The sequence below is a fragment of the Castor canadensis genome, chromosome 4 (genome assembly GCF_047511655.1).
Source record: "Castor canadensis chromosome 4, mCasCan1.hap1v2, whole genome shotgun sequence".
NCBI classification, from domain to species: Eukaryota; Metazoa; Chordata; class Mammalia; order Rodentia; family Castoridae; genus Castor; species Castor canadensis.
The window spans coordinates 153,551,346-153,695,524 of NC_133389.1; the positions used below are offsets into that span (position 1 = coordinate 153,551,346).

A 144,179-nucleotide genomic window follows, 5' to 3' on the forward strand; every position below is an offset into this window, starting at 1 on the left:
TTTCTTCCCAAAATATGAAGAGTCGTTGGGCTAAAAGCAAGAGAAGCTTGGTACCTTCCTCTTCCCTTTTCCTGCCTAAAAACTGGATGTAAATTCTTCACAGTGCTTTCTTATCAGCACCAGAGAGAGGAATCTGCAAGCAGACTTTCTTCCCATAAATTTATCTTCCCAAAGTTTTCCCACCTCTGAAGAGGTCCTGGGACTGCTTTTCCTTTGTCTTGTCATTCCTCTAAAAGTTATTAATCATTGTTGAAGTACTATTTAAGACAGACTCCTCAGTTATTGTCTGGAGTAGCTTTTCTCATGATTTGTACCACACATCAAAAACAAACTTTGCTTGTTTTTCTCTTGTTAATCTATCTTTTGTTACAGAGAAATCTGTCCCAACAACAAATTTATGAGAGTTAATAAAAATATTTTCTCTCCACCTCCAAAAAGCTGTTCCTCCATATAAGCAATGAGAACAGTCAAAAACAACTGTTTTGGAACTCTGGAAATTAGCTAAAGGCTTGCAACAATCCAAGAAGTGTTTACTCAAGAAAAATGGCTAACTTGGGCGTAGTGGTGCACACCTGCAATCCTAGTACTCAGGAAGCTGAGGCAGGAGGATTGTGGGTTTGAGGCCAGCTGGGCTACATAGAGAGACTTTGTCTCAAAAACCAAAACCAAAACCAACCAACCAAACAAACAAAAGAGGGAAAATGGCTGAATCTCAGTAAGAGGAGCAAGATTTGTGACATTCCAAATTCCCATCTCACAGCTATAGGAAGCCTTGTAAACAACCAACCATGAAACCCTGGTAAGTTTGAAAATAGCAGCCTACAAGCCACTACAGGGTACAGAGCAGGTTTGGAGCTACCCAAAGTGTCCATCCCCAGAGAACTCATTAGTTGACATTTTGGACAGCTCACTGATTCACTTTATTCTCAGGCCTTATGCTTGCTTGACTTGACTCAAAGCTTGATGTGTGCAAACAGCACTTCTCACAGGGCTACACCAACAACAAACAAGAGGAAATTATTTAGCATTCTATTATCTGAGGTGTCATTTCAAGGTGGGGCTAACAAAACAAGATGAAAAACTGGCTAATTAAGTGCCTATAGAAAGTTTCAAAAAGTTTTCCCATGTTTCTACAATTCTAGAAGGCTACATATGCATGCACAGTGTGTTCACATATTCAGGAAAAGACTGGAGGACCCTGAGCATTCACCTTTGGCTGACCTTATGGCTCTGCACAAACAGGATGTGAAGGCAAAGGCAAGGCTGTGGAGTGTTGAAGGTGTGCTCCAACACACACAGAACCTTAGATGAAGACTGACAGACTCAGTGGTTTAAGGCACATAAGGAAACCTCTGTCTAGTTGATAGCTGACTATTAAGCTAACCCAGCACAGACTCCCATGGCTATATAGGACAGAGAATGCAAACTCTACAGAACTAGTCAAGGAAAGTCACTTAAAAATGTAGCAGCAAGAAAAACAACAACAAAGAGGAACTACAACAAATCCTGGGAAAGGAGCAGAATCTGATTTTCAGAGTTAACACATTACATTATTTAAAATAACTATCTTTCAAAAAACTATAAGACATGCAAAGAAACATGAAAGTATAGCTCATACACAGGCAGAAACCCCAGTCAATAGAAACTGCCCCTGAGGAAGCCCCGATACTGTATTTTGTACTGTACAAAGATTACAAATTGTTTATCATAAATACATGCTCAAAGATCTAAAGGAAACCATAGCTAAAGAATTAAATATGAGAAGAATGATGGCTCACCAACTACTAGAATATTGGAAGAGTTACAAATTATAAAAGAAGAATCAAGTAGAAATGAAAGATTTGGAAAGTTGCTATAGACTGAATATGTATATCCATCCAAATTCAAACTTAATCTCTAGTATTGTATTGGTATTCAGAGATGAGGTCTTTGGGGGCTGGTTAGGTCATGAAGGCAGAGTTCTCATGAAGATTAATACCCTTTTAAAAGAGAACCCAAGAGCCCCCTCCTCTCTTTCTCAGTGCAGACACAGTGAGAAGTCAACAGTCTGTATCCTGTAAGGAGACACACTCCAGCTTGATCAGGATAGCAATCTAATCTTGGATTTTCAGTCACTAGAACTATGAAAAATAAATTTCTGGTGTTTATAATTCACTCAATTTGTAGGTTTTGTTATGGAAGTCCAAACAGACTAAGACAAAAGTTATAATAATTGAAATAAAAAGTAGAAGAATCAGTGAACTTGAAATCAGGTCAACTGAGTGTACCAGAAGAATAAGGGAAAATGAACAGAGCCTCAGAGCCCTATGCAATACCACAGAGCATTCCAGCATTCATAGAATCACAGTCAAAGGAGAGGAAAAAGAGAAAGGGACAGAAAGAGATACAGTATTTGAAGAAATAATGACAAAACCCTCAAATTTGATGAAAAACATGAATCTGCACATCTAAGAAGCTCAACAAACTCCAAGAGGATACACTAAAAAAGACAGATGCCTAGACACATATATCACAGCTAAATTTTCAAAAGCCAAAGAAAAGAGACCATTGAAAAGGTAAAAAACAGGTCCCGTCTGGAGGTTGGTACCAGAGGGAAGGAAAGGATATGAGGAAAGGGTGTAGGAGGGTGAATATTGTGGAAATATTGTGTACTCATGTATGAAAATGGAAAAATGAGACCTGTTGAAACTATTCCAGGAATGGGGGGAGGAGGGATAAAGGAGACAATGGGGGGAGTGAATTCAATTAATGACATACAAGGGATGCTCATAAAAGCATCATTCATATCAAGAAGTGAAATCAAATGCTTTGAATGGAAAATGGATAGCCAAAACATGGTACATCCATATAAAATATTTAGTCATAAAAAGAAATAAAGTTCTGATACATTTGACAACATAGCGAAATGTTATGCTAACAGAAAGAATCCAGTCACAATAGACTATTCATCGCATGGTACCATTTCTATGAAATGTTCAGAATAAGCAAATCTATAAAGACAGAAAGTAGAGTAGTGGTTGCTTAGGGTAGGAGAGGGAAGGAATGGAAGTTGGCCATTAATGGGTATGGGGTTTCCTTGGTGGTGGGGGGGGAATGTTGTGGAATGAATGCTGATCAGTGCTCAACACTGAGCATACACTAAAAACCACTAGATAGAACACTTTAAAGGGGTGAGACTTATGGAATGTGAATTTTAATAAGGGTCTTATTTTTTAAAAAATCAAGCAGTCCACTGAGTGGGTGCTTGGGATGAGACACTGCCAGCAAAATGTGAATTTGAATTCCCACATAGCTGCCCACCATTGGTGCAATGGGAGTTAAATTCAGGGGGCATATTGTCTGGCACTGCAGAAATATGCTACCATAGCCTGTGCATAGATAAAATAACCTGTAGGTAATATTTTATTTCTGGAGTTTTAGTGGTAAATTTTTGCTTTGCTCTCCAACCCCAGCAAAAAAAATGGAAAATAAATGAATGGAAATGGTACAAAGTACAGTGATTACCTTCAACTCCCTTGTCATTAATTTTTAGATATAATTCTAAATTTTATATTCCAAACACAACTCTGAGCTCATACTTTTAAAAAAATAATTAATTTTTTTTATTTGTAAAACATCTCACAACAGATAATAACTAGGTACTATGTGCTGAGATCATGGAAGAGAGCCAGTGCTTAAGAAATGATCCATTTTAGTGGATCCCAAACCTTAGAAGTTAGTAAAAATGTTCGCTCTGGATCTCTCCTCTCTAATTTCCTCCTCTTCCTTTCTGGAGTGTGATTCAGAAGGACAGGGAGGAGTGCTGGTGTCTGCACTGCAGGACAGCAGCATTGACTCAGGTGGTCTGTGGTCCCCATTTGAGAATCAATCTCACTCAACTCACCAATTTTAGATGAGCTAATTGGGAAATAGAGGGGACTCTCATGACTTGTTTAACGTCACACAGTACAGGTAGAGGCATAGGGGGAAAATTTAAGTGCAGATCTCATCACCTGCAGTCTTGTGAGCTTTCTGCTACATCACAATCCTTTTCATAAATTTGGGTTAAAACAGCTCAGGTGTTCCCAGAGAAGCAGCAGTATATATCAGGAGCCTACCACACACTTACCCATGGCTTAGGCAATGTGCAATTGTACTGCTTTTGCACATAGCATTTTCAACAGAGCACCAGAATGTGACACCACATGGTTACTGCAGGAGGGCAGTGAAAACAATGATATATTTGAAAGTACTTAAGAAATTTTAGGGAGTGGTAGCCAAAGGGCTCATGAATTACTCATGTCTTCTTAGACCAGAACTACACAATGCTAAACATTCAAATATTTTTAAACCTGTGGATCACTGACTTCAGTGTTCACTTTCCTGCTGACATCTGACATCATGAAACCACACTGTAGAGAATTCCAATTCATTCAGAATAGTTATAAATATACTTGCTTACTTCAAGATCAGAGATGATGGATGGCGTGAGGCCCAGGGCTATGTGTACTCCTTAAGGATAAATAAGGATAAAATGATATCCTGAAATTATATTTTAATTCTATGCCATTGGACTAGGATGAAGGACAATGAACAATGGGTTCTAGGCTGAAAAATTCTCATACGGTGGTCTGAGAAAAGACAGGGCATTGCAGGATCAGGAAATGGAGAGTTTGGTGTGGCAGTGAGTGTGTTGATGGGATGGGGAGGAGCATGAACACTGAGAAATCGGGTGAGAGTGGAAGGTGGGCTCCAGGTCACTAGAGCCTCAAGTGTTATTTTAAAGAGCTTGCACTTGGACATTATCAGGTTGACAAAGCAGAATACTACAGGATTTCAAGCTGAGGCACAATGCAGTTTAGAAGGATCACTCAGGCTGGAGTGTAGAAAGGAGCTGGGAAGGGGATGTAGCTAACAGCCCAGGGCCTGAGGGTGGTGGAGAGCATTTTCTTCCATGCTTGAGAACAACTGGTTTCAATTGCGGCCACTGGGCAAGTCCTCAGGAGGTGCAATGCTCAGGACTCTTCTGCCTGCTGCCTCTTTCTTTCTTTCTTTCTTTCTTTTTTTTTTTTTTAATTTGCTTGTATTTATTTTTTATATTATTTATTTTTTAGGAGACGTTTCTATGATCAGATTTAAAAACTGAATTTTGGAGAGACAAGATTGGATGATGAGTATAAATGTTACAAGAAAAATTTGTAAGGAGAGGAGTACGTGAGAAAGGGAGGAAAGAGGAAGAGAGAAGAGAAAGGTATATGGTTGTCTAAAACTTAGAAAAAAAATAATCAGGAGGCCAGTCTTAAGAGGCAAAAATATTGCATAAGAATTGGTTTAAGAAAAACATCAGAATTTTCAGGCTGTATAATTTCCATAGTGGTTAAATGTATTGCAAAATGCATTTTCAAGAGCTCAATTATCAAAGTAAATGAACTATCTCATAATGATCTCATGTACAGACATCATGCCAAAGAGGTAAGGGTTATCGGGCCTCATGAAGGAAGCTGGTCAGTGCTCTGTGGTTTGACAGTGTGCGTTGTGGGGAGGAGCCAGGCCTAACTTCACATCTCAGAGGACTTCAGATTTTCACAGAAAAATGTATACTCCCTGGGGTAGTGGAGGAGGTGAAGGCTAGAAGCCAGTTTACCAAATTCCTGACTGCAGCATGTGGGCAGATGTGAAAAGTGGGAGGCATGTTCAGACCACGGGTTTCCTAGCGAAGATGCCAACGCAAAGTTGCAACCATAGCAACACAGTACTTCTATTAAAACACAAAATCTGTGTCAATTGCACTTAATTGAAGAATAAAACCTCCACTTTTTGCTAATAAGTAAAAATCTGCATTTACTCTTATTTATCCATTTCATTAGTTCCACCTTGGTAAAAGATTTCAATTCCTTGGTGATCCTTTGGAGCACAGAGGCAATTATTTTAGGAATATAATCTGAATTTGAAGAAGATGATTCCTTATGACTCTAGGAGAGGAGAAAGTCAAGAGAACATGAGCCAATAAGAATGAAGGAGAGTTGAGCATGGTGGTATACACCTGTAATCCCAGCACTGAAGAGGCTGAGGCAGGAAGATCATGAGTTTGATGCCAGCCTGGGCTACATATTGAGACCTGTCTGAAAGAAAAAATGAAAGAAAGAAAGAAAGAAAGAAAAAAGAAAGAAAGGAAGGAAGGAGGAAGGAAGTGAGGGAGGAAGGAAAGAATGAAGGAAGGAAGGTTGGAAGGAAGGAAAGAAGGGAAGAAAATGGCTCTAGAGGTTTCTTGTCTTAGCACCACAATGAAATCAGAGTCATAGGTGGTAGAGGGCTGGAGTTGCTAGGAGCAATGCAGTGGATAGACAGAAAGGAATTGATCTAAAGATGTCAGGATTCTTTCTAAAGAGTAGGGCTGAGGCTGAGAAGAGAGGTGGGTCATGAAAATACAGGTCAAATTCTGTCTTCAGTCAAAATTTTGTTATTTTATTAACCATGGATTTTCTTATACTCATTTTGATTCTTAAAAATTTTGCTTAATTCATCAGCTGCTTTAGTGCCTTTGAAAACTGATGTTTAGCTTTATGAAAGTTCCTTCTCTGCTAAGAAGAAACATTAATAAATAAGGAAAAAATCATAGTGCAAATTGGAAATTCCAGTTGCCTTTGAGCTACATGTCAGAGGTAGAGCAATGTTCTCTGGGCCCACAGAACCTAGAACTCGATCCTGGTGGTTTCTCAGAGCCAGGGTTGTGGAAAGGGACGACTTACAACCCGAGGGAGATAGTGTGATCTCAAGTGTGATCTCTTCTTCCTGAGTGCTCTCAAGATTTTTCTCTTTATTGTAAACAATTTGATCAAATTATGCCTTAATGAAAATTTCATGTTTCTTATGCTTGGGGTTGGATAAGTATCTTGGATCTGTGGTTTTATAGTTTTCATTATTTTTTTCAAATTTTTTTTCTGTTCTCTTATTTTCTATCAGGAATGTCATTTCTCCAATTATATGTTTATTGGAGCATTTGAAGATCTCTGTGTTCTGTTCATTTGTTTTGTTGGTCTTTTTTCTCTAGGGGTTTTGTTATGGATGATTTCAATTACTATGCCTTCAAATTCACTAATTCTATTTTACTTAGAGTCTAATTTGCTGTTTGCCCTACTCAGAGTATTTTAAATTTCAGACATTTCATCCCTAAGTGCTCTATTTGGGTCATTGTAACATATTTCACATCTTATTTTAACATGCTTTTATCTTTCTTCCATCTTCTTGAACACATGGGACATGATTTTAATGTCTTTGTCTACCATTTCTAACATCTCTGTCATTTCTGGGTCTGTTTCTACTGAATAATATTTCTTCTCATTGTGTTTTCCTGCCTCTCCATGCCTGGTTAATTTTGGGTTGGATGCCAGACATTGTAAGTGTTGCCTTGTTAGGTGCTGGTTATTTTTATATTCCCATAAATATTCTAAGTTTGTTTCTAGGATCAGTTACTTGGAAGAAGTTTGACTCTTTTGAGCCTTGCATTTAAGCTTTGTTAACTGGGATCAGAGCAGTCTTTAGAGCTGATTTTTCCTCACTGCTGATTCTGTACTGAGTGAGTCATGAAATATGAAGCTTTTCACTCTGGGTAATAAGGAAAGAAGCTATTTTTAACCCAATATGAGCAACAAGTATTGTAAGTATTATTTTTTCCCCTTTTTTGGTGGTTGTACCGGGATTGTACTCAGTATCATACTTGCTTGGCAAACACTCTACCACTTGAACCACACCTTTAGCCTTTTTACTTTAGTCATTTTTCAGATAGGGTTTTGCATTTTTGCCTAGACTGGCCTTGGACTGTGGTACTCCTACTTAGCAGGAGTACTTAGCGTAGCAGGGGTTGATTACAGGAGTGTACCACCATGCTTAGCTGTGGGTTGAAAAGGAGTCTTGGTAACTATTTTTGCCTCAAACTGTGATCCTCCTTACCTCTGCTCCCTGAGTAGCTGGGATTACAGGATTGAGCGCCACTCTGTCTGGCTGTTGTTTTCTAATCTTACCATAGCCTCAGGTAGTTTCCTTCCATGTATATCCTGCTCAGTTCCTGGCTGAAGATTCCAGGGAGATCCTCTCAGATGCATGGAGTTTTCTCTGTGCAACTATGTCCTCTCTGATATTCTGTCCTGAGAACTCTGTCTTGGTCTCCTGGACTCCAGTTTCATCTCCTCAATTCAAGAAGACCTCTCCTCTGCCCTGAGGTTTGAAGACTTTCCAGGCAGCAAGTTGAGATAGAACTCACCTTATTTTTTTCTCCTCTCTTGGGGATGGCTGTTCTGTGATCTTGGTGTCTAGTTTCCACTGTATCATCATACATTTTGCCCACTTATTTTTTAGTTTTTTTAAGAGGAAGGGTTAACTAGGTCCTTGTTATTCTATTTTGCCTAAAGTGAAAGTCTAAGTTTTATGACTTCAGAATGTGGTAATGAATAATGTGATTGGAGAGCAGAGTAAATCACATCTGGAATGATCAATTAAAATTTCCTGGGTATTTTAAAATGCCCAAATAAAATTTGTATCATTTTCCAGTGTTAGGACATAATTCTCATAATTTTATACTTGTAATTTTCATATAAATATTTAGGGAGCAAGTGTCAAAGTTCTGCTTCTCATTAATGAGGTAACTAGAAGAATCCTAAAACCAGTTAGGAAGGTGAGATGAAAAAGGCAAATGACCTGTTAGGAAGACAGGGAGGGAAAAGGAGGAAGAGAAAGAGGGAGAAGGGGAGAGAGAATGGAAAAATATGCTAGGATAAGCTTGCTAAATTAAATATAAAGCTGGTGAATGTCCCACAGGGTGATAAAATCTTAACCTCTGGGGTTATCTTCTCAGCTGAACAAAAGTGACTTCTATCTTTATTATACAAAAATTCCTTCGTATCAGATCACATTCATTTTCCACAAGTTAACATCTAACCTTTATGGACTGAAAAAATAGCTGGCCTTAATTAATAGTAACAGCAAGTAACATAAAAGTTTCTTTCCCCCAGAGAGTCAGATGGCCCTTGCATAGGCTCACAACAGCATTTTACTGAGGCACTGAGTAGTCACAAGTCAGCTTTCTGCCTCATTTCCAAGTTTTGGAAAACTTTTCTTAGCACAGGAATTCCTTATAAGTCAGTGAGCTCTGCCTTCATCTAGCTGGCCGTCTGTGCCTTCATTTGCTCATTTAATGAAGAGACTAAGCTACAGTAGTGGTTTCTAACTGTGGTTATTTATATGTTAGAATCATCTGGGAGAGCTTTTCAAATATAGGAAAGGCAGGGCCTCTTATCAGACCAACTAAATCAGACTCTTTGAGGGCAAAGCCTGGATATCATTTGCTTTTTTTTTTCTTTAAAGGCCCATAGTTATTCTAATGTGCAGTCAGAGCTGAAAAACCACTTGTCTAGACAGGGTTGCTCAGACCCTTTTCAATAGTAATGCTCTGTGATTCTCCAGCTTGAAGCACAGGCAAATCACTTTTACACTGAAGAAAGTAGACATAAATACAAGCGCTGCTGACTGCAGTGTCTTCTCAGTGACTTGGAAATGATTCAGGGCTGCCAGTATTCATCCCATGGTGTGGAAACAGCGGGAAAGGCCAGGGGTGGGAGAACTGCATGACTAGTCTTTGTGTTCCAATTATAGTCAGCTTGAGTTGTTAGAAAGAGATAGGAATGTCTGCAGTCAATTTCCTTTTTAAAAAGATATATCAAAATTCATTTTGTGTCCCTGCCTCTAGACTGCTGAGCTCAGTCCTGCTCACAGAGCAAGAGTTCTTTCACCTAGTTATCACTGGAGATTGCATTTCTGATTCAAGACTGGGCATTAATAAATTAAGGCCATGACCGATAACAGGAACAAAAAGAAAATGGTGAAACAAGTATAAAACTTTTAAATAGTTTCAAGTAATGAGATTCTATTTCAAATTCTATTCCTTCAAGCTTGTTATCACTGAAAAGCATTGTGGATTTTATTAAAAGTTGAAAATCATTTTTAAAAGCATGGACTTTTCAAACTCTTTATATCCATACCTCTGAGAAATAGCCAGAAATTAAAAGAAAGTTGTTTAACCTGAAGAGTTTTTTTAAAAAACATAAATGAATGTTGATTTTTTCCAAACTTCTTTTGGCATCTTTCTTTATTTTATGACTTGATTTTTATGACTTCTTTGATATGTTAATGCAGTGAGTGGTATTAATAGACATCCAAATATTAAATTGTTTCTTTAATTTTTGGGTAAATACTCCTTGATTATCATGGATCATTGTTTTGATATTTTACTTGTTTCCATTCATTTCTTCTTTGATACTTTTGATGACAATAATTTTTTCCTTTATAATGAAACATCCCTGTGATCTGGGTAGGGATGGTATTAACTTTGCTAGCCAGTTGACAGATTAGACTATTAAGACACAGAGATAGCAAATGATTTATTAACCAAGAGCAAATGGCAAATAAGTGACAAAGCTATTCCATATATATTTGGCTCCTGATTTCTGATCCAGGGAATTTTTCCCCCTCTATTTTCCTCTAGGAAATTTGTGTTTTCATTGAGCAAGTATCTCAATCATTAATTCAGATAACCTCAAAGTAATTTCACATAACCTAAAATAATATCTTAAAAACAGAATTTTCTATTTTAGCTATGTCATTAATGCTATTTAAAATCCAGTTCTTAATTCTCTCTCTCTCTCTTTCTCTCTCTCTCTCTCTCATTCTACACAGTGACAGTTCTTGTAACCATATTTAAAAATCATGGGGCTTGAGAAAAAAAATGTGTGGAAGAAGTGAGAGGACGTAAGAACTCGGGGTCAGATGGAAGGCTAAGCCATTAGCAGAATCAGACAATCCCTAGGATTAGTAGATTTGAGGGTGGGCATGGCAAGGATGGACTTAGAGGGGCTTGGACATTTGGTTTGAATTTCCAAGTATGCAATCTACGAGGCAGTTAAAAACCTTTCTGGAGGCAGGTTGGGCTGAGCATGTACATTTGGTAGTGATTGGCCTGTAAATACCAACAGATCTTGGGAATCTTGAAATTACCCAGGGCAAGTGTGGGGAACAAGAAGGAGGAACATGAAGAGCCAACATTTCTGTGGGTAGATGAAGAAGATCTGAAAAGAAGCAAAGAAAGAAGAGTCAGAGGGAGGAACAAAGAGGAAAGCAAGACAGGGCAGTATCTGAAAGCCAAGAGAAGAGAAGATTTTCCTCCCTTCTTACCCCCAAACTTGTTTTCTCTCAGGCATCCCCATCTCAGTAAGTGACTCTCCATCCACCACCTGGTCAAATAGGCAAGTAGTTATTTTTCTGATTACCTCTCCCACTTCCTCCCATCAGCAAGTTTTATCAATTCAGTGCTGATTGTATTTTAATTTTATTCGCTTCTTTCCCTTTCCTCTGGCATCCTCCCACTGACTTCACTGAGCCTAAAACACTAACATCTCTACCCTGCACAACTGCAGTTGGCAACTCAGTTGGTCTACCTGCTTCCGATCTTGCCCCTCACTACTGTCTACAAATGATATACAAAGAAGATCACACCATTTCTCTGCCTAAATCCCCCCCACCATGTTTTCCCATTGCACTTTGACTAAAATCCAAATTTGTTACCATGACCTAACATGTGGCTCCTACCAAGCTCTCCAGCCTTATCCTTGACCATTCTTTCTCACATCCAATGAGTCTAGCCACAGTGGCCTTCTCTCTGTTCTTTGAACATACCACGTCTTTCCCTTGACACTTGCCTTTGCTGCTCCCTCTGTCTAAAATAGTCTGCACCAACCCACATAGGGCTGCCATTTCCCTTCAGTTAGGCCTCACCTTAAATATTATCTCTTCAGGGAGGCCTTCCCAGACCACTGCATCTAATTAGCAGATACCTAGTATATCAGTTTGCTAGGACCGCTGTAACAAAGTCCCACACACTAGTGACTTAAACAACAGAAATTGTCTCACAGTTCTGGAGACTGGAAATCTGAAGTCAGTGTGTTGGCAGTTTGGTTCCTTCTGGGGACTATAAGGGAGAAGCTATTGAGACCTCTCTCCTTGGCTTCCACAAGGCTGACTTATCCCTTTGTCTTGTCACACTGTCTTCCTCCTGTGTGTGTCTCTATTCACATTTCCCCTTTTTGTGACATCGGTCATCTTGGATTGAGACTCACCCTGATGATTTCAGGCGTTCTTAGGGGGAAAATTCATCCCATAAACCCCGTGCCCAACTGCTATCACATCACAGGGTTTCATTTTCTTTGTAGCATTTGTCCCCATCTGGAATTATATTGTTCATATTTTCTTGCATATTTTTATTTGGCTCTGGAATTTCCACAGAAAAAGACCCTTGCTTGTCTCTAGAGCAGAATTTATCAGTGTACCTGACATATCCCCTGTTACCATAGATACCGGCAGCTTCTCACTGCACCCACCTGCAATTTTCTTTCTGTGGCTTTCTCTAGTGGTGCTGGTCCTCACTTGAGGCAGGCTGGAGTACTGAAAGGCAATGACAGGTAAGATTTGGGGGAGGGATATCCCACCTTCCTCATGTTATGGAGAGAGTGCTGAGTTTGCTGTCTGCCTGCTGAGATGTCTCCAGCAGGACTGAGCTAAGTTACCTACAGTGCTCATGAGTATGCTGAAGGTGACTTCTTTACTCATCTGTCCTCTTACTGACTCCCATACCAGTGTTTCCAGAGATCACTCCCCAAGTAAACTACTTACACTTCACTTCTATCCCTGCCTCTGTTTCCTGGGAAAGTCCTATACAAAGAAGTCTTTATTACTATAGTCCTAGAGTCTAAAATAGTCCATAACATAACATTTATTGTATATTCTCAATAAATCATGATGGATGAATCAAGGGAAGTCATCACTGACACTGTCAAATACTCTAGAAAGAGATAGAGTAGACAAGAACTTGAAAAAAAAAAAAGCAATTTGGTTATTGTGAGGTCATTGTGGCTGTTGTGAGAGGAGTTTGTCAGAATGATAGGGGTGAAAGTCTCATTCCGGAGGGTGGGAGGAGTACAGCAAGGAGCAGGGGAGTGAACTTTATATAACAGCTGGATAGGAGGATGTTTTGATTTTTTAATGAGAAATATTTGAGCATATTTGAGGCTGACTTAATGGCAAAAGAAAGACTGAAAATCAAAGGGGCAACTTAAGAATCAGTCTCATAAGACAAATTAGTGGCTGGGTTAGTGAGTACAGATGGAGGAATTAGCCTAGGGAAAAGAAGAGTCTTCTTGTCTTCCAAGAAAGGAGTCGGAAAGTAAGAACTAGTAAGTAGAAATATGAACAATATACACGTATGTACAATAGTATTCATTTCCCTGATTTTGAATAATGTTTGCTAGTGTCCATTGCAGAACATTTGGAAAATACACAAAATAACTAGTATTTATTGAGCGCATATAGACTTATGTGTATCAATTCATTCACTCTTCAAACTGCCATATATGGTAGGTACTGTTGCCATCTTTTTGTTATAGATGAAAGAGATTAAATCAATTGCCCTAGATAACAAGACCAGTGAATGAATGGTGGAGGCAGGGTGTGAACCTATGTTGTCTGGTTCCAGACTCATTCCATGTCATATGCAAAGAAAAACCCAAAGAGGACTTATCCATCCAAGAAAGTAAATCCACATTTATGAAATGCTTAGATACCTGCAGAAATGTCAGTCGTCAGGAACTCACTCTCAGTGCTTCTCTGTTCTTGGGAAAGTAGGTGGTGATTCTGAGAACGGAAACAGGATGCTATGCTGGCACTGGATAGTGACAGGCTGAGGATGCTGCTTCAGGGAAAGAAGAAAGGAACTGATTAGGAATTTTGAGCAGCACTGAAGAGTCATCTTGAGGCTGCAAATACTAAATTCGGAGAAGCTCAATTGGCAGGGCTATGCAATTGTCCCTAAGGGCACTGTTGGTAAAAGCAGCCAGAGGTTTACCACGGGAGGTACACAAACTGCCAAGAAAAATGGAGAGTCAGAAGAAAGGCGTGTAGCTGAAATAACTGCATCTTCTCTTGGGATCCCCATATGCAGTTCAAAGAATTTTAGAGTAAAACGTTTACTAGGAAGTGATCCCAGAAGAACTCTGATAAGAGAAACAAGCAGTGAAACAAAGGAAGGAAAGAAGCCAAAAAAGAGTATGTACTGAGGACAACTGGAATGCTCGTGGGGCATCTGGGAACCAGTGTGGAAACACACGTCAGTCATCCTCACCAAAGGGCCTCACTGGGTACCCGTTCTCATCTCTGTTGGTTAGGAATGCTTCAGGGGGACTGAAGAGCTTTCACACTTGTGTGTGGAGTGGACTCAGAAAAAGGCCTCAGGCAAAGAGATGCTGGCTGTTGGAAGTCTAATTGCCCAGTGCCTGCTGGAATGTAAGACCTGGGTTTGCAGGGGTGAGGGCTGGGAGTGGGGTAAGGGGCAGTAAAGGAAAAGCATGAGTGGGTCTAGATTGCTCAGTGGTTTGCAGCAAAGCTAAGAGGAGAGGAGATAAGTGGAACTTTGTCAGTGAACATCCTTTTGAAAATTATTTTGATAGGTAATTTTGGTACATGGTTTAAAATCCTAGTACAAAAGAGTATATAGTGAAAAGTAAGTCTCCTTTTCTCACCACCCATCTCTGCCTTCTACAGTTGTTGCTTCTTATATATCGTTCATAGATGGTGTAATAGGTATTGTGTGTGTGTTTGTATGTATTATAGGGATAGGTATTATATACCATGTATAGGTATTCCATATATGTATATATTAAAGGTATAGTTAATATATGTGCATATATGCATGTATATCTACGTGTGTGTTCCCATGTTCACGTATGTATGTATTTGCATACATATATGTATATACATATTATTTCTTCACTTTGCCCTTTTACAACTATATCTTGGGTAACTTTTCATATCATCATATAGATCTTTACCTAAATGTTTTACATGGCTACATAACACTCAATTTTATGGCTGTTCCACAATTTAATGAATCCTTTGTTGATATTTTCAAAAGTTTTTTTTTTCTAAACAAAATACCTTTTTTTGAGACAAGCTCTTGCTGTTTGGTCAATCTGGCCTTGGACTCATGATCCTCCTGCCTCCACTTCCTGAGTGCTGGGATTACAGGTATATACCATCACACCTAGCTCTACACAAAGCGTTCTTGTATGCATATTAGTGAGCATGCTGCAACTATCTGCAGGATAGATGCCTAGGAATAGAATTGCTGGGTCAAAGGACATGCACAGACAGTGCTGAGTTTCCTCAAACCAATGGACACTCCCACGGGATTAGCCATCATTATGAGGTCAAAGAGTGAAAGTGGAGGGAGTAGGGAGTAGAAGAGGAAGGTGGGGCAGTTGCACAGTGGAATGTCAGATGGCAAGATTCTGGTGGAGTAGTTCCTGTGCTGACAAGGTCCAGGGCGTGGACATACCAGGAAGTTGTTGGCGTGGGGTGGAGTGCAGGCAAAGGTCAATGAGGCAGCGGAAGTTAAGGAGCTGTGAGGTGGAGGAATGACTCACCCGGATGACAACGACAAGCCAACCAGTTCATCCTGGTGAATTCATCATCTAGCAGAGGAGGAGGAGGGGGATGCCTGCCAGTGCTCCTGCTATTCTGTGGAGCAGCAAACTCTTCACACTTGAACTGCTTGTGGAGGAAGCACATCCATCAACATGGCTGCCTCAGGGGACAGGCAATCGTGTCTTCATTTTTGATAATGGTATCTGTGGCGGTGAGACAGGCAGGGCTGTTTTCCTAGATCCTCGGGCTTAAGTGAATATCATTTGGGGCTGGATAACTTGTCTTACATTCTCAGTCCCCTAAGTGTTTCTGACATTGACAGTGTCCCTCACTGGAACACTCCTTTCTTGACTGCAACAACAGCAATAGGGGTTGATGTGCTGACTAGGTTAGGAGTTGGTTTCAGTAGCAGGTAACAGAGGCTGAAAAACACTGGTGTAAACCAGAGATGAGTTCTGTTTCTCTCATGTAATACAAAGTCCAGGCATAAACATTCCACAAAAGTCACCACTGCTCCACAATGTCGCTGGTGCCTCAGGCTCCTTTTGTCTTTCTCCTCTGCTTCTCTAGTGCCCATTTGAACCCTCTAGCTCTCTTTGTAGCTCTTTGATGGCTACTGGAGTTCTAGCTCTGTGCCTACATTCCATGCTGGAAGAAGGAGATAGGTGTTAAGGGCCAAAGAGAGCAGGCTATGTGAATTGGCTTCTTACTAACCCCGTCTTTCAGTGAACTATCCCCGCTCAGGACTCAGGAGCTTACATCTCACCGGGCAGCTTACAGTCAGTCCCATGGCTGCCCTTATCTGCAGTGGCTCTGAGAAACAGGATGTTAGCTGGATTCGTTGCTACCCTCAAGAAATGAAGATTTTGTTAACAAAGATGAAAACACAAATGGATATTGACTAGGTAACTGGCCATCTCACAGATGTCCTAGGTACTTTTTATTTTTTTAAAACTATGTTTTAGTTTTTATTGTGGCAAAATATACATAACATAAATTTTATCATTTTAAGTGTACAATTCATTGGTATTAAATACTTCACAATACTGTGTGACTGTCACCACTATCCGTTTCCAGTACTTTAATCCCAAATGGTCATACAATAGCCATTTAGCAATAATGCCTTATTCCCTCCCCTTAGACACTATTAACTTCCATTTCATTTTCCCTCTGACTTTAGTACCTCACGTAAGTGGGATTACCCAATATTTGTTCTTTCATGTCTGGTCTGTTTCACTTAACATAGTGTTTTCCATCCATCTTGAAATGTGTATCAAAACTTCGTTCCTTTTTATGGCTGAATTACAACCCACTGTATGGATATACCACATTTGGTTAATCCATTCATCTGTCATTGGACTTCTGGCTTGTTCTAGCTTTGACTATTGTGCATATGCTGCTAGGAATATTGGTGTCCAAATATCTGAGTCGCTGCTTTAAATTCTTTTAAGTGTATACCTAAGAGTGGAATTGCTGGATCCATGTGGTAATTCTCTGTTTAACTTTTAAGTAAGTTTCCAGGTGCACTTTGCATTTATATCCTATTTAGGCTTGGAATTGTTGAAACCAAACATTGCAACTCTGATATAGAGGGGCCCTCTTCTCTGGATCCTAGGCACCTTAGCTGGTGATGCTGCCAGTGCACCCATTAGGGAATTCTGGTTTAATAGATGCTGAAGCCAGCTTTGATGTAATTATTTCCATTTTAGAAATGAGAAACAAAAGTAAGAAGCTAAGTCAGTGATAGACTCCATTCCTCCTCTTCTGGTAATCAGAGCTCCACTATTAAACTCCTGGCTCTGCCTGATGGAAGCTTGTGGGAACCCTTATTATTGGATTCCTTTGACCAAAATGGCTTTGTAAAGGCCACATGAGGAGGTTCTAGCCAGGAGCTTTGTTCACCCCCCTGTGATCTCTCAAACCAACCTGTCATCATTTAACAGGGAAGAGATGAACTTAGTTCATTCTAAGTCTCAATGGCAGTTCAAAGTGAGCACTAGCACCATGGTTAAGGATGGCTTGAATTCAAATCCCAATTCTACCATCTATTTATTATGTGACCTTTATTGAAATTATCTAACTTCTTTGTGCCTTGGTTTCCTTATGTGTAAATTGGGGATTAATAGCAGAGCTTTAACTTACTTCACATGATCATTTTGAGGGTCACTAAGTCAACCTGTGCCAATAAGTGCTTTAGAATGGTGCCTGCACTCTGGAAGTGCTCTGAGCATAGGGTTGTGTTGGTAAGATTGACATTATGACGATACCCAAGCCTTATAAATTCTCTGCTTTGTAACAGTGACTAGCGATGCACTATGGATCATTACTGTAGCTCTGGTAACTAAAAAAACTCCAAAACAAAAAACCAAAAAAGGACTGGGGATGTAACTCAGTAGTAGAATGCTTGCTTAGCAGGTCAAAGGCCCTGGGTTTGATCCCCCATACTTCAAAACAAACAAACAAAGCAAACTAACAAACAGAACACATTTAAGAGGGCACAAATGAACAAAGCATGGAGAGACAAAGTCAGATGAGTTGAAAATTCACTGGATTTTGTGGGTCATGAGGCTGGACAAATGCCAACCACTTGGCCTCTTCTTCTTCACTTGTAAATTGCGGATTATTCTACTGAATTCATTACATCCTGGTGAGAATTTCTGAGGCAAAGTTTCGACTTGACCCTGTATTATCACTAAACAAATGTATCAAGAGGGAGTAACAACCTGGAGTAGCCCATCAGCTCTGACTTAGTGTTTATGGCGGGGTCTGAGCTCTAAAACTCAGACATTGTGGAAACAAGCAGAGCGCTCACAGGGAAGACATGAGGAAGCATTGGAATTCGTATGTGGTGCCCTTGGGCCAGAAATTGACCACTGAAAATGAGTGGTATGAACCTCACCAGAGTCTAAGGAATTGAGCTAATTTTCCTAAAGCACAGAATTTCAAATGCCTGAAAGTCTTCCTGAAAAAGGTGAAATGCAAATCCTCCTCTATGATTATCCAACTTAATAGAGAAATGGAAGCTACACCATCAGTGTGTGAACCTGGGGTTAAATCTGATTGATTCTTAAAAGGGCTGGAACTAGATATTTATTTAGCAGTCCCTTTGCGCCATCTACAGGCCATTGTGTTTCACTGCAATTACAAGGGAATAGGCTTGTGATGCCACAATTTGGCGATTTTATTTTTGAAAAACTAGTCATAGTTTGCCTGTAAAAAATGTTTCCATTTTTTGATATGTTTGATTTTTTTGCTAGCTGCAATGCACTTTTTGTGGTTATCAATAATCCTGTCTTTGGAACAAGGTGTGGGGGGCCAGTTTTCCCTTGAGATATTGATGTACATGAGGATGCCTCGATTCCGTCGCTAATGTGTTTTTAATAGCCAGGAAATTCTTCCCTCGACATTCAATGACCAGGAAATTATTTTAAAACTCCTGTGAGCCTTGCATTTTCCCACAGTTTACTGGAAAAGGGGACTAGAAGTTGGAAGAATGGTTTTTGCTTTCTATTGTCTTGACATTTTATCCTTAGCACCAACCTGGTATAGGAAAAGCTACTGATTGGGACAAAGTTACCTGGAAATGCTGTGGCAGGCAAGCAGGCAGGGGAAGGAGGCAAGAGGGATCGGGATGACTTGTGGAGGGGATGAGAAGGGTTCTAGGTTTTAAAAGAAGTAAGGGTTTTCAAAGAGGGAAGGAGGAGATGCGTCGTTAGAGAACACTGCCTGCTTTTTACACCTTGTATCTGTTGTTCAAAAAGGCTTCACATACAAAGGTCATGCATTTCTCATAAGGCTGCTTCGTTCTAAGCTACTTCCTTTGCATCTGTGTGTCAGTGTCACCTGTCTATCTCTGTGCCAAGCTCCCCTCCACCTCTCTGGCCCATCCATGCAGGTCTCTCTGAGTTTCTGGAAAGCAAAACACTGTTCATCATGAAGGGCCGTTATGTCTGCCTGCTGTGCCTGAAACAATCCTTTATTCTGGGCACTTGTCTTCAGCATTTAGATCTCAGCTTAAAGCTCACTTCCTCAAGGAAGCCTCTCCCAATCCCTCAGACCAGGCTAGATCTCCTTGCACATGCCTGTTTATCACTTTTGCACTTCTCCTCTGGAACTCTTGTCACACTTGTGGGAATCCATGTCCAACATCTCTCCATATCTTATTGCCCAGTAAGAAGGGTCTGGAGAGGAAAGCAGCAACAAAAGTAGACATATTCCATTATCTAATTGTTTGCGGGGAGATTAATTTTAGAAGCTAAGCTAAAGGTTACTACACATGCCCAATCATCAACTCATGGTAGGGTTGGTGGGGGTGGAGAGTGAATACTGTGGGCACATCAAAGGTGTGGCTCCTGTGTCTGTCTGGATTCCACCCTTGTCTTCTGGGTAGAGGGAAGCTGGGCCTCTGTCTTTCTTCTGCCCTCAAGCGTGGAGTAGGATGGTGACTGTAGAGAGGCCTCTGCTGGAACACAAGCCCATAAACTCAGGAAGTGGGGGAGGGGACTTTTCTCCATCCACTAACAGAGAAAAGCTATTTTGCAGATTGCAGGGGAGAACTGGAAAGATTAATTAGGACTGTAGTGCAATACTTTAGGACTTTTAAAAAAATTAAGGATGAGAGATGGAAAAGATATTCCAAGAGACTAATGGGGTTGAAGCATTGGGGGAAAACTAGATAGATGAGTCCAGGAAAGGTGGGGGAGTGTTAGGGCAGGAACAGAAACTTTGAAGTGGGGTCTGAGGGAAGATCTGGGCCTCAGAGTCTGTGGCACAGTAGAGGGGGTGCCTGGCTCAGCAGTTAGTGTCAAGTGTCCTGGGAAACTGTTGGTTTTGCAGAAAACTGTGGCCTCACATGTCCCAGGGCCATGTGAGTGTCTTGTCAGTCTTTTTGGAGGTTCATGAGAGAACTGCTTTTGGTTGACAGCAGGAAGCACCTGGTTTTACAAAGCTGGGACAAAAATAGAAGCGAAGCTGGATGTTACATGTTGGCCTGGTCACTTGACTCCTGAGTGGCCAAAGAGGTGTGGAATAATGGGGGGAAGGGAGGACAACAGGTCTTTATTGTTGTACTACAGAAATGGCAGGTTTCTTGTGGAATGAGGCCCCAAAATAAGGAGGCTCACTAACACTCCCTTAAATTGTAGAAAACTCTCCACAGGAAGCCTATATACCCAACACTATACCCATAGAGTTGCCTAAAATCTTTTAATCTAGTCTGGCTAACACTATACTGTTTATTTTGACAAACGAAAACCCCAAGTGTTGGGGACATGTAGTGGTTGTTTTACTGGTCACACACTTCCCATGGCTTCTCTGGGGAAACTTTTCCCTGCCAGGCAGCAAATAAAACCCTCTCACTAATGAGTCATGATCTGGTCCCTCAAGTATTTTTTCTAAAGAACTGTCTCTGGGAGGCAACCTGAGGCCGAGGAGAACAGCTGGGCTGGCAGGAGACGGTCTGGAGTCTACTCCCAGCCTCACCACTCTGCAGCCACGTGCATGGGCAAGTCACTTCTCTCATTTGAACCCACTTTCCTACCTGTGAGATGAAGGAGCACGTTCTTTCCATCGCTAACATTCTATAATTTTATGGTCCAGTAACTGGAGCCAGGGATCCAGTTTGGTGCTGGAAAACAAATGGAGGCACTGCTCCTGTTACATACCAAAGTGTGTTCTGTCAAAAGCCATATATTAAAACCCTACATACCAATGTATTTATATGTAAAGAAGGGACCTTGAGGGAGATAGAATTAAATGAAGTCATAAATATGGAGCCAATCCAATAAGACTGGTGTCCTTATAAGAAGAGGAAGAACAGATTTTTCTTTTTTTCCCCCCTTTCTGTCCATGTGAGTACAGAAGAAAGGCCAGGTGAGGGATGCAGTGAGAAGCTGGCTGTCTGAAACCCAAGGAGAGAACCGTCACCAGAAAACCCCATTGGCATCGTGATCCTGGGCTTCTAGTTTCCAAAGCTGTGAGAAAGTTAATTTCTGTAGCATAGTCTACCCAGCCTGTGGTATTCTGTTAGGCAGCCCAAACAGACCCATATACCTCCTCATCCCTCAGGAGATGGACTATGATTTGTTGGTCTGTGGCCTCCAGGAGAGTTTGCATTTAACTTTTTCCATTGACAAAGGAGCAGCAAAATAAATTGGACTCTGAAAAGGAAGGCACTCCAGTACTTTAGAATTTATGGGGCCATGTATATTACAGCCCCTGTGACCAGGTCTTTCATGAGTCATGAATGTCTCTAGGACATTTCCTTTGAACACACAAGTTCTCTGACACCAGTTGGGTGTCCAAATGTGCAGCTCAATTCTGAGATTTCTACCTGGAGTTACATCAGATCCCATCAGTTAAAGAGCTCTGTCCCACAAGATATCCCCCACTTCAGATGCCGGCTACAAGACCTAGGTCATCCATACTTCTGACTGACTGACATAACTGGGGGTTCCCATGCCTCTTCTTTAAGTTTGGTAATGTAATGTGCTGGAATGGCTCTCAGAGCTCAGGAAAACATTTTTCTTATGTTTACTCGTTAAAAGGATCCAACTCAAGAGTAGTCAAGTTGAAGAGACGCATAGAGTTAAGTATGGCTTCGAGTTTCCATATCTACTCCAGGAGCATCTCCCTCCCAGCACCTGGGTATGCTCACCAACCGCTAAAGCTCTTCAAACATCCTTGTCCTGGAAGTTTTATAATTCAATCTCTTGTGTCCCTCCCTTTCCCTAGAGGTTTCTGGGCAAGCCCAAATTTTCAACCCTCTAATTTCTTGGAGTTTCTGGTAGCTGGCTCCATCCTGATGCTACCCAGGGGTCCTATCCTTAGTCACCTCATGGCAAAATATCAGGTGTGATGGAAAGAGGCCCATTATGAATGACAAAAGACGTTCCTATCACTCAGAAAATCCCATGTGTTCAGGAGCTCTGTGCCAGGAACTAGCAGCAAACGCCAACAGATTTCTTGTTGTACCACCATGTCCAACGTGGCTCATGTCCAGTCTTGGGGTGTTCTCTTGCAGTGGTGTGCAGAAGTCTGGGGGGTTCTCTTGCAGTGGTGTGCAGGAGTCTGGGGTGTTCTCTTGCACTGGTGTGCAGGAGTCTGGGGGGTTCTCTTGCACTGGTGTGCAGGAGTCTGGGGGGTTCTCTTGGGGCAAACATTGGGCTTGGAAATATTGAAAACATTTGCTACTGACTAAAGATGTTTTCTGGGACTTCTGCTAAACTACCTTGATTGTAAGACACTGGGTAGATTGGGCAGATGTGGGACAAGTGAACTTTAGGCTACCAAATTCCAGAAGAAAAGCCCAAAGACCTAGATCACAAGACAAGGTATGGAAACGAGTATCTATGTCTTATCTTCCTTGGGATCCCTGTTTGCCCTTGGCAGTGCTTAGAGAGTGGTCTCTTAGAACTGACCTGTTCTAAGGACCCAGGGAGGAGGAGAAAGCCAGGTGCAGAAGAGCTGGACATCAAGTACAGGGGGTCCTCATGGGGAGCCCCAGTGTCATAATATCAAATGTGAATGCCAAGGAACTTGATCTAGACCCTGAGCTCTCTCTGAGACCAAGTAGGTCCTGTCCAGGTCTTTTTGGTGGGAGCAAGATATTGATATTACATGATAGGGTGCAAACTGTAGGACCAAAAGACAGCTGTAGCTTCCTATGAACACACTGTGCCTGAACTTGCTTAGACGGCCATACATGTGCTAGACTAGCCTCATGCCCAGCCAGCCATACTCCCAGGGCCTGCAGTAAAATCTTATTTATTTTCATTTTCATTATTGGAAGTATTATCTAATCTGGAAAGAGACCACATTTAGTTCTGGCTTCATATTGTCCTCTCAAAGCTGTACGAGGCAGTTAGAATAAATGATTTCCTTCTCCTTTACTTGGCATTGACATATTCACATCAGAGTTCAGAACATACTCCCAAGGCACTCACTCAGGAATCTTCAGAGTGAAGGAGATTTTTGGGTTCTCCAGGAAACACATATTTTTAAAGAGTAGGCACATCTTATTATTTTCTGTCTTTGAAAGTTTGTCACTGATGAGCCAGAGATTTTCCTTTTTCCAAAATATTTGATTTTTCAGAATGGGAATTTATTACGTAGATACTTACAGGGTTGCATATTGGAAGCATTTTAAAAAAAAAAACAAGATTACTTTGCCGATGAAAAATGTTTTAGTAATTTCTTTTTAATCAATAAGTAATAATCAGGTATTCTTATGGGGTACACTACAATGTGACATTTTGATCTACGGTTACATTGTACAAAGATTCAGTCAAGCTAATTAACTCATCTATCACCTCACAACTTACCAAGCACGAAGAGGACAGTGTACTGTTCTTTGGAGAAGACTAATTGGAGTGGTACGTGAGCATGTAATGTGACATTTTTGTAAATGTATAGATTTTGAGACCCTGCAAGTAATTCATGTCTGAATTCTTAATGAGTCCCATTTGTTACTCTACGTGATATGTCCTTGCTATAATTTTGTTGAATTGACTTCTTAAAGGTAAATAGAATCACTTATTTGGACATGTAAAGTTACAGTAATAGTCATGGGACTTTATTCAAGGCAGACTGTGAGAAAGACCCAAGGGATAATAGATTTTCAGTTTGTGGTTTCAAGTATTCACAGTTTATGGGCAACTAGTGCTTACTTTCTCTTGACATTTCTATGTTCAGTGCAGTGGAATTTGTTGCTTTGTTCTGTCTTTATGCTTCATTCAACCTGTAGCTGTGTCTATGCATTTGTATCTGTTAACTGCCCACTCTGCTGCAGTTTCCTTGTCTGCTGCTGAGATATTAAAAGTCCCACCTATCCTCATAGGTGGCCAGCTCTCTGGTGGGGGGGTCTGATCAGGAGGAGGTGTCACTATTGGCTCTATAATTGCCACATGCAACTCCTGCTTTCTGAATCTTTCCCCTCTCTTTTAGGCTCTCAGCGTCTGTCAGAATTCTTAGTTGTATGCAACACAGACACTAGCTGATTTAAACTCATTTATCAAAACAACACTGAGTTGCTCACAGGGTGGCTGTGGAATTGGAGAACCAGGATTGGAGCAAAATACCCTGAATCATGCCACAAGTGAAGATGCTATTCCCACTGCCCTTGCCAGGTGCTGTACTCTGCCATCTACACTGCAGAATATCTGCTCCACATGCAGGTTGGGGAAAATATCTCATTCACTTCTGTCATGGAGACATGATCTTGCTGCAACTCCAGGCACCTCTGCAGAGGGTCACAGACTTGTTGCTGCTTTGTGTCAGTAGCACTTGATTTAATCTCCAGGGTGGGTGCTTCTGATTGGTGGATCCTGGATCTTGTGTTCAAATTACTTGCAAGAGATTCTGGGAAAGGTAATATCTGGCATTTCAGTTTTTATAGTGGAAAGTGGGCCTGCCTCCCATGAAGATTCATAAGACAAGCAGTTCTCCATAAAGGCAAAAGATTCAAATGGTAGGCAGCCAAAAGGAAAGTCAACTGTCCATAATGTGTGCCAAATTACATCAACCTCCTGCCCCAGAAAAAAGGATAAAAACCTTGCTGCACACAGATTATTAAAAACCAAACCAAACCAAAACCAAAACTGATAATACTATAATAACAGATGCTTTAATCCTTTGTTATTCTTTTATTGTTTACTTTTGAAAAGATATTGAAGAAATTATTTCAATTTATTTTTAACTTTTTTGTTTTGTTGTGAAATCAAACATATTAAGAGGTTTCATCTTGATATTGCCATACATAAAAATAATGTATTTTTATCATGTTCACTCCTTCTATTACTCCTTATTCTCCCTCTTCTGTCCCCCTCTCCCTTTCCCCTTTGACCTCCTTAATAGTGATTTCAATTTTAGTAAACTAGGAATTTCAGCTCCATCCAAAGATCTTGTTTAAGGGAATTTTGCTCTGTCTCCTCTCCTGAGCCTACATTATTTATATGACATGGTATTGGATTGAAATGGATTACTTTCTATTCATGAAGATTTTTTTTTGTACATAGAAGTTGTATTTCTAGAAGCATCCAAACTTGAGAGTCTCAGTCCTTACAACATTAGTGGAGATATTTAGGATAACCCAATTTAGTCAACTTCTTGTATTTTCTTAAAAAAACCCAAAAACCCAGAAATAGAGCCAATAGGCTCCCTCTACTTAGATTAAAAAAAGGTGTAATATCTCACTAGACTTGTACTGTGTCACTTTGTCACCCAAAGTGTTTACTCTTGCATGAGGTGCAGCCTCAGAGGACAGGGCATGTGGTATATTGGTGAGAAAAGGAGTGAGGGATGTGGCAGGAAGAGTGAGAAGCAGGGAACAGAGCTGCCTGAAGTGTTGTGTAAGCCATTTTGTCCTCCAGAGCACACCCTCCCAGACTAAACCCAGATGGTGTTGGCCCAGGTTTTTTTCAGACAGTGTTTCAAATTAGTTCAACATTGTTGCAACAAATGAATTGGGGAATATTCTCATAAGATTTCACCCTCCCATTAATAATGGCATGTCCTGATTGAGAAGTCTATTAGATAAATTAAGTAGAAGAAAATCACTCACCTTGTGTGCTTAACTTGCAGCACTATTTAATTAGTCAATTAATTCTCTATTTACTAAGATCCTGTGTATACTAAGCTCTGCCTTAAGTGCTTTGCATTTATTACCTCATTTCACAATTCCTTTAATAACCCAATCCTGTGAAGTAAATATAACTAACCCCCATTGAAAGATGAAAAAACCAAAGCTCAAAACCAGAACTTAAGCTCTGAAGAGATTAAGAACCAGAACTAGAACTTGAATCCACAGCACAGCACTTTAATTCCAGTCAGTGATTCTAGTCTCTGTTTCTTATGATTTTTTGATGCTCTTGATCTTGAGGTGGCTGTACTCAATGGTTATTGGACAACAAAAAAGAAAAGAGACTCAACTATAGAATATGATCTGTTCTATAATGCGTGTATATTCTGGAGCTCAAAGGCATCTGGGCTGAAAGGTGTGTGTGTGTGTGTGTGTGTGTGTGCGTGTGTGTGTGTTTCAGGAAGACTTCTTGTTGGAGGTAAAATCTGAGTTAAGTGATGAAGTATAACCAAGATATTTTTGCAAGAAAAGCATGTTCACAGGAAGGAAAATGAGAGAATCTGTTGTCATAGCCAGCATTTAGGATGTGTGTGTGAGAGTGTGTGTGTAGAGAAAGAGGGAGGGAAAGAAGAAGGGAGGGAGAGGGACAAGGAAAAGGAGAAGGGAGAGGGAGGAAGAGAAGGGGAGGGACAGAGATGAGAAAGAGACAGAGAGTAAACCCAGGCTAGAATGTACAGAGGTAGTATGTATGTACAGAGGTAGTATGAGTGCAGACAAGGTTGCTAATCAGAGAACTACCTGAGGAGTAGGTCCAACAGAACTTGGTGACTGATGAGATGTGGGGAATGAGAAAGACATTAATTCATTATTTTCTTTATCATATTCAGTGAGTGCCTATTTAAAGCAGGGTCTGTATTAAGTGCTGGAAACACAGGGAAAAAGAGAGAGATCATCCCTGTTTATGGATTGTATGGTGTATGAAGAGGAAAGGATCACAGATAATTCCAGGTTTCTAGTTTAGTTGACAAGGATATGAAACCCAGAAGAAGCATTAGGCTGATGTAGAAAGATGCTCAGTCTTTAGAAGTGTTGAATTTGACATTTCTGCACAAAAATTGATGGACCCCATCATGTGAGACCCATTTATGAAAATTCAGGTCAGTGATGGAGAAGAGGAACTTATGGGTTTATTTGCTGTCTAATCAGTGCACTTTGGTGATTCTTGTTTATTTTTTTTTATTTTTATTTTTTTTGGTAATACTAGGGTTTGAACTCAGGCTAGGCAGGTACTCTACAACTTGAGCCTCTCCACCAGCTCTCCCGTTTAGTTTTGAGAACCATCTTTTTATTGTTAAATACACGATTCCTGGCTAATTTTATTTCTTCAATCATGAGGAAAAGGGAACAACTTTGTTATTATCACAATCCTATGACTCTTCAGAACCTGTTCGTGTTGAAACAATATAGGTCTTCCAGCCTCTGCTGTTCCCTAATTCCATTTATTTAATGCTGATTACAGCAACTTTCTTGATACTGCATCATCCATCAGGCTGCCTATGAGCATTTGCTTCTGATGACCAGCTCAAAGGTTGCTCCTAGGCTTCACTATGAGCACAAATTAAAGTCTTACCCAGGAAAGCACAAATGATAACTTGATAAAATGTTCAGACATTTATTGTGTAGTGTGGAATAGCATATCTCCCAACCATGTCTTTGAATGTTTTTAGGGAGTAACCACTACATATCATTCATTGATTGTTGTATCTCTGCCATCCATCCACTGCCATGAACAGGGAGGAGAGGTGAAGGTCTCATGGACAGATAAAAGAGTGGTCTCACTCACATAAAGAACATGTGTCCTCTGTCAGGCATAGCTTCACATTGCCCTGGGAGAGCATGGTGTCACCACATTAGTTGAAAGTAAGAGAAAACATCAGTTGGAAGAGCCTGTTGGTGGTGGGGGCACTAGAGGTGAGATGGGGGTGCACAATGCTGGCCTGTACTCCTGCTTCCTTCAGAGCTGTAAGTGAAGTGAGAACACAGGTTAGGGCGATGCATGAGTCTGCACACGTGGTTGTAGCACTTGGGTTGCGGTAAACTCTATTAGATTTTTATTGCTGACGTAACTAATTACCACATATTTAGCACCTTTAAACAACATCCATTGTACTATCTCACAATCGTGCAAGTAATAGATATGGGTGCACATGGATCAGCTGGTTCTCTGCTTCAAGTTTCCTAAGGCCAAGTTCAGGTGTGGGTAGGGCCACTTTCCTTTCCGGGCTTTGGGGGGCAATCCATTTTCCAGGTCATTCAGGTTGTGGCAGAATTCAGTTCCATGCAATCGTAAGAATGAAATTCCTGCTTCATTGTTGGCTGTCTCCAGGGTTTATTCTCAGCTTGGAGAAGCCACCAAATTCCATAGCTTCCTTTTTCCATTTTCAAAGCCAGAAGCAGTGGGTCAAGTCCTTCTTATGCTTTGGGTCCCTCTGATTTTACCTTCTGCTTTATTTTTCTTCTGCCTCCAGTTGGAGAAAATTCTTTGCTTTGAAGGGCTTCTGTGATTAGATTGGAAACATCTGGATAATCTAGAATATCCACAAAGGGAGAAGCAGGAACTGGGACCAATGTAGACCCCTCTCTAGGCTGTTGCCTGTTGGTGTTGGGTGTTCCCAGGGAACACAAAGAAAGCATTTGAAAGTGCAGGAACCCTTGACATATGAAGTAGGGTGACAGCCCTGCACGCCTGGGCCTAAGGTCTGAGCTGAGTAGAGCTTAATGACTTCATTTCTCATGTAATATCTCTAGAGAGCCCGTTTGTTGGGGGTGTGTGGCCTGTGGAAGAAAGCACAGAGAGTTTCACCTCAGTAGGCTTTGGTTCAAGTCCTGGATCTATCCTATATTGGCTGAATTAATCATGTGGAATGTCAGACTCTTCATTTCTACAGTAAAGTGAAGACAGGAACACTGAATGCTGGCACTCAAAGGGAGGATATCTGCCTGTTACCATATCCACCTTTCAATGTTGTGATGAGCAAGTGAGAAGTCATGTGGGAAAATACCTGGAATACAATAGACACTCTGTATTTCAACAATGAACACCAGCTATAATATATGGTGGGCTGGTAAGTGTTAAACAACTGGCTCTCTGGGGGAGAAGAGGAGAGTGCATAGCGTTTGTCCATTTCTGTGGTGCATGTACTCCCAATGGTTAATTTCTTTTTATTTTATTTTATTTTATTGTTTTTTTTCTTTTATTATTCATATGTGCATACAAGGCTTGGGTCATTCTCCCCCCTGCCCCCACCCCCTCCCTTACCACCCACTCTGTCCCCTTCCTCTCCCCGCCACCCCCTCAATACCCAGCATAAACTATTTTGCCCTTATCTCTAATTTTGTTGAAGAGAGAGTATAAGCAATAATAGGAAGGAACAAGTGTTCCTGGTTGAGATAAGGATAGCTATACAGGGAGTTGACTCACATTAATTTCCTGTGCATGTGTGTTACCTTCTAGGTTAATTCTTCTTGATCTCACCTTTTCTCTAGTTCCTGGTCCCCTTTTCCTATTGGCCTCAGTTGCTTTTAAGGTATCTGCTTTAGTTTCTCTGCATTAAGGCAACAAATGCTAGCTAATTTTTAGGTGTCTTACCTACCTCACCCCTCCTTTGTGTGCTCTCTCTTTTATCATGTGCTCAAAGTCCAATCCCCTTGTTGTGTTTGCCCTTGATCTAATGTCCGCATGTGAGGGAGAACATACGATTTTTGGTCTTTTGGGCCAGGCTAACCTCACTCAAATTACCAACAGTGCATCACTGAATGTGGAGTTGGGAAGAGATGCTAACAACTTTCCTGCTCTCCGGAGCAGGTACAAGCTAGCTCCAGCATTCATCAATCAAACTCTTATGTGTCGGCACAGTGTTCTGTGCTGGAGATACAGTGACGAATATGCATGAAGCATGAAATTCTCTTCTCTGTACTCTTTTTTTCCTTTTCTAACCGAAAGTAAGAGCTTCCAAAATACTTTGCAAATAAGATGTATTCTAGGAAGAGAAGCATGAACCCAATGACCTCTCAAGGTATCTCTCAGCCTTTGCCTGACAGGTAGCGGAAGTGTGACATCTTGCTTCTTTACAAGCCAGCAGTCTTGTTTCCATAAAGCTGGGTGGAGTATGAATAAAACGCTACTCCTCTCATTGGTTTGGGGTTTTGGGTTGGTGGAGGCATTTCATTTCCTGGAGGCCTTCTCAGCAGCACTGCAAGGGGAAGGTGCTGGCTCATCCATTCATTATCACAGGGACCAAATGACCCTGATGAGAAGAGTCATTTCCCAGCTAGATGAGGTTGCACCCAGAACCATGCCCACACTTCATTCTTCCAGGGTACTTTGTTGATGTTGGAGATTCCAGTATGATTGACACCTGGTATTCTTGATAATAAAGCAATCAAACTTCTCAAAGTAGGAAAATGATTTTTTGAAGGTTGTAGAAGGAAGCAGGTTGAGAAATATCTATGCAGAGTACCATGTAAACTGTTAAGACTAGCCAGGAGAGGTGGCTTGTCTCTACTTGCTACCTTGAGTCACTGTGCTTGGATACTGTAAGTTGCTTTTTATCATTTCTCAGAAGACAATCTCTTTTTCAGGTTAAGTTTCCAGGTAGGGTAATATTAAGGGGGAAAAAAGTACAATGTAAGCACTCTTGTTTCTGCTGTTTAAAAAAGGTCATCAAAAACCCTAATATCTACCCATTTAACACAGTAGCCAATTGGAATTTAAAATAAAAGTTGGAACCCTGATAAACTTTTTGGGGAGGCTAAACTTATAAAATTTATTTGGGATGTTTGGGATTATTTTATTTATTCATTCTAACTATATTTGAAAAATTAAAAAATGTATTTAATATGAGTTTAATTACATATCCAAGCTTTGGAATAAATGAGAAACTCTCAGAGTTCCAAAATGGCTCTGAAGTATTAATAGAACAGATTAAGACTCGAGGATAATAGGAAAACAACTGAAGTTTATTTTTGGAAACAAAACAGGTGGGGGTGGGAGTGATTTCATTTCACTAGTGTATAGATACCTGGTGGTTTATTTCTAAGTTTTTCCATTCTAGACAACTCTGACTGATTTCTCATGTGTGAAGGATTTAATATTGTTAGTCTGTTTCTCCAAAAACTTACACTTATATGATAACATATGATTTTTCAGGTTGGAACTTTTTGGTTCTCTGATATAGCAAATGTGAAATAAGGATTGGATCAATAGTCTTCTCCTATCTCTCTCTTACTCAATTTCTTTTTTTTCTTGAGGTCTCAAGACAATGCTGGCAACTATAGTTATAAAATTATAATGAAAAGAAAACATGGATCGAGTGCTGTCTCTGTGGGTAATATTGCTGTTTCTGATATGGACCTTTAAGAATGAAAATATATTCTAGAAGTTGGTGTGTATTGACAAGATTTGGAAGCAGGAAAGCAAGGGCTGAGTTAAGGGGCAGTGAACAGTATAAATTCACTTGAGAACAATTAAGTAAAATGCCAATATGGCATTTTAAGAGGACATTGTGCTAGCTTCAAATGCTAGGGTAAAGTCCCTATATTTAAAAATCATCAATGGTTTTCCTTTGCCTGAAAAATTAAAAGCAGGAATAGGGTGGTAAGTGATGGTGTGGTATGATCAGAAGTATAATTTTTAAATATATGTGGAACCATATAAAAGGTGAATTGGAAAAGGGAAAGGATAAGGAAATGAATTAGGAGTAGGATTACAGAAAGCCCAGTTAAATATGAATCTTGGATACATGACAAATCATTTAAAGCATAAATATATCTCATACAATATTTGGGAAATATTTGAAACATCCTTAACGCTGAAAGGTATTTATAGCTTATCTGGAATTCATATTTAATTGCATTAAATATATGTAAATAAAATTGCATTTTATTTGCTAACTCTGGCAATCTTATTTGGTACATTACTAGAAAAATCTAAGCAAAAGGTAACACAGGACTAACTAAGGTGGTAGAAGAGAAAATTGGCAGGAAAGTCTGGATGTAAAAGAATGGAAAAGGAAAAAATCCATGAGAAAATGATATGGATGAAAATACCATATTGGGAAGATGAGTGAGAATCTAATAGGCTCATTTTCTAACTCAGGTATTTCAAGGGAAAAATTGACTAACTAGACATAGAGGAATGAGTTTGTGAATTGATTAGTAAGTAAAATAAGCATTAAGAGACATTATTGTAATTTAAAATTAAATTTAATAAAATTTAAATTCTTAAAATATAATGAATATTTTAATAGATTATTAAGCAGTTTAAATGTTTTATTAGCATGGGAGACATAAATCTGCTTTTTCATAACCCAGATAAATGAATGCTCATGGCCTTTATTTTCCCACAGCATGTAAAGTCATATCCTGAAAGCAAACAACAGCTGTGTGCTTCATTTCAGGGAGGAAATAGTCTATGAAAATGAATATGTTATCAAGCTGGGCAGAATAACTTTTGTTTCATACCAACCAGTATGGTTAAAAGGTGTTTTACACAATTCTGCATTAAAATTATTAGACAATACTCCCGTATTTATTATTAGCATAGTTATTTTAGCATAGTGATACTTTTCTTGTGGTATGGGGGATTACAAACAGGGCCTCTTGCATGCGAGCCAAATACTCTACTACCTGAGCCACACCCCAACCCTTTTGTTCATATTTGGTTTTTGAGATAGGGTTTTGTTAACTTTGCCTAGTGTGAGACTGGCTTCAAACTCATGATTTTCCTATCTCTGCTGCCAGAGTGGCTGGAAGGCACCACCATGCCTAGCTGAAGTATCTATTTCTAAACATATATGGGTTTATATTATATTTCAATGTGGTAGAATAAGCTAGAAATTGTAAACAGGTCTCTCGAGACCCTTTAAACTTTTATAAAGCCCATTTTGTTTTACTCAATAACTATTTAGTAGGTACCTATTATGGACCAAGCTTTTACCAATTACTCACAAAAAATCTCTCTCCTCATCATCTAAAAGACAAAATGCCTTATGGAATAACTGAGTTGGGATGTGAACTTCAGACAAGAAAAGCCATTTCTTCATTTTGTCCCTGTTTGCTGCAGTGCTGCAGTACCCATCTCCATTTGCCAGGGTCTAGTCAGGAGACAGGAACCACACCAACTATTTGAACAGAGAGAATTTGATATAGATCAGGCATGATGTGGTTATCTAGAGTATCGAGAAACAGAAGGAAAATTCTAAGGTATCATGGAGGTTGTAACTGCAGTTACTATCTCTAGGGCTAGGGAATCATGGGAAAGAAGATAGAATTACTAAAAGTTAGAAACTGAGTCTCCAGTTTGCTAGTGCTGGTATCCATGGGGAAGAAGGTAGAGGACAATGAAGCCCATTCTGGTAGTCTTGGGAAAATTGCAAAGTGAATTCAGCTGCTGCTAATGGATGGCACTGCTTCTTTAGGGTGAAGAAACCAGCCTGGGGTGACAGCCACATAAACACGAGGCAGATAGCAAAGGCTGCATCCCTTCTTCTTGCTTTAGACTTGCCTGCTCTAGCACTGTCTACTGGTGGATCCTAAAAGGATGTAGTTTGTAGACTCCCAGCCTCAGCATCACAAGCATAGTATAGAGGTGTCAATTTGATACCAGTGATCAACTTGATCACTAGTATACCTCTTAAATACTTCTAAACAACATTCTTGCTTTCTCAGGTTGGAACTCTGTCCTAAGTCAGAGGGAGCTTCCTAAGTCCCTTCAAAAGTTTCTCATGGCTCCAGGAATAAAGGCAAGGATCTTTAACATGACCCACTGTTGCTGTGTGACTTTATATCTGTGTGTTTCTATCCTCCTCCAGGACCTCTGTCTCTTCCTGGCTCTGCTGGCCTCTCTTCCAGTCCTTGAATGTGCCATGTTCTCTTTTCCTTCAGACTTTTGTACATACCGCTACTCTCTATTCTTGGAATGTTCTTTCTTGTCTGGTTTGGTCCTGTTCATTTCTGAGATCTCACCTCAACAGTAATTACTTCTTTAGGAGATCCTCTTTATACCTCAGACTAAGTGACAAATCTCTGTTAAAGGTTTCCATGGCTTCTTTGCATTCTTTGTGATTTGTCACTTGGAAGAGTCTGTTTGACTGACTCTGTCTCCTCACTATGGTCCTGAGTAACCCAAGTATAGGGGTAACATCTCTTTTGCTTACCACTGTTTTCTCAGTGCCTATAAGGCATGTGGCATGCAGTAGATGCTCAACTAATGTTTATCACATGCAGAACAAAATTATTTTGTGATGATGAAGTGCTGGTTTTCACAATTTAGGATGCTATGTAGTAGTGTCATTTCATTAGAAAAACAGTTGGCAAGGAGCATTCTGAAAATAGCTTGATTTTTTTCAGGGCTGAAGTCTCAGACAGTGAGTTCCAAACTATGGGAGATTTTTTTCTTTGTAATCTAGTTCAAGGTCCAGTTACCCCACGCTTTTTTAGTTCCTAGATTGGCTTCCTTTCTTGGGCAGTTCACCCCATCTACAGGACCAGTTAGAGGTACCTGCAACTGAACATAATAGGCTAGTATTTATGTAGGCAATACTCAAACAGGTACATGTATGTGAATGTGGTGTGGGTGGGTGTGCTCTTATATTTTCCCTTCCTAAATTCCAAATGTAAAGGAGGGCTCCATTCATTCACTCATTTGTTCATTCATACACTCAAATCTTTCTCAAAGTCTGGTTTACCCATACTTTCATAGCACCACAGCAGGGCTGAAATGGTGAGTCCTGATTGTGCATCACTAGGCCCAAGTTAGTCTACTTTTACACAAAGTGAAAACCAATCTGTACATCCTGATTTTCAAGGTTCCAGCAAGAGATTTTTTGCATTCCTCTCTTCATATGAAATACTGTGCCATGAGAACAGAGCAGGTGTGCAGGCACAACACATCATCCAAGTTTATTCTCAGAAAAACACTTCTGCAAAGGAAGCATGGTCTGCCCACCTTACAGACAACCTCTCACATTCTCAGAAGAGCAACCTGCTTTCCCAGTGTGACACTGTCTCAGACATCTGTACTTATGATTAGGGTCTTTGCTCTATGAATAAAAGGCCTACTCCAGTGATTTTCCCAGAATGACAGATTGGTCTATACCAAAGGTTCCTTTGAGGCTCTGCACCGAAAAATAGAAAAGTGCTTACAGCTTTGAAATGATGGTTCCAGGTTTTACCCTTCCCATCAATGCTTCACAGATGTGAGGACTAATTTATGGTCAGGGCTTACGTTTAATGTACCAGGTATACATGCTCCCAGCAGTCTCTGTAGGCAGAATGTTTCTCACAAACACGGTTTATCCATTTCATCATCTGCCTTTCAACTCCTGTTTACTGAGCATTTACTATGTATGAAGCATTGTGGTTGCATTGGAGTTATAGAGGCGAGAGGGAAAGACAGGCCATAAATAAACAAGATAATGTCAGGCAATGCTAAGCACCATGGTGAAAATAGAGTGACTTGCAGGGCTGCTGTTAGAATGGGTGGTCACTTATGTCATTGATGAGTTGACATTTAAACAAAAATCTGAATGACCAGAGGGACTAGTCTTTTTAAGATATGGGGGAAGACATTTCAGAAAGAGGACAAATTGTGCTAATGCTCTCAAGTGGGAATGATTTAGGCCAAATGTGGCTGATGTATTGGGGCCTGGGAAGAAGAGCCCAGCCCCAAGACAATGGCATTGAAGGGTAACTTACCTCTTTCACACTCTGCATCATGTTGCCTTTTCCCTATATGGGTTAATTGCATTTTTTGTTATATCAATAAATGATTTCTGTTTAGGTTTAATTGAAGCACCCAGTTGCTTTATTCTACTATACACCAATAATTAACTTCAAATATAGTTAAGGAAAGTAATAACACATTTCTAAGCTTAATCTTGGGTATTTTATAAAGCAATGACTACCTTATACTTTTGGGGGTATTGGAAAATCAGATAACTAAAATGTGGCTATGGAGCCATCTAAGAATTAGCAGTAGGTATAACTAAAGAAGGATAGTATGAGGGAATTTTAGGAGATGATGGAATTGTTTTGTATTCTGATAGTGACGGTTATATGAATTTATGTATGTGTTAAAATTTATAGAATTGTATACTCATTCAAAAAAGTAGATTTTTCCACATGTTAATTTAAAAAATGAAATAATAAATGGCCCCCGAAAACAAGCAGGGGTAGCAATACTTATCTCTGACAAAGTAGACTTCAAACCTACATTGATCAAACGAGACAAAGAAGGACATTCCATACTAATAAAAGGGGAAATAGACCAAAAGGAAATAATAATCATCAATCTGTACGCACCCAATGTCAACGCACCCAATTTCATCAAACATACCCTGAAAGACCTAAAAGCATATATAAACGCCAACACAGTGGTTGTGGGAGACTTTAACACTCCATTATCATCAATAGATAGGTCATCCAAACAAAAACTCAATAAAGAAATCCAAGATCTAAAATATGCAATAGATCAAGTGGACCTAGTAGATGTCTACAGAACATTTCATCCAACCTCTACACAATATACATTCTTCTCAGCAGCCCATGGAACCTTCTCCAAAATAGATCATATCCTAGGGCACAAAGCAAGCCTCAGCAAATATAAGAAAATAGAAATAATACCATGCATACTATCTGACCACAATGCAGTAAAAGTAGAACTCAACAACAAAAGTAAAGACAAAAAACATGCAAACAGCTGGAAACTAAATAACTCATTACTTAATGAAGAATGGATCATCGATGCAATAAAAGAGGAAATTAAAAAGTTCCTAGAAGTCAATGAAAATGAAAACACAACCTACCAGAACCTATGGGACACAGCTAAGGCAGTCTTGAGAGGAAAGTTTATAGCCATGAGTGCATATATTAAAAAGATTGAAAGATCCCAAATCAATGACCTAATGATACATCTCAAACTCCTAGAAAAACAAGAACAAGCAAATCCCAAAACAAATAGAAGGAGAGAAATAATAAAAATAAGAGCTGAAATCAACGAAATAGAAACCAAAAAAACCATACAAAGAATTAATGAAACAAAAAGTTGGTTCTTTGAAAAAATAAACAAGATCGATAGACCCCTGGCAAACCTGACTAAAATGAGGAGAGAAAAAACCCAAATTAGTAGAATCAGGAATGCAAAAGGGGAGATAACAACAAACACCATGGAAGTCCAGGAAATCATCAGAGACTACTTTGAGAACCTATATTCAAATAAATTTGAAAATCTAAAAGAAATGGACAGATTTCTAGATACATATGATCATCCAAAACTGAACCAAGAGGAAATTAATCACTTGAATAGACCTATAACACAAAATGAAATTGAAGCAGCAATCAAGAGTCTCCCCAAAAAGAAAAGTCCAGGACCTGATGGATTCTCTGCTGAATTCTATCAGACCTTTAAAGAAGAACTGATACCAACCCTCCTTAAACTGTTCCATGAAATAGAAAGGGAAGGAAAACTGCCAAACACATTTTATGAAGCCACTATTACACTTATCCCAAAACCAGGCAAAGACACCTCCAAAAAGGAGAACTATAGGCCAATCTCCTTAATGAACATTGATGCAAAAATCCTCAACAAAATAATGGCAAATCGAATTCAGCAACACATCAAAAAGATTATTCACCACGACCAGGTAGGCTTCATCCCAGGGATGCAGGGGTGGTTCAACATACGAAAATCAATAAACGTAATAAACCACATTAACAGAAGCAAAGACAAAAACCACTTGATCATCTCAATAGATGCAGAAAAAGCCTTTGATAAGATCCAACATCATTTCATGATAAAAGCTCTAAGAAAACTAGGAATAGAAGGAAAGTTCCTCAACATTATAAAAGCTATATAGGACAAACCTACAGCCAGCATTATACTTAACGGAGAAAAATTAAAACCATTCCCTCTAAAATCAGGAACCAGACAAGGATGCCCACTATCTCCACTCCTATTCAACATAGTCCTGGAATTCCTAGCCAGAGCAATTAGGCAAGAAGAAGGAATAAAAGGAATACAAATAGGTAAAGAAACTGTCAAAATATCCCTATTTGCAGACGACATGATCCTATACCTTAAAGACCCAAAAAACTCTACTCAGAAGCTTCTAGACATCATCAATAGCTATAGCAAGGTAGCAGGATATAAAATCAACATAGAAAAATCATTAGCATTTCTATACACTAACAATGAGCAAACGGAAAAAGAATGTATGAAAACAATTCCATTTACAATAGCCTCAAAAAAAATCAAATACCTAGGTGTAAACCTAACAAAAGATGTGAAAGACCTCTACAAGGAAAACTATACACTTCTGAAGAAAGAGATTGAGGAAGACTATAGAAAGTGGAGAGATCTCCCATGCTCATGGATTGGTAGAATCAACATGGTAAAAATGTCTATACTCCCAAAAGTAATCTACATGTTTAATGCAATTCCCATCAAAATTCCAATGACATTCATCAAAGAGATTGAAAAATCTACTGTGAAATTTATATGGAAACACAAGAGGCCACGAATAGCCAAGGCAATACTCAGTCAAAAGAACAATGCAGGAGGTATCACAATACCTGACTTCAAACTATATTACAAAGCAATAATAATAAAAACAGCATGGTACTGGCACAAAAACAGACATGAAGACCAGTGGAACAGAATAGAGGATCCAGATATGAAGCCACACAACTATAAGCAACTTATCTTTGACAAAGGAGCTAAAAATATACGATGGAGAAATAGCAGCCTCTTCAACAAAAACTGCTGGGAAAACTGGTTAGCAGTCTGCAAAAAACTGAAACTAGATCCATGTATATCACCCTATACCAAGATTAACTCAAAATGGATCAAGGATCTTAATATCAGACCCCAAACTCTTAAGTTGATACAAGAAAGAGTAGGAAATACTCTGGAGTTAGTAGGTATAGGTAAGAACTTTCTCAATGAAACCCCAGCAGCACAGCAACTAAGAGATAGCATAGATAAATGGGACCTCATAAAACTAAAAAGCTTCTGTTCATCAAAAGAAATGGTCTCTAAACTGAAGAGAACACCCACAGAGTGGGAGAAAATATTTGCCAACTATACATCAGACAAAGGACTGATAACCAGAATATACAGGGAACTTAAAAAACTAAATTCTCCCAAAACTAATGAACCAATAAAGAAATGGGCACGTGAACTAAACAGAACTTTCTCAAAAGAAGAAATTCAAATGGCCAGAAAACACATGAAAAAATGCTCACCATCTCTAGCAATAAAGGAAATGCAAATTAAAACCACACTAAGATTCCACCTCACCCCTGCTAGAATAGCCATCATCAGCAACACCACCAACAACAGGTGTTGGCGAGGATGCGGGGAAAAAGGAACCCTCTTACACTGTTGGTGGGAATGTAGACTAGTACAACCACTCTGGAAAAAAATTTGGAGGCTACTTAAAAAGCTGGACATCGATCTACCATTTGATCCAGCAATACCACTCTTGGGGATATACCCAAAAGACTGTTACTCCAGAGGCACCTGCACATCCATGTTTATTGCGGCACTATTTACAATAGCCAAGTTATGGAAACAGCCAAGATGCCCCAGCACTGACGAATGGATTAAGAAAATGTGGTATCTATACACAATGGAATTTTATGCAGCCATGAAGAAGAACGAAATGTTATCATTCGCTGGTAAATGGATGGAATTGGAGAACATCATTCTGAGTGAGGTTAGCCTGGCTCAAAAGACCAAAAATCGTATGTTCTCCCTCATATGTGGACATTAGATCAAGGGCAAACACAATAAGGGGATTGGACTATGAGCACATGATAAAAGCGAGAGCACACAAGGGAGGGGTGAGGATAGGTAAGACACCTAAAAAACTAGCTAGCATTTGTTGCCCTTAATGCAGAGAAACTAAAGCAGATACCTTAAAGCAACTGAGGCCAATAGGAAAAGGGGACCAGGAACTAGAGAAAAGGTTAGATTAAAAAGAATTAACCTAGAAGGTAACACCCATGCACAGGAAATCAATGTGAGTCAATGCCCTGTATAGCTATCCTTATCTCAACCAGCAAAACCCCTTGTTCCTTCCTATTATTGCTTATACTCTCTCTACAACAAAATTAGAGATAAGGGCAAAATAGTTTCTGCTGGGTATTGAGGGGGGGAGCGGGAGGGGGTGGAGTGGGTGGTAAGGGAGGGGGTGGGGGCAGGGGGGAGAAATAAACCAAGCCTTGTATGCACATATGAATAATAAAAGAAAAATGAAAAAAAAAATGAAATAATAACAATCAAGAAATATGTTGGTGTGTTTGAAAAACACACCACAACAAAACAAAAAAACTGTTTAGCATTAAATACAGGGAGAAAACAAATATTTAATTGATAAGCAACAAAGAAAAAACTTAAAATCTTGTTAGTGATGATTCCTTCATGCAGTAGAAGTTCATCACATTGAATGTGAATTCAGAAAGTACTAAGCGCTCCATCACCAAGAACTTCTAATCCGCTAGTGAAATATAATCAGATTTACATAAATTAAGCAATGTAGCAGAACTTTGAGCAGTTCAACTGACTATCATATGCTATGCGATGTGGAAGATATTGCAAGAAGTTAAAAACAAGATACTGTCTCAGCTTACAATGTCATAGGGAGAATGTGACAGAAGATAAATACCAGCAACACAAGACAGTTGAGGAACTCCATTAAATAAGAATGCCAAGGGCTAGGGATGTATCTTAGTGGTGAAGTGATAGCAGCTCAAGGACCTGAGTTCAGTCCCCAGCTCTGCAAAAAATAAAGAAAAAAAAGTCAACAGAATATGTGACTATCAGTGAATGCATTTCTTGAGCCTTCTTTTTCTGCAAAATCAGGGCAATAATAATGATAACTACTCTTCAAGCATGTTGTTCAGGTAATGAATTCAGATTTCTGGGGATGGGAGGAATAGGAGTCTGAATTTTTAAATAAGTTTTCAGGAAACGATAAGGCTCATGAAAGTTTCAGAATATTTCTATTAGTACTCAAGGAAAAGGAGGGATAAATGAATAGACAATAGTCCTGATGGAGAATAAGAAAGGAAACACCTCCAATCAGTAAGCTCAAATATAAAATGAATCAGTTATTCAAATTATGGTACACCATGTCATAAAATGTAGCAATCAAGTGCTATAGATGGATATATATATATGTCAACATAGATAGCACATATATATCAACATAGAAATATATCTCTGATATAATCTCAAATGCAAAATAGCATATATGAGAAATTCTATGTTATATGACTATGTACATAGGAAAATATCTTAAATGAATTCATTCAATGAATAGTCAAAGAATATTCATTGAGTTAACAGTGATGAACAAGACTGATAGGGTCCTTTATTCATGATTCAGTATGCATACACACATTATGTTAGCACATTATTATCGATATAAGAATTCTATTGCTTATTTGGATTTCCATGTAGTTAATATACATGGATTTTATAGTAAAAATAATTTAAAAATAAATATACATGCTCTTTTTATATATATCTTAGATTAACTTTTTAACAGTGCTTTTCTGCCTTCATTTTCTTTTATAATGGTTTCTTTTGTGCATGACCCACACTTTCTTTTCTATAGCCCAGTCATCAGTCTTATTCCACTCTCTTTGTGTGAAGAAAAGTCAAGTTCATTGAATTCATTACACATATGTGATGTATGGGCATAGAAATATTTGCTTTCCTAAGTGTTGTTCATGACCATCTTTCCTGTTGTCTCTTCTAAACATTGTGGGTAATGACTTCCATTATGGTGCATTTCTCTAGCTCAGACTAAATGGTACACAAGTGAGTAATAAATAATTCCTGATTAGAAAAGTAGGAGCTAGTGAGAATAGTTCTCAGTGAATTTCAGATTGGTCTGTGGTATGTGAATACTGCTTGTGATTTTATGTCCAATTTTGACTGGACATAAGCTAAAGTACTCATGTGACTTTCATGGAGAAGCACCCTAAACTCAACTGCATTTGCTGAGGAAGGGGCATTGGGTGAAATTGGAGTGGCAGGAATTTTGGTAGGCAGTTTTTCTACCTGTCTTTGCTGAACAGACTTGGCTTCAAGGCTATCTTTGGTTTCATAGACATATTTCCACTAGCCTTAATAATTTTATAAGTGCAATTTCTTTTAGACTCAACTTCAGTGGAGCCTGAGGACCAAGGAAGCTCAATGGACGAATATTCAGTTGCTCTAGATGATGCAAGCATAGAAATGAGGAACATCTTTTATTTCCTTTTCTCTCTTCTTTTTGGCTTAGCAAAGCCACAGAAACTCTGTTATGTTTTAACACGTTTTCAATACTTCTGCAACTCACAAATTTTTTTTCTTGATTTCCTCTCAGCATACTGAATTCATCCTGCGTTTCTAGTGTGAAGTAATAATCCATATTCTAACACATGATCAAACATAGGTGTCTTTCATTTGAAAAATATTTAATATGTGAGTATTACATTAATGTTTAGTCGTTAAAATAATTTCAGCATCTTGTTTAAATAATCATTTAAAAATTTCTTTCTAATAAACTAAACCATACCAACATTTGGGAAAATTTATATTTGTACATATTTCATCAAAGTAGCATCCATAATAAGATGAATGATGAACTGAATAACCAATTTTATTACTAATCCTGCATTTTTCCATCTTTCCATTTGTTTTAGTTATGATATTTCATGGATATTATAAATCCTTCATGTGATAAATTAACTCATACTTTTAACTTTTTTCCATTCTTTTATTTCTTTAATTTTTATTATTCATATGTGCATACAAGGCTTGGGTCATTTCTCCCCCCTGCCCCCACCCCCTCCCTTACCACCCACTCCACCCCCTCCCTCTCCCCCCACCCCCTCAATACCCGGCAGAAACTGTTTTGCCCTTATCTCTAATTTTGTTGAAGAGAGAGTATAAGCAATAATAGAAAGGAACAAGGGTTTTTGCTAATTGAGATAAGGATAGCTATACAGGGAGTTGACTCACATTGATTTCCTGTGCGTGTGAGTTACCTTCTAAGTTAATTCTTTTTGATCTAACCTTTTCTCTAGTTCCTGGTCCCCTTCTCCTATTGGCCTCAGTTGTTTTTAAGGTATCTGCTTTAGTTTCTCTGCGTTGAGGGCAACAAATGCTATCTAGTTTTTTAAGTGTCTTACCTATCCTCATATTTCCCTTGTGTGCTCTCGCTTTTCTCATGTGTTCAAAGTCCAATTCCCTTGTTGTGTTTGCCCTTGATCTAATGTCCGCATATGAGGGAGAACATACTAATTTTGGTCTTTTGGGCCAGGCTAACCTCACTCAGTCCATTCTTTTATTATGAGTGTATATTAATTGAATAAAATAATGGTTTTCATGATAACATTTTCATACATGTATATGATGTACTTTGATTATATTCACCTTCAATACCTTCTCTTGTCCCCTCCTATCTCCCTTCTGATCACTTCCCTTCCAAAATAGTCTCCTTTTTACTTTTATGTCTTTAAAAAAAAAATCTAGATTCTGAGATTTTTCTCTCATTCTCCACCATGAGAGAAAATATGTGGTATTTGTCTGAGTTTCATTTATTTCATTGAACATTATGAGCTCCATTTTCTTGTAAATGACATAATTTCATTCTTCTTTATGGATGAATAAAACTCCATTGTCAATAAAATTCCAAATTTTCTTTACCCATTCATGCATTAATGGGCACCTAGGCTAATTCATCACTAGGCTATTGTGAATGGTGTTGCAATAAACAGGATGTGCTGGCTTATTTTTTGGTTATATACCCAGAAGTGGCATAGCAGGATCATTTAGTAATTTTATTTTTAGAATTTTGAGGTGCCTCCACACTAGTTTACATAGTTGCTAAAGCAATTGATATTCCCACCAACAGTATGTAAGGGTTCATTCTCCCTGCAGCTTTGCTACCATTTCTTGTTGTTTTCTTTTTTTTATTAGTATGACTTCTTTGAATCCTCACTCCTTATATTTGTTTATCTTTTTATTTTACAAAATATTAGTTTCATTATGACATTTTCATAGGCGCATACAATGTACTTGATCATATTTACCCCCATATTCTCTCTTGTTCCTCTCTCTCTTTTACATTCATGTCTTTTTGTTTGTTTGTTTTCAGATCTATATTCCACATGTGAGAGAAAACATGTGATATTTGTCTTTCTGAGTCTGGTTATTTGCTTAGCATGATAATCGCCAGTTCCATCCATTTTCCTACAAATGATATAATTTCCAAGTGTCTCTTTTGTATGCTGACTTTGATTCATTTAGCTATGTACCCATGAGTGATAAAGTAGAATCATTACTAGTTCTGTTTTTACAGGAACCTCCATACTTATTCCCATAGTTGCTGCCCTAATTAACATTCCCACCAACCATGTATAATTCCTTTTCCAACCTGCATCCTCTCCAGTATTATTTGTTGTTTGTGTTCTTGATGATCACCATTCTGACTGGAGTGAGGTGGAATCCCAGTGTAGTTTTTGGTTTGCATTTATTTCTCTGATGGCTAAATATATTGAACATTTAAAAATGTATTTATTGGCCATTTGTACTTCTTTCGAAATTCATTTGTGCATTTACTGATTAGATTCTTTGGGTTTTTTTTGAGTTTTTTATATATTCTTGATATTAATCCCAGATGAACAACTGGCAAAGATTTTCACTCATTCTGTAGGCTGTCCCTCTGATTTGGTAATTGTTTCCTTTGATATGGAAGCTTATTTAAAAAAATTTTATTTTATTCATATGTGCATACAATGTTTGGGTCATTTCTCCCCCCTCCCCCCTCCCTTACCTCTCCCATTCCCTCCCTTAACCCCCCAACCCCTCGCTACCAGGCAGAAACTATTTTGCTCTTATCTCTAGTTTTGTTGTAGAGAGAGTATAAGCAATAATAGGAAGTACCAAGGGTTTTTGCTAGTTGAGATAAGGATAGCTATACAGGGAGTTGACTCGCATTGCTTTCCTGTACATGTGCAGAAGCTTCTTAATTTAACATAATCCCACTTGTCAATTCTTGGTATCTTTTCTGAGTTATTTGAGCTCTAGTCAGAAAAATCATTGCCTAAGCATGTACCTTGGAGTGCTTTCCCTGTGTTTTCCTGTAGTAGTTTCAAAGTTTCAGGTCTTACATTAAAGTTTTTGGCTAATTTTGAATTGATTTTTGTACAGGATGAGAGATAGGTTCCTAGTTTAAATCTTCTACATGTAGATATCTAGTTTCCCAGTATCACTTGTTGAAGAGGCTGTTTCTTCTCCAATGTATGTTTTTGGCATCTTTGTTGAGAATCAGGTGGTGATAGCTGTATGAATTTATTTCTGGGTCCTATATTCTATTAACTTATCTGTATGTCTGTTTTTGTGCCAGTACCATAGAGTTTTGTTACTATGGTTCTATTGTATAATTTGAATTAGATGTTGTGGTATCTCCAGCATTGTTCTCTCTCTTTCTCTCTCTCTCTCTTTTTTGTTGCTCAGGATTGCTTTGGTTATTTGGCTTATTTTATGCTTCTATGTGAATTTTATGATTGCTTTTCTATTTGTGAAGAATGCCATTGGAATTTTGATGGGGATTGAATTTAATCTGTAGGTCACTTTTGGTAATAGGGCCATTTTCAAAATATTAACTCCTCAGGTCAATTAACATGGGAGGTCTTTCTATCTTCTAGTATCTTCTTCAATTTCTTTGGACCTTGTTTGGAGGTTCTAGCAGGGGAGCTCAGCTACCTATGTACCCTTGATTGAAGGATGGTCATCCTCTTCCACCCAGTGCTCAGCTTTGGGAGGGACACACATGGAGCAGATTTGGAGGAAGGGGACACCTGCTTACCCAGCCATATCAGCCGAACTAACTCTGTTGATCAATGGGATGTCACAGCCAGGTTGCTCTCACATCCCTTCTTCAATTTCTTTATCATTGTTTTATAGTTTTCATTGTACAGGTATTTCACATCTTTGGAAGGTTTATTCCTAGGCATTTTTTGAGGCTGTTGTGAATGAGATTGTTTTCCTAATTTCTTTCTCATCATGTTTGTTATTGGTATATGGAAAAGCTACTGATTTTTGTCTATTGATTTTGTATCCTGCTACTTTACCAAAAGTATTTATCAGACTTAAGCATTTTCTGGTGGAGTCTTTAGGGTTTTTAAGTGTAGGATTGTAGTGTCTGCAAATAGGGATAATTTGACTTCTTCCTTTCCAATTTGTATCCCTTTTATTTCTTTTGCTTGCTGTATTGTTCTGGCTCTTACAAATTTAAGCATGATATTGTATAAGAGTGGAGAGAGTGGACACCCTTTTCTCATTCCTGATTTTAGAGGGCATGCTTTCAGTCTTTACCCATTCAATACAATGTTGGCTATAATTTTGTTGCATATAGACTTTATTATATTGAGGTATGATTCTTCTGTGCATAGATTCTTTAGACCTTTCGTCATGAAGGGATGTTGAATTTTGTCAAAGGCTTGTTCTACATCTATTGAGATGATCATGGACTTTTTTCTTGATTCAATTTATGTTCTATATTACATTTATTGATTTGCACATGTTGAAACATCCTTGAAACCAACCTGATCATGGTGTATGATCTTTTTAATGTGTTGTTGAATTTGGTTTGAAACATTTTATTGAGGATTTTCCCATCTATATTCATCAAGGACATGGATCCATGTTTTTCTTTTTTTTTGTGTGTGTCCTTATTCAGTTTTTGTATCAGGATAATATTGGTTCCATAGAATAAGTTTGAAAACATTACTTCCCTTTCTACTTTATGGGATAGTTTGAGGAGCATTGGTGTTAGTTCTTTGTTAAAAGAGTGGTAGAATTCAGTGGTGAATCCATGTTCCTGGGCTTTTCTTTGTTGGGAGGTTCTTTATTGTTTCTTCAATGTATTGCTTATTTTAGATCTGTTTAAGTTGTTTATATCTTCTTGGTTCAATTTTGTAGGTCATATGTGTCTAAAAATTTATTTATTTCTTCTGAATTTTCCAACTTATTGGAACATAAGTTTTCAAAAACATTACCTAATGATCCTCTGGATTTCAGTGGTACCTGTTCTAATTTTATCAATTTGGGTCTTCTCTCTCTTTTGGTTAGTTTGACTAAGGGTTCTTTTAAAACAACAAACCCTGTTTCATTGATCTCTTATTAATTTCATTAATTTCTTCCCTGATCTTTATTATTTCTTTCCACGCATTAATATGGGGTTTGGCTCATTCTTCTTTTCCTAAGATCTTAAGGTGCATTATTAGAATATTTATTTGAAATAGCTCTGATTTTTTTTAAAGCAGACAGTTATAGTTATAAATTTTCATCTTAGAATAGCCTTTGCTGTGTCTCAAAGATTCAGGAAAGTTGTCTTTTCATTTTCATTTAATTCTAGAAATTTAAAAATTTCCTCAACGATCCATAAATCATTCAGAAGTGTATTTTTCAGTCTCCAATGTGTTTGCATATTTTCTGTGGTTTCTCTTGCTGTTGATTTCCAGTTTATTTCCTTGTGATCTGATAGCATATAAGAAGCTATTTTACTTTTATGTATTCACTAAGACTTGCTTTTTGGCCTTAAAATATTATATAATTTGGAGAAAGTTCCATAGATTGCTGAGAAGAATGTGCATTCCTCAACTGTTGCTTGGAATATTCTGTAGATATCTGATAAGTCCATTTGATCTATGGTGCAGTTTAACTCTGAAGTTTCTTTGTTGATTTTTTTGGTCGAATGACCTATTGGTGAGAGTGGGGTATTAAAGTACCCATTATTATTGCATCTGGATCTATCTGTCCTTTATGTCCTGTTGTGTTTGTTTAATTAAATTGGGTGCACCAAAATTTGGTTCACATCTATTTACAATTGTTATATTTTCTTTCTTTTTTTTGTGGTACTGGAGTGGTACTTCAATTGTCTTGAAGTGTGTTTTGTCATATATGAGTGCAGCTATTCCTATTAACTTTCAGATTCTGTTTGCCTAGAATGTCTTCTTATTCACAAGTCACATGGAGGAAGCTTCCAATTCACCATTTTACCTAGAAGCCTCAGTCTTAGATTTCTTCTGGATCAGTGTGAAGACTTAGACCTATGGAGGATGTATGTAGAAAGAGGAATAAAAGTCTTCTCATTGGAGCCTCCTTCTCACACTCTACGCCCTGTTTATCTGCTACTATTCTGGGAATGAGAGAGAATGTTGCTGAAATATTTGCTGTGTGTGACCTGGGTATGTGCATGTTCAAGTTAGAATTTCACTTCTCCTAAAACAAAAGGGTCTATACAAATCTTAAAGAATATCATTCTATGTTGTTTAATCTACTTCTCAGCCCAAAATCAATTGAAAGTTTCTTTGTATGGACATCTGGTAACCACTTAAGGTTTCCTCATACACACTAGAGACTCAGCAAGTACTGTTGACTCTAACACAATTTGGAAGTTACAAATTCATAAGAGCAGCTGTGAGTCTTAACAGCATTCCTTCTAGCTTCCTAGTGAAAATAGGACTGTGTCCAGATTAAAATGGAAAGTTCTGGTTTGGTGTTCAAATGTTTTTCAACTTAACATTCCACATCTGGACTTAAAAAAATATAGGTGTCTGACTATTGGAATTTTCATTGTGATTTTTTTTCTTATTTTTTACCTATATGGAACCTCCAAAACACGCTAAACTAGACTGTTTACATGTTTAGGAATGGTTTGTTGTTACCTTTGAGAGGCCACCACCATGGACGTTGACCTGGTAGGGTAGAAGGAAACCTGAGAATGCTGATTGGTCAAAGGAAAAAATGTAAAGAGGGCAGTGGAAAAAAGAAATGAATGTAAAGCTATGTCACTTCTTTTCTGTCTCAGAGATGGTCTTGAACTGTTTTGCCTATTTATTTATTTATTGTATGTACACTTGCTGTGCAAAATGATGACAACATGAAGATAAGACTGATATGTTCCCTGACTTCAAGGAATAGAAAATGGGGAGAAGATTTGCTGATTACCAAGTACAATGAAATATTGTAGATAATGATGGAAGTAGCAAGAAGGTATAGCAGAGCAGAAGATTAGTAAATCTTCTGGGGTAGAGATGAAAGAAAAGGAAGGGAAAATACTTCATAGAAAAAGTATATATTCTCCATGCTTATGAAAAGATGGTATTGCTCAGGCAAAAATTAGATTTTACAGGATCAAAATCAAAGTCTTGAAGAGGCTGGCAGGTTCAGTGGATTTGCTTAACCAAAAAGCAGAGTACAAGGGCATAGAAGATTCCACAGGTAGGCAGCAACCTCCAGAGAAGTTGGGCTTCTATTTTTCTGGCCATTCTGTGGAATATTATTAACCATTCCTTATACATCAGCATCTCAGTTTGTGAATACTCTATTGCTGAAAACTAATGAGTAAAAATAGACAAAAATAATGAGAAAATTTCCATATTTATGAAATTAGTGACTATTTTTAAATGGTAAGTATGAATGGAATTTTATTCAACCATAAAGAAGAATAAAATTTTGTCATTTGCTCTTAAATGGATGGAACTGGAGAACATTATCTTAAGTGATAATGTTCAGTCAGGTTCAGAAAGCCAAAGGCTGAATGTTTTCTCTCATATGTAGAATTCAGACCTAATACAAATATAAGCAGTATTATGAAAACAGGTCATGCTAAGGGGAGGTCACATAAGAGAGAGGGAGAGTGAAAGAAGGAAGTTAAGGAGGTGAATATGGTTGATGTACTCTCCATACAAGAATGAACACAGAAAACCTGTTGAAATCACCATAAGAAGGGGACAAATGTTGAAAGGAGAAAAATAGAGGGGATGGCCAATTCAGGTTATAATACATGTATACATGGAAATGTCACAATAAAACTCCCCATATAGCTATCTTGCGCAAACAAAAATGTCTCTTTTCAAAAACAGAGAACAGAAGGCAAAATAGGTCCTGTCTGGGAGTTGGCACCAGTGGGAGAGTGGAGGATGTAGGGAAAGGGTGTAGGAAGGTAAAAACGGTGTAAATATTATGTACTCAGTATGCAAATGGAAAAAATGATACTTATTGAAACTATTCCAGGGATGAGGGGAGAGGGAATAAAGAAAATGATGGAGGGGGTGAATTCAACTCTGATATGTTGTAAGAAATTTGGTAAATGTCACAATGTGCTCCCAGTACAACAATAATAAATAAAAAGATTTAAAATAAAAAAATATAAAAAATGACAGGTATGCCAGAAAAGTTGTAAAATCTACATATTGCTAATGGGAGTGTAACTTGATATACTTTATGCATATATGTCCAAAGTCAAAATTGTTTGACTCATGGTCCCACTGCTGGAAATTAATCCTTATGTTAAGATAAAACCTGGTACTTAATTTCTTGTATAAATTATAAACTATGAGTGACTATCATTACCCACTTATGAAGTAGAGATTAAAAAATGTATTTCTTCTTATTTGGGGAAGCTGCAAGGAAGTCTACTGCGTGAGTGCATAGGGTTTGAATTTGAATTACCTGCATGGAGTAGGAAATAGCATCTTTAAAAATAGTCTTTATCTGGTAAAACACTTGGGGTTCCAGTAGAAGCTAACTAGAAACTGCCTCACATCCAAAGACCCTGGAATGCCAACAGTAAACAACTTACAGTGAGCTCACAGCAAAATGTTACAGACTTCCAACTCTTTAATTGACCAAGACCACCAGATACTACATCCTGAAGTTCATCGCCATGTTTGTGCAGAAGTTACAACTTCCATGCTTGCAACCTGCTGCTCCCAGCCACTATGGAATGTGGCAGGGATACTGAGGCAGACTTTTTCTAGGGACTGCTTTGATAGCTGTCTTTAGCATGGAGATTTCCTGAGGGCCTTACTGAATCACCCTTAGACTGGGCAAGCTGTTGCATAATGGTCTAAGGGTTCTTCTAGCCTTCACTAGCTAGAGTTTATCTCCTGTGCATTTCCCCTAATAAAAGCCTTGTGTGTTTAATCCCATTTTGGCATTTGTTATTCAGAAGAAACAGGCAGTAAACTGGGAATTTGGAATGTACTTTCTCATCAACCGGAGGAGAAAAGATACAGTCCTCGTGAGTAGATGGAGTACAAATTGCCTCTGGCACAATGTGGAGGCTCATTTACTTAAGATTTTACTAGTGGTGGCCTGAAAAAATATCCAGGTGGAGAGGAGAACTGAGTAAGGTGTGATGATACAAGCTATTGAAAACTGTGGGCTGAATAATGAATACAGAGACAGCGGGACTGGCTAGCTACTCCTAAGCCATGTTAATGCCCACAGGAGGATAGTGGAAAAAACAGTCTATTGTAAAGTTTGGGAGCGGGAGAACTTCCGTGGTAGCCTCCAAAGAGACCCACACCCCCTACAACAGGACAGGTATAGCTAAGGGAAAGACTGAAGACCTAGTTCTTAGAGTCACAGAACTCCAGAGATGTTTGAATACTCAGTCAAATCAGGTATCTTATGCAAATGTTAAGGACCTAGCAGAAAAATATAGGATACTGAAATATAGGCTGGGGACATCTGGTTTATGCCTGAGGAGATTGATTCTTTCATTTCCCCAAACCACCTGGGCTTACAGAGGTGGCTCACCTTCTGTAGTAAGAACTAGTGGTTCTATGGTTTTAGCAGATGCTGCAGACCCTCCCCCCAATAAATGTCACATTCAACACACTGCTCTCACATCCTCTCCTGGCTTCTAAGTCAATACCCAGGGTCAAACCCCAGTGTACCGTGACTGAGGTCATGCTAGGCTTGGTAAGTTAAGAAAGAAGTCCTATGAACAAAGAATTACGATAAGTAGCCAGAATATATTGGCAGGAGTCAGGTAAATACTCCTAGGATTGGATTTCAATGGTCCTTCAAAGGACCCTTTCAAGAGGGCCACATTGTAAGACTGGATAAGCAAGAATTCATCACCACAAGGCACTTTCTTGAGACGAGGAATTTAATAGCTTAGAAAAATTCCTAGGGTATGGGGCAAACTCACTGCTAAGTGGCTCTTAGAAGGCTGAATAAACAATGGCTAACACTCACAAAGTGGAAATGCCTGAGTTTTCTTGGAAGATGGTAGAAGAACTAGAGAGACTGAAGAAGTGGTCATACTGGAATGGATATACTTCGTGGGACTGAAAGACTCATCAGAGGATGATGTTCCATGAAAGCATTCACTGACTGCCCATCTCGGTGGGTTCCTCCTTTGCAGGTCAGGGGTTATGCAGGAAACACAGTTATGGAGCAGGGTTTGTTAACATTCTTGAGGATGATGCAGTTTGGGGAAGCCAGGGGTGTAGGAAAATAAGGACAAAAGTGGACTATAAAGAGTCTGAGCACAGTTGCCTCAATAAAAGTCAATCCTTTACTCAATTCCTGAACCTGAGTCAATTTGCAGATCTGGAACCCATTGACTGAATGGGTGAGCAATTATCTAGGAGGAAGGACCATTCAGCACTATGGGAAGAATATACTACGACGATTCCCTGACCCCTTCCTCAAGGGACTTACTTGGATGTGGGAGAGGGCAATAAACAGTCACATTTAGGATTAATGGACACAGAATCTTAGTTGATATCAGTATTTAGAGACCTAAAATATTATCATGGTATCCTCTGCTGTAGTGAGAACATATGGGAGTCAGGTAATAAATGGAATCCTGGGTGACTCACCTGTTTCCCAGTCTCCAAAAGCATACACACACACACACACACACACACATTTGGTAATTATAGAAACTCCTCAAAAGGTTTCCTGGTCTGTGGAATAGTAGCTTTTAAAGCAGGTAAGTCCAAATGGAAACCTTTGAAATCATCCATTCCTTTCCCTATCCAAGATAACAAATCTAAAAATATCATATCTTGGAGTTTGGGGATAATGGAGATGAATGCCCTTTATATTAAAGGCTTAAAGGATACAAGGATGATGACCCTATTATACCTCCATTTTAATTCACCCATGTAGTCCTGTTAAAAAACTGGACAGGTCTGGTAGCCCTGTAGACTTTCACAGACTTAATCAAGTATCAGTCCTAAGTTCAGCAGCTGTGGTATGATTCCTAAAGTAGATCAACTGTTCCCAGGCTCATGGTATACAGGTAATGATTCGGTGAATGTCTTCTTTTTTATTCCAGTTAGAAAAGAGAATCAGAAGCAGTTTGTGTTTAAACAGTATAGACAATAATATTCACTTAGAATTTTGTGTTAGGTCAATGTTTCTCCCATCTTCTGTTATAGTGTAGTCTGAAGAGGTCTGGACTGCTTTGGGACATCACACTAATAATGACAACATTGTGATGACTGGATGGGTTGAGCAAGAGGTAACTGGTACACTGGGTTTTGGTGAACTACCTGTGTGTGGGAAGATCTGGGGCCAGTGAAGACTTTTAGGAATCTAATGGTCAAGGCTATGCTGAGATATCCCCTCCAAAGAAAAAAAATGCTGCATCTTGTCCCTTTAGCATACAAATATACACACTCAAACAAAAAAGTAAGCCCAGTCTCTGGTAGGCCTCTTTGAACTCTGGAGGCAACATGCCTCACATCTGTGGATATTGCTCCTACCCAATAGGCTGTCAACTTTGAGTACAGTTCGGAGCAAGAGAAGACACGGGAGCAGGTTCAGGATGCCGTGGAACCAGCCCTGCCATCTGGATCCGACGATCCAGCAGGTCCTATGGTGGTGAAGGTCTAAGTGGTAGAAAAATATGCAATGTAGAATTTATGGTAGGCACCAGCAGGAGAATCATGATGAAGGCCTCTGGGATTCTTTAGCAAGGCCATGACATTTGCAGTGAAAAATTATATATACTTTGAGCAATATTCTTGACTTATTATTGGACTATGATAGAGGTAGAACACTTGACCATAGGACTACAAGACTATGCATCTGTAACTGCCCAATTAGGAACTAGATTCTGTTGTGTTCACCTACCTAAAAAGTCATATGAGTCCAAGAGTAGTCTATGATAAGAGGGAAATGTTAAATTTGGGATTAAACCCAAGATAAACTAGAAGGCATGAACATGTAGCCCAGACTCCCATGGTCACCCACCACAGTTTGTAACTTGTACTTATGGCTAAATTTGCTGAGATATCCCTTCCAAAGCAAAAGAAAAATTGCCACATCTTGTATCTCCTAACACACATTCAATTCAAACACACACACACACCACACACACACACACACACACACACACACACACACACCACACACACACACACACACACACACACACACATACACACGCACACACATACACGCAGAGTAAGAACAAACTCTTACAATGTCTCTTTGAGTTCTGGAGGCAACACACCTCACATGTGGGGCTATTATTCCCATTTGATATTCAAAATGGGTATTTCAGCTGACCAGCTGAAAAATGAGGAAAAAACTCCCAGAATCTTGTTTATGGGTGGTTTGGTACTTGGGTACAAGTATCATACTCTCATTCAGGGATGGTCCTGAAAGACAGTGGGGAGGAAAAATCTTCCCAAAGGGCACAGTGATGAGTAATGCACCCGGTCATTCATCTGTGTGGAAGGAGAAGTGGCCTGCAATGAGAATATAGATCTGGGGGGTGGTCAATGGCCTGGTTATCGGGTCAAGGATCTAGAAGGAAAAATATAGAAAAAGTAGAGAAAAGAAGGTTTGAGGTAGACTCTTGTGGCTAGACAAATGGAATAAACACAAAGCAAAAAGATTTTGTATCTCACATTAGTTAATGTGCACCAGAAAGCATCTTTCACATGCACTGAACATCCATGCAAAAAAATGATTTGACCACTTGACAGTAGCCAGCCTTCATTATTGGTCCTCCGGAACTAGTACCATGGACACATTAATCATATAGAAGAGCTGGAGATGACATATTGGCCCAGGAGTATGAACTTTCACTTATTAAGGTAAATCTACTTGCTGCTTGGGCAGTTAATAATGCCGAGCCTTTTTTATGGCATTATTCGGACCAACTGGCCACTTGGTGGCAAGTTAACTACGTTGAGACATTTCCATTCTGGAAGGGCCAGTGGTTCTTCCTCACAGGGAAAGACACATATACACTGAGGATGGCTTTCTCTTTTTCTACTAGTAGAGCTCATATCAACAATACTATCTAGGGGTTTATAGGATGCCTGATCCACACAAATAGAATTCCACTCTGAAAAGCATCTGATCAAGGGACCACTTCACATGGAAGGAGGTGTTGGAATGGGCCCCTGTCCATGGGATCCACATTGCATACACAAGAGACAGCTAGCTGCATAGAATGACATGGTGGTCTTCAAAAGGTGTAGCTAAAGTGTCATCTTGGATGAAACACTGCAAGGATAAGGTGTTATCTTTAAGGATGCAATTCATTTATTAATTTAGAGACTCTTATATGGTGCCTTATCTCTAATAGGAAAGGAACATGAATCCAACACTAAATGGCAGAAGTAGAGTGGGCCCACTTACCATCCCTAAATGATCCCTAAAGGGAGCAGATTTTTTTGCTAGGAGACACAACAAGGATCCCTATTGGACTGCACATTACAATTACCACTAGCACACTTTGGAGCCCTGTGTCCAACAGGCAGGAAGCAGTCATGATGCTTTCTATAGGTGAAGATATTTAACCCTGATTGAGGAAGAGGTAGGGCTCCTTCTACACAATGGATATAATAAGAAATTCAGGCTGAGTAACAAGTGATACACTGGGGGCTCCCTTTGCTCCATTTTAGCATGAACAAACACATGTAACAACCTAGAACTGTGAAGGGCATGATCATCAGGCTCAGACCCCTTAGGTATTAGTGTTTGATCCCCAACGCCAGCTAAACCACCAAGATCTGCTAAGGTGACAGCTAAGGATAAGGGTGAGGGATTTGGAATGGATTGTGAAAGCTGGGGAGGACCATTTGTACTCTTGAGAGCAATTGCAGCAATAAGGGTTGTTATTGGTACCATTAACCTTACTCTTCCAAGTTTCTTCTCAGGAAGAAAGGCCCACAGGATTGTAGAAGAGGAGCTGTTCAAATCTATGTGGAGAAGTGGATCCACAAGATATATGGGTAGACTATGGCACCCATGAAACTGAGCCTAACAGACCCAATATTGCAGGGAAAGTAATAGATCAAGTGTCCAAGCCACTGTACTCTGACATCCATTGTCCTGTATTTTTTGTCTGTTTAGGCTGCTATAACAGAATACCATAGGTTGTCTGGCTTATAAACAACATTTACTTCTTGCAGCTCTACAGATTGTAAAGTTCAAAATCAAGGCACTGGCCATTCAGGTGTCTGGTGAGGGCCTGCTTTCTTGATCATTTATGGCTGTCTTCTCATCATATGCTTACACGGGAAAAGGGTGAGGGAGCTCTTTGGGGCATCTTTATTTTATTTTTTAATTAATTAATTTATTCATATGTGCATACATTGTTTGGGTTATTTCTACCCCCTGCTCCCTGATCCTTTTCCTTCCCCTCTACTCACTTCGCTTCCAAGCAGAACCTGTTCTGTGGGGCATCTTTAATAAGGGCACCAGTCCCATTTGTGAGAGCTCCTTCCTTGTGAACTAATCGCCTCTTCAAGGCTCCAACTCCAAATACCATCACATTAGGGAGTGGATTTGAAAATATGAATTTTGGAGGGGACATAAGCATTCAGTCTATGGTACCCTGTTTATATTGAGGTCTTGCTTGCCATGGGCTGCCCTCAGCCAGTGACTGTAAATGGCAGGAATTCTAAAGTAAGCCTATTACATACAGATGGTCCACCTCAGCTCAAGACCCCCAATTGCCTTGCCAAACCTTTCAGACTGCACAGGAATCTATGCTTCCACCCTTCCACCTCTCTTCCCTTTATCCTTCACTTTAGGGTCAAATTTGTATAATGATCTGATGGCTTTCTATGCTTTCCCATCCCCTTCCCATTCTCTCTTCCAGACATTTCCCCTAATAAAATTCTTGCATGTTTAATCACATTTTGATCCACAATGCCAGTGTTTCTGAGGTTGAGAAACTCTGGCTTGGAAAGAGAATAATAGTGGGAGTTGGGTGTTCATATTGACCCAATTGCATTGTAATTCTCTAGAAATAGAGCTCTCTGGGATCAGTCCAGATGGTAGATAATATGTCAGTGAAAATGATTTTGAGAAGCACATTCAAAATAGGATAGACAGTATCTTGTTTCCAAGTGTCAAAACTTATTTTCTCTGAGATTGCATGAATATAATTGGTTCTCCCATCCTGTGTCCTTCCCTTTTTTCCTCCCTTCTTTCCTACCTCCCTTCCTTTTTTCTTTCTTTCCTTCCTTCCTTCTCCTTCCATCCTTTTTTTTCTGGCCCCATTGGTTTTATCTTTTACCTGAAGATCATAGTTAGTAACTGACAATGGTTACTCTATAGTTCCATTGTGCAAACATAATTCTCATGCAAGCAACTTACAGTGACTTTTAGTTTGAAATTTCTCATGGTTCAGTTTCGGATAAAAGGTAAATGTTCTAGGAAAGTTCGATCTTAATCAGAAAAGTTATTTTAGAATTATGATGTTATGCTAGTTTCTGGGTTTTTAGATCTGGAAATATTTTTTTTACCAGTAGTGTCCACCCATTGCTCATAGATTTGGGTTAATAAATTCATCGCTTAATAATAATTTTTTCCTCCTCTTTGCTGGTTGCACATTTGCACACATTTAGTTTCACTTCTGCTGTTAGAACTGCACCCCAAATTAAAACTGAATTCACTCTAGCTTCAAGTTCTAACTGGGTCAGATTTGTTAAGAATCAAGCCTGGTTTTATCAACTTTTTCATAAAATTGACTTGGGTTTCAAGAGCGTAATGAAACCAGAACATGGGGGAGTTTAGAATATAGTCTGGTCTCAATTTGTCTGCACTATGAAAACCACGGTCTGGTTTCAACCCTATTAAATTTGGATAGTCGAGTTTTAAGAAAAAAGGTAAGTCCTAGTAATCCAAGGAGTACAATAGCACTCTTCTAAGGACAATAAACTCCAGGGAAAGCAAGTGTAGCCTTTTTCACGTGAGTCTTGCCAGTAGAGTACAGTGACAGATATTCTAAAATAAACACTATATTTTATGAGCGCTGATCTCTTCACAGTGATCTTAGACTTCTAAGCAGACTTTATTTATCTATCATCTTTGTCCCAATTAGTGCCTTTCATCTGCCAAATATCTTAACTCTTCCATATCCATTTATAGGTTCTAGATCACCTCAGTCTTAGTTGAAGTTATGTTTTTTTTTTTTTTAGAGGTACTGGGGTTTGAACTTAGGGCCTTGTGCTTGCTAAACAAGTACTCTACCCCTTGAACCACACCCCCAACCCTTTTTGCTTTAGTTATTTTTAGATATGGTATCACACTTTTTGCCCTGGTTGGCTTACAACTGCAATCTCTCTACCTATGTATCCAGTGTGGATGGGAGTCCAGATGTGTACTACCACTGCCCAGCTTATTTGGTGAGCTAGGGTCTTAACTAACTTTTTGCCCAGATTGACCTTGAACCACCATCCTCCTGACCTCCACCTTCCAAAGTAGCCATGATTATAGGCATGAGCCACTGTGCCCAGCAACATATAAGTGTTTTAAAGTCTCACTATCAAAGATTTAGAGCTAATAAATTTAAGACCATTGGACTCTCTCATGGCTCATGACCTTGGGAGCAACCACCAGACTTCCTCCATGCTCAAGTAAGACCCAATTTCTCCCCAATCCATTTTGTCTGGATTTCAGAGGACTGAGTTTCTGCTTTGGCCCATTTGGCTGTCTTGCTTTGACAATCCTTTTCTGTGAGGCTAATATTCCTGACCTGGCTCCATTTTTCTGTCCTGGGTATGAGCTCATCAGTCTGGGTCAGATCTTCTGAATGAAAAGGTGCCTGGATACTACCTGTCTGGATCCGACTTCTTGTGTTTTAGTCACTTGCTCATATGCAATTTCTCTTCCTTGTGTTCCAGGGGTGTTACGTTGGATTATGCCTTGTGAAGTTTTGGCATAACCCCATATCATCCCCAGGGGGCTGATGCTTTGCTGTATGTAGCTCTGCAGAGTAGCAGGTAATGAGAAGATCTCCCTCTTCTCCATGCCCATTGCTTTGTGTGGCATTCATTCAAATGCCAAGATGGAATAGCCTGTCTTGTGTTCTAGTGACGCTGCCATTACTAAAAACATCCTCAGTGTTTAAAAACTTGCAGCACAATCTTTACTACATCTTCAAAGGCAGTGCTCATTTGTTGCTTGAATGTGCATTTGATTTTCTTTTTTTGCTCTGACAAGTCATTAGCTGAGGAAACTAGGTGTTTTCCAGTTTGTATCAAAACCATGACTTGGTCAAAAGTGTCGCAACATTGCATTTTTTTCCTCTTCCATGAAAGCAGAATAATTCCAATAGAGATGTCTCAGGGATCACTGGAAAATATAGTCATTCAAAATGATATACTTGAATTTGCAGTTTTATGCTCATGTGCATAAGAGGATGAAGCAGTTGAACCTTTCACCACTGAGAACTTGTCTGGAGCTTTAGAGTGGTGGGGAGCCAGCTACCTTTACATTTCCCTGGGATTCTCCTTGATACACAGTGGCCATGTCTCCCTGAATGTTATAGCGTTATGTAAAGCTTGGATAACCAAAAGGGCTCCATGTGCTAATGAAATATGAGTCTTTTCTTCTCTTGTCTCCTGCCAGAGAAGAGGCTACCATGGTTGTGAGTCTTGGACTGTACTCCCATATCTCAGACACAAAGGTATCTTTATTTTTTTTATTTTTTTATATTTAAATTTTTTAAAAATTTTATCATTCATATGTGCATACAAGGCTTGGGTCATTTCTCCCCCCTGCCCCCACCCCCTCCCTTACCACCCACTCCACCCCCTCCCTCTCCCTTCCACCCCCTCAATACCCAGCAGAAACTATTTTGCCCTTATTTCTAATACAAAGGTATCTTTAAATAGGAAAATTATCCCAACATAGAGGAATCAGATAGAAAATTATTCTAAAATTGCTTAAGATTGGCTCCTTAATTTTCTGTCCATGGTATGCTCAAGCTTCTGTCTAATTTATATTATTGAATATGGGAATTTCTAGGATTTCTCTGATACCTTATTGAGTCAGTTTTTAACTCTGACACTCCAGGGGTTTGCCTTCAACTGAAGGTATTCTGTTTGCACAACCTGATTAGTGAATCTTGTCTGATTTCTGTAAAGTTCCTGACCAAAGATACATATTCAACCAATGTAAAGCCTGTAGCTGATGTAAAGCTAGACTAATCTGTCTGCGTGCGATGGTCAAGTTGCTCTTCATTCCAACCGATAAGAGGTGGACCTTAAAATTCTGGTTCCTGTATTAATAACTCAATGAATTAGGGGTCTCAATGAATTAGGGCCCAGATAGCTCAGACTACATTAAATAAATTTGCCTAATTTTCCTAAAAATTTCGCTCTGTGTTTAATACTTTGTTTGTGCCGACAGTGTGATGAGTGCATGCGTATGTCCAAACTCATCAAGCTGTGCATGTTAAACGTGCAATTTTCATATATGAAGTGTATCTCCATACAGCTTAAACATTTTACCCTCCCCCCATTAATGTGTTCTCCTTTATTGGTCACCTAACTTACTTACCTGTCAAATTAACCATACCCAATAATGTTATTTGTATTTGAAACAAGTGTGTTTCTTAATGTGTACAGTATTTTTACAGTATGCTAGGAAAATTAACGCAAGAGGTACACTCAGATTATTGTGAAAGTGATGGGGTAATAAACATAATATGTTGCACTGGGGAAATTGCTTCTAGAGCCTGGAGTTCTTCTATGCGCCCATCTTAGACTTAGATATCTACATGAAAGAGAAGAAGCTAAATCTCTATTGTATCTCCTTTAATTTTTTTTTCCCCAAATCAGGAATTCCAAATTTCTAATGACCTCCTATAGACCTAGTATTTGATCAACATTAAAAAGACTCAGTTTTTATTTGTTTGTAATATCTTTTCTATTTTTATGACTAAAATAATATAGATACATTCCTAAAAATGAAAAATATAGGTAGATAAATAATGAAATAAAAATTTTATGTATCACCATCCACATGTTGCTGTATATACTTCTGCATGTATTTTCACTTTAATTTTATAAAATGGATACCCTGAATGCAATTTTCTAACCTGCTTTTTTTTTTCTTCTATTTTTTTTGCTTTTATTCATATGTGCATACAATGTTTGGGTCATTTCCCCCCACCCTTCTAACCTGCTTTTATGTTTATATGTCATAAAGGAAAAATGCACTTTTTTGTGTAGTACTGAGGAATCGAACCAAAGGCCTCCCACACACTGGGGAAACTTTTTACTTCATCGCCATTGAGTCTCTGCCTGAAAGTGCACTTTTTCTTCTCATTTCACAGATGGGAAAATTAAATTCTTGTGATCTTCTAGGATTAAAATAAATTGCATTTAGGTAGCATCAGACCCAGGCTTATCACTAACATCTCCTAAAAGTCACAGGTAACCACCTGAAGTGTTTTCCAGGTGGCCGTTCTCACTCTTCACATGCTATCCTAAAGCTAACGTGATGCATCGGGATCAGAGAGCATGACAAATTCCCATCTTTTGGCTTGACTACATGTTTGCTGGGAAAGAGCAATTAACTCAGAATTTCTTGAAACTGTTTTATAGAAAAGAATTTTTGAGTTTTATTGATGGGTTTTCAAATGGTAAAGCTTAAAAGTGAAGTTTCTGTAGGAACAATGGAGTTTGAGGCACTGTATCTTGGTTACATTTCAAACTGCTATAAAGCTCTAAAAAATTATCATCTAACCTGGTGTCAGCAGAAACGTGGTTAAATCTAAGTAAGAATTTCCTGACTTTTAGGTTTATGACTTTAAAAACCCATTTACGTTGCAATAATTTGAGTTAGAGTCTAAAAAAGGTTCTGTGCGTCTTATCAATCACAATCAGTTTTACTTGCTAAATTTAGTACTGGAGTGACATTATCTACTTATTCTTTGTATAAAACATCTAACAGATCATCTTTTGGGGGAATTGTCATGTGAGGAAGTCTTTGGAATTCTGTGAAAATTCCATCCAAATCACTACCAACTGTTGACTAATTCTGTCAGATGGGTAACAAAAGTAGAGAAGCCAAGGGAATAATATTCCATGCTGGGGAAATTGCTTTTTTCACAATTGATAATTATCAGAATTAATACTTACTTAAATATGTGTGAATTAGCCTTCATTTAACGCTTTTTTCTTTCTCTCTTTATTCCATTTTTTCCTAATTTTCTTATTCTCGTATTCTTCATTATTCTCATTGTTTTAAAATAAAAATCTTAAGAATTTTATGTTTTCCTTTGCTACAGGCAATGCAGAAATCAAATACATTCAGATTATACAAATGACATCCACTTACATAGGCATTTTATGACGCTAATTAAAAGAAAGTCTGGCTATCTGGAGAGTCAGAGAATTAGGAAGTATTTTATTTTTTCAAAATGAAAAGAAAAAAATGCATTTACTCAATAGTAGTACCATAAACCTGATTTATCTTATAAATCAGGGTCATAAATTCCACTAGCAAACATTTAAATTTTAAATACAATAATTTCCTTTAGCTTATGAGATAGTTCCTAATAAACTATTTGTTCCCAAGGACACAATTTTCTCTCTGTTTCAAGGGTGAAATGCAAGGGATAGATTTGACTGAAGCTTCTTGACCTGCTTATATTTTACGAAGGCAGAAAACAAATTTGTTTTTGGTATATTCTACCTGTCAGCATTTAACTGATGGAACAGAAATGACCAGAACTGCAAAATTCAAACTATACATGTGGCAAGAACTCAATGTGAGCAGACCTACTTTGAATAGTATTGTGAAATAGCAAAAATATAAGCAATGGTTTCCTAAGCAGACACTGTCATTGTAGTGTGTGACCCTACTAGGAGAGTTCAGAAACTGGGCTATAAACAGATCCTAGTCAAAACATAAGACTTTGGGTTCTAGAGTATGTTATTCTTACTGCTTTTATCGGCCCCATTGCAACTATGTAAGTGTGATTATTTAGCTTCCTACTCATGGATGAAGCTCTGGGTCAGAGTTTCTACATAACCTATAAGATGGAATCTGCTTAGGAAAGCTGTTAATACAGTCAGCTGTTTCTAAACAACATTCTTTTAAAGCACACTTGAATAATACAGTTCAGTGAGTCAGTTTCCTAACATGGCCTCCCTCACTGTCATTTAGTTACTCAACAACTGAGTAATATGTTAGGAAATTGTGCCCAGGGAAGACAGAGCTGAATGATCCATATCTCAGCTTTTGACTTTGGCTGGTGATGACTTAGTACTAAGAATGGTGGATGAAGAGAAGTAGTCAGAATCTCTTCCCCTTGTCTCAGCCTGTTAAGGATATATCCACTGGTTCATTCTTTCACACTTGGAAAGGAATGGAAGTCAGTTATAGGTTTTGTCCAGATTATATTCAGAGAAGAGAAAAACACAAGACCAAAACATTCGATATGAGCAATGGTATGCTTGTTAAGAGCCATCATTAAAAAAAGTGTGGCAGTCTCACCCTGACAGTTTGTCGACATGACCATATACGTTTTAAATTTGTGGAAAAGTGCATTTACATAAAATTTGCCATTGAACCTTTTAGAATGTACAATTTGTTGGCATTTAGGACATTCATAAAGTCATGCTACTATCACTACTGTCTAGTTTCAGAAGATTTCGTCACCCTCAAAGAAATCCCATACCCAGCAAGCAGTCATTTCTCATTATTATCTCCTTTCAGCCCCAGGGGTAAATAATCTGCTTTCTGTCTCTATGTACTTGTCTATTTTGGGCATTTAACGTAAGCGGAATTACGCTTTATTTACCCTTTTGTGTCTAGTTTCTTTCACTCAGTATAATGTTTTCAAGGTTCAGTCACACCATAGCATGCATTTTTACTCCTTTTTTTATGGCTGAATAATTTCCATTATATGGATAGATCACATTTTATTTATCCATTCATCAGTCAATGTGTGATTTGAATGTTTCCATTTTTGGTTACTGTGATTGGTGATGCTATGACAACATATATATTTTTTAACTTAAAATTTGATTTGCTGATTCATATTTGTGAGTACATCAGACTGATCAGAAAATTTGATGGTGAGGGGTTTCAAGTTTCCAACTGGCATGAAATTAGAGCCAAAACCATGTTAGTTCAATACATTCTTAGAAAGATGCTAAATGATGGTAAAGGCAGAGTAAGAAGAGAAGTAAACTAGAGTCACGGATCCTTGGGTTTCATCTTGGTTCAGCCACCAACAGCCTACGTGTGTGATTTGGTGTAGATCATTTCATCTCTCTGGGCCTTTGTTTCCTCATTTGTATAATGAGATAGCAGAATTCATTAACATTTGTTCTAGTACTAGGATTTAATGCCTGCATCAGACTATGGAAGCAAACTGTGTCCTCATCTTCCAACACACTTTTCCTACCATCATAGCCACTATCATTTACTCTGTAAAGCTGCAAAGATGCTCTTGTTCTTTGTTCAGGGCATGAACATAACACCTTGATGAACTTGAGGTGTGAAAGAGTTCAAAGCCTGAGATCATTTAGTGTTGCAGTCACAACAAGGCCTGAAATAATACAGCTCAAAGTATGAAAATAGTGATTATCTGTGTGACCAAGAAACTGAAATAAGAGCTTAAGGCTAATAATAAAAACAATAGGGTTGTCTATTCTGAAAACGTTTATTTCTACCAGTCACAAATCTCAAGAAATGGGATTCATCACATATTTAACACCTGCAATGCTACTCTTTATAGAGAGCTAGCAGTTTTGGGGGAGAGGTTGGTGGGTGGTTTATTTAGCATTAAGAAAAATTTTTGGTTATATTCTCAGGTTTCCTCCTGCTTGCACTAAGGCAAGAAAAATTAGTGACTTGGAAAGTTTCCTCTTTGTAAAATGGAAATAGTATTGGCTTATCTTTTATTGTTCTAAATGGGCACAAGTACATTCTGAGTGTAACATATAGGTGGTGTAATCTGGGGTAAATAATAAGTCAAATATGGGACCATTTTCCCTCCCCTTTCTTTCCATTTCTCCTTGATAATGAAGGAATAAGATCAAAATATGTGACCCTAAGCAAGTCAACTACCTATTTTTTTTTTTTTTATGGTACTGGGTATTAAACTCAGGGCCTCACACTTGATAGGCAAGTGCTCTACCACTTGAGCCACGCCCACAGTTCTTTTGCTTTTTTCATTTTTTTTTTTAATATAGGGTTTCATGCTTTTGTCTGGGGTCGGCCTCAAATTGTTAACCTCCCATCTCCACCTCCCGAGTTACTGGATTTACAGGCTTGCACTATCACAAGTCAACTACAAACATTGGCTTCCCAGTCTGTAAAAATAATAGGGTTACCTATTTTGAAAACATCTACTTTTAGCTTTTGATAATGCCACTTGCCTAAATTTATTCATGGCTACCTGTACTGCAAGAAGACTGCAGGGTTAAAAAAAGAATACCATACAACTTTAATTTTATAGTACTTTTAGGTGTAAACAAACTAGGGAGATTGAGAGATAACCAGAGTTAATAATGGCTAAAGCCAGAAATGCATAAGTGGAGATAAAATAGTCAAAAGGATTTAATCATATAAAGTAAGGAACCTGGGAAATTAGAACACAGGTTGCCTTTACAAATTGCTTTGTGACCACAATTGACTTATGCTTTATTCACTCAAAGATTTTTGTTTTCAACTCTATTTAAGCAAAGCTCTGACAAGCAAAGATTAACCTTCAAATGAAGTAGAATTTCATGTTGACATCCAGACCAGCAAATAAAACTCTGCTCCCCTAGTCAGGGTATAATGCAAACTGAAAAGCCAGCAGAAACCCACTAAAGAACATACACAAAGTCCACAGCACAGAAGCATCCAGTTTTCTTGACTTTATGACGTAGACTATAGTTGCCTAGGGACTAAAAATTAATCTACCACATTTATTTCAGTAGGTTCTTGCCCAGTCCATATTTTCACCCTTTAATGGTAATGAAACTAACGTTTCTTTCCAGTCACTTTGCATATCATTTCCTTTCTCTCTAACTCTCTTTTAAAGTGAAATGATTGATAGATTCTTCTTCAGCAATCACTTACTTTAGTAGATGATTTTCTTTTTCCTTTGAAGTTGATTTTGAAAGGATCTGTACTGTGATGAGCTAATTTGAACAAAAACACAGAGTATATAACCTTAATTAGGCATGATTACAGGCTCAACGTAATGGGATGTCCTGAAACTGCACACTATGCAAATATTAGACTTTTCATTCTTCCCATTACATCTGAAACCATCAAGCAAAGGATGTTTTGCAGTGTGTGGCACAGTTAATGCCAGGTGCAAATCTTTCAAACCAAAGGCTGGTTTTTTGGGTGTACTAGTTGGGGAGAGGTAATAAGAGGAGTTTTAGAGCAACAATAAGAAAAGTTTCAAAAGATCTGAAAAGTTGAATTAAGCTCAGGATGAGCTTCAAAAAGCGAGGAATTTCATGATCATATGAAACTACCCAGTTATTCTACCTAAACTCACCTTATCTGGAATTCTGAAAGATACTTCACTGTGGGCACCTCTGTGAATTATGCAAATCTTGAGCGATCTTTCAAATGCAGTAACCACCAAGAATACTAAAAAACCAATCTGGGGTTTGCTCATGCTATTAGGATATAGAAAGGCAGTGAGTAAATGAAATCACAGTGAATCCCCAAGTCCTAATTTTAGCTAATTATTTTCATTTCCTTTACCATCTACCATCAACTTTTTTAAAAAATGGAGTGATCAAAGTAAATAGCAAAATTGACTTTCCCCTTTGTAATCTGAAATATCTAAGGATGAGATACCCTCAGATATTTGATTACCCAGCCACTGGACAATGTAGTGTGAGAGCTCCCAATACCCAGCTACCAGATTGTGTCTAGTGAGTTTTTGGATTCAGTCAAGTAAAAAAAATAAGCTATTTGGTTTCAGATACTGATGGAGAGACTGATAGGGGCAGAAATTAAATATGTGAATAGAATCTGATTTTCATCTAACATACCACCCATTCACTAGAGATAATAATGAGAAAAGGGTTTGTAGTTATACAATCTGTAACTCTGTGTTTAATACACAGACTACATTTTGGGCATGGCGTTCACTGGTGTCTTGGAAGAGGCTCATTGAATCATCGCAATAACCCTATAATAAGATGGCTATAATTACATATATTTTACAGGCGAGGAAGATGAGGGTCAGGGAAATTTTAAAGCGTCATTTACAACCAAGCATCTAAGAAGTGGAGACAAGACTTGAAACCATGTTTGTCTGACTCCAAACATACTTTTGACAACTGTGGTGGGTTCTTTGGTGCTTATCAGTTTTCTGATTGTCCCTTTAATTATTAGTACTTTCCCCAGTGTTGGAAATAAGATGCAAAAGAAATAAAAACGCTTGTGAGATAAATTGGAATACAGAAATTCTCCATCACCTGCTATGTACAAAGGAGGCCTGGGTTAGGTGTAATGTATATGATGTAGGCGCAAGTGACCTGCAAATAGAATTTGTAGTAGGGAAGACAGAATTACATGAGTTACTACAATAAACAGAAGACTTATGAAATATTATGTTATTGTACATAAAATAATAGGAAAATAGGTACTGAACAGGAATGAGAAGACAAAGATTTAAATCCAGTTTTTGCCTCTTGCCAGGTATAAGTCTGGGTACTCAAGGTTTTGGCAGGAAACAGGTGGTTAGAATAAAAGACTCAATGAAAGGACTACTTTGAAAGATATCATGGAGGAAAAGGGTATAATGTACTAGACGCTAGCAACAATGGAAGCTGACAACACCCTTAGGATTGAAAGGACCGGGGAGGAAACACCAGTGAGAGTAAGCATCATAGAACAGGAACAGGGTCACCTGATGAGAATTGTACTTGTGGTGAGGTAGTGTAACTACCGGATCTGGAAGAGAGCAGGGAAAAATACCCTAATTCTATTCTTGTGCTTTCTGATCTTCCTCTGCTGCCTCCTGTTGACTACCCCTGACCCCCAGAAGCCAACCTGCTAGGGAACCCATGCGTTGTCCTCAGGAGCCTGTCTCCCAGGTGAAGCATGGGGTTCTGATGAAAGGAGACAGGGAGGAATGATGAGCAAGTCACTTGCCCTGTCTAAATTTCAGTTTGTTTATTAGTGGTATATTGCTTACTGTATTAATAGTTGATCTTAAATGTTTTACTTCCAACTCTTATTTTGTAAAACTTCAAAATTACAAAGAATTTTTAAAGAGTAGCACCATGATCACACATATATATTCTTCATCTACATTCACCAATTGTTAACATTTTGTCACTGTTGCATTATTCTTTTTCTCTCACTACCAATCCATACACACATAGTTTTGCTGAACCATTTTTGAGTTATTTACTATCATCCTAAGACTTAAACCTTGAATACTTAAGCATCTTCTAAAAACTAAGATGTTTCTCTATATAATACCATGACCAGACTCCAGAAAGGTAATATTAAGACAGTACTGATATTGAATATATTTAATTCTCCGATTTCTCCAAGTGTTTCAATGATGGGCACAATTAAGGATTAGACACTGAATTGCCATCATGTCTTCTTATTTTTTTTCAATCTTGACTGACTTTCCAGGCTTTTCCTTTTATAATCTTTCATAATAGTGACAGTTTTTGAAGAAATGTATTTCCAGGCTAGCAGTTCTATGGAATATGGATTTTTCTGATTACTTCTTATTAGATTCAGTTTTAAGCAGTTTTGGCAATGCTACAGAAGCTTTGTGTCCTTCTCAGTGCATTGTATCTGAAGGAATATGATGTTAGAATGTTCCCTCATGAGTGATTTTTAATTGGATCACTTGGTTAAGGCAGTATCTGCTAGATTTATCAGTTATCTTTTTGCATTTGTAGTTACCAAGTAGTCTATGGGTAATATATATTAGTATGTCTTTTTTATCAACATTCTTTCACCCAGTGTTTTTTTTTTAATAACCATTGAATTTTCTTACTATGACAGAAATAGTTTCATAAAAATATAATAAGGAAATCTGGTAAGACTTTGTTTTGAAAGTTCCTACTACAACCCTCTTCTCATGTTAAACTGTTTTTATTCATTTATTTACTAATTTAAGAAAGTTTATAAAATGCTCATTTCATGCTTTGGCCTATAAAGTTTTCACCAGTGTCTTCATGGTTGCCTAAGCTAGTGTCTTTAGATCATATTTTTTCTCCAGGTTCTAGCAACTGCTTTCTGGTCTCTCTATAGATATCCTCAATTCATTGTAGACAAATGGAAGTCATCACTTTCATTTCATGACCTGCTCTTCCTAAGTTCTTTATCCCTGTAAATTGCACCTCCATCTTTTCAGCGATCCCATAGTAAAAGTGGCCAGTCCTCACAAGAGGCCTTTTAAACATGTGACATGCATTATCTCATTTAATCCTTGGAATAGCCTTGAGAAGTAGACACTTTATCTGAGGACACTGGACGTTCAAGACAACAGCTGGAAAGTCTTCATGTTTGGATTCAAGTCTGGCATTCTTTGACTTCACAGCCTCAGATCTAGTGTGTGATTAAAGGTACCATGGGCTTTAAATCTTGGCTTTATCATCTACTTCATGGGGAACAGATACATCACCTTAATTTTCAATGCCTTGTTTTCCTCCTTTATAAAATGGGAAAAATAATAATGCCCATCTTTTATGGCTGTTATGAGACTTAAATGAGATAAAACTTGGCAAGCATTTGAACAATTCCTGGGGTTTGAAGCTGTATGTCTAGTGCCATTGTAAGCTCCTCCCTCTACTCATTAGTTGTATATTAGTCTCTTATGAGCCTGGTCTCCATAGCTGTCATTACTTTAGTTAGATCAGGGGTGAAAAACCCACGACCCGCAGTCCAAATTAATCCTCCATCTCTTTTTGCAAATAAAGTTTTATTAGAAAGCAGCCATGTCCATTTGTTAAATATGATCTATGGCTGCTTTCACTCTAAACTTGAAGAATTGAGGAGTGGCAACAAAGAGCATACAGTCTACAAATCATAATATATTTATGGTCTGGCCTTTTATAGGAAAAATTTCAACCATTGGTGCCTGGAATATTGCAACAGTCTTCCTGGTTATATCTTACTTCTTCTTAAACATATCCTTCCTATCCTTTTGTGCAAGGAGGAATTTCCCTAAAACGTGAATTCAGTTGTGCCAATTTGATCTTTGGGTTTCACTGGCCCTCACTGCTAAGAGTATCAGCCTCCACTGACTAGCCTTGTCCTTTTTGTCTGAATACCCATCCTTTTCCCTTGTCCTCAATAGACAAGCTCAGGTTTTCCTTCTGCTGATAAGCCCTTTTTGAAGTCCATAGGTAGAACTGGTAACTTCTGCCTCTCTACTGTTTATGCACGACTTTAATTCTAACATTTATCTCACTCTACCATGACCATGGTTGGAGTTGTCAGCCCTGCCACTGCTGTGGGCTCCTCCTGAGGGTAGGGTCATATATTTGCAGTTTTTAAATCTTCGCTCCCCAGTCTGGGACCTCAATAAGTGTCCAAAAGGTTGTCATTGCTTATTGGCATTTGATCTGAGATTTGAAGTCTTCTATAAGTTACTGGGGAACCACAGAAAAGAGGTGGGTCATGAGAGGCTTCCTGGAGGAGGTGACAGCTTAGCTAAATCCTGGAGGATGAACAGGAAGAGAAAGTGAGACAATGAGAGAAAAAAAGGTAGTAGGGATCTTAGGTTAAAGTAGCAAGACCTGTAAGAAGCATATTGGAGAAATGACAAGAAGAGGAAGGCAGGCATGTGAGGAAACGCTAAAAGGAAAAGCATATTCTATAGTATTTGCAGAGATGAGTGGACAGGAGGACAACATGGAAAGACTGAGGCAGGCACAAACACTGTATTCCATGTTGCAAGGGTTTATTCGCATGCCAGACTTCCAGGAACCCCTTAAATATTAACTATGTTCATGTCATCATCTAGCCCTAATAGCACACAACTCCTGCATGTCACATGTTCTTTCATCATGGATGTATGCAAAACTCCCCAGGTTTAAGGAAGGGATTCTTAATGCTTAGTATTCTAAATGATAAACATTTAATATATTTAGCATTCTAAATATTGAATGTATATTGATATGGAATACTAAAATGTTCTAAATGATACATATTCTAAATAATATGACTTCAGTTTTTCCTTTATATTACTTTTGATTAGTGTATATTAGTGGTACAAAGAGGTTTCACTGTAGTATTTCCATAATGTATAAATTGTACTTTGATCAGATTAATTCCCTTTCTTTTCCCCATCTACCCTTATATTTAACAGTTTTTAAAGTGGGTTTCATTATGCCATCATACACAGAGATAATGTACTTAGATACCCCCCTGTCATTTTTCATTTCATAATTTCATTTTTCTCCATGGCTGAATAATATTGCATTGTGTGTTTATACCACATTTACCTGTTGATTGGCACCTAGGTTGATTTCATAGCTTAGCTATTGTGACTAGTGCTGCAATAAGCATGAATGTGCAGGTATCTTGACTGTATGCTGACTTACATGCCTTAGGATATCTGGTATTGCCAGATCATATAGTTGTTCTATTTTTAAGTTTTTGAGAAGCCTCCATTGTAATTTCCATAGTAGCCGCACTAATTTACATTCCACCAACAGTGTATAAGGGTTCCTTCCTCTCCCTACATCTCTACCAGCATTTGTTATTATTTGATGATTGCCATTCTGAGTGAGATAAGATGAAATCTCAAGGTTGTTTTGATTTTCATTTCCTTTATGGCTAGGGATGTTTAACATTTCTTCATGTTTGCTGTCTTTTTGGACTCCTCCTTTCAAGAACTGTCTGTTCAATTCATTTGACTATTAAGTGGATTATTAGTTCCTTTAGGATTTTTTTTTTTTTGAGATCTTTATATATTCTGTTTATTGGTTTCTTGTCAGATAAGTAGCTGGCAAAGATTTTCTCCCATTCTGTGGGCTGTCTCTTCATTCCAGTGATTGTTTCCTTTGTTGTGCAAAAGCTTCTTGGTTTGATTCAATCCCATTTGTCAATCTTTGCTTTTATTTTCTGAGCTATTGGAGTACTATTCAAGAATTTGTTGTCTCTGCCTAGATCTTCCAGTGTTTTTCCATAGTAGGTCAAAGCCTTAGGTCTTACATTGAGGTCTTTTATTCATTTTAAATAAATTTTAGTACAGGGCAAGAGACAGGGATCCAGTTTCAGTCTTCTACATGTGGAAATCCATTTTTTCCTATACCATTTGTTGAAGAGGCTATCATTTCTCCAATGCATGTGTTTTGGCACCTTTTTAGGCTTATTTTTGAGTCTTCTATTCCATTGATCTACTTGTCTGTTTTTGTGCTAGTACCATGCTGTTTCCGTGAGGATGTAGTATAATTTGAAGTCAGGTATTGTGATACTTCTAGCATTCTCTTTGTGCTCAGGATTGCTATGGTTCTACAGGGGTCTTTTGGGCTTCCCTATGAATTTTAGGATTGTTTTTCAATTTCTGTGACAAACATCATTGGAATTTTGGTGGGGATTGCATTGGATTTGTAGATTGCTTTTGGTAGGATAGCCATTTTCACGATATTGATTCTGCCAATATATGAACATGGGAGGTCTTTCCATCTTCTAGTGTCTTCTTCAACTATTGGTGATTTATAGTTTTCATTGTAGAAGTCTTTTACATTCTCAGTTAAATTTATTCCTAGGTATTTTTTGAGGCTATTGTGAATGGTATTGTTTTTCTGATTTCTTTCTCAGCCTGCTCATTGTTAGTTTTTAGAAAAACTACTGATCTTTGTATATTGATTTTGTAACCTGCTACTTTACTGAAAGTGTGAAATCTAAGAATGTTTTTGTGGTGTTTTTAGGATCTTTTAGGGATAGGATCATATCATCTGCAAATAGGAATAATTTGGCTTCTTTCTTTGCTATCTGTAGCTATCCCTTTTATTTCTTTTTATTGTCTTGTTGCTATTGCTAAGAATTCAAGTGTTACATTGAATGACAGTGGGAAGAATGGCGACTCTTGTCTCATTCCTGACTTTTGAGGACTTGATTTCAGTTTTTCTCCATTTAGTGTGATATTAGCTATAGGTTTGTCATGTATAGTCTTTATTTTGTTGAGGTACATTCTTCTAATAGTTTATTCAGATACTTTTTTTTAATCAGGAAAGGATGTTGAATTTTGTCAAAGGCTTTTTCTGCATCTATTGAGATGATCACATGATTTTTGTACTTGATTCTGTTTATGTGCTGTATTATGTTTATTGTCTTGCCTATGTTGAAACATCTATGTGTGGAATGAAACCAAGTTGACCATAGTGTGTGATCATTTTAATGTGCTGTTTGTTCAATTTGGTTTGCAAGTATTCTTTTGAGAATTTTTGCATTTATGTTCATCAAGGAAATTGGTCTCTTTTTTTGTTGGGTCCTTTCATGGTTTTTGTATTAGAGAAATACTGGCTTCATAGAATGAATTTAGTAAGCATTCCTTCCTTTTGTATTTTTTGGAATATTTTGAGACACATTGGTGTTAGCTCTTCTTTAAAGGTCTGGTAGAATTCAGCAGTGAATCCATCTGGCCTTGAGCTTTTCTTTGTTGGGAGACTCTTGACTGCTTTAATTTCATTACTTGTTATAGATCTATTTAAGTTGTTTGTGTCCTTTTGGCTCAATTTTGATAGGTTGTATAGAAATTTATCAATTTCTACTAGATTTCCTAGTGGGTTTGAATATAATTTTACAAAATATTCCCTAATTATTTTCTGATTTTCACTGATATCTGTTGTAATATCAACCTTTTCAACTCTAATTTTATTAATTTGGGTCTTTTCCCTTCTTTTAGTTAGTTTGGCCAATGGTCTGTCAATCTTGCTTATCTCTTCAAAAAACCAATTCTTTGTTTCATTGGTTTATTGCATTGATCTTTTGGTCCCCATTTCATTAATTTCTGCCCTAGTTTTTATTATTTCTTTCCATTTACTGATTTTGGGTTTGCCTTATTTTTGTTTTTCTAAGAGCTTCAGGTGTATCATTAGGTTGTTTTTTTGAGACCTCTCTGATTTTCTAATGTAGGTACTCATGGCTATAAACTTTACTCTTAGAACTGCCTTTGCTGTGTCCTACAGATTCTAGTAGTTTAAGTTTTCATTTCATTTGAGTCTAGGCATCTTTAAGTTTCTTTCCTAATTTCTTCAATGACCCATTGATCATTCAAAAGTTCACTCTCCATGTATTTGAATAGTTTTTGTGGTTTTCCTTGCTACTGATTTACTTTTCTTCCATTATGGTCTGTTAGGATACAGGAAATTATTTCAATTTTTTTTGTATTAAGACTTGCTTTATGGTCTAGGATGTGATCTATTTTGTAGAAAGTTCCGTGGGCGGCTCAGAAGAATGAGAAATCCACTGCTCTTGGATGGAATACTCTATACACATCTGTCAAGTACATTTTCATCAATGGTTTTATTTAGTTCCAAGACATCTTTGTTGTTTTTTTGTGTGGATTCTCTATCTGTTGATGAGAGAGGGGTGTTGAGGTCATCTACTATTAATCATATTTATCTATCTACCTACATATGCATATTTATGTAGAACACTTAAACATTCTAAATAATTTAGTGTTCTAAACAATAGTATTTATTGAGCATTTATCCTGTCTATAGCTTTTCTAAATTTAAGAACTCTGATTATATTTATCACTAGTTTTGAATTTTATTCTTAAATTTTTTCTATTAGAAAAAAATATACCTTCTTTAGGACTTTTTAATCTCTTGGATCATTTCGTTGATTTTTTTCTTGAACTTCTCCAACCTTATTTTATCTGTTAAGGTTTTTAAGAACATCTGAATTCTTTCCAATCTGCAAAACCAGAGGTGGTTTTCCCTGCCTCTTTTTTGATTCATTTCTTATGGTTTTGGTATTTTTCTCTCAACAAAATGCTAACTGGCGTTAGACAAAACAAATTCTCAGTCCTGGGGTTTGAACTCAGGGCCTCATGCTTGTCAAGCAGTCACTTTACCATTTGACCCACATCCCAAGTCCTAAACAAACATTTATTTGGGAAGCATAGCAAGGGACCCTTAGAAGGATGGAAACTCACAGGTAGTGCACAGAGTTCTTATTAATGATGACCATAGACAAATTCTGCCATCAGCTAAAGGACTCTGAGGAGTGGTAGTTTAGTAGTTTGGGGATGTCAATAAAATGAACTGGGTGGTAAAATATAGCCAGGCAATTGGGTAAAACTGGGACTTGAAGGGATCCCTGTACTCCAGGAAATTCCATTCTCCAGGTCTCATCTCTATCCAGATTCTCAACATGAATGCGAGGCTTCAGTTTCAAGTTGAGTATATTTTCCATCGATGGATTGGCTTGTTTTGAGCAGTTTTACTTTGAGTGTTTGAGGTTGCCTTTTCGACGTAACAGCTAAACCCACGGCTTCCTTTCTCGTAAAATCAAAACAGAAAGGCCGTCTATTCAGGTGCCCTCTGTGTGTGCACGTGTCGTGCATACCTGTCTGATCAAAGGTGTCTATATAAAGTCCTTGAATCTGTGTGGGTTCAAACACATTTCAAAGCTTCGGGATCCTGAAAGGTTTCACTCTGCTTCCTAAAGACCTGAGCCCGGCTCCCATAACGCCATGGCTTGCTTTGGAGTTCGGGGGCACAAGGCTCTACTGGAGCCGGCTTTCAGGACCTGGCTCTGCACTGCCCTGTTTTCTCTTCTCTTCATCCCTGTCTTCTCCGAAGGTGAGTGGAGACTTCTGGAACATGAAGGTGGAGGAGGTGTTCTCCCACCTGGGTTTCATTTCTTTTAACAGTCAAGGGCAGTGATTTATAAAAGTCAGAAGTGAAAGCTAAAGCTCCAAGAATCCTGACTTAGATGGCTCTGAATTCTAAGACAGTAGGGGACAGCAGGCAATAGCAAATCAGCAGAGATATAATTCATATAGCACAGTCCCTGGTTTTTAGTTGTGCCTTCATGAACATGTGAGTCGGTTTACAAGACCTGGGCAACATCAGACACTTTTATAATGTTGGTAGAAAATGCTGAAAGTCAAGTGATTTAAGAGAGAAACGACATCTACAGTTCTGAATACATTTGAGCTTATTATCAGAGTAAGCTAAGATTTCTCTCTTTAAAAACCTGACTTGAGCAAGCAAATCATGGAGAATTTTTTTTTCCTATGTAATTTAAATTTTATGGTTCTCTAATTCATTAGTTTTATAAACTAAGTTTAAAATGTAAGCAAATCATGGGAAGAGGACCTTCCTTATTCAATTCATTATTTTATAGTCTATTAATAAATACTATAAAGTAGTTAGTTAATTTTTTAAAAAATGAAATAGTTGAAATTGAAGGAAGGAAGGAAGGAAGGAACAAAGAAAGGAATCAGTCTGTCTGGCATAAGATACTTAATTTCTGCCTGTGAATTTCAGATGCAGACCCTCAATTTTCAGATGAAATAAAGCTCTTTAAAGATTAACACTGGGCTTATTACTTGGCTTAAAATAATGAGAACTTCCATTGACCCATCACTTTCTCTCTCTAGACCTTCTTGTTTAAGAAAGTATGTAGTTGTATGAATTTAGCGCACAAAAGAGATTTGATGATTTAATTTTTATGGAGAGCAAACATTCACATTTATTTTCTTATTTTCCATATTTCAAACCTATAAAGGTTGATACCCTTTCCTTCTTAGGAAATTTTTCTCAACCTGTAACTGGGATCTTCCTATGGAGGACAATAGAAAAATGAGTGTGATCAGATTTTGTGGTGATAATTGAGATCTCACCGGGGGGTAGGGCAGGAAATTCAGCCTTCCTTAGACTTAGAATCAATACAATACAAATTACTGAGTGCTTATTTGAGCAGATATAAATACTGTTCCCAGAGTTTATGAGCCAGAGGCAAGAGGAGGGGATGAGTCTAATCAGCTCACAAAAACTAATAAAAGGAAGAACTTGTTGAGACACTGTAATGGAGCTGCCACAGAGCAAAGGATGCTCAGAGGGCATCTGTGATAAGTAGAGATGAAGGTTGGAAAGGACACTACAGTCTTGCCAGCCAGGCTGCTGGACTAACTATGGTATTGACAGCTACCATATTGTTCTCTCTTCTAAGGACAGATGTTGTGCAGTACAGGTGCTTGGAGGAAGGGACTAGTGTCTTTAATATAGGGTGATTTATGTCATGGAAACTCAGCCTGGAGTTATAGACTGGGATTGGATCACAGAAGACATTGAATGCTATTTATTTTGTTGCTTTTGCAATCAATGTTAGTAAACCATCAAAAGGTTTGAGCAGATGAATGATACTGTTCAATGTAAGTTTTGGGTGCCACTTGTAATATTGGACAGGTAATGGTCTGTAAATTAAAAAAATATATAATATGACACAAGCCACCATTTTTTTGAGGCATGGTCTTGCTATTTGTCTCATGTTGGCTTTGAAATGGCTCTTTAGCCTGGGTGGCCTAGAACTCCTGATCCTACTGCATCCACCGCCTGAGTGCTAGGTTTGCAATTGTGTGCTACTGTGCCTGCTTATAAAGTCACATAGTGCAAGCCTTTATGAATGGAGAGATGGATTCCTTTATTTTGTAGAAGCCAGAGGGGAAGGAAGAACAAAGGAGTATGAGAGTGTTCAAGGGAAGGAGAGAGAGGGCAAGTGGTGGTGGTGGCAGGGGAAGCCCATAAAAGTTGACAGCAGGGTTGCCTCAACCCAGAGAGGAAATAACCTGGTGCCCTTGGCTCTGTGGCTTTCTCATCCAGCAGCATATACCACTGTACAACAATCATGTCAGGGAAGGGTGGCCAGTGCAGTGAGCCAAGGCTCTGGTGCTGCTGGGTGACACAGGTATGATTAGATATGTAGGCATGAATTTTTGAGGTATGCTTTGAGAATCTGGGCAGTGTTTTGCATCTCAATCTCTAGAACTTCCCCTTCTACTCATTATAGCTCCCGATCAATAGAGCTCTATTATAACCTCAGAATATCAGAGTTGGTAGGCTCTGTGTTATCATGTGACCCCCCCTTATTATATGTTAGAAAAAATGAAGGAGAGGCATGACTTACCAAAGTGACATATTTCATGACAAAGTCAGATCTTTTGTTGGTCACATTGATGTTCTCCCTGTCATAACCAACTGTCTTTAAGAAACTATTTTCTGGTAAAGAAACATCCTCATGAAGAGTAGTTGGCAGACAGCTGAGAGATGGAGTGGATGTCAGGTGGGTGGGAAGGGAAGGGATGAGGGAGGGTGATGGGGTTTTTAGGAGGAAGCTGAGGGCCAGGAGACAAAGCTGAAGGGGGCTTGTCAAAGATAAGCCTTCCCAGCCTGATGCATTGCCTGGGTCTGGCCACAGATGAACACAAGTTCACTGAATACTCTTTGGTTTTTCTATGTCAGCCATGCATGTGGCCCAACCTGCAGTGGTGCTAGCCAGCAACCAGGGTGTTGCCAACTTTGTGTGTGAGTTTGCATCTTCACCCAATGCTGCTGAGGTCCGAGTAACAGTGTTGCGGCAGACCAACAGCCAGACCACTGAGGTCTGTGCCACGACGTACATGGTGGGTAATGAGTTGACCTTCCTAGATGACCCCACCTGCACTGGCACCTCCATTGGAAACAAAGTGAATCTCACCATCCAAGGGCTGAGGGCTGCAGACATGGGGCTCTACATCTGCAAGGTGGAGCTCATGTACCCGCCACCATACTACGTGGGTGTGGGCAACGGGACTCAGATCTATGTCATCGGTGAGTAGTTGTTTTATTACGTCGACACCTGTTGCCTTACTGTCTTCTTTAAATGGAAATAGTTTTGTTCCCTCAGGTGACTGATAATTAGGACTATGGAAAGTCTCCCTAAGAGTTCCCTACTGCATGGCAGCTTTGTTTAATGGGTGGTGACCCAAGCAGCCTTCTGACTGTAAAATAAAATGAGTTAGGGAAGATGTTGTTTTCTTCTGACAGGTTGGGGCACTTGGCTCGGTGATAACCATGAGGAAGTTTGGCCTTGTGCCTTTGATACAACATTCTGGGGAAGTTGTATCAAATAGGTAGGTTTAGCTATTGGTTACCAATACAGTTTAGGGCTGGACAGAAAGGCACAGAAGCTCTAACTTCATTTTTCACCAAATGGGGAAAGCAGTCGAAAGTTGAAAACTATCTCAGGAGGCTCTGCTTTGTTCCCTGTCGCAGATCCAGAACCGTGCCCAGATTCTGATTTCCTCCTTTGGATCCTGGCAGCAGTTAGTTCGGGGTTGTTCTTTTACAGCTTCCTCATCACAGCTGTTTCTTTGAGCAAAATGGTGAGTGTGGGGCTGACAATGCTCCATGTTTGATAGGGATGCCTTTAGGAGTATCAACGGACTAGTTTAATTTTCTTGAGATGAAGCAATAATTGAAGGGGAAGAAGGATGGTGGCTAAGAGCACACTAGAACCCTAAGCACTAGCCTTTGAGGTTTCAGGATGACTGATATTGTATGTGAGTGTGTTTGACATTGAATGTTTGTGTGCTTCTGAGCATGGTTTCAGTTTGAGTAACGGTTTGAACAACATGTGGCAGCTGTTTTGCTGTTTGCCTTCATGACAATGGTACTTAAGTTAATAAACCTGAAGCACGAGATTAGGCTGGGCCAAATGCTACTAGCAAGGACCACCTGGATGGAATTTTATTCTCCTAAATGTCCCTCTAATTCACCTGTAAACTATCATTTGGTGCCACCCTTGTGCCTTCCTTGTCCAAGCTGTATCTGTCCACATAATAACTGTCCCTATTATCCAGTCTTCTTAACTGAGATGTCTTGATCTCCCCAAGCCAAATAAATGAAAATCCCGGTTTTTATTTATGACAGTTCTTGGTGGTGAAAACAGAGGTACAGAATCAGATCTCTTGTCAGGATTTCATTATAGCAGTGCTTTTTCAGTCAGCTCTGCCTAAGGCTATCTTTGCCACCGTAAACCCATCCTCCCTTCTTTCTTCTCCCTTTTCTCTTCTCTTCCCCTGTCCTCTTCCTACTTCCCCTTTCCTCCTTCTGTCTCCCTCCTCCCTCCACACACAAAGACACAGTTTTCAAAGAGCCTTTGTTCAACCTAGTGTGATGTTCTGTTGCTGTTGGGTTGGCCTATCTCCTTTTCTCTGAACCACCACACAGACTAGCAAACTGGACCTCAATTTTCTGAGGTTATAAAATCTGGGAACTAATGCAGACAGAGAAACATAAATGAAAAGCATACGAGAAGTCAAGATAAGAAATAGAGCTCTCAAATAGGGTAACTAAGGCTCATTATCTTATTAAACTTGTTTTCCCATAGATAAGATCCAGTCAATTATTCTAGGCTTTGTAGGTGTTCTTTGTGAAGTTTTCTCAAAGTCTCTTTCTCCTATCTTCCAGTTGGGGAAAGTGGTTGCTATTTTATATCCAAATTACAGAATTAGTTATCTAAAATGAATTTTAGTAGCTGAATCAAGAAAATCTCCTGGGGTTTGTGATTCTGTATGTTGGGAACATTCATTTTCAACAGGATAGGGACCCAATATTTGCTGAGCTCTATTATAGCTAGAGTAGATTCTGTATTCTCCAATAATAATTACTATTTCTTCTTGTGTTTGGCAGCTAAAGAAAAGAAGCCCTCTGACAACAGGGGTTTATGTGAAAATGCCCCCAACAGAGCCAGAATGTGAAAAGCAATTTCAGCCTTATTTTATTCCCATCAGTTGAGAGACCATTGCAAAGAAGAAATACCATATTTAAATTTCTAAGAATTGAGGCAATCTAACTTTGTGTTATCCAGCTATTTTATTTGTTTGTGTATTTTGGGGGGAAGTTGCTTCTCTTTAATATAATACTGGATGCAGAACTCAAATTAAGCATGCTACAATTTAAAGCAAAGGACCAGAAAAAAAGCAAAGCTGGAATATTCCTGTCACATCAGATCCAACTTTAGTAAAAGCATCATATGGGAGCAACATGAGGATGCAGCATTATGATGTGAGGTTAAGAAAATAAGTTAGGAATGACAACAGCCCAAAGGGGAAAAAAAAAAGAGAGTAGGGAAAGGACTGGATTGTACACATCTTGTATTTATGTGTGAGATGTTTATAGCTAAAATAATCTTTTAAATTTTTATGCAACTCTTTTTATTTTATGTTTTTTACATTTTATGTTTTTCACATTTTACATTTTTTAAATATTTTGTTATTTCACATTTTTAGCAAATATATGATTACCTGAAGATTTAAAAACTATTCACATGGCTGTGTTTTAGTCAGTGATTCCAAAAGTTGTATTGTACCAATATATGTTATTATTATTTTTTTTGGTAGTACTGGGAATTGAGCCATGCCACTCAGTCGCTTTGCTTTTAGTTTGTTTTTTTGGATAGGGTCTTGTGATTTTGCCTGGCCTGGCCTTAGACCATGATCCTCCTACCTCCACTTCCCTCTTGAGTAGCTAATATTACGTGTGGGCCACCATGCACTGTTTTTTAAATAGTATTATTCTTGGAGGTCACATGTGCTTTTGTGTATTTGGCAGTGATTTGAATATAAACACTATATTGCAGTGTCTTCCCACCATGAATTCTGGGGAAATTTTGTGGGGGAGCTCAGGACACTAATACATTAGGTAGAATACTTGCTAACTGGCTTAGCAACTGGATGAGGTTGTAGCAGTACTCAGTTGTTATAATGAATCGGTGTTCCCATGAGCTTTGAGTTTTCATATCTGCTCCTTTCAATTATTTTCAAGGAAGCCAAAGCTGGTGGTGTCTGTGTTAACAAGAAACATTTTCTTACTGTTGTCAAGAAACTGGCTCACTCCAGGAGACATGTAGGTAGAACTTTCTAGCAAGCTCCAGTTCCATGGGCCCAATTCCTAAACACATAGTTAATGTCACAGCTAGAAGAAAGCAGCAGATAGCAGAAGGGTGCATGAAGGTTTCTGAAAACCAACACTGTTGGTGTTTTCTTATCTCAATATTTTCCATGAAAATGCAACAATGTGTATTTTTAATTAAATAAAAGTTTTTGGTGGTTATTTTCTAGAGTTGTCTTAATCACTCTTGTATTTCAATGTTGTGTTTGAGGATGGTTTCAATCAATGAATTTAGCAGTTCATGGAGTCTCCAATATTAGAACTATTGAAAGCAAATTGGAAATGCTCAAAGGGGCAAATAATGCTTCATGAGTCAGCTGTGCACCAATCCTTTTCCATTTTTAGAAGGAATCCATCCTCTTTCTTTTGATTTCTTCTACTTGGGATATAATGTGATTTAATACAGGTACAGCAGTCCTTTAAAAATTGCATGGCATGCTCCTCAATCCAGGTTCTTCACATCCTCTTTCTTAAATGTAGTTTTCCTAGTTCCATTCACAGGGATTACAGTTGCCATGACAACTCCAGTTAGCATGCTCCTTGCAGCCATTCTGATTTGTCTTTCTGGAAAATGGAGCTTTCTCCTGTGGCTTACAAAATAGACTATTTTGCAAACATGAGGGAAATAACCTGCTGGTCTATGTTGCTATCAGCTGGCAAGACTTGGGCCTATCCCACTGAGGTCTGATACTTGGTTAATTAAAGTATTACCTCAGTTTGCTTGATTTTCGCTTACGTTTTTTTATTCTTGACCTCCACATTCTGTTATTGTCTTAGGCTATGATTCTCAGTGTGGTCAGGGACCACCTGTAACTGAATATACTGGATCACTTATTAAAAACACTGATTTAAGTGCTTCACTACAGTTGCATGGACTCAGAACCTTTGGGTGATGGGTCCAGAAATTTACACATGTAAGAAGCTCTCAATTGCTTCTATACCCATCAAATTGTTACTTAGCAGCTTTCTCTGTGTCTGTTTGTCTCTTTTCCCTGTCTGTGTCTATCTCCCTTTGCTCTTGGTATTTTTGTTACTTAGCAAGTCCTAACAAATAAGTGAGATAGCACCTTAGTAAATATTCCAAATAGGTTTGCTAAATAAAAATGAGTAAGTCTTTCGAAACTGAGTAATGAGTATTATTTAGAGTGTAGTAACACGTCTTGCTCTCTTGGCTTATAGTTGGTAGCCATGAAGAAACATATAAATTAGGAGCCCCAATGACTAGTATGATACCATTTCTACTACTTGAAATGTCTTTAGAGAGATCACTGTTTTCTGTGGTGGATGGCAGATGTAAATGACAGAGAGGACCTTACACAAGGGAATTCCCAGATTCCTTTCAGATACTATTAGACAATGGACTACTTTACATAAGCTTAATATCTCTTCTACTATCAACTGAAAATTTTCCATTTGCTTTTCATTTAATTAAACATTCTCCTCTTCACTTGGTCACAATCTTGTAAAAATAAATATTCCTTAGCTCAAACTAGTCTCTCATATGCCATAAACAATGAGAAAGAAAGATTGTGACCTGGCATTTCATTGAAAGGAGAGGAAGTGAAGAAGAGGCTGGGCACTAAATGAAAGCTTTTCTAATCCTCATTTTGTTTATGAGGATAGAACCTTTGCCTAAAACAATCAGAGAAGTATATTATCCCCACATCAGAGGACCAACTGTCTCATGGCATTCCAATTTTCATAACAATGCCCGTCTCTGGGGAAGCCCAAATAGTCTATGCATCTAAATGGAGCTTGGTCTGCCATGTGGGGAGAGCCAGGGCCCTGGAACCACTAATCCAGGCATAAATGTGACTAACAGATGAGCCAGATAGAGCTTCCAGGGGCTGCACGGTGAGCTAATTCTCACACACTCCCAGTGCATACCTCTGCTTGTCTCTCTTCTTCCATCATGGTACTCTCATTTCTGCTACTTTCCATTTTCTGATTTCTTACCTCCAAATATCTTAATGCCCCATTATCACATCTATTGAAACTAACTTTAAATTTTGCTTCCATCATCAGATTTCCTGAAAGCCCACATGGATCTCTTCCCTTTTGTTTTACAGCTATCCTTGGTTTCATCTCTCATAGTTTCATAGTCTTTTTTGCCTTGTTTGATTGGGAACTTTTATAAGACAGGGATAATCACAACTTCAGGCATACAGCAGATGCTCAAATAAATTGATTGAAGAGTTGGGGAACTGGGTCATCTGGGTCTAGGAGAAGGACAACTGTCTTCTGTGCAGAGCCTGTCTGTATTTTTTTAGGTGATTCAGTCTAATTTCCCATTTGATCAGCAAAACTTGTGTGTAGGTGAATTCATCTTTTGGCCTTTAAGATTCTGGAATGGGAGCTCCAGCAGACTACTCTATCCCACACATTCTACTTTTATCTCAAAATACTTCCAGTAGTTTTTTTTTTTTTTCAATTTTGTTTTGTTTTAGAAAATTCTCATTTTTATTTTCTCTTTCTCTTTTGAACTAAAGGTTGTTACCAAAACTGGTATCATACCCAGGGTGAGCCTTCTTCTGTATCTACTGCTGACACACATTTAATTTAACTTAGCTGGACCTTAATTTGCAAGATACTGATGTCATTGTATGACTAATCAGAGCAAAGCCAGCTAAGATGTTCAAGAATTTATCAATTTAAGTTTTTCTTTCGAGAGGTCTCAAAGCAAAGAAGAAAATGGATTTCTCTGAAAAGTTATTCCCATGACCTCACTTCTCTTTTGTATTGATTAGAGCCATGACTCAGACTCTTTGAAGGCCTTGTTTTATTTTATATGTCCTTTTTTCACATCTCAGATCAATTTTCTTCTGTTTAGTTCAGAAATACGACACTGTATTGATGGAAAGAAAGGAAAGTTTCTTTCCTCTTTTATGTTTTCTTGACTGTAGGCTATGATAAAAGTTAGTAGGTAGGTTTGTCAGACTCCAAAAAACTCCACAAGAAACAAAACCAAATAGCAACAGTACCAGTAACAGCAACAAAAACCCATACACTCCATATTTCATTTTGATAACCCTATCATCAGGAAAGTTTATACTTTGCAGTAAGAATAAAAACTGTGTTGGAGACCCCTCCTTAGAAGTTTCTGGGCAGACAGAAGCTGTGACCACTGACCCAATTCTAACATGATCTCCTGAGCACCTAAGGGATTGGTGCTCTCCCCTGTGGGTTAATAGGTCCTGCAGAGGAAGACAACTGTTTAATGTCAGACTCCTTTCTGTGTACACCAGGGTGTATCTTTCTTGGAAACCTATGCTCTCCTGGTACATCTCTATCACAGATGTTCTGACATTTACTGTGCACAGCTATCAGCTGGAACATTTGAAGAAAATGTAGATTGAAGTGCTTTGGACCCAGTTTCCACTTTATAGGATCTGAAGCCAGGTTTGGGGATTTTAAGATTCCTGTGGCTCTTTGGGTCACACTTTCTGAAGCTCTTGTCTTACTCAGGATCCCACCATCATAGATGATTAGGACTAAAGAAGATCTTGTCAATTATCTTCACAGTTTAGGAGAAAATAAGAATCAGAGACATCAGGAAACTTGCTCAAGTTCACAAAGTGAGCAGGATTTGAACCAGACTGAGAAGGCAGAGCTCTGGATTTTCACATCAAGGCTGTGCAGTGAGTACCACTATGAACCATGCTGTCCTTTTCACAGCATCACTGGTGCCACGGATTGTTCTGAGACAAGTGCCTTCTTTTCACCTCCACTCCACATGCTCTGGTTAAACCTCAGTGTGCAGGTCTGATGTGGTCTCCATCTTTTTTACCTCTTCCTTCACTTTCCAGGACACAAACTAAAAAAGGCTGAGGAGACTGAGCCCATCCTCAGCAATCCCACAGAAGAGTGCTGACAGGACAACCCAAAATGAACCACTGATAACAACTGGTCAGCAAAGCTTATGGAACACTGAGAGAGCTTCTAAATTTTGTTGGAAGCTACCATAGAACATTCGTCAAGATGATATGTGCTCTTTTTATCACACACAATCAGGTTACCATAGCAACTGACAGTGTTTCAAAAACACGATGTTATTCACACAAAGTGATATTATCTATTTTAACAAAAAGGAGGTTCTGTCTGGGAAGAATTATAGGACATATGTTTCAGGAGGCAATTTTGAGTTTTAGAAAGCAGCACAAACGACTTCTCACGCACAGCACTTTTCTGAAGGATATTTCTTTTTTCTTCGTGTTTCACCTTGACAATGTTTTAGTTCATGAAGCATTCATCCTGCTGTCAGCTTATTTTCTTCAACTTTTTGAACAGGAATGTTGCTTTCCTTCTTTGGGGTGAGCTGGCAAGTGAAATGTAGTCTCTATGTCCTGTGAATATCTTTTTACCCCTGGCATTTCAAAGTGATCTTTAACCACAACAGGACCTTCATGATGGAAAGCATGGATGTATAAATTAAGACTAGCATTTTCATATATTCCTTTCCCATTGAGGAAAGCTGCTATGCTTGACACAGTTCACGAGATCTTTATTCTGAATGAAGATGGCAGTGTCAGGATTAGGATTGATGTTTAAGGCCAAAGCCTGTATCCTTTTCAAATGACCATGTCTGAATTCTGGGGACTACCTGTGAACTGGAAAGAGAACATGGAAAAGGCATGGGGATGGAAGTGCTAGAGAAGCCAAGCATTTAGCAAGGGTATCAAAAGCAAACAAACATTCTTGTGGACAAGTGTTTTCTGAAGGTGCTTAAGATGAGATTGTCTCCAGTAGCTGAGAATTGTAACCAGCTTGAGGAAAACAAGAGGTTGAAGGCATTTAAAGATGACTGGTGGTTTCAATCCACAGCCTTAGCAGCACCTCTTTCTCATTCGCTGGTGTTGTAGTCAGAACATCAATACTGGTTGTGCTTTTCTGGTTTCTCTCACTACTACGTGGCTCAGAGTTGGAGGAAATGGAAACCATCAGTTCAGTCAGTGAGAATCTGCCATTCTCATACAACCTGTAGCATGCTCCCTAAAAATGGGTGATTCCACAATCAAAACAGGTAATAGAAGTAATAACCAAATGGAAGTCACATGTATCTGTGAGTCTTGGAATGGGGGCTACTATGTAAAAGGGTGATCACCACTCTGGAGCAGGTGAGAGTATAAGGGGTAAAGAGAAGGGAGGGTCTCCAAGTAAAGGTTGAGAAGTGCTGGTAAATAGCAACAAATGTCCCTAAAAAAAAAGAAAGAAAAAGAAAGAAATACAGAGAATAAAAACAGAAGACTGAGGCTTGAAGACTTTCCCAAGAGGCAAATGAAGTAAACCAGTATTCTATGAATAAAATCATGGAGTAAGGCCCAATGCCATAGGTCACAGAGGAGATTGAGAGACCAAGTTAGAACCAAGATCTATCCAGCTGAGACAGTGATGAAAGTAGCTATGCAGAAGCAGTTTCTACCAGAAGTTTAAGTATGGGAACATCTGAGGCCAGAACAGAAAAAGATCTTTCTTGCTCAGAAGGGGCATTAAAGGTAATAGTTCCACTCTGGATTGGAGATGGTGGAGGCCGGAGTGTGGTGTGTGTGGGCACCTGAGTAGGGTCAAAAGCTGATTATGGGTTGCTAAGTGCCTTTAGCCTGTACAAAACTGATTTGCATGGACCACACTTGTGGCAATGTAAGTGTCTACAGGGTTTGCAATTTGTGCTTGAGAAGACATGGTTCAAGCATGGCACAATGTCTATGTTTAAGATGTGAAGGGCTTTCACATGAAAGGTGAGTTAAATTTGACTTATGGACTTCATGGAAGGCATTCAGCCTTACTGTTCCACAGAGATATATGAGGGGAAAAAGTGATTGGCATGATTTTTCTTTCTGTGCTTGTCTTGGGCTCAGGGTCAGGGAGAGGATGTTGAATTCTGTCATATTGTAGCCTGGTTCAGGGCAGGCCTGCTGAATCCTAATGAGCAGGTGGTGGGTAGGAGAAGGAATCAGGGGACCTGGAGAGGAAGGCAGCTGGAGAAGTAGGTCTACTTGGAAGTCTAGGTCCTTAAAGACTCATCTGGACCCCATCTGGGCCTTGTGATGGGTTTAGCCTCCATTCAGGCGGGTGTCACTGTCCACAGAGGTCTAACTTGGTAGCCATGTTCCATAGAAGGAAAGGATGTGGTAGGAAATACCCAAAGCCAGATGACTGTTGACTTTCTAATGGGTCAATTGGTTCACATTAGAATTCTTGCAAACATTTAGAGGTATAGAATAAGATCCTATGTATAGGGGGAGCCCTTCTTATGGAGAATTGCTATGCTAGGCAAGTAAACTGAAACCAACATCTAGTTAAGCTTCATAAGTTGGGGAAGACTAAATTCTCCTAGAAACCTTGCTTGGAAGTTTTCCCACAGACTGGGTTTGGGACTGACCACTGGGCCACTGATCCCAGCCATACTCCAAAAATGCTTTCAACATATATTTCTAGGGAACCATGGATAGTAATCACAGGTGGCACTCAGATGTCACTAATTACTGCAGGGATTTTAACCACTTCCTTATCTTTTCTACACCCAGCTCAAATGTCTCTACTTTTGTAAACCATACATGGCTATTTCTCATTTTGCTCTTTTAGTTCTTATTGTGCTGCAGGATCAATGTTTATGGCCTTTTCTCTTCTCCAGATTGAGCCCGTATGGGCAACGAGAGTGTCCTTCTCATACAAATCTACCCAACCTTTACATAAGAAGACATTACTTCTATTTCTGGCAAGTAATTTGCCCAAGATCTCATCATGGTAAGTGGCAGAGATGAATTTGAATTCAAGTAGGTCTGGACTCTTTTGCTTGAATTCTGCACTCAGGGGTGTGCCCTTCAGCATATTGGCACAGGCTTAGGTAGAAGGAGAAAAAGACTGCTTTGTGAGCATCGACAGACATAACAGGAATTCCCAGGCTATTCTGGAAGTGGAGTCCCACTGCTCCACCCTCAGAAATTTCCAACTTCTGTCATGCATTATATGTACTTGGATCAAACTTGTCTTGATGAATCTGATTTTTGATAACCATCCTAAAACTATTGCCTTTATTCACTAGCAACTGAAATATTTCTGTCTAACTTGGCTGCCTAACTTAGAAACTGTTTCAAATCAGAAACTTTTTGCCTAGCGAAACTGAGAGGATTATTTTATTTTTTATAAAAACATTTTATTACCATGTATTAATTGTACAGGGCTCATTGTGACATTTTCATATATGTCTACAATATACCTTGGTTAGATTCACCTCCACCATCTCTCTTACTCATTCCCTTCCCCTCCTACTTAAAATGATTACAGCGGGCTTCGTTCTATTTCATATAAGTATATAAAGGACAACGACCATATTCACCATCTTTTATTCTCTCCATTTAGCCCCCACCTCCCATAAGTACCCATCCCCTAACAGGCTCTGTTTTACAACCCTGCCCTTTATTTTTGAGTTCATATTCATTGTTTGAAGGGGTTTCATGATAGTATTTCAGCTGTGAATATGCTGTTCGTTAGTCAGACTAACCACCTTATTACTGTCCCTTCCCCTTCCCCCTATTATTCAGCAGCTTTCAGTATGTTTCATTATGCCATCTTTCTACACAGATGCAGTGTAGTTTGATACTGTTCACCAAAAGAATTATTTTACAATCATGTTCTCTGGAAAAAAAAAAGTCAATGGAAATTTTTAATAAAAAAGTGCGTGGTAGAAACAGAATTTTAAGTCATGAATTGGAAAGAATGTAGCAAAATCTTTATCCACTAGCCTGTACAAAATTATGACCATCTGTGGAAATTTTTTGATACAAAATTAGATACAGGTTGGTTTTTCTGTTTGCAAAACATAACAGAAACCAATTGAAAAACCATAAACAAGTTCATAAAACCAATTGTAATGTTTATTCTCTTCAAGATCAAAATACACATACAATGTAAAGAAAATTACTTGTTTTGGTGTTTGAATGAAAAAGCCTTTGTTAATGTTTTTATTATATATGGCATACTTATAAGATAGTTAAGAAATTTAATGTAACAATTCACTTCAAATTCACGTCTAAATTATATTTGAGAGTGAATACAATGAAAAAATCTTATATTTGAGAGTAAATACAGTCCATAACATAAGAGGTTATTTTTTTTTCATTTTATAAAATCTTTATTTTGAGTGGTCATTTACTGTATTATTATTTTCCCTTGATGGATACTTCTACAATCCAAACCTGCATTGTGTGCACAGTTCATGTGAACCAATCCTTGGTCTTTAACTTGTCTTAGTTGTCATTTCTCTTCAGTTAAATGAACAATTTAATCTGCTTTTGTCATAGATATGTGATCCTTTTGTCAAAAAATCATGCATGGTTGCTATTCACTTATGAACAGTTAACTCCAAAATTTCATACAATTTCATCCATTTCATCTATCACATACTTCCTAAGAATTTAGAAGGAATAACACAAACTTGGAATGTTTATTTATAAAATATAATTTTTCCAAAATCACTGTTACATCCCCATATAGTAATGCAGGCAAGTTGACTTGGACAGCATTTCTAAGTTCTTTATGTATTGAAGTACAGATGTACATCACTGCTTCTCTTTGCCTATTTAAAATTTCGAGACTTTTTTAGATTTAACCTTTTACATAAAAGATCTTTAAGCTTTGCAGGTTCCTGAGATTTTTATTTTGTTCTGGAGCTTACAAAGCATTTTTTAAGTTAGATTATTTATTTATTATTCATTTTTTATTATTCTTTTATTCACATGTGCATATGGAAGCGAGGGGGTAAGGGGGAGAGAGGGTGGGGGACAGAGGGGAGAAATTACCCAAACAAAGTACGCACATAAGAGGTTATTTTTTCTTTGCTTATATTCTATCATTTGAATGTTTACAAGTCTCTGTTCAGTTCTTTAAAAATTACTGGCCATTTGAAGTTTCAGGAATACAATTTGACAGACTGATCGTACTTTTCAAAACCTATGTTCAGTTAGGATCTATACAATACTCATTTGGTATTGTTGCTTACATCTAAGAAAATAGAATGTTTTACTATTTATAAGTAACATGATATGTCAGTAAATCATTTATTACTCTGAGTATAAATGATGATTTATATAATTTGGCTAACCAAGGTACATAGCCTAGGAATTGACTTTGTAGAATACAGGGAATGTGTCTAGAGTGAGAAAATAAATGTAAACAAAAGAGCAAGGACAGAAGTATCAAGTAGAGAGGACAGTGAGGAGTTCAGCCACTGTGAAGAGGAGAGAGAGATGACTTTAGAGAAACTAAAATACACTGGGATCCAGCAGTCCCACTATTGTATATCTATTCAAAGGAAATGAAATCAGCATGTGGAAGAGATATCTGCACATCCATTTCACTGAATAGTACTCACAGATATGGATTGAACTGAAATATCCTTTAGCCAATGAATAAAGAAAATGTGGAATAAAAAGAAGGTCAAATCCATAGAAGCAGAGAATGTAGTGGTAGTTATCAGGGGCTAGGTCTTGGAACGGATATTGATAAGAGGAATAAGTTCAAGAAGACTGTTGTACAACATAATGATTATACTTAATAAACTAACAATATATTTGTGAAAAGAGTAGATTTTAAAATTTATTTATTTATTTTTATTATTCATTTATTCACATGTGCATCCATTGTTTGGATTTCTTTCCCCCACTCCCTCTTCCATCTTCTCCCCCCTTTCCCCTTCAGTTCCAGGCAGGTCCTGTTCTGCCTTTATCACTAGTTTTGTTGAAGAAAAGACACAAGCATAATAAGGAAGACAAAGTGTTTTTGCTACTTGAGTTAAGGATAGCTATATAGAAATATTCCTAGCATTGCTTTCATGTACATGTGTTATGACCCATATTGATTCATCTCTAACTGATATTTACACTTGATCCCCTTCTCATGATAACCTTTGTAGCTTTAAGGTTTCTGTGTTAGCTCTTCTGGAGTGTGGACATCAAACGCTTTCATGTTTTGGGTTTATACCTATTTCTTTTTTTTTGCAGTATTGGAGTGCGGTTTGAACTCAGGCCCTTGCACTTGCTAGGCAGGTGCTCTACTACTTGAGCTACTCCCAGCCCACATACCTATTTCTAAATCACCCATATGTGCTCTCCCCTTGTCATGTGATCCCAGTCCAACCACATTGCTGCATTTGCCCTACATCTAAAGTCAGGATATGAGGGAGAACATAGGATTTTTGGTCTTCTGAGCCTGGCTGACCTCGCTCAGAATGATGTTCTACAGTTCCATTCATTTACCTGCAAATGATAAGATTTCATTCTTCTTCATGGCTAAGTAAAATTCCATTGTGTACAAGTACCAAATTTTCTTGATCCATTCATCAGTAGTGGGGCATCTTGGCTGTTTCCATAAGTTGGCTATTGTGAATAGTGCTGCAATAAACATGGGTGTGCAAGTGCCTTTGGAGTAACCTGTGTCGCATTCCTTTGGGTATAGCCCCAGGAGTGGTATTGCTGGATCATATGGCAGGTCTATGTTTAGATTTTTAAGAAGTCTCCAAATTTTTTTCCAGAGTGGTTGTACCAGCTTGCATTCCCACCAGCAGTGGATTAAGATTCCTTTTTTCCCACATCACCGCCAACATATGTTGTTGGTGGTGTTTTTGATGATAGCTATTCTAACAGGGGTGAGGTGAAATCTTAGTGTGGTTTTGATTTGCATTTCCTTTATGGCTAGAGATGGTGAGCATTTTTTCATGTGCTTTTTTGCCATTTGAATTTCTTCTTTTGAGAAAGTTCTGTTTAGTTCAGTTGCCCATTTTTTAATTAGTTCATTGATTTTAGGAGAGTTTAGTTTCTTAAGTTCCCTGTGTATTCTGGTTATCAGTCCCTTGTTTGATGTATAGCTGGTGAATATTTTCTCGCACTCTGTGGGTGGTCTTTTCAGTCTAGAGACCATTTCTTTTGTTGTGCAGAAGCTTTTTAATTTTATGAGGTCCCATTTGTCCATTCTTTCTCTTAGTTGCTGGGCTGCTGGGGTTCTATTGAGGAAGTCTTTGCCTATACCTATTTGTTCCAGAGTGTTTCCTGCTCCTTCCTGTAGTAACTTCAGAGTTTCAGGTCTGATATTTAGGTCCTTGATCCATTTTGAGTTGATACTAGTACAGGGTGATAGACATGGATCTAGTTTCAGTTTCTTGCAGATGGATAACCACTTTTCCCAGCAACATTTGTTGAAGAGGCTGTCTTTTCACCATTGTATGTTTTTGGCACCTTTGTCAAAAATGAGATGGGTATAGTTGTGTGGATTCATATCTGGATCTTCTATTCTGTTCCACTGGTCTTCATGTCTGTTTTTGTGCCAATACCATGCTGTTTTTATTGCTATTGCTTTGTAATATAGTTTGAGGTCAGGTATTGTGATACCTCTAGCATTGCTTTTTTTGCTGAGTATTGCCTTGGCTATTCGTGGTCTCTTGTGTTTCCAAATGAACTTTAGAGTAGATTTATCAATCTCTGTGATGAAAGTCATTGGGATTTTGATGGGAAGTGCATTAAACATGTAGATTGCTTTCAGTAGTATAGTCATTTTTACTGTGTTGATTCTACTGATCCATGAGCACGAGAGATCTTTCCATCTTCTGTAGTCTTCCTTGATCTCTTTCTTCAGGAGTTTGTATTTCTCCTTGTAGAGTTCATTCACATCTTTTGTTAAATTTACTCCTAAGTATTTGATTTTTTGAGGCTATTGTGAATGGAATTTTTTCATATATTCCTTCTCAGTTTGTTCATTGTTGGTGTATAGAAAAACTAATGATTTTTGTAGGATGATTTTTGTATCCTGCCACCTTGCTGTAGCTGTTTATGGTGTCTAAGAGTTTTTGGGTAGAGTTTTTTGGGTCTTTAAGGTATAGGATCATGTCATCTGAAAATAAGGATATTTTGACAGTTTCTTTACCTATTTGTATTCCTAAAAGAGTAGATTTTTACCATTCTCATCACAAATAAATATGCATGCTAGTTAAAAGTGTATAAATTAGATAACATTTCTCTCTTCCAAATTATTGGCTGAGCATGGGAGCCAATGCTCCTACAGCATTTGAAAGACCGAGGCAGGAGAATGGAGAGGTCCAGTCCAGCCTGGGCTACATAACAAATTCTAGGCCAGTAATATATATATTACTGGTCACTAGCCTTCCCATAGAATCTAGAAAAGGAATGTAGAAGAGTTGCTTTATTTGTCAAAAGAGTTTATAATATGTCTGTAAGAAGGAGGCTGGTCTGACAGCCTACTTGGTGAAATACCAGATCTGTGATTTGGAACCCTGTCCCTGAACTCACATCTGTGGAGGCCTGAAAAGAGAGTTGCCCAAGGGCAAGGGAACTAGTTATCCTTGTTTGGAAATTGAAGAGTTTTGGGTTTTGTTCTTGGATCTGCTCTAATAGGTTTTCAGTAGCCTGAGCCATTCCTGGGCTAGTGCTGGTTAATAGCTACCCTGGTCTCTTCCCTGATTGCTCCAGCCAAGCTAAACTCTCCACCCCCAGGTCCATTCTTTTGTTGTCTTGAAGTGATCCAATTTGTTATTGTTCAACTCTTGCAATTAAGTTTCCATGCATTAATATTTATTACTACTATTAATTCTGTGGTACTGAGGATTAAATTTAGGGCCTCATGCTTGCTGGCAAGCGTTCTGCTATTTGAGCCACATCCCCAGGGCTTTTGCTTTTAGTTTGTTTTTCAGATAGGATCTCACACTATCTTTGCCCAAGCTGGCCTTAGACCATGATCCTCCTACCTCCACTTCCTGAGTAGCTGTGCACTAATATTATTATCTCCCCTCAATGCATAATGAATTCCCAAGGACGCTTGTTACTTTTGAGAGGCTGTGTAGAGTCCAGGTTAAAGCATGACCTCTGCAAAAAATGACTGGGGCTTGTCTTGCTCAATATTCTATGCCCCTGTTTCCTTATGCACAAAATGAGGTTGCAGATAAATGAGTTAGTGTATATAAAATGCATAGAATGTCCCTGACATGGGGTAAACACTATAGAATATAGTAATATATGTAGTATGTAGTAAGGAAAATGCTTTATAGAATACTTTATTATTTCTTTGTGATCTTTATAGTGTAGTTGGTACAGTGCCTGGTGAAAAAATAGTTCTACCTTTTTTCTGCTGGCCTTTCTGTCTTTCACTTTTCCTTCATTTTTGTTTCATAGACAAAAAAAGAGCCTGTGTAATGACACCCATACTGGTTAAAATGGAGATGCTCATGAAGACTAGGTGATTGAATTCAATATATCTGTTGGTTATCATGCCTTTGCTCCTCCTCCAGATCTATTCTTTAGTCTCTCTAGGCTCTTCTCTGTGCCTGGGAAACTGACTTGAATAGACCATGTCACCTGCCTGTCCTGTCCTCTGGCCACTGACCCATGAAAATACCTGCAGGAGATGGAAGAGTGAGAGCAGAGTAATAGGAGCGCTTCTTCCATTCCTGTCTGCTTTCTCACAGCATCTAGGACAGTACTGTTGTCCCTTGATTGCAGCTTTTCCTTTTGTCCAGTTGTCACTTTTTCCCCTTATCCTCCAGCCCCAAAGGAAGTAAGGAATTTCTGTTGTTGTTGGTCACTGAGGATCCCAAAACCCACTGTATTTCCTTAATCCTGTCCAACTGTCTCATTTCTTTATTCAAGTTTCTTTGGTTGACTCATCTGAGATAAATTACATTTGGTGAGGAGATCTTACTGATTCATCACATAATTTCAGAAATGTCCTTTTAGCTTCTGAATCTCCACTTCCTCTTCTATAGCTCTCAGGGGTTGGTCACACTCCTTATCTGCAAAGATCCCTCTAGGTTGGATAGTCCACAGAGATAATCTGTAGAATTGGGAGTAACTTTGATAAGCTGTACAGGTCTTCAATTATAAACATGATGAATTTTCATGAAGAATGAGTACAGACAAGGGCTCTATGGGAGGAAAAGAAAACTATAGAAATAGTAGGTGATAAATGCCCAGCTATGTGTGAACACATCAGTGAAAGTCCCAGGAATGAACAAACAGTGCTTGGTGTTGCTCTATTTGAGTGAATCTGGGGAATGAAAGTAGGATTTGATCTAGATGAAGGGCAAGGCAATTTCCTGGAAATTCTTGTCACTGTGCATACCAGGCTGGGTGCTATGTCTTGGTTCTGCTTAATAACTTAAAAGATAGAAACTTAGAGAGAACAGAAACCTAACGTTAGAATGGAATTGAAAAAGGTTTATAGAAAAGTCCATTTCTTCGTTCTTTTCTCACCCTTCCTTCTGTCAAGAATTAAGGATCATTCATTATTCATATGAAGGGACATCTCAAGTCTCTGTGTCTTGGAAATAAACTGTGTTGTCAGTCCATTTTCTGTTGTCATTTAAAAAAATACCTGAGGTTGGGTACATTAAGAGAAAACAGGCATATTTAGTTCACAATTTTGGAGTCTACACAGTCCAAACTCATGCAGCCATTCTGGTGAGGCTTTATTCTGTGTCATAACATGGCTGGTGGCATTATATGATCAGTGTGTGCAAGAGCAGCTCATATGGAAGAGACCAGACACGTGCAAAGACTCCAATTTATAAAAATCTGTTCTTCTGATAACCAATCCAGTCCTGAGACCTAATCCAGTCCTCCAAAATAGGCATTAACACATTAATTCTGTAGTCTGGAGTTCTTCATATTATAAGATCAATATCAAGCACAAAGTTCTAGTAAAGGAGTCTTCTCAAGTAGCAGGAAGATGAATGGTTGTCATTCATGTTAGAGGAGAAGGTAGGATACAACAGTTAGTGGGCAAAATTCACATGCCTCTTTAGTGGATAATTTGAGAAGGAGTAGTATGTGTCATTCAACAGTAGGACAACCTTTGGCTGTGTCTACATGTTTCCCAAATGTTGATTCAAAGCAGAATATGCAGTTATTTTGGTTAGATGATCATTTGAATAGGTGCTCTATATCTTGATGTTAAACCCTTTTGACTGCTGTTAGATAATAAGGGACTGAGTGTTGAGTTCATTTGTAAAGCATGCCTTTTTAAAGTTGCTATCTTGGTGTCATAATTGGTTCACAAGGAGAAATTGGAAAGGTACCAGGGTCTAGAAGGAGATTCTAGATAACAAATAATGGTAGCTGTCTCTGAGTCTCAGTCTTACCACTAGTTAGCTGCCGGTTTCATGTAAGCCACTTAACTTCTCTGGAGTAAAATCTTCTGTCTTTCATTTGAGTAATGCATTTCTGCATGTACACTTCTGAAATGTAATAGTCAAAGGAGAAACCATCATAACTGCCCTAAGAAGTATATGGTGCCAGGCCAGTCATGACTTACAGATAAGAAGGTCAAGGTTTAGGGATGTTAATTAACCTGGTTAAGAAAGAGTCATATTAGGTCTTACATATTACAAGGTAGTTTTACTAGTTTAACCTATTTTCAACTTCATTTTATTATGGCACTATCTCTTTGCATAAGGAATGCAAATGTAAATACGATTATTCTATAAGTTTTAAAATGAGAAAGTAAATATTTCAACACAGGCTGTAGTTTGAGGTCCTTCCTGCTAGAACATCAATTTTTACTATGCATAAAAGGCAAGCCATTTGATTTTTAATAAATGCACTTCTCTATTCCTCCAAATCTCAGAGCTTTGCTCTCTGGAAAGAACTGAATATATAAAATCTGTAACAAATAAGACTTGAGACCACATGCTTGGAACAATCAGAATGGGTCTGCTAACTAAGAGAGGGAAGAAGTACAATTCATTTCTGAATTGGTTATCAAATTCTTCTTGTAAGTGACACGATTGAAACTACCAATTGGCTTTGCAAAGTGCTGAGTCCATATTTCTGCATCTGCGAAAGCTCAGCAAATGGGATCTTCTCAGCAAAGCAAGAGGTTTCGTCAACAAGAAACTAGATGAGGTGTTGTACCCTGTGGCCAACCACTTCTCAAGAGCCCTCTTTCTGTTTCACCTATTGAATTACAGTGTGATTGACAGGCAGCTTCCCTCATTACTCAGATTTGCTTCATGTTATCTCCTTAGGAAATCTGATCATGACAATACTTCTTTAAAAACACAGTCACATTATTAGCATGGAATCATTCAACACTAGAGCTTGAAGGAATTCAAGTGGTCATTTCACTAACGTCCCTTCTCCCAAGAGCAGACGCAACCTAAGAATACTTCTTTTCATCTCTGTTAAAATATTTCACAGGAAATTCTTTCCAGTTATTTTCTATACTACCTTTCAAGTTTTTAAACTATCTGCACTACAAAATGATGTCTTGAATCAGAAGATGTTATGCTGAAAATTATAACAAAGAGCTTCATTTTTCTTTAAGTGGGAGGGTTTAGTTAACCACTTTTAGCACTGTAAAATGAGCAAAACATTATTTTATCTTCCCTCAAGGAAGAGATATCTTATGAAGGCTTATCAATGTTTGAGTAATGTGGATTGATTCAATTTTGGGATAGTGTTGTAGTCTTTTGAAGTCTTCTATAAGGACTGAAGAGTATATGATATTTAATATTTGCATAAAGGACAAAAACATTAAGAAAAAAAGATATATGTCAAATTATTTTCTTCTGGGTGTTTTCTTTCCTTCCAGACATTATGTCTGCCTCAAAAACACACTTTTAATAAGAGAACCAACTACATGAATAAACACTGTGTACCTAAGAGAATGCCATTCAGGCTGTTGAATACAGAGCCAAGTTAAACAATAGGTGCATACAGCCAGTAGAATGGCATATTACCATTTAATGAATTATAAGAAACAGATAGAAGTTTTGTTTTAAGGAACACATAGCCTTAACTTGCTCCATTTGTCATGAATTTGCAAAAAGGACTTCAGATTACAATTTTTAAAAAACTACTCATTTGTGTATATACATAATTTGATACCCCATCATATGATTTGATGACTTCTTTCGTCCAAAGCCCTACTTATTATTGAAGATACTTAATGCTTTTGCAGGAATGGGGTTAGAAAAGGGGGAATTTAGTAGTGTTCACTTATTGCCACCATATGATACCATAACATCATTCTCTTCATTCTTAGAACATGGAAGAGTGGGGGGGTATTGTGCATTATAGAAGATTAATAGTAACTACAAGCTACCTGAGGTCAAACCTATACCGTCTATTTCTGCCTTATCTCTTACAGAACCCAACACAGTGCTAAGCAAATTCCCTTGTCATACTTCCTAAGAACATGTTGCACAAACATATTGATAATATCTCTCCCCTAAGAAACGTGTATAGAATCTGATCATTTACTTCCAGGTAGCCATTAACTATTGAAAGGTTTGAAACAGGGAAGGATGGAGAAGCAAAGCCATGAGATCTTGTGAGGATGAAGAGTAATACTGAGATGGAGCTAATGAGATGGGGAATGTTGGAGGCAGTAACCAAGGGAGATCATTTGGTAATTGTGGCTGTTCTAGAAGATGTCAGAATAAAGTAAATATATACAACCCTGTAGTACTGTAGTTAGTTTGAGTCTGGAGCTCTATGGTGAACTACTCTGATTTCAGAATCAGAAACAACCGAGGTATAGGCGATGCTAAAAAAAAAAAAATAGCTACATTTTTCAGAAATGAATTGGCTGCCTATTGGCTAGAAACCCTAGTCGCCTATGGAAAGCACCAACTTGGTACTTACGGGATGCCATTCAATGTTGCAGCAGCCATTTTTGATTCTGTAGTTACCCCAAAGCTTGGGTATCTGTCTCAACTTAATAAATGTTCTGTCTATCCTAACAACCACTTTTATCCAGGGATTACAGTCTTTTTTGCTGTAGAAATTTATTATTGTCATAACTCTTACAGTCTGTCTGGTTTCAAATCCTAGTCTAAAAAAAGGGGAAAAAAAAGAGGAGAGAAGAGGAGCACTGGTCAATTCTTTTGAGATTTAATCTTGCTTGGAGATACCCTGAGACAGCTTCTACCAGGAAAGTCACACTTGAAAACTTTTCAGTCACCATTATTGGTTATGCATTAAAGAAAGAGCCCCAGGCAATTCTGTCCAGCAGCAGAGTCAGCATTTTCTCCTGTTGTTGGTAGGTTGGCAGAGAGAATTTTCTCTGACCGAGCATGGAGGGATGGCTTCTGGGTCAGTGGGGTTAAACTTAGATTCAGTGATGATGCTTGTGAGTTTCTTACTGACTGTTTGATGAAGAAATCATATGTAAGGTGGGTGACTCACAGAGGCTGCCCTGTCCAAGGAGCTTGGGGAAAATGAATGTGGGTTCACCATACTAACAGGAAGCATGGGCAAAGAACATATAATCAGTCTGTTGATTCTATAATGATCATGATCTATCCATGAAAATAGCATTTCTGAAAATTTGGCAAGTCCATAGCCATATCACCCTGAACACACCCAATCTCGTCTGAAAATTTGACAAGTGTGTGTGTGTGTGTGTGTGTGTGTGTGTGTGTGTGTGTGTGTATTAGAAAGACCCTTCTGTCTTCAGGGATAACAATTACAAACATTTAAGGCTTAAAATGCAACAATATGAATTTTAACACTTAAAATGGAAGTATTTGTTTTATCTTTATAAGATCATTATAAGGTAGGAACTGTTATTACCTTTGCTTGTAAGATGAGAAAATTGAATCACTGTGTGATTAAGCAGTTTGTCCATTGTTAAGTGACTACAAAGGAGAAGAGCTAGGGAGGCTGGCTCCATGTTACATGTGACTCTAGAGATGATGGAGTAACCAGTTTGGGCAAGACAAAAAGGTGTGGAAGGATTTTTTTACCTTTGAAACTGGGGTTCAGAATTGGGAGGTCAGGTACCACACACAGAGTTAAGATCTATGTGAGTGTATGGGCATTAAGGGAAAAGGGAGATAAGACAACTTAATTTCAAGTAACCTAACTAAGCTCATGGAGTAGTATCTAGGCTGGGTAGACTGAGAGAATTTCTATTCTTGTCCCATAACATATCTGCATGTCTCCAAACTATTAGAAAATTTTAGGTCTGTGGTTTTTCTTTGTCTAATTGCTGTCTTTGAAAAGTAGAGACAAGAGTTTCTTGTTAGTCATTCATTGTCAGCAGAGTTCTTGGCATTCTACTGAGTGGGTAGTAAAAAACTGATCTTAGTCCTTCATTCTTTTTGCTTTTTGTTTAATGTAAGTAACTGTTAAAATAATCTGTCCAGGCAGCTAAATATAGCTAGGATTTGAAACAGCAAGAAAGCACTCTCATCAGGCATCAGGACTGATATTGAAATAGGTTCCAATATGTGCCATTTGTGTCTGAGTACTGAAATCATATATCTTCTCTGTCTTCTTGCCTTACATCCCAAATTTCAAGCCCCATTATAAAATATTTATAAGAGAAAGTGAAAGAACAGGATTTTTCGGTGGGTGGTGAGTTAGTACTTTAAAGCAGTAACTACTGAGAATCTGAAATGTGAAATCATGTCACTTTCAGGCAAGAAGAGATGTAGAAGCCATTGTCTATAATGTGTCTTAGCAGGGAGGAGAGAGAGCTACAGACAGAATCCAAGATGGTCACTGCTCAGGGGGCATCTGATGCCATCCCTGAACTCATCCTGAGATTCTGTAGTGAAACGGCTGTACAGTGCTTCCTATTCCAATTGTCAAAAATGGTGATGCTTAAGAATATTTTTAGCAACATAAACTTAATGTGAAAAATGAGGATCTTGGGCTGTTGAAAGGCTGTTTTTAATTTTGGTAAACACCTAGGCATGCCTGGTTACAGCACAGCTGCCAAAGGCAAACCTCTCACTTTGAAACACAGCACCCCAGATTTCACAGTGGTCTTAGGGTTTCAAAACTGTTCATGCCTTTACAATCCTTGTAAAACCACACATAGCCTCTGTCTGCCTTCCAGGTTTAGCTCTCTGTTGAAAAGGATTAAATTCCTTCAGGCTAGATATTTGAAGTAATCTGAGGAAATGGATCTGGAAAAACCTATTACTAAGGGTCCACTGTTAGCTCACATTTTACTGTTTTGAATAATTTTCTGCCTTTGTGTATTCAAACTAGCACAATAAAACGAAGTAAGGGAGTGTCTCAGTGATTCCTAAGTATGCTGATCATTCATCCATGCAGCCAGCAGTATTCAAAGAGACTGCTGTAAGTCATGTATTGCTCCAGGTACTTCAAGAGCACCTAGCTTGCCAGAATATACTTAATGAACAATCATTGGATTCTCATATCATGAAATAGACTCCAACAGGAGTTGTTCATGCATGGTGATGCCAATACAACATTATGGATGTTATGATTCTGAGGGAGGAATTATGTATTTAGAAATTTTCTTAATTTTAGTAATCCAAGTTTAGATTTTAGTTTCTGACTGCAAATTTTATTCTGCTGGGCTAGTGGAAAGAAACCTTATCTCAGTCCTTGCTGGGGTTTCCCCTGTCTCCTCAGGATTGTCACATTTCTGGATCTTATGCAATATCAAGACTAAGATAAGGTGCTCTCACACCTGTCTACTTCCATATTTCTGTCTTCACACTTCAGGATTGGTGACTCTCAGCCATTGCCATGCTTAGCATAGGGCTGGGGGATCATGGATGATGCATCTCATTGGCCTGCAGGCATACTTTAGCTAATTCCTTTCCTTCCCTGAGGATGTACTGCCTTCCAGGTGATGGCACTAGGACTGAGGTACAGGTCTTCTCTCTCCTTGACTATCCTCTTTCTCTCCTTGATCCCGGGGGCTTCCCTGTATGGACAGAGGGAAAGTTTTCTCTGCTCACATTCTTTTAAAGTTTCCCTCAAAAATGCTCACCATCTCTGACCATAAAGGAAATGCAAATCAAAACCACACTAAGATTCCACCTCACCCCTGTTAGAACAGCCATCATCAAAAACACCATCAACAACAGGTGTTGGCGAGGATGTGGGGGAAAAGGAACCCTCGTACACTGCTGGTGGGAATGCAAGCTAGTGCAACCACTCTGGAAAACAATATGGAGGCTTCTTAAAAAACTAAACGTAGAACTGCCATATGATCCAGCAGTACCACTCTTGGGGATATACCCAAAGGAATGTGACATGGTTACTCCAGAGACACCTGCACACCCATGTTTATTGTAGCACTATTCACAATAGCCAAATTATAGAAACAGCCAAGATGCCCCACTACTGATGAATAGATTAAGAAAATATGGTATTTATGCACAATGGAATTTTACTCAGCCATGAAGAAGAATGAAATCTTATCATTTGCAGGTAAATGGATGGAATTGGAGAACATCATCCTGAGTGAGGTTAGCCTGGCTCAGAAGACTAAAAATCGTATGCTCTCCCTCATATGTGGACATTAGATCTAGGGCAAATACAGCAATGTTGTTGGACGTGGGTCATATGACAAGGGGAGAACACTTGCGGGAGGAATGGGGATAGGTAGGAAACCCAAAACATGAAAGTGTTTGATGTCCCCACTGCAGAGGAACTAATACAGTACCATAAAGCAACAGAGGTCAATATGGTAAGGTGACTGGGAAGTAGTGAAGAGGTTGGGTAAAGATGAATCAATTCAGGTTGTAATACACATGTGCATGGAAGCAATGCTAGGAATCTCTCTGTATAACTATCCTTATCTCAACTAACAAAAATGCTTTGTCTTTCTTATTATTGCTTATGTCTTCTCTTCAACAAAATTGGAGAAAAGGGAAGAAAGAACAGGTTCTTCCTGGAAGTGAGGGGGGGTGGGGGGAAGAGGAAGGGGGTGGAGGGCAGGGTGGAGAAATGACCCAAACAATGTATGCACATATGAATAAATGAATAAAGAAAAAAAATAAAGACAGTACAAAATATAAATAGCCAGCTTTCAAAAATTTAAAAAAAAAAAGTTTCCCTCATTCTGAGGACTTTTTGTTAAAAACAAGGCAGAAAGACAAGTGGGGATAATTCTACCTTTTTTTTCTGACTCTTCCTCCCCTGAAGTAAGGAAGAAGGGAGACAAGTTATGAAAACGTGGGAGAAGAGACAGGGGATAATGCTGATAATGCTAGGAAGGAAAAAAAAAGATTATTTCAAAACAAAATCAGGAGCAAACCCCACGAAAATAAATGTGTATGTTCCTCAAAATGGTAGCAAGGGGAGGGAGCAAAAAGGATGAGGAGGAATGGAGAATCCAACTTTTACGGTACTGAGAGGGTCTCTTGTGTGTCCAGACATAGCTGTGCATTCTCAACCCTACCTGTTTAAAACTAGGTAGTACCCATGTATGCAGCTCTTAAAAATAACTGGTTCAGGTGCAATGGCCCCAGACTACAGTAAGCAATGATCAAAATGTCTTATGGCAGTTGGAATGGAAGGTATTTTTTTGTGGGGAGGGGGTAAATAGAAGCAAGAGAAAAAGTTCTTAGAATAGTTTCTTCTCTTTATAAGGTAGAAGCATAGCTTCAGAGGATAGTTAATGCTAAGAAAGATTGTTAGAGCACAGATAGTACCATCATCAACTTTTTAAAAATAAAAATAAGTTTTATTGATTACATATAATTTTAGCCATATTAATATTTATTATAAACTTTTAAGAATTAGGAAGAATAATCTAAGTTATGGTAGCATGCTCAGTGAAGTCCTGCAGTCATTATATGTCATCTTTAGGTAACCAGGAAGTCACCAAATTTTACAGTAAGATACAAGTCATCCCTGTCACACAGACACAACCCCAAGCAATATTACTTATATAATGTACAAATTTTAACTTTTTATCCACAAGTGTTGTCTCAAAAAGCTAAAAAGGCACGAGACAGTTGCAAAATGGTACTCTGGACTTGGTATTTGGGGTTCTTAATTTTTTCCTAAAACCCCTGTTTACAATTAAAATGAAATCATACCACATTATACTTATAAACATTTAACACAACAAGGGAAATGTCAGATAGTTTGAGCAGGCTTTTTGGCAGATCACAGAAATAAAACAGTACTGTTGAAACAGAAGCCTTTACTTTTAGTGTCTCATAGCTGGAGACGCTGATGAATGTCATTCAAATTTCTCTTCTCCTTCTTCCACATCTTTCAAGCTGAGTACTTCCAAAGAACCTGTGCCTTTGGTTTCCTTCTCTATTAGCTCATCAATTTCTCAGAAGCATCCTGGGTTAATCAGACACACGATTTCTAACTGCTGGCCGTAGTCCTCACTTTCTATGACTTTCATCAGTGGCTTGAGCTTCTCCTTTAGCTTCTTCCCTTCATTCACTGGCAGGGTGAACCGGAGTCTCATGTGGGCGAGCTCTTCATCTTCTCCTTCAACTGCTTTATCACTTCCAGAGCCTGCTGCTTTGTGCTCTTGTTGGGTTTGACTGAATAGTGGATATCCTTCATGGCTCTCTCGATGAGGATAACAGTGTATGGTCTCTTTGTTTCAGGGTTCACACACTTGTCTGCCACAATGGTTGCGATGTCTCTAAACGTCTGTTCCAGCTGCGTGTGCCTCTCTTTATCTGATACTTGAACTTCTCCTTTAGTCAAAATCTGTTTACATATGTCAGTTTGGTTTTCAGTTCCGAATGCACTGATGAGATATTTCTTCTTTGCAATCTGACATTTAGAAACATTTATAAACACTGGTTGGGTCTGCAGAACTTCATCAAGGTCTTTTTCCATGCCACTCCGCCAGCTGACCACCTTGTTTTTGTAGCAGGTGATCTCGAAGTGCTTTCCACCGTGCTTCATGCACACCACCGCCACATTGGTTAGGCGGGTCTGATTGGTGGGGGTGAAGATGGACATTGTGGCTGCTCACAGACCTCAGATCCAGGACTTAGGACAAGACCTGTGTCGCCCAGGGCCACCAGTGCCTAATGACCCGGCGGGCGCGCGTCTATAACAGCATCATCAACTTTTTTAAAGAAGAGATATGATAAAAATTTTGCCCCAGATTGTCTAGTCCATGGTATAAATGGAAGCAAATCCATCCTTGGAGTCCCATCTCTGGTACTCTCTAGGATGTTCCTATATATCACAAACATACTTAATGCTTTGTTTATTTTATGAACAGGAGCAAACTGAAAAAAGAACATCTTCATCAATGTCAACACAACACAATTTTAATGGGTTTCAAAGACAAAATTCCTTGCCATTATAACTGTTCCTTGGCAGTCTAATTCCAGGAACTGAAGATGTCATCTAAGGACTTAGATTGTACCAAGTGAATCACCATTGTGTTCTCAGACTCAGACTCCCAGCCCAGCTGCATGGCCAGATGGCCCAGAAGCTCCATGAGTCCTATCCTGCTGGCCTGAAAGAACCAGCAGCACATCAGGGAAACAGAGAAAAAAATTATAGCCAGTAGCTGCCACATCTCCAGCTGTTGATCCAGTTCCAGACTTGAGTGTAATGATGGTCTGACTGCCAAAAGTACAACATGTGTTTAGCCAGAGGGAACTGCCAAGGACCTAATGATTTGCTTCAACACATGTGTGTTGTCTCATGAACACCCAGAAGACAAGTGAAGCTCAGTTTAATTTTTTTCTTCAGTGTGATTTGAAGGGATGTATTTTGCCTTTATTATGACTTTCCTACTCAAAGTGTGGTTTGTGGAGCAGCATTAATGTCACTCATAGCAGGTTAGAAATGCAGTATGCTAGGCCTGACCCCAAGCTCAGTGACCGAGATTATGCATTTTAACAAGATCTCCAGGTGATCTGCATTGTACTTTAAGACTGAAAAAGTGAACTAGAAGGCAAACAAAGTCAGATAGGTCATTGTGTGGGGTCAACAGGCTTGGGTAGAAAACTTGATTGTGGCCAGCATTGGTGATATCAAGAAGACCAAACTGAGATAGGCCTGGGTTCTAAACACAATAATGTCTCTTCCCTCTGTGTGACCCTGGGGAAATCAGTTCTTTTTAATTGCTAATTTCCTTATATTTAAGAATGGGGAGAATGATATCTGACTTGTTTACCTCAGGGCTGTGCACAAGGAAAATGATCTGTAAAGTATAATGTACTTTCAAATGTGAGGGGATAAAACTGTAGTTGTTCAGATCTACCTAAAAGGGAATTTGGGCTTTTTTGACTTGTGAAATGAGTCATTGAGCCTTTCTAAGTCAATATGAAGAAGATGTACGTGACAGGCAAGAGATGTACGTGTATGTTAAGAGATGAACATAGAATTCTGGCTACAAAAATGGATCCAAGAACGCACTATTGATATTGCTAGTGGTGGTTCTCAGCCTCAGTTATTCATTACAATAGTACGAATGCTATTGTTTGGGCACCAGTGCAGGCCAACTACATCAGAGCCACAGGGCTGGGCCTACATATTATTGTTCCAAAGCTTTCCACAAGATTCTAAGGTGCAACAGGGATTGAGAACCACAGAGAAAGTTCTAGATCAGAGCAAGTTGCTATGTACAACTAAACATTTGTGGTCATTAACAATTATGGAATAAAACCAGGATAGGGAAATCCTTCTTTTTTCCCTCTCATGTTTCAAGAACCCCTATTAAGGAAATTTATTATAGAATGTGAACTTGGCAAATTCTAAAGAAGGTATTGGTCTTATTTTATATTACCATGAACTCTGAGAACAAGATATTCTTTAGGTTGTCTGTTGTGATCCAATGAGGTGGAGCCCAGCATACAGCTCTGGTTTGTTAGGCTTTATGAGTGGGACTTGTCAAAAGAGGAATGCAGAGAAGAAAGAAATGGGTACTTGGATTCAGGGAGAAGCCCAGGAAAAACCTGTAAATTATTGGGTAAGGAAAGGCTGAAGACTGTGAGTCAGGAAGTTTCAGATGCTTAAAGATTCCTCAGGCCACAGTCTGGATGGGCAGATAAGTTTGTTGGAGACAGGTAAGTTTTCTGAGGACTTTTGTCTTTGTTCCTGGTTACCAGGTCATGGACAGGTTCATATCTCTTCCACCCCAGGATCCACTTCATTTCTGACTAGAATTCCAGCCTAGCTGAAGATAGAACTATCCTCTCCATCCTGTTCATGAGAAATACAATCAGAAAGTGTTTTCAAAATCTTTTTAGTATAAGCAAGTTCCTTAAGATACAAATGGTCTTCCTACAAAGTTCCATGATCTATAGTACAAGGCCTGGGAGCTCTAACTGTGTGCAGTGTCTCACATGTATACAGAGTCTTCCATTCTTCAGTTTCCTTTCCTCAACTGCCTTAGCTTATCTCTCCAAATACCCAATTGTCCCTGAAGATATACTTGTCTCCCCTTTGTTAATTAGTACTAGGTTGTACCATTCACAGAGCACCCCATCCTCTCATCCCTCAACTAAGGCTTGCTGGTCAGGCATCATGTATCTCATCTCATCTTAACATCTTAGCCCCTTTGGAACTGGCAGTGGCTCAAGGCATAAAATAGACTTAGCCTGTCCAAAGCAGATGCAGTACATACCTCCATTCCTGCTGGGTTATAACTGAGCCTCTCCCACATGTCTTTTCTCCTGGGAATCTCTCACTTGCTATCATGAAAACCAAAGTAATCTGGCAAAGAAAGTTCCTGTAATGGAACACATTTATTAGAAAAGCAAAAGAAAGCTATATCTTTATTTTCTCTGTAATTTTCACCCTGGAAACAGAAAAGGAAAGAAAAGCATATACGAACATTTTTTTCTGACTCTTTAATTTACCACTGAGTTCCTCCACAACTTTGTCTTCCACTCTTTCTATCTCTTGCCTCAGTTCTAAAGGAGATCAGACAAACAAGGCACCATTTCTGTAGTCTGGAGAATCAGATACTGTTTCTTTTTGTTATCTGGCATGAGGTAGAGATGCATTCTTAGGTAGGATGGGGGCCACACACACCCTCTTGGAAGGTTTCCAGGAAAATTATTTGGTAGGACAAAGCTTTTTAGCTTAGAAGGGTGTGACTAGACTTGATCTCCAAACAGTGGTAATTAACTGACTTCTCTTTAATTTTTTTTAAAAACAGGATATTGCTGCTTAGGTTTGCTATACTTGTGGTATCATTGGGTGTTCTCCCTGAGTGCTGGCACGAGCTATAGAATTCAGACAGTGGCTAGATCTTCTTCCTGCCTCTGATTGGGCTCTTTAGGCTATGTCATTCATTTGAAGGTCTAAAAAATCCACTGATGATGTAGACCAGGCAGTGAAGCGTCAAAATGTACTTTGTTGGTCATCTAAAAGCTCCAGAGAAAGTTTTATTTATATCTATGATTGGAACCCTTATTTTCATGGGGCCCCTCTTGATGTCTTGAAATAGCTCCTCATCTGTCTTTCATTTCCCATTAGAAAGTGCTGACTTGGCTTAAATTTTTTTTTGTAATTTTGTTACTCTATGTGGCTTCTATTGAGCTCCTTTTTATTTTTCTTCCTGTTATTTTCATCTTTGAGCATTGACAGGGTGCTAGGTGTCAGTTCCAATGAACCCTAACCATAGATCATTAACTTGCTCACAGTGAGGCTCTTAGATCTGTACAACTACCAGCAGAGAGCTCTGTGGTATGCAAAAGTTCAGTCGATAAGGAAGAGCCCCTTCCTCTGCTCTGTTTTTATTGTGACCTTTTCTTCTTGCTCCATTACCCTAGTGAGCATAAGACTTTGGGGGAAATGAAAAGCGGCTCCTTGTTACCAAAACCTGAGGCTTCCTGCTTTCTAGAAAAACCACAAAGAAATAATGCTATTCTCATGAACCTTTCTTTTCAAAATCCTCCTTATAAGAGTCAGTTTCTAAACCTATGTCTTACCTTTTAATTCTTTTTCCATTTTGCTTTTAAATGTTAGGATTTACATTTCACATCCTATAGCAAAGTAGAATATCATCTTTAATTTTGCCTACTTCCCCACCTCAAAGAACAGGTCTAGCAAGGAGGCTTTGGTACCTCTCTTTCCCTGCACCACAATCGTCCTTAGCTTCTGGACCAGAAGTTGTGAAGGATAGGTGCATTGAAGGCTGTTGTGCAACTTTACTTCCTTTTTGCCCAGAACCAGAAGTCATGATGACAGATCATTACGGTAATTTTATGCACAGAGTGCCCAAATATTTAGTTAAATATTATTCTGAGTGTTTCTTTGAGTGTGTTCCTGGATGAGATGAACATTTAAATCAGTATACTGAGGAAAAGCAGGCTGCCCTTCTTTGTGTGGGTGAAACTTATCCCATCAGTTGAAGCCCGAGTAGAACAAAAAGGCCGAATCGCCCCTAAATAGGAGAGAGCATCCCTGTTTGATGGCCTCTGAACTGTGAACAGGTTGTTTTTTTTTTCCCTGCCTTGGGATTCACACTAAAACCTCAGCTTTTTCTGAATCTCAAGTCTGCTAGTCTTTGACTGAAATTGTAGCATTGACTCTTCTAATTATCAGCCTCTGAACTCATACTGGAACTATACTTTTGGCTTTTCTGGTCTCCAGTTTGCTAACTACAGATCTTGGGCCTTGTCAGCTCCATAATTGCATGAGCCAATTCCTTATAATCTTATTCTCTCTCTTTTTCTCCCCTCTCCCCTCTCTCTCCTATTTCTCTGAAGAACCATAGGTATAGTGCTTTTCTGCTGGGCCATCACAAAATCTTGATGTTCAAAGGGAAATCTTGATTTTTTTTAGGCTTCCATGAGCTCTGTTGGTAGACCGTCTGTCTGAGTATGTAAGCCTTGTTGGATCATTTGTTCTACTGTATAGACTTGGATTTGTGACCTACTTTCCAGTCTCATTTCTGCCAACAAGTAGCTGTGTGATTAGGGACAAATTACTTCTTTTTGTGTTCTGTTTCTCAACCATGCTCTATGTGAAGGAATCATAGTAGATTATCCTGAATGTCTCTTTCACTTCTAAAATCCTGTGATTTTATTAAAAAGTTAAATCATTTTATTATATATACTTAAGCTGTATAACATGATGCTTTGCTATACATAGAAATGATTACCATATTAATTATCTCACATAGTTGTCTGTGTGTGTGTCTTAAGAACACTTAAATCTACTTTCTTAGAAAGTTACTGGTATACAATAGTAATCATAGTCCTTACATTATATATTACCTTTGTATTATGTAATATATAATATATACATTATATATTACTTATTATATATTATATTATGTAATATATAATGTATACATTATATATATTATATATATATTACTCTATTTTAGACTTACTCATCCTATACATCTGCAACTGTAACTTTGTACTCTTTAATTTTAATTTTTTAAAACTAAAATAGTTAACACTCATTAAGGTCATCTTTTGTTTTGTTTTGTTTTTGGAGACAGGGTCTTGCTATGTAGCCCAGGCTGGCCTTGAACTTTTGATTCTCCTGCCTCAGTTTCCTGAGTGGTGGGATTATAGATGTATACTACAATGCCCAATGGCAGATCATCTTTATAAATTGAAATATAAGGTGAGATGAAGAGGAAAAATGGAAGGACAGGACATCTGGGGATCTGAGGAAATATCTTCTGTCACCTTATGTCTGAGTATTGTTTTCTTTTCTTTCATCAGTCCTGAACACCTTATTCTCTGGATCAATTAGGATGCTTTGCACAGCAGGTAACTGAAAACACTGATTCCAGTCTGCTCAAACAGTGACGAAAGTTAGTAGGTGTGGTGGTATTTGCCTATAATTATGGCTACTTAAAAGGCAGGGGGATCACTTGAGCCAGGAGTTGGAGGCCAACTAGGGTAACATAGTGATACCCTGACTCAGACACAGACAAAGGTGCATGGACACAGACACATAGACACTGACACACGCATAGTTATCTCACAAAGCAATAAATTCAGAGGCAATGGGTTCTAGGCCTTTGCATTAAGGCTGTGGTTTCACTTCCCTGTGAACTTCTTAGCTCTGTCTCATCTGTGTTGGCCTATATGCAGTATGACTACAGAAGTTTCTAGAGGGCGGGAGAGATGAAGAAACTTTTCCTAAGAGCCTCAACAGATTGCCTTTCATATGTCACTGGCTAGAATGGATCCCATGCTGTCTCCTAAGCAACTACTTACAAAGTGACATGATTGGCCAGACAAGGGATTGGCAAACTGTAACCTTGGTGTCCAATCCAACCCAAGGTCTGTTTGTATATGACCTATGAGGTAAAAATAAATTTTTACCTTTTTAAAGCATTATACAAAACAAAAAAATAAAACTCACAAAGACAAGGACCTATGTAGCTGCAAACTCTAAAATATTTACTATCCGGCTCTTTATGTAAAACATTTTCTGCTCTCTGGATCTACCTCTGGAGGTTAAAATTGGGTTATCTTGCTCCTGAGTTGTATTGAGGGCAGAGGTGGAAATCTGAAGAAAAGCTGAGTTTCTGTTAGAAAAAAGAAGGATGAAGTGGATATAGTTTGCACAGACAGCCGTCTGGGTCCACCACGCTAGCCCTCTCATCCTCTCCATCTCTCTCAGATGTAAGAGATAGGTCTACACTGCCGAACTGAATCATTGGCAATACACAAATACAGAAAAGACTGACAGGCCAAGTACAACAACAGCCAATCTGTCAAATATAAGCTCTGCAGACATAATTTCTGAGAATTTGGGTTTCCAGATGGAAGTACTTTCTTCCTGAATATTCTGTTTTCTCTGTGTAAAAACAGATTTCCAGGTAGTGCTCAACTCTTCTTTTTTTTCTGGAGATCTCAACGGAGTATTTTCAGAACATGAACACAGACATGCTCTCTTTGGCATGTACACACATATATAAACACTCACATACAGAAAAACATAGAGACACTCATCCTGAGCTGCTCCCTCAGAGACAATGAAATACCCAGAGAACCTTGTGCACACAATTAGAATGACTCTTAAAGATGAAAGCTAATTCCAGTCCCTGGTAAGGCTTTGGGTAAGTACAGGCTGTGTGAGGACAATAATACTTCTACTGAGACATGTGCTTTCTTTTCTAAGTGCCTTAGTAGCCCACTGAGCACAATTGGTTAACTATACCCACAGGCAAGGCAAGCCCCACAAAGCCCCTTTCAGAGGGCTGGTCTTAAAGCATGGAGTGTGGGCCTAAATTAGTTTGCTGTGGGAATTAGAATTTACAGATATGAAGAACTGAATACCAAGAAGCACTCAATTTCTTTAAGCCTGTTGACTTTAGCATATCATTCCATCTTCTGCAGTGCTATAAATTCTTAAAAGCAACTCAGTACATCATCATCACTCCTCTGTATCATTGGCAGAGCAGTTAGAGTGAAACACAGCCTGGCTGTGTTCCCAGAAATCTAGAGTTGAAGTTTGTTCTACATCTGCTTGATATGCTAAGCAAAGATATGGATGGTCTCTGCTCTCCAGTTAGATTTACAAGGAGACAGTAAATATTAGCACCTTAAAAAGATTAGTTATGAAGCAAGGCAGCCTCTAGTTATTTAGGCATTCATTCAACAAATTATATAGTTGCTGCAACCAGTATATAACAGGTTCATTTTCTAAGCATGAAGATACACAAAGGAAAAGGCAGACAAAGATCCCTGACTTCAAAAGGTTTGCATTCTTCTAGGGCATAAATGTGATTTTGGAGTTGCAAGGTCTATGTGATAGTCAAAGCTATGAGATTGAAGAGGAACAGAGAGGAAGTGAATGTAGGTAGAAAAGTGACTTCTAAGAATTGAGGTGAGCTCCATGTGTCAGAGGAGTCTAGGATGAGACTGAAAAAAGCAGCTACTGAGGAATGGAGAAAATTCAGGAGAATGAGGGGCTCTGAAAACAAAACTAAAAAGCAGAGAAAATGCACAAACACATCAGAGACTGGCAAGTCAAGTGCAAGAAGGGTTGCAAACTAACCACTGATTTTCATTATTTGGAGGTCATTGTTGATCTTGATAAAAGTAATTATGGTGGAGGGTGGGCAAAGATGACTTGGTTGAAGAGTATTCAAGAAAGTGAGAAGAGAAAAATAAATTATGGATTAAAGTCCTTTAAAGCATCACCCTTTAAAGGATATTCTTTACCTGATTTTTTTGTTGTTCGTTTTGCAATATCAAAATTGTGACAATAATTGAAGACAATGACAATAAGAGAAAAATAATAGTCTTCAATGGTATCTCACACTTTTATTTCTATAACCTAGAACTTTAGACAAAGATTGTGTTACTTAGAACACAAATCTGTGCAAATTTTAGCACAAAGGCTAAAATATTGGCAAGTAAACAAGAGGGAAACTTGTTACTGTCTTCCTTAATGATCTGAATGAACTAACTCAGGGAGATCAAGGATGTTGGAGCTCTGGTCTCCTTCTTGCTCGACCATGCTCAGGTTACAGCTTTCATCGCCTGGTCTAAGATAGCTAGCGGCTCTAACCTCCACCATGACTTCCACATGAGCAAGCAGGAGCAGAAAGGCGGTAAGGTCATATTCCAATTTTTTTTAAGGCATGACCTGTAACTCGCACATCATTTTCTCTCATTTCCTGTTGGCTAGATCTAGTCACAGTCACATCTGGCTGTAAAGGTGGCTGAGAATTGTAAATCTTTGGTGGCATAGTTACATGTCCAGCTAAATTTTTCTATTACTAAAAAAAAAAAAAGGCAAGCAGATAATGAAGGGACAGTTAGCATTTTCTGCCACTGGGAGTCTTTGGAAACAACTGAATTGTGACTATGGAGTGAAATTTTTGTACATATTTTTCTATATAGTTAACTTGAGCATAATTATATTCAATGAATAATGCATACTCTACTGTGGGTTTTATTATTAATCTTCAGTTTTTTCTGTATTAGGAATTAATGAAGAGATCATGCTACTCATTTTCTGTGCTACAGCAGTCATTTTTTTTGTGTCTAGCTTGTACCTTTTATCTACCAATTGCATAAAATTCTTATTTTCTGAAAATACATTTCTTATAGTACAGTCCTGCAAATACCTGGTGCAAATTACCTTTTTAATAAGCTCAAACTTTTCTTTTTTTTTCTTTTCTTCCTATTGATGTACCCTCCAATTTAGTTTGGGCCGCCACAAAAACAGACAGAAAGCCCAGGGATTATTTTCTTTTGCATCCTAGTGCAAAGCAAAAGAAAACTGCAAATTGTTCACAACTTCTCTTGATTTTTCTTTCTTACTTTGAGAGCTTTCTGTTGCTTCTGTTCATTGCTTCTTGCTTCAATAGTTCCCCAAATAATTCTTTCTAACTCATTCTATGAGATATTACACTGATACCAAAATCAAATATATCACAAGCAAACTACAGATGAATATCTCTTGTGATATTCAGAGGCAAAAATCCTCAAAAAATACTTACAAACAGAATCCAGGACATATAAGAAAGATTATACATGAAGACATTCAAATAAGATTTATTTTAGGAATGCAAAGTTTGTTCAACATACAAAAAACAATCAGTGTAATATACCATATTAATAGGATAAAAAAATCATCTCAGTAGACACAGAAAAAGTATCTGACAAAGTTCAGCACTCCTATTGCTAGAGCAACTAAGTAAGAAAAGGAAATGAAAGTATCCATATTAGAAAGGAAGAATGAAACCATTTGCAGATGACATGATTGTCTATGTAGAAAACTCCAGAGAACACATACATACATGCAACACCAACATGTGAATTCAGCATGACTGAAGGATACAAGAGCCTTATACAAAGCAGATCAGTTGTATCCACTCAATGCCAGGTAAAGGTTGGTAGTTTTCCATTTTTTGTCAAAAGCAATGCCTTTGTGATGGGGGTTCAAATGAAGAAGACTCATCCACTGTACAGAGTCTGTTTCTTGTGTAGTACTATGAAACTACTTTTTATTTTTTGGTGGCACTGGGGTTTGAACTCAGGGCCTCATACTTGCTAGGCAGGTGCTCTTACCACCTGAGCCATTTCACCAGCCCCACCTTTTATGTTTAATTTCATACTCACAATGGATGTTCTTAAAATGTCAGGTCCTGGGGGAAGAGCACTTTCATTTAACAAAGTTTCATTTGTCTACAGTGAAATGAGAAAAACACAGTTGATGAAGTGCACTTTTAATTCAATGAAAAAAGTTATTATTTTGAGAATATATTCTTCATACTTCTTTAGTGACAAATATATTCTTCCTTAGAATTTTTCCTGATAACTCATACTAGGATCTTTTTGTTTTAAATTTTTATTTATTTAGTACTATTTTCTGGTAAGGTAAAAGGTAATAAAGTTAAAATAACAAGATTAGTTAAACAGTTAACTTTTAGTGGTGCAGGAGTTTGAACTCAGGGCCTCACACTTGCTAAGCAGGTGCTTTACTATTTGAGCTACTCCACCGGTTCTTTTCTGTGTTGGGTATTTTTGAGATAAGTTCTCTCAAACTATTTGTCCAGGGTTGGCTTTGAACTGCAATCCTCCTGATCTCTGCCTCTGAGCTGCTAGGATTATAGGTATGAACCACTGGCACCTGGCTAATTTTTGAAAACTTACTTTATGTAATTCAAGTCTGAGAACCACATGGGGAACATACATCAGCTGTGTTTACTGTGTGTTTAGGGCTCCCTAACTTACCTATTCCTATTTCTCATTTTGTCTTCCTTTTGGTCTTTATTCAGCTTATCTAACAAGCTTGTCTCATCAATTCTCTTATTTGTTATGAACTAGTAAAATGTGGTGGGGAAGCAGCTTGGATGATTTGGGATTACTCGTAATCTCAATGTCATTCCTCAAAAATAGAAAGAATGTAATGTGGGAGGCATGGATCTTAAATACTTTTAGTGATCAAATAGGAAAAACTGGGTTAAAATTGCTGAGAATTTGGTTGAGCAATGAGAAAGAATTCATAAAACAGAGCAGTTATTAAACTTAGAGCAGCCTACTGAGATCTAGTTTGGAGTTCTGTCCCTGTGGAATGCTACCCAGGTCAACTCACATCTGCTCAAGTTTTGGACACCGAGACTGGGCCTGCTAACCTCTGGATAGTCATTCTAGCTATCTGATTACAAACGTTTTGATGACCTACCCAAAATTCCCATATGGCTTTTATATCACTGTGTGTACTCTTAAGCGTCCAAGTTTTTTGAGTAAGGTCTATAAATCAACACTGATCCATGAGCTTAAAAAATGTTTTCTGACCATCACAGTTGGAATTACTTCATTTAAAAATATTTTATAATTTCTTCTATGTGCCAAGCACTTTAAAAATTATTAATAAACTGTATTTACAGCAGTTTTAGGTTCATAATAAAGTTAAATGAAAATTGCAGACAGTTCTTATATATTTCCTGTCCCCACATGTGCACAACCTTCACAACATCCTGCACCAGAGTGGTGAGTTTGTTAAAATTAATGAACTTATGCTGACTTACTACTATTTCCTAAAGTCTATAGTTTATATTAGGGTGATTCAGTCCTGGCATTGCATGTTCTACGGGTTTGGGAAAGTGTACCCACCATTGAAAATACTTCCGTTTTAATATTCAGTCAATAATGTTTTATTAACTTCAGCAATTTCATGATTTTGTTCATTATAGTAAAAACTGGTGAACATTATAAAGTGAGCAAAAATTCTAGAGAAACTGGAGTGCTCTATATTTTCACATTGGATTTAGGATCTCAGAAGAGTACACTGTTTTGCTATTTTTGAGACAAAAAAGTTATTTATTCTCTGTTTGTAAAAGGAAAGAAATGATGGCCCAAAGCAGTTAACCATCTTGTATGAGGTAATACAATCACCATTAGAAGACAGATTTCCTGATTCTTAGTCTATTGTTTGTTCAGTAGCATTGAGCTGGCTTCCTCAGGATTTCTGCTCTGAAAAGTCATCTCTAAAGGGAGCTATTCAAAATTAAAAAATATTCAAAATTATAGTCTTTTCAGTTCTGATGAAGGATGCTATGATTTATTTTGTAGAACTGGAGCTCCTGGCCTACAGATTTCCACAAATGCTCTTATCTTCTTAAACTCACCTGTGTTCATAGACTCAAGGAGTATTGGAGACGGGGGTGCTTTAGAGATTGTCTAGTCTAGAATCTCTTAAATGATCCAAAGCTGCAAAATTCTGCCTTAAAATTAAACCTTTCATAAAAACCCACAGTAAGAAGCAGGTCCAAGTGGAGTTGTGAGCAGGGAATTGGATCTAGGTCACTTCCTCAATTTTCCCCACTGACCCCAGCATCTGTGTCAGAGCCCTGGGCTCCGTGGTGAGACATTTCAAGACCAAAGGCCCAGCCTTTGTTTCTAACCCCTGAGGAAACTTAGAACATGCTTTTGTTTTCCAAAGTTATACCCTTGAGTAAATTCTTAAGAAAGAGTATGTGAAAGGTGAAAATTTGATCTCTTACAAGTCTAAAATGTTATTTTTCCTGATTCTTGACTAAGGATATGTAAGTTGAAAATAATTTTCTTCCAGAATTTTGAAGGGCATGTCTTCATTGGCATAGAAGTCAGATGCCAGTCTGATTTTATCCTTCTTTTATGGGGAACATATTTCTTTTCTTCTCTGGATAGTTAGAATTTGACAAAATTAAAATTTTTCCTTTTGCTACAAGCTTGACCCCTTTAATATTGGTAATTATTTGTATTACATGTAAGATGCCTGTAGATGTGGTAAATGTGTGTATGGGCATGAATATATTTGTTCCTACCATCCTTAACACTGAATGTTAATGGCCTACTTCTTCCCTACTTTTCAGTGAGGACTTATTTCACTTGTATGTTTCTGCAAAGAAATGATGCCCTCCCATAGCAACCAGCATTGTCAATTCCTGTCCCATTGATAGAGGTGAGAATTCCCTGCTATTGCTGCTACCCTGGACCCACTTTAAAAAAATATGGGAGTTTTAAGTAATCTATGAATTCAGAGTCATAGGAAGGGCAGAGCCTATGAAAGCAGGAACAACCTGCTACTGATTCTGGAGTTAAAGTCTTACTAAGGATAATTTTTTCCATGAGTTTGGGAGGTTAATTTTATGTGGCAACTTGATTAAGTCACAGGGTGATCAGATATTTGGTCAAACACTATTGTGGAAGTGGTTATGAGGGTGCTTGTGGATGAGATTAGCATCTATCTTGGTAGACTGAGTACAGCAGATCACCTTCTTCCACGCGGATGAGCCTCATCTAGTCTGCAGAAGACCTGAATAGAATGAAAAGGATGACCCTTTCCTCACTAATTGAGAATTCCTTCTGCCTGACTGAAACATCAAAGTGGAACATTAGTTGTTTTCTTATCTTCAGATTGGAACTGAGATTGTCTCTTCCTGAGGCCTTTGGACAGGAACTATACTGTAGACTCTCTTATATCTCCAATTACAGATCTTGGGACTTAACCTCAGCAATCATATGAGTGAATTCCTTGTCATGAATCTCTTGTGTGTGTGACTCTATGTGTATACACACATCCTTTAGGCTCTGCTTCTTTGGAGAACCCTGGTTAATACAATGTCAGATTGGTGACCAATCTGACATTTATCTGTTTTTTAAAACATGTATTTTGTTTCGTTAGCTGAAATTCTACTAATCAGTGCCTCATTTAGTTCAATAAGCATTTGAAATATAAAGAAATACCTTATGGTTTCTGGTACACTATGTTAGAAGCTTATAGATTACCACTCTACCCTATCAATAAGTAAAAAGCTGAACATACTGAAAAATCAACAACTCTTCTTAGACCCATCAGAGAAATGAGGCCACAGGGTAAACCACTGCCCTAAAATTGGAGAGACAGACAGACAGATACAGAAACTCCTCAGCAGAAACCTCTAAGGGAACCAGAATTGGGATAAGAAAACTAAGTTATAATTGGTGAATTCTGGAAGGTCAGGGGAAGCGTCCAGTAAAGGTAGAGGAAAAGAAACCTTTTTGAAATAGGTCTGCTATTCTTATGGGGAAAACTACTTTACGAGAGCCTAACCTACTGGAGTTTTATCAGAGACTAACCTGCCTCGGGAAATTCATAGCATTGAATGCATATATTCAAAAATAAAAAGGATCTGAAATAATAATTTAAGCTTTCACCTATGACACTACGAAAACAAGAGCAAATTAATTCCAAAGTAAGCAAAAACAAAGCGTTAATAAAAATTGGAGCAGAAATCACTGAAATTGAAAATAATAAATCAGAGAAAATCAACAAAATCAAAAGCTGATTCTTTGAAAAGATCAATAATGAGCCTATGCCAGACCAAGAAAAAAAGACACAAATTATTAATTTGAGAAATGAAAGCAGTACATCAATATAGTTCCTATGGATAAAAAAGGATAATAAATCAATATTATGAACAATCACATACTCATAAATTGATAATGTCGATGAAGTGGACCACTTACTTAAAAGACACAATTTGCCAAAACTCAGACAAGAAGAAACGGACAACTGCAACAGATTAATGTCTACTAAAGAAATTGAATCAAGAATTAATAACCTTCCAAAACAGAAGGTTCCAGGCTCAGATGGATTCACTGGTGAATTCTACAAAATACTGAAGAAAGAAATTATGTCAATTGTCAAAAGTTTATTCTCAAAGATAGAAGCAGATGGAATATTTCCTAACTCATTCTGTGAGTCTAAAATTACCCTAACACCAAAAGCAGACAGACATTACAAAAAAAGAAAACTAAAGGTCAACATCTCTCTGAATATAGATGCCAAAATTCCCATTAAAATATTGCAAATTTTGTCCAGCGTGACCCTGTACACTGTTACAAAGTGGGATTTACCCTCCAGGTATGCAAAGTTGGTTTGGCATTTGAAAATTAATCAAAATGATCCGTCATATCAAAAGATTAAAGAAGGAAAAATCACACAATCATATTAAAACATGCAGAAAAGGTATTTGACAAAACCCAACACTCATTCATGATAAAAGCCAAGCACATCAGAAATGAGAGGATAATTCCTTAACTTGATAAAGAAAATTTACAAAAATCTAGAGCTAACATGCTTTATGGTAAGAAACTTGCAGCTTTTTCATAAAAATCTAAAATGAGGCAAGGATTGTTTCTTTTCTTTTTTTTGATGGTACTTGGGTTTGAACTCAGGGCCTTACATTTGTTAGGCGCTGCTCTACCACTTGAGCCACACCCCCATCCCAAGGATTGCTCCTTTTATTACTACTTTTAACTGGAAGCCCTAGCTGATGCAAAAAGACATGGGGAGGAAATAAGGAAATAGAAGGTATGCAGATTAAGAAGGAAGAAACATTTACTAACTGTCTCTACTTACAGATGACATGGCTATCTATTTAGAAAATCTGAAGGAATCAAGAGAAACATCAGGAACTAATTAGCAAGTTTATAGGCTACAATGCTAATATGCAAAAGCCAATTGGTTTCCTATATACCAGCAATTAATAAATGAAATTTGAAATTAAAGACATATTACCATATACATTAATATCCATCAAAATGAAATTTTTAGATTTGAATCTAACAAAATATGTGTTTTATATGACAAAAACTGCAAAAACACTTATGAAAGTTATGAAAGAGGAACTAAATAAATGGAGAGATACCTAGTCTATTTCCCGGACAGAAAGACTAGATATCGTCAAGATATCAGTTCTTCCTTACTTAATCTACATACTTAACACAATCCCAAAAAAATAACACATTGTCTTGTGGATGTTGCAAAGAAGCAAAGGCAATAGTCTGTTCAGCAAATAATTCTGGAATAAGTAGACAAAAATGAAGTGGGATAGATAAAGCAACAATGAATGGTATAGAGTCTTAGGAAGTCACCTTAACGGTTTCTTACAAAACTAAACATTTCCTTACCATATAACCCAGAAGTCATGCTGCTTGGTATTTTTACCAAAATGAACAGTAAACTTAGGCCCACATAAAAATTTGCACTTGCATGTTTATAGCAGCTCTATTAATAATTGTTAAAATTTGAAAGAAACCAAGATGCCCTTCAGTAGTGGATAATAAACGATGGCACATCCAGACAATGGGATATTATTTGGTAGTAAAAAGAAATGCAATATCAAGCCAACAGGAAAATACAGTGGAATCTTTTTTTAAATGGAGTTCATTACTTTATTTTCATACACGCATATAAAGTACTTTGGTCAAATGTGGGTAATTTTAAACAAATATTACTAAGTGAAAGAAACATTCTGAAAAGCTTACCTACTGAATGATTTCAACTATATGACATTCTGAAAAAGGCAAAACTGTAGAGGCAGTAAAAATATTAGTGGTTTCCAGGGGCTAATGGAGAGAGAAAAATGAGCAGGAGGAGAGAGAAATTTTAGGACAGTGAAATTATTATGTATGACACTACAATGATAGACACATGCCATTATAAAGTTGTCCAAATCCACAGAATGTGTAACACCAAGAGTGAGACCTAATGTAAACTCTGGACTTTGGGTGATGATGTATCAGCATGGGCTCATTGAATGTAACAAATGTACTACTCTCATGTAGGGTGTTGCTAGGGGAGGAGGTTGTACATTTGTAGGGATAGTGGTATATGGCGACTCTGTGCATTCTGTTCAACTTTACCTTGAGCCTAAAACTGTCCTAAAATGAGTTTCATTAATAATAAAATAAACATAAAGAAACGTTTGGAATAGTAAGGGAATTTCAATGGTTATTCACAAGTTAGTACAAATTAGGTTGGGAGGGTTGGTTTTCCTCTACCTAGGGGGAAAGTGAGCTATGAATAAATATAAGTAGAGAAAGGAGAAAGACTGGAATTTTAGGTCTTATGGAGATGTAATAGTACTGAAACTTGGGGAGGAAGAAACTAGTAGGTGTTAGGGAATAGGGGGGTAAAATGGTGCCAATGATTTTTGCCAGTTTAAAAATGGTATCCAAGTTTAGTTCATCTTAATTGAACTAAAGTATGTCTAGAGAGCTGGTAAAATAGTATTTCTAGGTGTGTCGGTGAGGGTGTTTCTAGAAGAGATAAGCACTTGAATTGATAGAGTGAGCAAAGAAGATTCCCAACTCACCTATTTGGGTGGGCATCCGTCAATCAGTTGAGGGACTAAACGGAACACAAAGGTGGAGGAAGGGTGAATTTTTTCTATCTGCTTGATCTGTTTGATCCATCTGTGTTTGATTTTGGTCTTGGATAGGGACTTACGTCATTGGCTTCCTTGGTTCTCAGGCCTTTGGGTTTGGGCTGGAACCGTGCCTCCAGCTCTCCTGGGCCTCTTGATTATAGATAAGAGATCGTGGGATTTCTTAGCCTCCATAACTCATAAATCAAGCCATCATAAAAAGTCTCTACCTGTCTATCCATTCTTTCTACTGATTCTGTTTCTTTAGAGAACCCTGACTGAAACACTAGGGTTGGCCCTATGTTGTGTGAACTTAGTGTTGTGGTAACGTATATTAGGTTAATTTCTCTTTTATGACACAGTCATCTACATGTAGAATTTTGCATCATTGTTTCTAAAGATTTCACTTCTTAATTCTTTTTCTTATCTCATTGTATTAACCAGGATTTCTAGAATAATGTCGAATAACAGAGAATGGTAGTTGGATTCCTAGCATTGTTTCTGACTAATTTGAACATGCCCAGAGTTGTGATCTTAAATATAATATGTACTTTTGATTTCTGTTGATAATCCAGAGTGAGAAGAATGAATTTGTAATAAAAAAGCATTACTAAGAGGTTTACTAGAAATGGGCATTGAATTTTATCAAGTGTCCATTAAATAACTTTAATCAGTCAGGTTTTATTATGTTATATTAACTTGCATTGATTTCATAACTTTTAATTTGTAACATATACTTGCACACATTTGTAGTTTTCACGGATACATAAATGTGTGATATATGTATTTTTTACAATCTTACCACACCTTTCCCTATAACCCAGATGAACAACCTAACTTGTATCCTTTATTTTTCTCCATAATAATGAAATTCTTTACATATAAGCATTTTATGTTCTTTGTGCATTTTGCTTTTCTTATCCAACAATAGCTCATGGAAATCCCTCCAGGTTAAAAGACGTTATATTTTAGTCCAGGCTCTGCTCTATATTAACTGTGTGTCCTTGTGTAGGTTAACTAACCTTTCTAGCACAAGTTTTCCCACCTAAACATGAGGACAATTATTGCTTTCTCCTAGGACTATTGTGAGAACAAAATGAAATATATACTTAGCTCTAAACACAGAACATAGGAGATAGTTGGTTTTAGGCAAATGTGAAGCAATCTTATGCCTGGGACAGGGAAAACAAACTTTTTCTTTCTCTTTTGGCAGTTAGGGCATTTGGTCCTAACTCAGCCAATGCTGGAGCACCTACTAAGGGGCCCTAGGGTACCCTGGGTAGTGGTTTGGTTCAGAGAACAGTCTGGAGCCCCATGACCTGGCTATAAATCTATCCTCCATCACTTTTTGGTTAGGTTGCCTTGGAAAAGTTTCTCAATCTACCTGTGATTCTGTTGCTACGTCTTTAAAATGGAAATAACAGCCGTTACACCTATGGCAGGTATAACATGAAATGATGCATGTGAAGCACTTGAAGCCATGCCTGGTACACTGAAGGTACTCCATAAGTATAGGCGAGGAACATGAAGCACATGGGCGCTGAAGTCAACTGGCTTAGCTCTGCTTTTGGCTGGCCATTGGATGTCATTACAAGCACCAAGATCCTAATTTTTATCTGCAAAATAGAATACCCACTTTTAAGTGCTTTTTGAGAACAAAACAGGGTAATTTATGAATGGACGTGGTGGAGTGTAGTAAGTGGTGGGTGCAGGCCAGCTCCCTCTGTCATTTTCATAGTCCAGCCTGTGGACTGAATATACTTCGACTGATTGTCCTAGACTTTGACCATCCTTCACAGTTCTGTCCATTTTGAAAATGGCCCTGCCAACAAATTTCAGAATACAAATTGGCAGTGAACTCGAGCATCTTACCTGCCCATTCTCTTTAGGAGGTCAGGACCCAGCCCAGAGGGGGCTGGGGTCTCACCAGCTGATGTCAACTTGTCTTGGTTCTTCCCTGTGTGTGGGGTACATCTTTTATTTAAAATTACTTATCTCTGGGTGCGGATCTGCTGGTCAGGGAAGGCTGGCAGGATGCTAGTGCGGTGTTTGCAGTGAGAGGACGTGGGAATGAGACCCAGAGGGATGAAGTACGTGTCTCTCAGCTGGCTTCCTTGTCCTCATCAGGATTTTGCAATCCTCCAAGGACATCTCAGTTTCCTTCTCAAATCCCTGCAAGAAAGCTCTTCCACTTCCCCACCAAAGCAAAGCAAAAACAAAATATGCTGTTTTTTGGGCAGTCGTCTGCTTCAACGCTAACACATAATTCTCTTAGAGAGCTGCTCAGGGACAGGTATCATGACGTCAGACAAATCGTCCATCTTTTCTTGCAGGGACTCTTGTTTCTGTTGGCAAAGCAGGAATTCATTACATTTGCTCTCTGAACCCGTGCTTAAAACCGCTAAAAAATTAAATTAAAAAGTCCTGTCCATCACACTGCATTGCATGCATGCCTACAGAGTCCGTTCATTTTTTCCCCACCTCGGAAAAGGAACAAAAGCATTTAGACAGCTGTGTGCTTTGAGTGTTAAGTATGATTCAGTACTACCCTCTAGTGGCCATGATGGGGAATTGCAGAAGGCTCTGAGCTACAAAGGGATCTGGAGATTTCAGAGCAGGAAAACCTTTTCAATAATTAATAATTACTCTTTACTACCTAATAATATGAAATGCTCTTCCCCACTTTACCCAAGTGAGTTTAGTTACATAGAACGCATTTCAATTTTTCAATAACCTCATTACCTTTTGTTTATTTATTTTTAGGCAAACCAGTTGGATGAATAAGCCGTTCTCTTTCTGCATTTTGAGCTCAGGAGTCATTGGAATATTCCACTTGGGCCACACGTCTGTCTTTCTCCACTCGAGTGGCACAAGCTCAGGAAGTTTTACTTTTTTATTAAAGAAGATTATGTCATTCAACCACTGGAGTGAGTATTGCTTAATAGTGGATTCTGTATTCAACCATAGGCAGTTCCATTTTGATATCACTTTCTATGCAACAGATACCAAATATTTGCACTATTTGTAAAGGGAATAAGCCCAGCTAATTACAAATAGGTCAAATGATTCATTTTCTACAACAGACATTCTGGAAACTAAGAGTAACCTTATATTCCTTCTGTGGATAAATGGGCTTCCCATACCGGGTACCTAACCAATTTTGTGTGCTGTACTAAAGTGATACCATTTCCCACTTTAATGCCTGCACAGGCACATCAGGGTCATTATTACTGATTTTCAGAGAAAACTGATATGCTGAAGTGCTATTGGTGAATTGAATCCCCATATCAGAGCACTGATTTTTCAAAATTAGTAAATATTAGAAAGACTTACATAGTTGAGCCAACTGGAGAATATAGGCATACAATGGAAAGGCCAGTTAGTCAAATCTGTGAATTCCAGCCTGGGCTTCTTGTTATTTTTTGAGCTTTGGTTCTCTTATCTATACAATGAAACTACTGTGATGATTAAAGGCAATAATGTGCGCTGAAGTTTTAACACAATGTATAGAAGCTTGCTTAATGAACATGATTTCCCTAGTCTATGCCACATAGGTTAAGAGAGAAAAGTTAAGACAGAATTCACACTTGGTAAAGCTTAAGCTGTGGAATTTGAATTGATTGATACTGTAACTTTTAGAAAGGTGTAGCCGTTATGAGGCTCTAGAATTTTTTCCTCCTGTTCATATTCTGGAACTGCCACTTAAGAAACTGTGTGCCACTTAAAATGTTTTTGCATCCCAGGTTTCTCAGTTGCAAAGCAGGAATAAAAGGAACAGCTGCCTTATCAGGTTGTCTGAGGATTAAAAGATTTAACACATGGAAAGTTTTAAAAGTGTTTGATATAAACTAAGTTCTCAATAAACACCTGGTGTTACTAGTATTAAAAGGCAGAATACTTCAAGAGTCTAAGAAATAATTATACCCATGTTTTTATCATGAACAGAAATACCCATGTATGGTGTCAACCCAATGGAGCTAGAATGTAAGGCATATATGCAATTAAATTTTTTGTAGTAGGCACATTAAATAAAGGTAAAATTCAACAGTAATAAGACATACAGACATCATGAATCCTTTGATAGAATGCACTGAGAAGGACATTTGTGTTTGTGATTTTTCTTGCCTAAAAGGCATAACTTACACAAACCAAAATTGGAGGACATTCTACAAAATAACAGGTCAATACTCTTCAGTAGTATCAAGTTCACAAACAAGGAAAGAATGAGGGTCTGTCATAGATTGGAGAAGACTAAGGAGATATGACATCTAAATGTGGAGTTTTCTAAAGTTGATACAGGAAAGAGTAGGAAACACTCTGGAGTTAGTAGGTATAGGTAAGAACTTTCTCAATGGAACCCCAGCAGCACAGCAACTAAGAGATAGCATAGATAAATGGGACCTCATAAAACTAAAAAGCTTCTGTTCAGCAAAATAAATGGTCTCTAAACTGAAGAGACCACCCACAGAGTGGGAGAAAATATTGGCCAGCTACACATCAGACAAAGAACTGATAACGAGAATATATAGGGAACTTAAAAAACTAAATTCTCCCAAAACTAATGAACCAATAAAGAAATGGGCAAGTGAATTAAACAGAACTTTCTCAAAAGAAGAAATTCAAATGGCCAAAAAACACATGAAAAAATGCTCACCATCTCTAGCAATAAAGGAAATGCAAATTAAAACCACACTAAGATTCCACCTCACCCCTGTTAAAACAGCCATCATTAGCAACACCACCACCAACAGGTGTTGGCGAGGATGCGGGGAAAAAGGAACCCTCTTACACTGCTGGTGGGAATGTGAACTAGTACAAGCAGTCTGGAAAAAAATTTGGAGGCTACTTAAAAAGCTAAACATTGATCTACCGTGTGATCCAGCAATACCATTCTTGGGGATATACCCAAAGGACTGTGACACAAGTTACTCCAGAGGCACCTGCACACCCATGTTTATTGCAGCACTATTCACAATAGCCAAGTTATGGAAACAGCCAAGATGCCCCACTACTGATGAATGGATCAAGAAAATGTGGTATTTATACACAATGGAATTTTATGCAGCCATGAAGAAGAACGAAATGTTATCATTCGCTGGTAAATGGATGGAATTGGAGAACATCATTCTGAGTGAGGTTAGCCCGGCCCAAAAGACCAAAAATCATATGTTCTCCCTCATATGCAGACATTAGATCAAGGGCAAACATAACAAGGGGATTGGACTTTGAGCACATGATAAAAGCTTTAGCACACAAGGGAGGGGTGAGGATAGGTAAGACACCTAAAAAATTAGTTAGCATTTGTTGCCCTAACACAGAGAAACTAAAGCAGATACCTTAAAAGCAACTGAGGCCAACAGGAAAAGGGGACCAGGAACTAGAGAAAAGGTTAGATCAAAAAGAATTAACCAAGAAGGTAGCACACACACACAGGAAATCAATGTGAGTCAATGCCCTGTATAGCTATCCTTATCTCAACTAGCAAAAACCCTGTTCCTTCCTATTATTGCTTATACTCTCTCTACAACAAAATTAGAGATAAGGGCAAAATAGTTTCTGCTGGGTACTGAGGGGGTGGGGGGAAGAGGGAGGGGGCGGAGTGGGTGGTAAGGAGGGGGTGGAGGCAGGGGGGAGAAATGACCCAAGCATTGTATGCACATATGAATAATAAAACAATAAAAAAAAGTGGAGTTTTAGGTGGAATTTAATGGAGGAAAAGACATCAGTGGAAAAATGGTGAAATATAAGCACAGTTTGTACTTTAATTATTAATATCATATCAATGTTAATTTTTTCTTTTGGTAGTTGTATTATGGTTATATAAAAATATGAAGCTGAATAATTTGACTTCTTCCTTTCATTTTTCTTACTCTCTAAGAAGTCAAGGAATGTATTGAACAAGAGTGGTGATGACGCTTTCAACATTCCCCCATTCAGATTGGACTATGAGCACATGATAAAAGCGAGAGCACACAAGGGAGGGGTGAGGATAGGTAAGACACCTAAAAAACTAGCTAGCATTTGTTGCCCTTAATGCAGAGAAACTAAAGCAGATACCTTAAAGCAACTGAGGCCAATAGGAAAAGGGGACCAGGAACTAGAGAAAAGGTTAGATCAAAAAGAATTAACCTAGAAGGTAACACCCACGCACAGGAAATCAATGTGAGTCAATGCCCTGTATAGCTATCCTTATCTCAACCAGCAAAACCCCTTGTTCCTTCCTATTATTGCTTATACTCTCTCTACAACAAAATTAGAGATAAGGGCAAAATAGTTTCTGCTGGGTATTGAGGGGGGGAGCGGGAGGGGGTGGAGTGGGTGGTAAGGGAGGGGGTGGGGGCAGGGGGGAGAAATGAACCAAGCCTTGTATGCACATATGAATAAAAAAAGAAAAATGAAAAAAAAAAAATTCCCCCATTCAGCATGTTGGTTAAAAGTTTGTCGTATATTGCCTTTATTATGTTGAGGTATGAACCTTTTAGCTTTCGGGTTTTTTAGAAATAGGGAAGTGGGATTTTCTGCATCCATTGAGATGATTAATTGATTCTTGTCTTTGCTTCTGTTAATATGCTGTATTACATTTACCAATTTACATATGTTGAACTGTTTTGCATCCCTGGAATTAAGCCAATTTGATCATAATGTATGATATTTTTAATGTGTTGTTGAATTTGGTTTGCAAGTATTTTATTAAGGGTTTTGCATCTATGTTCATGAAGGAAATTGGCCTGTAGTTTTCATTTTTTTGTTGTGTTCTTATCTAGTTTTAGTAGCTGGGTACCACTGACTTCAGAGAATTAGTTCAGAATTGTTGCTTCCCTTTGTACTTTGTGGACTAGTTCGAGAATTGGTGTTAGTTCTTCTTTAAAGGTTTAATAGAATTCAGCAGTAAATCTGTCTGATCCTAGGATTTTCTTTGTTGGGAATTTCTTTATCAGTGCTTCAATGTCCTTGCTCATTTTAAATCTGTTTAAGTCATTTGTATCTTCTTGGTTCAATTTTGGCAGGTCATACTGTCTAGAAATATATCCATTTCTTACAGATTTTCCAATTTATTGGAGTGTAAGTTTCCAAATATTCCCTAGTGACTGTTTGGATTTCAGTGGTATCTGCTATAATGTCACCTTTTTAATTTCTAATTTTATTAATTTGGGTCATCTCTTTCTTTTGGCTAATTTGGCTAAGGGCTTATCAATTTTATTTATTATTTTAAGGAATTAATTTTTTGGTTCATTGATTTTTAATTTTCTTTTAGTTCCATTTTGTTGGTATCAGCTCTGATCTTTATTATTTCCTTCTTTCTACTAATTTTGGAGTTGGCTTGCTCTCATTTTTCTAAGATTTTTGAGGTACATTATTAGTTATTTGTTTGCGATCTCTCCAATTTTTAAAATGTAGGCATTTATAGCTATTAACTTACCTTTCAGAACTGTTTTCACTAGATACCATAGGTTCTGGTATATTGTGTTTTTATTTTCACTTGCTTCTAGAAAATTTTTGATTCTCCTCCCATCATTTCTTCAGTGACCCACTAATCATTCAAAAGTGTGTTGTTCAGTTTTCATGTGTTTGCATATTTTCTGTGGTTTCTCTTGCTATTGATTTCTAGTTTTATTCTACTATGGTGTAATAAAATATAAGAAGTTATTTCAATTTTATTATATTTGTTAAGACTTGCTTTATGTCCTAAAATATGATATATTTTGAAAAAATTGTGTGGGCTGCTGAGAAAGATGTATATTCTGTGGCTGTTTGGTGGAATATTCTTCTGTAGATGTCTGTTAAGTCTATCTGATCCACAGTGTTGTTTAATTCTGAAGATGCATTGTTGATTTTTTTTTTGTCTTGATAATCTACCTATTGGTGAGAATGCAGTGTTGAAATTACCCACTATTATTGTGTTGGGTTCTATCTGTACTTTTATGTCTGGTAGTGTTTGTTTTATAAAATTGGGTACAATGACATTCAGATCATATGTATTTACAATTGTTATTGTAATCCTGATGGATTGTCTCCTTTATCAATATGAAGTGGTCTTTGTCTCTTTTGATTAACTTTTGTTTGAAGTCTTCTTTATCAGATATGAGTATGGTTACTTTGGTAGCTTTAGGTTTTGCATTTGCTTGGAATATCTTTTTCCATTCTTTAAGCTTGTGCTTGACTTTGCCAGTGAGGTGCATTTCTTGTAAGCAATAAATAGTTGGGTCTTGTTTTTTTATACAACTCACTAGTCTGTATCTTTTAATTGGAAAATAGAGAGCATTAATATATAAAGTTATTATTGAAAGATACATACTAATTCCTATTGTTTTGTAATGTGTAATGTTTGATTCTTTCCTGATGTGTATCTACTCTGCTATTGAGATTTATTCTTTCTCATATTATCATGGTTGTGTTTATGTTCCTTTTCTGTGTATAGGATTCTTTTATGAATACTCTGCAGTGCTGGCTTAGTGGTAATGAATTCCTTTCATTTTGTTTATTGAAGAAGGTTTTTAATTTTCCTTCAGTTATGAAGAATAGCTTTGCTGGATAGAGTAATCTAGAGTGGCAATTATTTTCTTTCAGAGCTTAAATACACAATCCATGCCCTCCTATCTTTAAAAAAATTATTTATATTATAACTTTTGGTGGCACTGGGGTTTGAACTCAGGACTTCATGCTTGCTAGGCAGGTGCTCTTACTGCTTGAGACACTCCCTCAACCCAACCTTATATCTTTTAGAGTTGAGAAATCTGCTGTTATACTAATAGGTTTGCTTTTATATGTGACTTGGTTCTTCTTTCTTGTAGCTTTCAATATTCTTTCTTAGTACATACTTAATGTTTTAACTATAATATAACTATAATATGATTTGGAGTGATTTCTTTTCTGGTATTGTCTTTTTAGTGTTCTAAAAACCTCCTGGTCTGGGATATCCATCTCTTTCCTAATATTTGGGAAATTTCCTGCTACTATTATATGAAATATGTTTTCTGTGCCTTTAGTTTGTACCTCTTCTTCTTTGATGGTCATGATTCATGGGTTTGGTTTTTTAATGACATTTCAGAGGTCTTGTAGGTTTTGTGTATACTTTCTGATATTTTCTTTGTTATTGTTTGAATGTTCTAATTTATCTACTTTGTCTTCAAGCTCTGTCTTCTCTGTCTTTAACTTGTTCCAGTCTATTGGTAAGGATTTCAACTGAGTTTTTTTTTTTTAATATGACTTATTGAGCTTTGTAGTTCTAGAATTTCAATTCAATTTTTTCAGGATTTCTTTATCTTTACTGACTTACTCTTTCATATCCTGCATTGCCTTATTTCATTATTTCCTTTGAATTCATTCAGGTGTTTATTGTCCTTTATAATTTTACTGATCATTCTTAGAATTATTCTTTGGAACTATTTGTCAGGAATTTCATTCACTTTCCTATCATTAGAGTCTGTTATTGTGGAGTTGTTGATTTTTAGAGGAGTCACAGTACCTTATTTTTTTTGTGTTTCTGCATTGGAATTTGCTCTCCTGAGGCCAAGTTATTTTTCTGAGGTTTTAATCACCTTTACTCCTTCAGTTGAAATATTATCAATGTTCAGGCAGGACTGGTTAGTGGCAGGGTTGAGGCACAGTTTCTCTCTACTAAACTGGGGATGTAGCTCAGTAGCCAAGTATTTGTCCACATGCTCAGAGCACCAGGCCCAATCCCCAGCACAACTCAGACAAAAGAAAACTAGCTCAAGTCTCTAGTAGTTCCTATTATACAGGATGAAGCTATATGTGGGCTGAGGGCAGGGCTGGGCAAAGGTCAGTTGTCCTCTTCAGGGTTGCTTTCACTTTCAAAGCTTCCCTTCTTTGTATACAGGTTGCCACTGCTGGCAGCAGAGCTTGAAGTCCCTGGGCCAGGCAGGTTCCCAGTTACTTCACAGGCCCTTAAGTTTGTGGCCCCAAAACCAGCAAGTATTCCTATTAGGGATGTTCCCCCAATGGGTTAGAAAATAGGGAAAGCAAACAGAGCACTGAGTCTGCCCTTTAGGGAGAGATCCAAAACCTGGCCCTCTGCCTGCTGGTCTCAGTGCCTTCAGACCCAGTCCAGCTGTTAACCACTCTACAGGAGGGAGAAGGATATGGAAATGGAGTGATCTGTGGGACTTGGGTTCAGAACTCAGTCCCACCAGGAAGCCAACCATATGCAGCTGAGATGTAGCTCCTGGAAGTCAAGCAATTCACCAGCCATGGGCTTGGAGCTCTGTTTCCACGGTCCTGTAGTGATGGGGCTTGCTATTCATCACAGAATGCAGGACCACCAACAATCATGCCTTTCATCACCCAAGCTCCTGCTGCTTAAACTTCTTAGTGGGTTCACATCTCAGACTTCTCACATCCCCCACCCCCCAATTCTGCAACTACCTCTTTTGGCCATTTCACAAGAAATGGGTGTCCTCAGGTTCTTTGTTTTATGCTTTTCCATTGTTTTCAGGTCCCTGGAATAAGTAGCTCAGTGTCAAAAAATAAGCCCCCTCTCAAGATAGCACCTGGCTCTAGCACTCTGAGATATTGGGAGGAACAAAATGCCTTTCTTCTCCACTGTTAGTCTGCCATACAAAGGAGTCACTGTCACACTACATACACCCACTGGACTTAAGGCGTGCAAGAACTATGGACTTATCCTGCGGCTAGGTCTATTGGTCTGTTTTCACTTGTGGTTGTGGCTTCAGCTTCTCTTCCCACTTTGGGGAGCCGAGGTAAGAGCTTTGGATTGTTTTCTACTTTTCTCTGTGTTGTCTTTCTGCTTCTACATGCTTTTCAGATATCTTGTCACTTCTTTGATGGTTGCTGATGCTCTTTCTCTCTTTTTCTCTTAGGAATATATCACGTCCTTTGTTTCCCTGACTTCTCATTCACAAAGTCACACAGAGGATGTTTCTCATCTACCATCTAGCCTCACACTGTCATTAATTTTGATTATATAAAGGAAAAAAGACTTAGTGCCTTTTTATTTTTAACACCTCCCTAACAGTAAGATGTCTTCTCTCTCTCTCTCTCTCTCTCTCTCTCTCTCTCTCTCTCTCTCTCCTTCCCTCTCTCTCATTCTCCTCTCACACCATCTAGTATCTGGCTAGAATTAAGTTTGTTTCTAGTTTGTTTTTTTCATCACCTTTTATTCATGGCAAATAATACTGACTTTCCATTTAATTACTGATATGAAACTTCACTTAAATTTCAAACAAAACATAAATACAAGAATGAATTTACTAAAAACACAACTATTAAGATAACCATAGACCAAGTGACATCAGGGAATAACAAAACCAAAGACATGAGCACCAAAACAAACAATCCAGAGAGTACAAGAATGTTTGAAATAGCGAGAGATCAAGTCTGTGTTTCAGCAGTGCCCCCTTGTGGAAGCCTGTAAGAAAACCAAGTGTAGAGGTGGAATGGAGTATTCTCAATAAAACGTCTCCCTAATCAAATCTTTCTAAGAAAGATTGCTTTTCTTCCAACAGACTTCTTTTCCTCTGGCAACTTTTCTCTTTCTCTCCCCCCTTCACTTTATTTCTTAGCCCTTTATCCTTTCTCTGCTCACTCTCACTTTTTGCTCTTTCTATCTCTCACCTTCAGGATATATCTCCACCCACCAACCACTGGGCATTCTGCCATCTGACCAGTCAAGGTGCTACATCTACACCTTGGGTTTTCAGTTGACATCTTCAAAAGAGGACCTGTGGGCATACCCTTGGATATTTTGAATCTCTTTAAGATTACTTAGCAATTTCGGCATTCAAATTCTGGGCAATTGGAATGTTCTGTTTCCACAGAGGGAAACATTTTCTATGATACTTTTACACTTCATCCCCTTGAACCAGACAGATTGGTTTTCCTTTCTTACCTACTTTATGTTCTCTAGTGATATTATTGCATTAAATTCTAGCTGGTATTTAGGGGAAACACTCCAACGTGCAACTCTAAAGTATTCTCAAGCCAGAAAATTGGAAAGTATTTTGGGAAAAATAATTACAATTTAATTCTCTTCCACCATCATTATGGATGGAATTTGAAAGGAAGGAATGGTTTAAGGGAGCTTTTCCTACTATGAGGTAATATAAGAATTTTTTTTTTGTTTTCAGACCTTTAAAAATGTCATATTCTGTATTTAGCTTCATTTGTACCTCTTCTCCTTTCTCCCATTTCACATTAATTCTTTTCTTTCTTTTGAAGCACAATGTTTTTAGTAAATCTTACAAGAGGAGAAAGAGAGAGAGAGAGCAAGAGATAGAGAGAGAGAGAGAGAGAGAGAGAGAGAGAGAGAGAGAGAGAGAGAGATTTAAAAGGTAAATCTCTGTATCTTCAAATTAAAACCCACAAAGAAAGCTTGTGCCACAAAACCTCACAACACCACATCCCCAGCTCAGGCTCCTGAAAGACTGCTCTAGCTGTTGGCCAGCTAACCACCAAGGTCAATCTTTGATTCATACAGACACCCACCGTCTGTCATTTGCTACTCAGCTGTATGGCTGAAATGTGCCTTGATGACAGACAAGTGGTGAGAAGTTGAGTGCTGTTTTTACTACTTTAATAACAGTGATAGCTAATACTTATTGAGCAAATAAAATGGATTAGATATTGGTTGAAGTGCTTGACTTGTGTTAACTTATTTAATTACCTCTAGAGACCAATGAGCTAAGCACTATCATTACCTTTGCTTTACAGACAAAAACAAAAACAAAAATACAAAAACTGAACTCTGAGAGGTTCTGACACTTGCCCGTGGATATGCAGCTAGTAAGACAGGAAGCCTGGGTTCCAACCCAGAAGACCTGGCTCTGGAGCTAGTTCCTCATCTCTGAACAGAGGGCCGACCTTTCTCTGACTCACAGTTGCTTCAACAAAGTGTGTAGCCAAGCAAGAGTCTATGAAGGAAATCTAGTTTTTCTGTTTTGAAATCAAATTGTATTTCACTGGAAAAATTTCTGAGCAAATATAATAATAAAAATCACATTTAAGACTGCAACCAAACTTCTAATTTTACATATAGTCAAAGGAAAAACTTACTTGTATGAACTATGATTAAGAACATAGTGTCTCAGAAAATCAAGTAAAAATGAAAACTCTGGAACTTCAAACTCAAATAAGACAGTATAAAACAAATTGTTCCATTAATGGGTTTCCCTTACCTATCACATTCCATTTTTGGGTTCAGATCTCTAAAACTTTAGCAATTTGGTTTTGATTTTCTTTGAGTTTGTTTCCTAATCAGTCCCAAGCTTACTTGATAGTTTTATACTTATTCTAAGGCGGTGAGTTCCCAATAGCAAGTTTCAGAAGAGAATCCTGTTATCTTTTAATAATTGCCATAGAAACAGGAACTATTCAGTCAGTGTTTATTTCTATGTGAGAAAATACACATGTGATTGCCTGTGGCTCTTGGCTTCACTCTCCATTGCTATTCAGACTTTCTCTGTTCAGAGAAGGCAGTGACTGACAGCGAACTGAATAGACATCCTTAGTAAGCAAATCCTGAAAAGTTAGGTGTTTGTGTTAGATTAGGGTATGTGCTCAAGGAGCCCCAGTAGTCACAGAGAAGGCTCTGTAAATAACCTTTGTTGGAGTGACAAGACTGGGAATTGGGTAGGAAACTGACTTCTACAATCCAGGGGTCTTATATTACCTTATTTCATTATTTTATTTCTCACTCTTTTTCCATCAGTTGAATTTATTAGGGATTTTTCATATCTTTTTATTCAATGGTCCTTGTACAGACCATTGTGTGAGAAGACATGACACATTAAGTCCTAAAATGCCAAGTCTTTACTTCAAAATGAGGCTTCATCCCAATATTTGGCAGGAATTTAGTCTTAGGTGAATTCTTCCAAATGGCTAGCAAATAAATGCACAGGCTACTGCATTGTCGAAAATGATGGATCTGATGGTATACCCTGATGGATGATGGGTAAGAGAATGGCTGTCTCACCTTGGGGTTCATACACAGAAGTCTGTAGCTTCACAAGGCTGAAACAATAGATTGAGTTGGTTTTCTTCATCTGTTGGAGAGAGGAGGGTTTTTGTTTGCGGGGGAGCGTCTTCCTTTTTTAGAAGGAAAGTGTTTACTTTAGGGACTTTGAGCGTGGGTATACTAGTTTCCTAAGGCTGCCATAGCAAAGTACCACAGACCAGGTGGCTTAAATAGTAGGAATTCTCAAATCCAAACTCAAGGTGGTGCCAGGCTTGTTATGTGGACATCTTCTCCCTATGTTTTTACATGGTCTTCCTTTTGTGTGCGTCTGAGTCCTAATCTTTTCTTATGAGGATACCAATCATATTGAATTAGATCCTGCCCATATGACCTTCAAGAACCCTGTTGTGTTCTCTCTCTGCCAATCTCTCTCTCTCTGCAGTACTGAGGATTGAACTCAAGGCCTTGTCCTTCCTGTGCAAGTACTGTACCACTTGGGCCATGCTCCCAGTCCTTTTGTGCTCTGATTTGAAGTAGGGTGCTATGTTTTTGTCCAGGACAGGCATCAAACTGTGATCCTTCTATCTCTGCCTCCTAAGTAGATGGGATTACAGGTATGCACCACCACACTCAACCTGGCCCTATCTCCAAATACAGTCACATTCTGAGGTACAGTGAGTTAGGACTTAACATATGAATTTTGAGGGGACACAATTTGGCCCATAGCAGTGAGTCATCTCATTTGTTCTGGGCTGGTGGAGAAAGGATGGTTAGCTTTAGAGGTGGCCTTCAAGATTATTAGTTGAGAGGTTCTATCTTTGGTGCACACAATCTTTACAATATATATTTTTTCTGAGTACTTTCTGAATTGTGTTGTCACCATCTTCTGTATCACAATCAGACACATGTCTCCATCCATTTATTGTCAGCAGTACTTTTCTTTCTCCTTTCTGGCATTTTCTTAAGAAGGAATTGGGGGGAGATTCCAAGATGGCGGCTAGAGGTAGGAAGCAGAAAGCGAGCCTCCTATAGTGAAATCTTGGAGAGACGCTGGAGACACACTTTGCAGGCATAATCACCGAGAAAAGGCATAACTTTGACTCCTCCACATCTCCAGCTGGCGCAGAGAATCTCCACTTCACGTTAAACGGAGAACCGAGGAGGCCCCCGGGGCCGCCAGTGGCCGGCGCCCATACGGCTTGGGAAGACGCGGACCAGGTGAGCTTCGCGGTACCGCGGTTCCCCCACAGACAAGCCTGGGCCAGAGCAGCATAGCCCCCTGGACAGACTGACCTCCACCCGGGGAAAAAAAGAAACTGAGTACTAAGCAATAAGAACAGTTAAGACACGCTGGAAAGAGGGTGGGGCGCCCTGAGCGCTGAAGATTGGGGGAAGGGAAGCCTTCCCGGGACTGTAAAGAAACGAGCCGGGCGGGCCGGAGAGGCTCTGGCGGGAGCGGGGCGCGCCAGCAACCAGGAACAGGGACGCTTGTGAGAGGAGGGAAGACCCACTTCCCACGTGAACTGTAAATAAACACGCAGGCCTGACAACGCGGGGCAGTGTCGCCTTTCCCAGTGCTTGGAAAGGGAAAAGCCTGTAGCAGAGGCCCCCCTCCCCCGCACAGGAGAACTCTGAGCAAACAAAGCCTGTGGGACCAGGTGAGTGCTAGCTCACCCCAGAGATCTGCATAAATAACGCCACCAGCTACAGGCTGACAGCAGCAGGCAGGCAAGCCACAGTTGCAGATACCACTCTCAGAACTGCCTCCAGACGCTTTTTTTTCTTTTTCTCCCTACCTTTGATGAGAGAACAACCGAATTACACCTGCAAGCCGAAAAACTTACTGAAACTATTGCATTTGAACTGGGGACACTTGGTGGGGCTTTTTTTTAATTTTTTCTTCTGTGTGTGTGTGAGTGTAGTTTTGTTCTACTTTATGCATCCCCTTTGATGAGACAACTACAGAACAACATCTGAGGCACCAACTCCAGGACTGGAGATTAAGACGGACATCCAAATTATTAAGACTGAAATTGCATTGCATATAAACTTGGAAGTTTTTTGGTTTTTTTTTTTTTTTTAATTTCCTATTTTCCATTTTATTTTAATTCATTTTTATAAATAGATATTACTTTCATATACTTATTTTTTATTTTTTTTATCTTTGATTTTCAATCCTCTCTCTGTCTCTCTATTGTCTGTTCAGCTTACTGTCGATTAGTACACTAACACTCCCTGTTTATACCTTTGAAACTCTCTTGTCTGATACCTTGTTCTGCTTTCTCCCTCTTGTCTGTATATTTGTTTTCCCCTTTTCTTTAACTTCTTGCTTTCCATCTCAGCTCACTCTTCCGTTCTCAATATTACCATTGTTATTATTACAAGCTAGAAAATACTTAATTACACACAGTACAGGGACAGTAACAACACCAAGGACAATGACAGGAAGACAGAAAAAACAAGGAAACCAGTTTCCCCACAGCAAAAAATTAGTACAGGAACCAGAGGGGAATGAAGAGAACAGAAACTCAGAGCCAGACTCCAACAAAATGAAGATAAACTATGCCAAAGGACCCAATGAAGCCTACAAGAATAATTTAAAAGAAGACATACTACAAGTACTCAATGAGAATTTTATAGAGATGATACTGGATAGGGTCAACCAAAATGTACAGGAGACACTCAAGAAATTCCAAGACAATAAAAATAGAGAATTTGAAAAAGCAAAAGAAGAAATAAAGGAAACCATAGAAGCACTGTATAAACACCAAAGTGAAAGAGAGAACACAATGAATAAATGGATAAATGAACTCAGGACAAAAATAGACAACAATAAAGAAGAAAACAGCCAGGATATGGAAAACCTCAGAAAAAAGAACGAAACAGAACTGCAAAACAAAACGGAAAGCCAATCCAGCAGAATAGAACAAACAGAAGACAGAATCTCAGAACTTGAAGATGAAATGGTAATTAAAGGAAAAACCGAAGAACTATTAATTAAACAACTCAAGACCTGTGAAAAGAAAATGCAAGAACTCACCGACTCCATCAAAAGACCAAACTTGAGAATCATGGGCATCGAAGAAGGAGAAGAGGTGCAAGCGAAGGGAATGCGTAATATATTCAACAAAATAATAATGGAAAATTTCCCAAATCTAGAGAAAGATATTCCCATACAAATGCAAGAGGCCTCCAGGACACCAAACAGACCAGATCAAAATAGAACTACTCCACGACATATCATCATTAAAACAACAAGTTCAGAAACTAAGGAAAGAATATTGAAGGCTGCAAGAGAGAAAAAACAAGTAACATACAAAGGTAAACCCATCAAAATCACAGCAGACTTCTCAACAGAAACATTAAAAGCAAGAAGAGCGTGGGGTGAGATCTTCCGGGCACTGAATGAAAATAACTTCAACCCCAGGATACTCTACCCAGCAAAGCTATCATTCAAAATAGATGGAGCAATAAAAGTCTTCCATGATAAGCAGAAACTAAAACAATATGTGACCACAAAGCCACCATTACAAAAGATTCTGCAAGGGATCCTGCACACAGAAAGTGACACCCAACTTAACCATGAAAAGGCAGGCAGCACCAAACCACAGGATAAGAAAAAGCAAGACAGTAGAGAGTAACATCAAGTTAGGTACACACAATCAAACCTTCAAACAACTAAGATAACTAAATGGCAGGAATCACCACATACCTATCAGTACTAACACTTAATGTCAATGGACTTAATTCACCCATCAAAAGACACCGTTTGACAAAATGGATTAAAAAAGAAGATCCAACAATTTGTTGCTTACAGGAGACTCATCTCACCGACAGAAATAAGCATATGCTTAGGATGAAAGGCTGGAAGAAGATTTACCAAGCTAATGGCCCCCGAAAACAAGCAGGAGTAGCAATACTTATCTCTGACAAAGTAGACTTCAAACCTACATTGATCAAACGAGACAAAGAAGGACATTCCATACTAATAAAAGGGGAAATAGACCAAAAGGAAATAATAATCATCAATCTGTACGCACCCAATGTCAACGCACCCAATTTCATCAAACATACCCTAAAAGACCTAAAAGCATATATAAACGCCAACACAGTGGTTGTGGGAGACTTTAACACTCCATTATCATCAATAGATAGGTCATCCAAACAAAAACTCAATAAAGAAATCCAAGATCTAAAATATGCAATAGATCAAGTGGACCTAGTAGATGTCTATAGAACATTTCATCCAACCTCTACACAATATACATTCTTCTCAGCAGCCCATGGAACCTTCTCCAAAATAGATCATATCCTAGGGCACAAAGCAAGCCTCAGCAAATATAAGAAAATAGAAATAATACCGTGCATACTATCTGACCACAATGCAGTAAAAGTAGAACTCAACAACAAAAGTAAAGACAAAAAACATGCAAACAGCTGGAAACTAAATAACTCATTACTTAATGAAGAATGGATCATCGATGCAATAAAAGAGGAAATTAAAAAGTTCCTAGAAGTCAATGAAAATGAAAACACAACCTACCGGAACCTATGGGACACAGCTAAGGCAGTCTTGAGAGGAAAGTTTATAGCCATGAGTGCATATATTAAAAAGATTGAAAGATCCCAAATCAATGACCTAATGATACATCTCAAACTCCTAGAAAAACAAGAACAAGCAAATCCCAAAACAAATAGAAGGAGAGAAATAATAAAAATAAGAGCTGAAATCAACGAAATAGAAACCAAAAAAACCATACAAAGAATTAATGAAACAAAAAGTTGGTTCTTTGAAAAAATAAACAAGATCGATAGACCCCTGGCAAACCTGACTAAAATGAGGAGAGAAAAAACCCAAATTAGTAGAATCAGGAATGCAAAAGGGGAGATAACAACAAACACCATGGAAATCCAGGAAATCATCAGAGACTACTTTGAGAACCTATATTCAAATAAATTTGAAAATCTAAAAGAAATGGACAGATTTCTAGATACATATGATCATCCAAAACTGAACCAAGAGGAAATTAATCACCTGAATAGACCTATAACACAAAATGAAATTGAAGCAGCAATCAAGAGTCTCCCCAAAAAGAAAAGTCCAGGACCTGATGGATTCTCTGCTGAATTCTATCAGACCTTTAAAGAAGAACTGATACCAACCCTCCTTAAACTGTTCCATGAAATAGAAAGGGAAGGAAAACTGCCAAACACATTTTATGAAGCCACTATTACACTTATCCCAAAACCAGGCAAAGACACCTCCAAAAAGGAGAACTATAGGCCAATCTCCTTAATGAACATTGATGCAAAAATCCTCAACAAAATAATGGCAAACCGAATTCAGCAACACATCAAAAAGATTATCCACCACGACCAGGTAGGCTTCATCCCAGGGATGCAGGGGTGGTTCAACATACGAAAATCAATAAACGTAATAAACCACATTAACAGAAGCAAAGACAAAAACCACTTGATCATCTCAATAGACGCAGAAAAAGCCTTTGATAAGATCCAACATCATTTCATGATAAAAGCTCTAAGAAAACTAGGAATAGAAGGAAAGTTCCTCAACATTATAAAAGCTATATATGACAAACCTACAGCCAGCATTATACTTAACGGAGAAAAATTAAAACCGTTCCCTCTAAAATCAGGAACCAGACAAGGATGCCCACTATCTCCACTCCTATTCAACATAGTACTGGAATTCCTAGCCAGAGCAATTAGGCAAGAAGAAGGAATAAAAGGAATACAAATAGGTAAAGAAACTGTCAAAATATCCCTATTTGCAGACGACATGATCCTATACCTTAAAGACCCAAAAAACTCTACTCAGAAGCTTCTAGACATCATCAATAGCTATAGCAAAGTAGCAGGATATAAAATCAACATAGAAAAATCATTAGCATTTCTATACACTAACAATGAGCAAACGGAAAAAGAATGTATGAAAACAATTCCATTTACAATAGCCTCAAAAAAAATCAAATACCTAGGTGTAAACCTAACAAAAGATGTGAAAGACCTCTACAAGGAAAACTATACACTTCTGAAGAAAGAGATTGAGGAAGACTATAGAAAGTGGAGAGATCTCCCATGCTCATGGATTGGTAGAATCAACATAGTAAAAATGTCGATACTCCCCAAAGTAATCTACATGTTTAATGCAATTCCCATCAAAATTCCAATGACATTCATTAAAGAGATTGAAAAATCTACTGTGAAATTTATATGGAAACACAAGAGGCCACGAATAGCCAAGGCAATACTCAGTCAAAAGAACAATGCAGGAGGTATCACAATACCTGACTTCAAACTATATTACAAAGCAATAACAATAAAAACAGCATGGTACTGGCACAAAAACAGACATGAAGACCAGTGGAACAGAATAGAGGATCCAGATATGAAGCCACACAACTATGAGCAACTTATCTTTGACAAAGGAGCTAAAAATATACGATGGAGAAATAGCAGCCTCTTCAACAAAAACTGCTGGGAAAACTGGTTAGCAGTCTGCAAAAAACTGAAACTAGATCCATGTATATCACCCTATACCAAGATTAACTCAAAATGGATCAAGGATCTTAATATCAGACCCCAAACTCTTAAGTTGATACAAGAAAGAGTAGGAAATACTCTGGAGTTAGTAGGTATAGGTAAAAACTTTCTCAATGAAACCCCAGCAGCACAGCAACTAAGAGATAGCATAGATAAATGGGACCTCATAAAACTAAAAAGCTTCTGTTCATCAAAAGAAATGGTCTCTAAACTGAAGAGAACACCCACAGAGTGGGAGAAAATATTTGCCAATTATACATCAGACAAAGGACTGATAACCAGAATATACAGGGAACTTAAAAAACTAAATTCTCCCAAAACTAATGAACCAATAAAGAAATGGGCATGTGAACTAAACAGAACTTTCTCAAAAGAAGAAATTCAAATGGCCAGAAAACACATGAAAAAATGCTCACCATCTCTAGCAATAAAGGAAATGCAAATTAAAACCACACTAAGATTCCACCTCACCCCTGTTAGAATAGCCATCATCAGCAACACCACCAACAACAGGTGTTGGCGAGGATGTGGGGAAAAAGGAACCCTTTTACACTGTTGGTGGGAATGTAGACTAGTACAACCACTCTGGAAAAAAATTTGGAGGCTACTTAAAAAGATGGACATCGATCTACCATTTGATCCAGCAATACCACTCTTGGGGATATACCCAAAAGACTGTTACTCCAGAGGCACCTGCACATCCATGTTTATTGCGGCACTATTCACAATAGCCAAGTTATGGAAACAGCCAAGATGTCC

General features: G+C 38.3%; 1 protein-coding gene, 1 long non-coding RNA gene and 2 pseudogenes across 4 annotated transcripts; 1 reads left to right on the plus strand and 3 right to left on the minus strand.

Moving 5' to 3' along the window:
• Positions 1-10,717: 10,717 nt before the first annotated feature.
• Positions 10,718-14,006, minus strand: LOC141422623 (uncharacterized). Its single transcript, XR_012447362.1, has 4 exons — positions 13,644-14,006; positions 12,405-12,468; positions 11,203-11,261; positions 10,718-11,096 (listed from the first exon to the last, which is right to left on the minus strand). It is a non-coding gene; the product is annotated as an uncharacterized lncRNA (long non-coding RNA).
• On the plus strand, positions 13,684-82,261 carry Ctla4 (cytotoxic T-lymphocyte associated protein 4). Of its 3 annotated transcripts, none has more exons than XM_074071523.1 (4): positions 13,684-14,361; positions 78,629-78,976; positions 79,421-79,530; positions 80,840-82,261. In XM_074071523.1, exons 1-4 carry the CDS (start codon positions 14,319-14,321, stop codon positions 80,942-80,944), a joined length of 606 nt encoding a protein of 201 aa, XP_073927624.1. In that variant the 5' UTR covers positions 13,684-14,318; the 3' UTR covers positions 80,945-82,261. The 3 variants fall into 3 exon arrangements, with proteins under 3 accessions (XP_073927624.1, XP_020006995.1, XP_073927625.1); XM_020151406.2 differs by lacking the exon at positions 13,684-14,361 and adding an exon at positions 75,073-75,964; XM_074071524.1 differs by lacking the exons at positions 13,684-14,361; positions 79,421-79,530 and adding an exon at positions 75,073-75,964.
• A 22,288-nt stretch (positions 82,262-104,549) lies between these two features.
• On the minus strand, positions 104,550-105,810 carry LOC141422390 (ribosome maturation protein SBDS pseudogene; annotated as a pseudogene).
• Positions 105,811-114,928: 9,118 nt separating this feature from the next.
• LOC141422914 (small nucleolar RNA SNORA31) lies at positions 114,929-115,050 on the minus strand (annotated as a pseudogene).
• Positions 115,051-144,179: the final 29,129 nt, after the last annotated feature.

Coding starts and splice junctions, on each gene's coding strand:
- Ctla4 (XM_020151406.2), top strand. CDS start 75,856: ATGGCTTGCTTTGGAGTTCGGGGGCACAAGGCTCTACTGGAGCCGGCT. Junction 75,965..78,628: donor CATCCCTGTCTTCTCCGAAG/GTGAGTGGAGAC, acceptor TTTCTATGTCAG/CCATGCATGTGGCCCAACCT. Junction 79,531..80,839: donor CTGTTTCTTTGAGCAAAATG/GTGAGTGTGGGG, acceptor TGTGTTTGGCAG/CTAAAGAAAAGAAGCCCTCT.